This window comes from Petromyzon marinus, chromosome 80 (assembly GCF_048934315.1).
Source record: "Petromyzon marinus isolate PM22_M1 ecotype Great Lakes invasive population chromosome 80, UKy_Petmar_22M1.pri1.0, whole genome shotgun sequence".
NCBI lineage: Eukaryota > Metazoa > Chordata > Hyperoartia > Petromyzontiformes > Petromyzontidae > Petromyzon > Petromyzon marinus.
The window spans coordinates 6,437,987-6,573,055 of NC_133746.1; the positions used below are offsets into that span (position 1 = coordinate 6,437,987).

A 135,069-nucleotide genomic window follows, 5' to 3' on the forward strand; every position below is an offset into this window, starting at 1 on the left:
CCAAAGTGGTCTATATCTCTCAGTCTTGAGTTCTAACAATCCATTTACCACCTGCACATGAGCTCATTTAATCGCTCAGCCTCTAAGGCGGATGTCCTAATGGATGTCTTCTTTGCCGGCAACTCCATTGTTAGTCTGGAGAACTGGCCACGCTGCGTTATAACCATGAAGTACCCTGCCCATGTGAATGTTAAAACTTGCTCAATGCTATACAATTCAGTGTAAGTCTTAACCCCCCACCTCAAAACTTCAACAATGCCAGAGGTGCTTTGACAGCCGTCATAACTGACCGAATGCTGGCCTACCCCAGTTTAGTTTTTTTGTTGCATGAGGGCACTTTTCCGCATTCTTCTTTCCATAAAGAGGACAAAGCTATCTCGTGATCAACCTCAGACCCGCTTATAACCAAGTTCTCAATGTGGTGTCCAACACAAGTATTTAGGGCGGAGAGATGAGCATGCACTGGTGCAGTATTACAATTTCATGTTTAGTTCAAAATACAATGTGCTAACATATATATTTGTAGTTATGCAGTTTATGTACTGCCAGAGCAAGTACAGTTGTTCGTAGTTATCAATAGTGCTGCGTATATTTAACTAAACATTTTGTGCCGTGTCTACCACTTTTAACTCGTCTATAACAGCACCATCATGCAACTGTCCGAGAAACGCTTCCATATACAGCCAAGTGTAATTCTGTTTCGTAGAGTGTCAAGTATAATTTTATTTAGCTTGCTAAATATTACATATACTCCAAACAACTAACATTTACACCAACAAAATAAGCTAGAACTTGGCGAATTGTGCGAAACATCTTAACATTACATAAAGGTTTAAACACGCTTTGGTAAGTTGTACGTATTTATATATATAAAAAAATGAATATGTACAGCTTAAATATTGTAAATTAATTACTTTCATTAAAAAAAAAACAAATCAATCTTTTGATCTAAGTTCCAGAAATCAACCATACCAATCCACGATTATCACTGTTTTCCGAGGTTAATTGTCCCAACTTTAGATGGTTGCTGGTGACGACTTAAAATCAAGACCTATCTTCTTGAATTGTCGATTATATATTAAAAAAAACGATAAAGGCAATACAAAGTGTTTTCGTCCATTGTACAAAAAAATGTCTGGATCAAATAATTGCACTCGCACTTTATTTGAATTTTTTATATATTTTGTTTCACCTTATTGAAGTCTTGAATTGAACGGATTCACCTGGATCGTGCTATAAAGGACAGAGCACTCCACAGCCCATCGTCATTCTGTTCTCCAATTAGCAGGGTTGGTTACGCACGGTGCAAACGAAGTTCAACACATACAACATCTTCTTTGGTTCTTTCGGTTAAGTCACCACCTCAAAACTTCAACAATGCCAGAGGTGCTTTGACAGCCGTCATAACTGACCGAATGCTGGCCTACCCCAGTTGAGTTTGTTTTGTTGCATGAGGGCACTTTTCCGCATTCTTCTTTCCATAAAGAGGACAAAGCTATCTCGTGATCAACCTCAGACCCGCTTATAACCAAGTTCTCAATGTGGTGTCCAACACAAGTAATTAGGGCGGAGAGATGAGCATGCATTGGTGCAGTATAACAATTTCATGTTTAGTTCAAAATACAATGTGCTAACATATATATTTGTATTTATGCAGTTTATGTACTGCCAGAGCAAGTACAGTTGTATTTTCGTCCATTGTACAAAAAAATGTCTGGATCAAATAACTGCACTCGCACTTTATTTGAATTTTTATTTTATTTTGTTTCACCTTATTGAAGTCTTGAATTGAACGGATTCACCTGGATCGTGCTATAAAGGACAGAGCACTCCACAGCCCATCGTCATTCTGTTCTCCAATTAGCATGGTTGGTTACGCACGGTGCAAACGAAGTTCAACACATACAACATACACTACACACCACACTTATGCACAACACTATATTATACATTACACCACTACTACAATGAGAACCAATTTCTTTAGAACTGCTGGTTGCTGTGTTTAGTTTGTCCTTCCCCCGCACCTTTGACAAGTGTGGTTGGCTAGTGTACTGTCTGAAAGAAGTTCAACATACATACTTGTGTGTCCTTTCTCACTTCCAGAAAAAAGTTTTGTCCAAAACCGTTTGGACATGGGCCGCGTGGTGCCGACTTCCTGGCTTTTGTCCGGATCAACACAGCTGCTACGGACGGTACTGATGCTGTCCACGGTAAACTGAACAAGGGTCACAGCGTCCTAAGGCTGGAATAGTCTGAGTCTCATTTGCTTGGAGATTTGCTTGAGTGACTGATAGGGACGCTACCGCTATGTAAGGGATGTGTAGAATGGGCTTGCAATACACACCTCGAAGATTTGATCTCCAGGCGCTGGCAATTTTAACACTGACCGTTTCTTGCACGATGGTAGCCCATATGAGCGCTCATTCAGGCTCAATTCTGCTTAGCTACAGAGATGCACTACTCCGTCCCATCCGGTCATCTATGCTCCCTGTCTCTCCTGTCCCTCCCTGTACCACCCTCGTCACCCTGCATGCAGTCTCGCGCTCTCCTCCCTTCTCTCTCCCCTCCACTGAAACCAATTCCTACTGCAGTACGCAGAGCATCATCTTCACGAACCGGCTTCTGTTCCTCCCTTAAAACAACCCCCATCTCTTCACTGCTATTCTATCCTGCTACTGCTAATCCATGCCCCAGCTACAAACAGGCCTACTCCAATCCTTATCACTGCCCCTACCACTGCCACTACACCAACCCCTTATCCCAACTACTATAACTACTCCTAATACTACTGCTATTACTACCCTTACCTCTAGCACTACCAAATCCCTATCACTACCCCTACACTATCCCTTCTGTAGTATGTGGAGGGTCTCACAATATTTATAATTTATTTTAATAGATTATCGCAAGCTCGTGTCTCGGAGTTTTCTTACATAAATTATAAGACCTCCACTGGTTACCAGGTTCCTGCATCTGTAGTGTGCTAATTCACAGACACTAGTAGAAGGTACTCTCTCTTTTTTATTCCAGCCTTCACAGCCTTAGGAGATAACCACACTCCGGGTCGGGACAGCCAACATGCTGCCGGACCCACAGCTCGAAGAGGGTGAAGATCAGAATAACGACGGCACGACTAGTTCCACTCCAGATCACAGCAGCCCCGACTGTGAGTCGGAGCTCACCTTATATCCTGAACAGTGTCGCCAGGCTCCGCCCTCGGCCCTGCACCCCTCCGGATCCCCAGAGGGCTCAGTGCCTTGCCCGCAACTGGTAGAATGGGCTGTTACCCCTAATTCTATATCCACACAACATTCGAAATGTATAGCAACAATCCAGCCCTCAAAATAACAGCAACCCAACGACAAGTAGGGGCGGTCATCTGAACCGAACCGTCTTGGAATGGTTCCTTGTTGCCGGTCCCTCGTATGGGCCTGGCACGGGTCATCCAAATAGATAAAACATGACTCCCATTGGAGCCCCGACAGTACCAACTCCATAAGTCGCTGGAACGTGGCCAGAGCCGAGTGAAGCCGCATCGGAAGCACGTTAAATTGAAACAGCCCTTGTGGTGTCCGGAACGTGGTTTTGGGTATTGAACTTTCATCCGGGGGCAACTGCCAAAACCCTGACAATAGATCCAGGGTGGAGAAAAACTGTGCCCCTGACAGGGCATCAAACAAATCGTCCATCCGTGGGAGTGGATACGCACTCACCAGGGAGAACCTATTCAATTTCCGAAAGTCCACACTGAACCGCAAACTCCCGTCCTTATTTTTAACCAGGGCAATGGGAGCACCTACAGACTGGTTGACGTAGCGATTATATCGGCGGCCAACATCTCGTCGACCGCCTGATGAATGTAGGTCGGACTAAACTGAAATGAGTTCTGACAAATAGGAGCGGCGCCACCCGTATCAATATGGTGATGCATCAGGGATGTGCGGCCCACATCGAATTTACCCTTACTTAATATATCGGAAAATTCCCGAATCAATGCCTGCAACTCGCCCCTCTCCTCCCATGACAAATCCGGATTACCCATGCACAACGGATCCATCCACGAGTCATCCAACACCACTTCCCATTCAACTTCTGCCATGACCCGATTGGGCCAACACCATACCAGCCTGTATGACTGCAGTATCTAGCCCAGCATTTAATACTTGCAGGAAGGGCTCCTGATCCCCCCTCACTACCATCTGAGCCCCTATAAAAGTGAGCCCACGAACTGCTCTATTCGAAGGGGTTAAAAGAACCCCACCCCCAGTGATTTTCTGGTCGAGCCGCTTCCGCAGCCTCAAGGGTATGAGCATCTGTGCACCCGGTGAAACCCTAATAGTATCATGCAGCAGGGCCCGAACCACAGTGTTAGCCATACACCACCTAGTAGGGGACTCCAAAAACCTGATCCGATGTCCCGATGGTAACTCCATACATCCCTGGTCAATTAAAATCCAGAGTGGCATCCTCTTAAAAAAATCCGTCCCCCATAAACAAGGCACTGCCATTGAACTTGAAAGCAACACTGGGCCCGTCCTTTCAATATCACCATTCAGTATCCATGCCTTAATTTGGCCCACAATGCCTAAACTCCCGCCATTATAAGCAACACACAAATTATCTACGGGAAAAAGGTAACCCACCATCGACGGCAGAGTCCTAAAAACAAATTCGGAAACCATGGTGGCAGATGCCCCCGTATCTATGAGCATCCGCTCCTCAACACATTGCACAAATCCACAAACCGTGGATGATCCAGCTACCATGACACGGTGTGCCAGTGTGGTCCATTGCCCGGACCCCCGCGGCCAACCATCACGCACCGAAGCACCACCTTCATACCCCGTATCCCTATGAGAGGCGATTGTGTGTGCACTCAACACTGACTGCAATGGGGATGGCTGTGTCGGCCGGGTGTGTGAGGTATCGCGACCTGCCTTTGGACCCAGAGGAGCGGAAGCCGGCAGGGCGGAGGAAGGCGCAGCCGGGAAAACGGCCCCAAATCAGCACGGCAGCCCTTGGGAGATGTGGCTTGGCAGGCCACACCTGAAGCAGGTTATGGGGCCCCACCAAGGCGGAGGCAAGATCCCCCCCCCTGCTGGTCCCATTGTCATCCTGCTCCGACCCACCCCCGTGGGTTCCAACTACCCGACGCGCAGACCCAAGGAGACTCTTGGTGCTCCTGGTCGCCCTCTTCTCCCGGAAATCCAGCCCCGGCCGCCACCCCAGCACATCGTCGCAGGTTACAGTGAGCCTGGATGAATCTGGCTACCTGAATTGAGGACAGGTGGTCCTCCTCTGGGGCCGGCAAAAAAACGTTCCTTTCCTGAGCCAGCACCAACAGTTTCTCTAGCACCAGAGAATCCAGTCCTGCCCACTCCATCCTTGGGTACACATCCTGGGCCAGCGACAATAGTGTGCTGCGGATTGCGAGGGGCGTCTCAGTCTTTCCCCAAATCCACATCAAGAATTTCCGTAATGTGTTGGACGGCGGGTCAAATATTGCTACCAACTGGCCGTACGCCTGACGCCGCGTTGTTCTGTCCACCTCGGGAATGGAAAAAAATGCCGCCAAGGCTGTGTCTTCCTGCGCGGTGGGAAGAATACGTAGCGCCTCCGCATTGGACCACCCCGCAAGCTCGCAATTTGTGGTGAACTGCCGCCGGAAGGCTGCCCAATCACCCCCCGCAGCCGAAAATTGTTTGAGAAATGGCAGCTGCTGCAAGAGGGAAGGCACCCTCGGATGAGCCGTCCGTGGCAGGTTACTTTCTGCGGGACTTGATACCCGCCCTTGGTCGGCAGTGACGGTAGCTATCCGAACGGTTAAAATTATTTTTTCTATCAATTTCGATAGATTCTCTAATTAGTCTTGGCCAGTAGTAGCTGGTTTTGCACAATATTTCAACATTATCAATATCAATTCAGTTTCCTTGTTGGCATGCATGTTCTGCTACTGCTGACAGTTGCCTTTGGGATCATTTAATATTTCTATGCCCGTGCTGGCAGGGGTTGATGGGTCTGGCTCTGTCTGCGTTGGTGTGCGCGATGGTCACATCGCCTCATAGCACTCGCAGCAGAAGATATTAAGTTATTAATAAACTGAAGAAATATTGTTGGAGAAAGAGACTTCCACAACACCAAAGTTAATGGTGAATGTATCAGATTGCCGATTAACAATTGAACATTGACTTATACGGAATAACGTTAGAAATCCAAGCTTGGAAATTGCAGAGGATTCCAAATAATGGTTGCTTGCCAGACACGATCAAAACATTTATAAATGTCAAAGGCTATGATCTTCGACTCTTCAAAATATTAAATTGTAAGCCCCATGCATGAATTACATAAACTAACACCGGAAGATCATGCTTGATGGAACACATCCTAACAATCACCGAGAAAGGATAACGTATATTTTCTCAAGGCAATTGATTTAGATGCAGAGCAACCATTACAATTTAACATCAGGAGCAGTGGAGCGTATCGCTGTGATGTCTCCTTCGTATTTGTGGATTGGTCATTGCATCATTATACGTTGTGCGGTCTCTGTTCTGGATGACCACAGTCGCACACTACCACTGGAGAGTTTAAATTTTTACATTTGTTCATCGGGTATCCGCATCTGCCATGATTTGCGTAGTGGATGCGGTTGAGGCTGGACCATGAGCTTCGTGGAAGATCAAACCCAGGGATTTCCGCCGTTGGATCTTTAACAAGGTGTTTGTTTGCGAGTTATTTTGAATTCCATTCAGCTCTCCAGGCTTCGTTGGGGTTGAATTCGCATTGTTGAAGGTTCAGCACATGGGTCCAAAAGAGCTTGCGTGACTTCAAGGTATGCTATTGTAGTTCTGATGAATGGGGAGGTAACTGTTTTCCTCAATTCGCAGGACTTGACAGAGGGTTGCAGCATTGTGACAGATGGTTGGGGGAAAGATCTGTGACAACACGGGCAGCCAGGGTGTTGGGGTCCACTTGAGGTTTCCAGTGATGCACCGCATTGTAGTGTTCAGTTGGACATTAACAAGTCGAGTGTGACAACTTCTGATCCATACTGGTGCACAGTACACGGTTGCAGAGTAGACAAGAGTCATCATTCAGTTTAACACGTAGGCTTTCGCGACCAATATTATTCATAATAAAGGTTTTTAGGTTAGATCGCGTTATTTATAATGTGTCGTAACCCTCCACCACCCGACACGGCCAATCAGCAAAAAAGTGTCACGTTGACAAAAGACAATTATATTCTTGGTTCTTTCGGTAAAGTCATTATTTTATTGTTTCCCTTCAACGTGACTTTACCGAAAGAACCAAGAATATGAATCACTGCAGTCACGAAAGCTTTAAATCAAAAAGACAATTAGTTCACTACTTTAGCCCACCGGTGTGTTGAAGAGTGAATCCACAACATTTACAGTTTGATTACGACGTTTCGCTGGTAATTACATCCAGCATCATCGGGCAATTCGCCAGAATGGTAAAGCCCTCACTTGCTCCCGGTCTTAAATAGAGCAGCAGGGTGACGTCATCATTTAACTCATTTCAGGTGCAGTAATTATATAATCGATTGGTAATCAGCCAATGGTTATGATTAGTAATTAGTTGTAATGTGTGTTATTGTGATTAGTTATTCACGATCAGTTGATATTTAATGCACTGCCTTGGAATGGCAACCCTTCTTGAAACACAAAGATAACTTTTTGGAACAATCTTATTTGTCCCGATATGCGTGTTGTGTGTCTTCTTTGCCACTTATTCAATTATACTGGTAGGAACGAAGTTGTAAACTGAGTGTACCAGCCTGCAATAGACAATTATACTGGTAGGAACGAAGTTGTAAACTGAGTGTACCAGCCTGCAATAGATTAATGTGTCCGTCCGTCCGCCCGTCCGTCCGTCCCCTTTCAATACTTTAACGAAGTGAAATCTCGTGCTGTTGGGTGTAAAATCAGCAATAGACAGCGCAGAGACTTGTCCTACCAGCCCACCCTGCAGGGACCTGTTTTGCATAAAGCAGACGCCGGGTGATTCGTCGTGAGGGTGTGAGTGTGGGGGAGGCTCATACAAACGGCTTCGTTTTCTCTTTTGGTTGGGGCTGCCACATTTTCGGTCCGCAGCTGGGTGTAAGAGTCGGCACGACGCTCGCCGTCTGTGCGCGATGATCCGTCGTCAGATAGCGCCCGCAGCTCGTCCGCTGGCTGCAGTTCCTCACTCTTGTCTTGGTTCCCAGCTGGTGCCAGTCGGCGCGCGTGTGGGTCGAACCCACGGCGCGCTCACTGGCGCTGACACTCTTGTTCACGGGTGGCTGGTCAGGCTCTTTCCCCGGCTAAATGAGCCGAGTCGGCACAATGCTTGTCCGCTGGCAGCTGGCACCCTTGCTTGGTGGCGCTGGTGGCGCTGCTGTGCACGCTCTCTCTTGGTCGATGCTTGGCCCTCTCCGCCCTTTCTCGAGGTTGATTGCTTGACGCTGAGAATACTTTCAGCGATACTCTTGTCAGTCCATGCTGAACTCAGCAAAAAGCCTCACCTCGCCCCTCTTCTCTGCGATGCACCACACGTATTGTTGATCTCGAGGCCATGCCCCGAAGCTGGCTTGTTGTCCTCTTCCGAGCTGATGGTCGCCGTCTTCTGCCGCTGCGATTCAATCCTGGCTTGTGTCTCTCTTTTTATGCCAAAATTTATCTCTCTGCTCGCCTCCTCACAAAGGACCGGAACTTCCCTTGATCTTGCTCTGTGTTGTGGGGGGGTTGTACGTGTGTCGGTGTGTGTGTCATTTATTAAGTCATCTGTGTCTCTCCCCAAGCCATCTTTTCATCTATGGAACACAGATGCCCCCCTGCAATAAAAAGAGTAATTTCCCTCGCTCTGGGTGTTACATTCCTTGCTATCGCGTGCTGTGGGAAGACAAAGACGGTTGGGAGGCTCCTTCCCTATGGGATGCAGCCTATTTGGTTGTGTAAGTTTGACCTATTTCGCCTCTTCTCTTCTGGACAACCCTCGGTTTAACACTGCATAAATATAATTTGATTTATGTTTCCCAAGATTTGTGATTTTACATTGTCATCACCACGCGTTTCCGAGGGTTTATTAATTTCGTCCCCCCATCTGTATCCGGGGATCCGTGCTGTTATACTAGAGTCATTTTTTGGTGTCCTGAGTTCCAGAGGTATACCTAAGCTTCGGTTAAGCTTCTTGACTGCTGGAATTCATTTCTTTGGTTTTTGTAAAGTCACGTAAATGGCAAGATGTAGTGTAATTTAAGGTGAATAACATTGGTATCAATATGACATTTATGAGAAGTGATAACCCGCTATATAGATTGTAGTCTGTTTTTTTATCGTAGTGAATGTGTAGATTCCTATAATGTCAGCTTATTCTTGTTGCTGAGTTTTTTTGGACTTTCTGCTAATTAAAATAACCAAAACTTGTCTGTCCGGTTCTCGCCGCCCTGGACGCTGGCGAGGTTTTGAAGCCGTGTCGGGATTTTTTTTAATCTCCCCCCCCCCTTTCTATTTGTTTTGGGTTTATTACTTTTTATTGCTATCTCCAGCGGCCTGTTGTGTGTCAGGGGAGCGGTGGAATGTATCACCCCCCTTTGCCCCAAGTGACACCACGATTGATAAAAAAACATCGGCAAAATCATTATTAATATCAATTTTGGAAAAAGGCCTATATATACAACATTATATAGTAGATTCCAGAGAGGGGGCGTGGCCAGGGCGGTGCGAGGCCACGCTGAGAGTATAAGAGGGGCCCTTGTGAGGGACCTCGGGGCTGTCGTTGGAGTGGAATACCCGTCATGCTGTTCAAGATCATCGCCATCGTCGCTGTAGTTTCGTTGCCATCGTCGCTGTCATCTTCACTCGATATTGTGCTGCTAGATAGTTGTTGGCTGTCTCGGTTCAGCGCTGTCAGTGTAAGACGGTTAGTGTTTTGAATAGGCTAGCAACCCACGTAGAGTTGTGTATAGGCTAGCGACTGTAGAGTGTGAACCCATGTACAGTGAGGGAAAAAAGTAATTGATACATCATCACATAACCACATCATCCATCTCCCATAATCACATCATCACATCATACCAACATTACATCATCACATAATACATCTACCATCATCACATCATCCCATTATCCATCATCACATCATCCAATTATCCATTCATTATCCCATCATCACATCATGACATTATCCATGATCCCATCACATTATCACATCATCCACCATCGCATCATTGCATCATCATCACGTCTTCCCATCATCACATCATCCCATTATCCATCATTCCATTATCCATCATACATCATCATATCATCCATTACATCTACCATCATCACATCATCTATCATGCCATCATCACATCATCCCATTAAACATCCCATCATTACATGTTACATCTACTCTTATCACATCATCCCATCATCAGATCGTCACATCATCCATCATCACCACATTAATCATCCATCATCACATCATCACCACATCATCCATCTCCCATAATAACATCATCCCAACATTACATGATCACATAATACATTGTACCATCATCCCATTATCCATCACGTCATCCCATTATCCATTCATTATCCCATCATCACATCATCCATCATCACATCATCCATCTCATCGTTCACTATGCCATCATCACACCATCCATCATCACATTATCACATCATCCACCATCTCATCATCGCATAATCACATCATCCATCATCACGTAATCCTATCACATCATCATCAAATCATTACATCATTCATCATCAAATCATCCTATCATCCATCACATCATTCATCATCACATAATCCATCACATCATCACCACTTTATCATTCATCATCACCACCACATCATGCATCTCCCATAATCACATCATCCATCACATCATCCCAACATCAAATAATCCATGGATAACGTTGGGAAAGAAGTTCAACATAACTACAGTGAGGGAAAAAAAGTATTTGATCCCCTGTTGATTTTGTACGTTTGCCCACTGACAAAGAAATGATCAGTCTATAATTTTAATGGTAGGTTTATTTGAACAGTGAGAGACAGAATAACAACAAAAAAAATCCAGAAAAAACGCATGTCAAAAATGTTATAAATTGAAATGCATTTTAATGAGGGAAATAAGTATTTGACCCCTCTGCAAAACATGACTTAGTACTTGGTGGCAAAACCCTTGTTGGCAATCACAGAGGTCAGACGTTTCTTGTAGTTGGCCACCAGTTTGCACACATCTCAGGAGGGATTTTGTCCCACTCCTCTTTGCAAATCTTCTCCAAGTAATTAGGGTTTCGAGGCTGACGTTTGGCAACTCGAACCTTCAGCTCCCTCCACAGATTTTCTATGGGATTAAGGTCTGGAGACTGGCTAGGCTACTCCAGGACCTTAAAGTGCTTCTTCTTGAGCCACTCCTTTGTTGCCTTGGCCGTGTGTGTTGGGTCATTGTCATGCTGGAATACCCATCCACGACCCATTTTCAATGCCCTGGCTGAGGGAAGGAGGTTCTCACCCAAGATTTGACGGTACATGGCCCTGTCCATCGTCCCTTCGATGCGGTGAAGTTGTCCTGTCCCCTTAGCAGAAAAACATCCCCAAAGCATAATGTTTCCAACTCCATGTTTGACGGTGGGGATGGTGTTCTTGGGGTCATAGGCAGCATTCCTCCTCCTCCAAACACGGCGAGTTGAGTTGATGCCAAAGAGCTCCATTTTGGTCTCATCTGACCACAACACTTTCACCCAGTTGTCCTTTGAATCATTCAGATGTTCATTGGCAAACTTCAGACCGGCATGTAAATGTGCTTTCTTGAGCAGGGGGACCTTGTGGGCGCTGCAGAATTTCAGTCCTTCACGGCGTAGTGTGTTGCCAATTGTTTTCTTGGTGACTATGGTCTCAGCTGCCTTGAGATCATTGACAAGATCCTCCCGTGTAGTTCAGGGCTGATTCCTCACCGTTCGCATTATCATTGCAACTCCACGAGGTGAGATCTTGCATGGAGCCCCAGGCCGAGGGAGATTGACAGTTCTTTTGTGTTTCTTCCATTTGCGAATAATCGCACCAACTGTTGTCACCTTCTCACCAAGCTGCTTGGCAATGGGCTTGTAGCCCATTCCAGCCTTGTGTAGGTCTACAATTTTGTCCCTGACATCCTGGGAGAGCTCTTTGGTCTTTGCCATGGTGGAGAGTTTGGAATCTGATTGATTGATTGCTTCTGTGGACAGGTGCCATTTATACAGGTAACAAGCTGAGATTAGGAGCACTCCCTTTAAGAGTGTGCTCCTAATCTCAGCTCGTTACCTGTATAAAAGACACATGGGAGCCAGAAATCTTTCTGATTGAGAGGGGGTCAAATACTTATTTCCCTCATTAAAATGCAAATCAATTTATAACATTTTTGACATGCATTTTTCTGGATTTTTAGTTTTTATTCTGCCTCTCACTGTTCAAATAAACCTACCATTAAAATTATAGACTGATCATTTCTTTGTCAGTGGGCAAACGTATAAAATCAGCAGGGGATCAAATACTTTTTTCCCTCACTGTAAGATCGGTATTTCTAGTCTGATACGTAATGTTCGTCTTCGTCGCCCCATGGGGGTTATGCTGTGGGACGGAACATGAGTCGGCAGTTAATATTTTAGCTCCACTTTGTGGTTAATCGCCTGCTATGAAACGGAACTTTTTATTGTTACCAGGTCAGGCCCACTACTGAGGTAGAATACTTTGAAAATGTTTGGTTTTGATTCTACATATTGAGAGGGGGTGGGGGGGAACCGGAGGACCCGAAGATAAATACACTCAACCACCATGGGGATAGAGAGAGAGACGCAGACTCCAAATATAGAGCAGGAGGCATCGTCAGGGTCGGGATCGAACCCACGACCTCCTTCAAACCAGGCGAGGTAGTTAACATCTCCTAGCCACCGTGATGATAATGATAGAGAGAGAGAGACAGACTCCAAATATACAGCAGCAGCAGCAGGCATCGTCAGGATCGTGATCGAACCCACGACCTCCTTCATACCAGGCGAGGTAGTTAACATCTCCTAACCACCGTGATGATAATGATAGAGAGAGAGACGCAGACTCCAAATATACAACAGCAGGAGGCATCGTCAGGGTCGGGATCGAACCCACGAGCTCCTGCATACCAGGCGAGGTAGTTAACATCTCCTAGCCACCGTGATGATGATGAGAGAGAGAGACACGCAAACTCCAATTTTCCAACAGGCGTTAGGGTCACCTACTGTATATTTGTTATTTTAAATGGAGCGACACACGGGTATACTGCAGGTATGGCATTGTATGCCTTACTTCCTTATATGAGCGCCACGGTGACAAGTAGATGTTATCTCCCTCGCATGGTATGCAGGAAGTCGTGGGTTTAATTCCGACCCTGACGCCTGCTGTCTATTTCGAGTTTGCGTATCTCTTTCTTTCTCCCCGTGGTGGTCGCGTGGATTTGTCTCCGCGTCCTTCGTTTTTTCCCTCCCCATTTGGAGTATTTGGCTGCAAAGAATTTCAGTTTATTTCAGTTTTTTTATTTATTTTGATATAGCCCTGTGAGCCATTCGGCTCTCGAATCGGGTGCAACCACAACAAACAAAAACACGAACAAGAAAAACATCTTAAAGTGACTATGTGACTGTGCAAACAGAAAATCCATGAAAAAAAACAGCTAAATATTCCTGAAAAAAGCACCGTACACCAACGCTGTGTGCAAAAAATCCCAGTGGGATGCAAGTTAAACAACAACAACAACCACAAGAAAACTTAGATTAAGGTCATCAGTCTAACTCCGTACTACAACAAAACAAACATGTCCAAACCAAAAAACTTTTCGAAATCACCAAAAAATAAAGTCATAATTGCAAAGTAACAGTGATCACAGGGGCTGTGACCGAATTTTTACAATAAACTACATAAATAACATGTAACACCAAATCCTAGAGCCATAGCTGGCTGCATGAGTTACTCCACAACAACAGAAGCATCAGTCGGAGTATGAAATTTTTCAATGCACCTTTAAAATCAGCACGCTAAATCAAAATATAGATAATACTTTGCAGCGTCATCCGGAGAGAAATATTTTATTTTATTTTACGCCAATGAATAACAGTGGCAGCTAGGGGTGTACAACTCCTTTAGAGCATCTTCTTTGGTGCTTTCGGTAAAGTCACGTAGAATGAGAATAAAATAAAAAAGACAATAAAATTCTCACGACGTTTCGGCCACAACACAAGCGGCCTTCTTCAGGTGAAAGAACAGCACTTTCGGGACGACAGAGCTTCAATGAGTACTGCTGAGATTCGTGGCGTCTTTTAAGCTTGGTGATAGGTGTGAATGACCTAGAAAGCAGGAGAATTTCGCATTGAAATAGCTAGGGATTAGCTTGTGACAAAAAATAGCTGTGTTAAAGTCAAAGTTTACATATCAACATAGGCATTTAGTATATGGACGCTAAAGGGCCTCCAACTACCCAACTATCATACAGTAAACAATTGTGAGAAAAAACTAAGTCTATATTACATCACTATAATAATTGTACTTGATATATTCTTCAATAAGCTGAGCTATTAATCACAAAGCTACTGGGTATACACTACACTATGTAATGAATACCATATAGTAAAACCAATGAAAACCAAAATATAAACTACCTCAATGTTATCAATAAACTCTATAGACTCTCCAATCAGCTGAGTCACCAACAATAAGTCGTTATATATCACAATCCATATTGCGAAAAATGGCGGTTTTTCTTCCCATCAACGACCAGCACCACGGACAACGAATGAGCTTCGTTCAGACGGACGAGTCAATCCATACTCGGGAACGGAAGAGGGAGAGAGACAGCCATAATACGTTGTTATACTCCATGTTATAAACCATACCATTAACCGTGGTGTGAGAGGTATTAAGAGGCAATATCAGCGAGAGAGCTGCGGTCTGACGGTAACCGTAAAATACAATTAATTAAGAACAGAAATGGTTTAAAACATCTTTCCAATGGTTACTAAGCCAGAATCCATCTTCTCGGTTGAAATTGTCTCTGTGCTGTATATATGTGTAGTGCCTTGGATTCACTCGGACGACAATCGCCTTTCTTCCACCGTCACTTTTATTTCCATCGTTCCGCACACACACACACAATATAATTTCACACACACACACACGATAATTTCTCCTCTCCACGCTCCGCCAACTCGAACACTCGAATTCCCCTCAGCACCGTCCGCTCATCCTCCTTGTCTCCCCACACAGTCTCTTCTTCACTCCCCGCACACACAGTGGTTCTCTCTCTATCTCATCACACACAGTGACTCGCCTATCTCTTCACAAGCAGTGACTTATTTATCTCCGCACACACAGTGACTTGTCTATCTCTTCACACACAGTGACTTATCTATCTCTTCACACACAGTAACTTATCTATCTCTTACTCTCCCTGTACCTACCTATACCGTAACTACCACTCTGCTCACGCTAACTCTCCCTATCGCTATTTATGTCCTCTGGGTTCGGCTCTCAATCTATACTTCACTAACACTTGCCGGCTCCCCTCTTCGCATCTCTTGCTGCTCTCTCCACTTCTCGCCAACAACTCCCCAACAACAACTCAACTCCCCGTCCAAATCACCTAGCGTTTTATCCCCTTTCCAATCAGCCTTAATTAATTGCCACGTGCCTCGCTGGCATTTTCCCTCCAGCTCGCACCTGTCCAACGGCCCAGACTTCGTGACGCCGCCACTTAACACTAATAGCCTCTAGGACCAATCACAGCCCTCGTGCCTTGACTCCCTTAATTACTTTGGTTTGCTTACACCACCCGTGATTTCACCACCTGCTCGACCTTATGTGACCCACACTGTTTGTATGTACTGTATATGGCCAATTTACCCATGCGTGTCTTCTACTCCACTACATCACCCCCCCCCCCACCCCCCCACCCCCGTGATGAAAGAACCTAGCCGTCCCCGGCTACGCTATACTCGAATTGGAGTAGTGGAGTGAAGCGGACGGAACGATGATAACATATATACAGAACGCACTCGCAACACATAACCATTTTGTACAACCACCCGACACACACCACACAACGGCAGCCGTCCCCGGCTACGATATACTCGAATTGGAGTAGTGGAGTGAAGCGGACGGAACAATGATAACATATATACAGAACGCACTCGCAACACATAACCATTTTGTACAACCACCCGACACACACCACACAACGACACTCACACAACACCTTTATACAGAATCCCCAAACCCCCCAAAGTCAACGTAGTGTATTTCTCCTGGAACGGGTTCCCGCTGCCGGCCCATCTCCCCTGCATGGGACACCCTGCGGTAAGGGAGGGCCTCGCTCGTCTCGCCAACGAGGGGCGCTCCTGGGCTCCACCCTGCATCCATCCCTGTCCCAGCGACACTCTGCTGGCGGGGCTGTCCGTTGTTCCCGGTCGGGACGGACATTGGTCCGGATCTGTGGCCATTCAATCGGCGTCCGGTCAGCAACCCTGCCCAAAAGGGGTGGTCCTGCAGGCACACGGGGGGCAGATCTCTGGGACACGCGCACTTGTGACCTCCCCACAGGTTCGTCGGACACATCCAATACAGGCCGCTCTCGAATGGGGGATGACACGTCTTATAGTAACACAAATTTCTTCAGGAGCAACGGGTGAACAAACCATGTCCGACGACCGAATTTTATTCGCACACTCTAATCCCGTAAAACCTCCACAATATCAACGGGCCCCTGCCGGGGGCGGTGAAACTTCAGGGATGTTCCAACTGGCACCATGGGGCAGTGCAACCAGGCTTTATCTCCAACACTCCACGGCTCTCGTGGCTGCTGCCTGCCGTACAATCTTTCGTTAGCGGCTTGTCGTCGTGCCGTATTTTTTAATCCAGCCTCCCGGGATTCCCTCAGACGGTCTAAAGCCACCTGCATTGGAGCAGGCATCGTCGTAGATTTCTCTCGTTTCCGAATTCCCAATTTAAAATAGCCGGCGCTTCTGGTTCCCGTCAATACATTAGAAAAAATGGCGAGTACCCCATTGAGGCATGCGGGGCCAATCTATATGCGGCCAGCGTCGCTGCAACATGCAGGTCCCAATCATCTTAAGCGGTGTTTACTTGGTGACAAAACATGGACGTCAGCGTCCTATGCAGCCACTCGTCCATCCCGTCAGTCTGCGGGTGGTACGGGGACGTCCGGATCTTTTTGGTCCCCAGCGAGTCACACACGTCTTTAATCAATTTCGATGAAAAATTTCTGCCTTGGTCAGTAAGCAATTGTTCCGGGGCCCCCTTATCTAAGACGCACCCTTTCAAGAAAGCCTCAGCGATCGACGTCGCTGACTGATCTACTAGCGGCCATGCCATCGGCCAATGAGTTAAGTATTCCACCCCGACGAGCAAATATTTGTGCCCTCGGGGGGTGACGGGGAACGGACCCAAAATATCTAGTGCCACAATTTCGTTCACTCTCGAAACTTTAATCGATTGCAATGGGACACAATATGGCCATGCCGGCACTTTCCTCCGTGCACATTCCTGGCACGCTTTTACATGCTGCTTCACATCATTAAACATTCCCGGCCAGTAAAATGCATTCCCCACTGTCAACGCGGTCTTCTTCTCCCCCAAATGCATCAATTTCTCATGTATCTCGTTAATTAGTTTCCCCCGCAACACCCTCGGGACAACAATACAAAATTTTGTGCTTCCACATCCCAGCGAACAAGCAACCCCTTCGTCAACATCAAAAATGGGCAATCCTCCGATCCCCTCGAACGAGAGGCACGCAGCCTCATCCTGGTCAGCGAGGAATCTTCTACCTGCAGTTGCTTCCACTGTTTCAATGACAACCCAAACAATCAAATTTCTGCTCCAGGGATTATCCCTGGCACTCCTGAACCCGCTGCAGCGACCGTTTGCGGAACCTCCTGCAGCGGCGGGCCGCAACGCAGCGAGCCCTCTGCGCACCGACACGTCTCAGCCGGTCGCGGAAACCTCGACAAAGCATCCGCGTTTACATGGAGCGTTCCTTTCCTATGTTGGATCGTGAAAGAGTACTCCTAGAGGGTCTCAAGCCAGCGAGCCATCTGCCCCAACGGCTGATCCACGCTCAACGAGTACTGTAGTGCCGCGTGATCAGTGTGGATCAAAAATTCCCTGCCGTACAGATACGGTCGGTACTGCCGAACAAAATGGACAATCGCCAACAATTCTCTACGTGTCACACAGAATTTTTGCTCCGCTGGCGATAACACCCGGCTGCCATATGCCACCACTCTCTCGACGCCATCGACCATTTGTGACAAAACCGCGCCTATGCCCGTATCACTGGCATCCGTGTCAAGTATGAATCGCTTCGTAAAATCCGGGTATCCCAACGGCAGTGCGTCCGCCAGTGCGGCCCACAACGCTTTGAACGATTTTTGTTCTGCAATCCCCCATTGAAACTTCACACCTTTCCCGGTCAGCGTATGCCAAGGTCGAGCAATCGTGCAAAATCCTAAACGAACCGCCGATCATACGACGCAAAGCCCACAAAGCTACGCACTTCCCCTGCTGTTCTCGGCACTGGCCATGTTCGCACACAACTCGTCTTTTCCGGATCAGTGGCCACTCCTGACGTGCTAACAATATGCCCCAAATACTTCACCGATGTTCTTAACAATTGGCACTTCTGTGGCTTAAATTTCAATCCAGCGCGCCGCACTCTGCCAAAAACGGCGCGCAGTCGTTGCAAATGTTCATCGAAATTCCTACTGAAAACAATCACATCATCTAGATATATCAAGCATGACTCCCACTGCAGGCCCGACAACACGAGTTCCATTAATCGCTGGAAGGTCGCTGGCGCGGAGTGGAGTCCCATCGGGAGCACGTTAAATTGATACAATCCTTGTGGTGTCCGAAATGCCGTTTTAGGTCTTGATTCCTCATCCAGGGGCAATTGCCAAAAGCCCGACAACAGATCGAGGGTCGAAAAGATTCTGGCGCCGGAAAGGGCGTCCAGTGAATCATCAATTCGTGGAAGCGGGTACGCTTCCGCCACCGAAACTTTATTCAATTTCTGATAGTCAACACAAAATCGCATGGTTCCATCACGTTTTTTAACGAGGACAATAGGGGCTCCCCACGGGCTGGACGATGGGGCAATAATATCTTGCTCTAGCATTTCATCAACAGATCACCGAATACATTCTTTCTCAAGAGGACCTACACGATGCGAATTTAACCTGATCGGGGTGCGTTTCCTGTGTCATTACGATGCCGCAACAACGTCGTTCGACCCACGTCGTATTTCCCTGAACTGAACACATATTTAAATTCCACTAGCAACGCATGCAAACTCGACCGTTGGACAGGCGATAACTCTGGGTTTTGTTTGTATAGATCCCTTAACCATTCCGGATCGTCTTCCTCCTTTGACAACATTTCATCCTGTCCCGTAGCAAAACATGTTTTCATTTCTGGACCCGGCGCACCCATCACGTGCGCCAACGTAGTGCTCTCTTGAATAACAACCTCCTCGTGCCCCGCGTTTACAATTTGAATGAAAGGATCGCAATATGTTGGTATTATGGTAAAAGCCCCTACCACGGTGGGCATTCTCGATACAGCATTTGAGGGTGTTAACAGCACTCCCTCCTGCAGCTCATCCCAAGGCAATTCCTTCTTTAACCGTAGCGGCACCAATATTTGCGATGCAGGTGGGACGTGCACGGTGCGGCTCACCACGGCCTGCACCACAGCGTTCCCCACCGCAAATTTCGAAGGCGTCCCCAAAAATTTCATACATCTCCCTGACGGCAATTCCAAACATCCTTTTTCCACTGAAATCTTAATCGGCATCTTTCGCAAAAAATCCGTGCCGTTGAAACCAAAACACTTCCCGTCACAATCACCTCCCCAATTTGAATTGTCGCAACCACGCAGCCCATAATGCCCAAACTACCCCCGCTTGCTGCTACGCATGGCCCTTCCACCGGCTCCAACGATCCAGGCGACGTCGGTAGCGACCGAAAAGTTTGCAACGAAATGAGAGTCGCTGACACCCCGGTATCTACAATAACCCATACCATAACACCTTGAATGCATGCCATCACATCCGACGATCCCGGCGCGGCCCCCAACACACGATGTACCAACGCGCCCCACGTATCCCGGCCATGCGTACTATCCGAACCCGATGAATACGGGTGAGATGACGCGGATGAGTGATGTGGATAGGGCGGCCTTGTATTGAATGCATCTCGACTCACCCGGGATCCTTGGTCTTGGGGGAACCGCCCGCTCTAGTTGTTCGGCGCCCTTGGAGGACCACCTCTCCTTCTCAAGCAGTCGCGGGCGAGATGATCCCTCCGCCCGCACTCGTAGCATGTCCGATGCACGCCATCTCCATATACCCCAGGACGACGCCGTCGTTCTCCGGTCGCCACCCCGGCCGCCGTTGCCATCGGCGGCGTCTCATCCACCACCACCGCCACCGTGCTCCCGGCCCCGGCAGGGGTCGTCAGCGACGGCTGTGCCACCGCCACCGCTGGTTCGTCTCGTATGTCAAGGTTGACTTGTATGTTCCTGACGATCAGCAACGACGACACGTCGTCGTCATCATCCTTGTCCGGGAGCGACAAGATGACTTTCAGCTCCTTCGCCAGCTGTAGCATCTTCTCTTGCAGCAGGGAAGCCCAGCCCTCCTCGTCCATTGCCGGGTACACAACCTGGGCGAGGGCCAGCAAGGCACTGCGGAATGCCAGGGGGGACTCCGTGGCCTCCCGTTTCCTCTGTTGAAATCGACGTTTGGCGACCAATCGCGGCTCGTAGACTTTCCTCATTGCCGCAATAGCACCATCCAATGTTTTTCTGACAGCGGCAGGGAGTCCGTTAAAAGTCGCCAAGGAGTCATCATCCAATGCCGTCGGCAGTGCTCGTAAAGCGGCACTCTCCGTCCAATTCAGGGACTCGTAAGCCGCACGGAATCTTCGTATGAACACCGTCCAATCTCCCACTTTGGCCTCAAATCGTTGTACGTGTAGCCGTCGTGGCGGTCCCGCCGACTGGTCGTCTTCATCATCAGAGTCCTTAACCCGCTCCGGCTGAGCGGCAACCTCCGGCGGTAGACCCGGTATGGGTTGTTGAATGCGGTTCTCCGTTAAGAAGTTCCGGAACTCCTCCGACAACTTCTCCATCCTAGCCTCCCACTGGGTCATGAGGACTCGCCAATCCTCTGGGGATCCCGGGCCTTCAGCACCACCCGAACCGCTGTCCCGGTCAGGAGTACTGCCGGCCATCTGGCCGGGCTGTACATCGTCGTTGTCGCTGTTGCCGCCCGAGTCCACTGGCACATTTGTTTTCTTTGCCGCTTTTTTTGACATCGTGGCGTGTTCCGTACGTTTTCTGACACCAAATGTAGTGCCTTGGATTCACTCGGACGACAATCGCCTTTCTTCCACCGTCACTTTTATTTCCATCGTTCCGCACACACTATAATTTCTCCTCTCCGCGCTCCGCCAACTCGAACACTTGAATTCCCCTCAGCATCGTCCTTGTCTCCCCACGCAGTCTCTTCTTCACTCCCCGCACACACAGTGGTTCTCTCTCTATCTTCTCACACACAGTGACTCGTCTATCTCTTCACACACAGTGACTTATCTATCTCCGTACACACAGTGACTTGTCTATCTCTTCACACAGTGACTATTCTATCTCTTCACACACAGTGACTTATCTATCTTTCACTCTCCCTGTACCTACCTATACCGTAACTACCACTCTGCTCACGCTAACTCTCCCTATCGCTATTTATGTCCTCTGGGTTCGGCTCTCAATCTATTCTTCACTAACACTTGCCGGCTCCCCTCTTCGCATCTCTTGCTGCTCTCTCCACTTCTCGCCAACAACTCCCCAACAACAACTCAACTCCCCGTCCAAATCACCTAGCGTTTTATCCCCTTTCCAATCAGCCTTAATTAATTGCCACTTGCCACGCTGGCATTTTCCCGCCAGCTCGCACCTGTCCAACGGCCCAGACTTCGTGACGCCGCCACTTAACGCTAACAGCCTCTCGACCAATCACAGCCCTCGTGCCTTGACTCGCTTAATTACTTTGGTTTGCTTACGTCACCCATGACTTCACCACCTGCTCGACCTTATGTGACCCACACTGTTTGTATGTACTGTATATGGCCAATTTACCCATGTGTATCTTCTACTCCACTACATATGCATGGCCTCATGAACGAATCTCTCATGGTAGCCGGTTGGCTTGCAAAGAACCTCCGTCTTGGAGAAGTCAATGTCATGTGAGCCCACTGAAATATAACAGTGATCTGCCACGGCAGAAGAGTTCGTCCTATCGTGTTTCAAGTCTGCTTTATGTTCGCGGATGCGGTCCGAGATATGTCGTTTGGTTTCTCCAATGTAGTTGCTACCACAGAGGCACTTTAGTTTGTAAACGCCCGGGTACTGTATGTCTGGAACAGCATCCTTTACAGATGGGACCAGGTCACGGATTTTATGTACTGTGTTGAATCGGACCTGGATCTTGTGTTTATTCAGGATTTTGGAGATCTTTTTAGTGACCCCTGCAATGTAGGGTAAAGTGATGGTTTTGAGTGGCTCCTCAAGAGGGTCCTTCTTCATGACTGGAGTGATGGCTTTGCGGATTGTGTAGTCTGAGTAACCATTAGCCCTGAGAGCCTGGTGTACGTGCTTGAGCTCACTGGCAATGTGTTCCTGGTCGGAAATGCATTGGGCTCTATGGTATAGAGTCTTGATCAGGGAATTCTTCTGGGATGGATGGTGGTGGGAATCTGATTTCAAGTAAGCATCTGTATGGGTAGCTTTTCTGTAGACAGAGTAGCTCATTGAACCATCAGGTCTCCTTTTAATTAAGACATCCAAAAAGGGTAGCTTGCCATCTTTTTCGACCTCCATGGTAAATCTGATGGCTGGGTGTATGGAATTGATGTGGTTGAGAAATTGGTCTTGAGCAGGCTGGCCATGTGGCCAGATGACAAGCGTGTCATCCACGTACCTCTTCCATAAGGTCGGGCGTAGAGTGGCAGTATGGATGGCGTCAGTTTCAAATTTTCCCATGAATACGTTGGCTACAACTGGGGACAGAGGGGAGCCCATTGGGGTGCCCTCAGTCTGTTTGTAGAAAGTTCCATTCCAGATGAAGTATGTGTTGGTTAAGCAATGTCTCACCAGGGGGGTACATCAGTATGCAGTCCTTGATGAACCAAGTCTTCAATGATTGCGATGGTGTCAGGTACCGGAACTTTGGTGAATAAAGACACCACATCAAAACTGACAAGCAGGTCATCTGGGGACAGGGAAATGTCTTTGATTGTCGATACCAGGTGAGTGGAATTTAGTACCGCAGAGGTGTTTTTTTCCAGTGAAAGGTCGCAGTATATCAGCCAGAAAACGTGCCAGTTTATAGGTGGGGGAGTTGATAGTAGAGACGGTGTGACGACGGGGTGTATCTTCTTTGTGTATCTTTGGAAGGCCATATAATCTTGGTGGTCTGGCAGCAGAGGGTTTCAACGAGAACTGCTTGGTCTGGTCAATTAATGCTGTTGAATCAGATATGATTTTGTTCGTTTTGGTAACCAGGCTGTTGGTGGGATCTCTTTATATTTTTGTATAGCTGCCATCGTTGAGTAGTTCTTGAATTTTGTTGTTATATTCTGTTTTGCCCATGATGACAGTGGCATTGCCCTTGTCGGCTGAGAGGACGACAATATCATCTCTCTTTTTAATTGAGATAATTCTAAGCGTTCATCTTTGCTGATGTTGCTAGATGGCACCTTAGCGTTTTTGAGGGTTTCAGCGATTTCAGATCTTTTTACGTCTGCAGAGATGTGACTCAAGCCCTTGAGTGCCACGTCGACATGGACAATGATATCATTAACTGGTACGTGTCTCGGTGTGACAGCAAAGTTTAGCCCTTTAGCTAAAACGGATTTCAGGCCAATTGAAATGGAACTGTTACTGCGATTAATTACGACTTTGTTAACGTCTATCTTTTCGGTGTGTGGATCCAATTTTTTTGTTGGAGAGGCGATTAAATTTGGAAATCAAATTGTCCCTACATTTGGTCGACATAGTGGCAGCCGAAGATGTAGTTATATTGTCTACATGTTCCCAATCCGATGTAGACATTGTTGCTGTCAATGGTAAGTGTAATTTGTAGAGTGTCTTGTCTAACTGGTCTAGTTCGGTGCGTGTAAGTCTGATTTTTTCCGAGATAAGAGCTAAGCTAGATCTAGCTAGAATTCGTTTGGCATTAAAATAGGTTGCAGCAGCAGAGGTTAGTGTAAATGCGGTTGGTATTACCTTAGAGTCTCGGCATCTCTTCAGAAAAGTGAGAGACTCGATTAGTTGAGCTTTCTTGTCCCGGAGTCTGTTGAATGATCTTAAGGTTGTGTGGAATCCCTCCCCGTAGAGGCGGTTAAATTTCGATTTAAAGCTTTCGTGACTGCAGGGAATCATCTTCTTTGGTTCTTTCGGTAAAGTCAAGTAGAATGAGAATAAAATAAAATAAAAATAAGACAATTAAATTATCACGACGTTTCGGCCACAACACAAGCGGCCTTCTTCAGGTGAAAGAACAGAACTGTCGGGAAGACAGTGCTTCAATGAGTGCTGCTGAGATTCGTGGCGTCTTTTAAGCTCGGTGAGAGGTGTGAATGACCAAAAAGCAGAAGAATTTAGCATTGAAATAGCTAGGGATTAGCTTGTGACAAAAAATAGCTGTGTTAACGTCAAAGTTTACATATCAACAGAGGCATTTAGTATATGGACGCTAAAGGGCCTCCAACTACCCAACTATCATACAGTAAACAATTGTGAGAAAAAACTAAGTCTATATTACATCAGTATAACAATTGTACTTGATATATTCTTCAATAAGCTGAGCTATTAATCACAAAGCAACTGGGTATACACTACACTATGTAATGAATACCATGTAGTAAAACCAACGAAAACCAAAATATAAACTACCTCAATGTTATCAATAAACTCTATAGACTCTCCAATCAGCTGAGCCACCAACAATAAGTCGTTATATATCACAATGCCATATTGCGAAAAATGGCGGTTTTTCTTCCCATCAACGACCAGCACCACGGACAATGAACGAGCTTCGTTCAGACGGACGAGTCAATCCATGCTCGGGAACGGAAGAGGGAGAGAGACAGCCATAATGCGTTGTTATACTCCATGATATAAACCATACCATTAACCGTGGTGTGAGAGGTATTAAGAGGCAATATCAGCGAAAGAGCTGCAGTCTGATGGTAACCGTAAAATACAATTAATTAAGAATCAAAATGGTTTAAAACATCTTTCCAATGGTTACTAAGCCAGAATCCATCTTCTAGGTTGAAATTGTCTCTGTGCTTGTATATATGGATGGCCTCATGAACGAATCTCTCATGGTAGCCGGTTGGTTTGCAAAGAACCTCCGTCTTGGAGAAGTCAATGTCATGTGAGCCCACTGATTTATAACAGTGATCTGCCATGGCAGAAGAGTTCGTCCTACCGTGTTTAAAGTCTGCTTTATGTTCGCGGATGCGGTCCGAGATATGTCGTTTGGTTTCTCCAATGTAGTTGCTACCACAGAGGCACTTTAGTTTGTAAACGCCCGGGTACTGTATGTCTGGAACAGCATCCTTTACAGATGGGACCAGGTCACGGATTTTATGTACTGTGTTGAATCGGATATGGATCTTGTGTTTTTTCAGGATTTTGGAGATCTTTTTAGTGACCCCTTCAATGTAGGGTAAGGTGATGGTTTTGAGTGGCTCCTCAAGAGGATCCTTCTTCGTGACTGGAGTGATGGCTTTGCGGATTGTGTAGTTGGAGTAACCATTAGCCCTGATAGCGTGGTGTACGTGCTTGAGTTCACTGGTAATGTGTTCCTGGTCGGAAATGCATTGGGCTCTATGGTATAAAGTCTTGATGAGGGAGTTCTTCTGGGATGAATGGTGGTGGAAATCCGGTTTCAAGTAAGCATCTGTATGGGTAGCTTTCCTGTAGACAGAGTGGCTCATTGAACCATCATGTCTCCTTTTAATTAAGACATCCAAAAAGGGTAGTTTGCCATCTTTTTCGACCTCCATAGTAAATCTGATGGCTGGGTGAATGGAATTGATGTGGTCGCAGAATTTGTCTAGAGCAGGCTGGCCATGTGGCCAGATGACAAAGGTGTCATCCACGTACCTCTTCTATAAGGTCGGGCGTAGAGTGGCAGTCTGGATGGTGTCAGTTTCAAATTTTTCCATGAATACGTTGGCTACAACCGGAGAGAGGGGGGAGCCCATTGGGGTGCCCTCAGTTTGTTTGTAGAAAGTTCCATTCCAGGTGAAGTATGTGTTGGTTAAGCAATGTCTCACCAAGGGGGGTACATCAGTGTGCAGTCCTTGAAGAACCAGGTGTTCAATGATAGCGATGGTGTCAGGTACCGGGACTTTGGTGAACAAGGACACCAGATCAAAACTGACAAGCAGGTCGTCTGGAGACAGGGAAATGCCTTTGATTGTCGATTCCAGGTGAGTGGAGTTTAGTACCGCAGAGGTGTTTTTTCCAGTGAAAGGTCGCAGCATATCAGCCAGAAAACGTGCCAGTTTATAGGTGGGGGAGTTGATAGTAGAGACGATGGGACGAAGGTGTGTATCTTCTTTGTGTATCTTTGCAAGGCCATATAATCTTGGTGGTCTGGCAGCAGAGGGTTTCAACGAGAACTGTTTGGTCCCATCAATTAATGCTGTTGAATCAGAGATGATTTTGTTCGTTTTGGTAACCAGGCTGTTGGTGGGATCTCTTTTTATTTTTGCATAGCTGCCATCGTTCAGTAGTTCTTGAATTTTGTTGTTATATTCTGTTTTGTACATGATGACAGTGGCATCGCCCTTGTCGGCTGAGAGGACGACAATATCATCTCTCTTTTTTAATTGAGATAATTCAATACGTTCGTCTTTGCTGATGTTGCTGGGTGGCTGGGTTGCTGGGTGGCAACTTACGCTAAGTTGCCACCCAGCAACATCAGCATAGACGAACGTTTTGAATTATCTCAATTAAAAAAGAGAGATGATATTGTTGTCCTCTCAGCCGACAAGGGCAATGCCACTGTCATCATGGACAAAACAGAATATAACAACAAAATTCAAGAACTACTCAACGATGGCAGCTATACAAAAATAAAAAGAGATCCCACCAACAGCCTGGTTACCAAAACGAACAAAATCATCTCTGATTCAACAGCATTAATTGATGAGACCAAACAGTTCTCGTTGAAACCCTCTACTGCCAGACCACCAAGATTATATGGCCTTCCAAAGATACACAAAGAAAATACACCCCTTCGTCCCATCGTCTCTACTATCAACTCCCCCACCTATAAACTGGCACGTCTTATTGCTGATATTCTGCGACCTTTCACTGGAAAAATCACCTCTGCGGTACTAAATTCTACTCACCTGTTATCGACAATCAAAGGCATTTCCCTGTCAACAGACGACCTGCTTGTCAGTTTTGATGTGGTGTCCTTGTTCACCAAAGTCCCGGTACCTGACACCATCGCTATCATTGAACACCTGGTTCATCAAGGACTGCACACTGATGTACCCCCCTGGTGAGACATTGCTTAACCAACACATACTTCACCTGGAATGGAACTTTCTACAAACAAACTGATGGCACCCCAATGGGCTCCCCCCTATCTCCGGTTGTAGCCAACGTATTCATGGAAAAATTTGAAACTGACGCCATCCAGACTGCCACTCTACGCCCGACCTTATGGAAGAGGTACGTGGATGACACCTTTGTCATCTGGCCACATGGCCAGCCTGCTCTAGACCAATTCCGCGGCCAAATTAATTCCATACACCCAGCCATCAGATTTACCATGGAGGTCGAAAAAGATGGCAAACTACCCTTTTTGGATGTCTTAATTAAAAGGAGACATGATGGTTCAATGAGCAACTCTGTCTACAGAAAGCTACCCATACAGATGCTTACTTGAAACCGGATTCCCACCACCATCCATCCCAGAAGAACTCCCTCATCAAGACTCTATACCATAGAGCCCAATGCATTTCCGACCAGGAACACATTACCAGTGAACTCAAGCACGTACACCAGGCTCTCCGGGCTAATGTTTACTCTGACTACACAATCCGCAAAGCCATCACTCCAGTCATGAAGAAGGATCCTCTTGTGGAGCCACTCAAAACAATAACCTTACCCTACATTGCAGGGGTCACTAAAAAGATCTACAAAATCCTGAATAAACACAAGATCGATGTCCAATTCAACACAGTACATAAAGTCCGTGATCTAGTTCCATCTCTAAAAGATGCTGTTCCAGACCTAGAGTACCTGGGCGTTTGCAAACTAAAGTGCCTCTGTGGTAGTAGCTACATTGGAGAAACCAAACGACATATCTCGGACCGCATCCGCGAACATAAAGCGGACTTGAAACACGGTAGAACGAACTCCCCTGCCGTGGCAGATCACTCTTATAATTCAGTGGGCTCACATGACATTGACTTCTCTAAGACGGAGGTTCTTTGCACACCAACCGGCTACCATGAGAGATTCGTTCATGAGGCCATTCACATATACAAGCACAGAGACAATTTCAATCGAGAAGATGGATTCTGGCTTAGTAACCATTGGAAAGATGTTTTAAACCATTTCCGTTCTTACTTAATTGTATTTTACCATGACCTTCAGACTGCAGCTCTTTCGCTGGCATTGACTCTTAATACCTCTCACACCACGGTTAATGGTATGGTTTACAACATGGAGTATAACAGCGCCTCGCAGCTGTCTCTCTTCCCCTCCTCTGTTCCGACCATGGATGAACTCGTCCGTCTGAATGGGACCCGTAGCTATCCGTGTTGCTAAAGTTGAGGGTAAGAATCCACCCATTTTTCGCCATATAGCATTGCGATATATAACGACTTATTGTTGGTAGCTTAGCTGATTGGAGAATATAGAGTTTATTGATAACATTGAGGTAATTTATATTTTAGTATTTTTTTATTGCTTCACTATGTAGTATTCATTATATATTGTATTGTATACCCAGTTACTGTGAATAGCTCAGATGTGTAGGCCTTAACTTCAACGTAGCCATTTCTGTGACCAGTCACAAGCTAATCACTCAGTTATTTCAATGCTAAATTCGTCTAGTTATTTCAATGCTAAATTCTCCTGTTTGATTTGTACTAGTTGCCTCGGTGAATGTATATGCTCTGACTTTAACATAGCTATTTCTGTGACCAGTTACAAGCTAATCACTCAGCTATTTCAATGCCAAATTCTATGCTAATTTCTTTGTCAAGGAGTGCCTCTGCAGATGTGTATACTTTAACTTAGCTATTTCAATGCTAAATTATATGCTAATTCCTTTGTCAAGGCGCTTTGTTTCTTCTCACACAGCTTAAAGGTCGTGATCTCAGCGTGGCTTTCTCACTCCAGCGCTGTCCTCCAGACAGTCTCGTCCCCTTCACCTGATGAAGGCCGCTTGTGTTGTGGCCGAAACGTCGTGAGAATATTATTGTGTTATTTTATTTTATCAATTTATTATTTTATTCTCATTCTACGTGACTTTACCGAAAGAACCAAAGAAGATGAATCCTTGCAGTCACGAAAGCTTTAAATCGAAAAATAATAATGCCTACAACTTACGTAACATTCTCCAATTCCGGTCCTTCGTTTTGCTGTTGTCTGTCGGTGATATCTTGGAGAAAACAGCAAGATCATTATCACGTGCTATGCAAGTACACAATAAGGAAATCTGATGCCCGTGTTGGCTCGCTTGGATGCTTGAGGCTCTTTGATGTTTGACGGTGCATTCCTAACTTACGTGTTGTGTCCGGAACAATCTCAGCATTACTCGCTGCAAAGTACTCCTCCACTTTGTCCACGTAACCCCTCGTCTGGCCAACGACACGCACCTTTGAGCGAAATCACTGTCTCACGACATACGTGGTGACATCGGGCTGGCGAGCAAACGGCAACAGGCAATTCGGTACGTGTAGTATATAATTTAAAACAATATATTACTTTTTACTCCATGCATTGGCTCCACATAAAATACCTGACGTTTGACAGAGGCAAAATTAGGTGTCTGGAGTGAGCCGAACGTTTTTTTAGTTTAAACAAATATGAGGAAAGAGTAGAAGGTAAAAAAAGAAGGCTGAGTTGTATAAAAGTCCTAGACCGAGGAGAAACGATCCACAGCCAATTACAAACTGGTGCTTTTTCTCTTCCAGCACCAGAAAAGCATGGACATGGGCCGCTTGGCCCTGCCGTCCCGGCTTCTGTCCGGATCATTGCAGCTGCTGCTGCTGATGCTGATGCTCGGCACGGTAAGTTGGACACCACTGCTTGTGGGGCATCGGGGCGAAGGGGCTGGAATAATATTAATTTCATGAGTTTGACGACGAGTTGGGGTGCGGGGGGGGGGCTGAAACGGGATTTGATTTGAGGACAATAAGGGTCAGCCTCGGATGCCAAAGTTTTGCGTCACAGTTTGAGGGTTTGTGGGCTCTCGTCATTTCGACGAACAAATGGGCATCCCTTTGAATCGTTTGTTGGACGTTGAACTTCTGTCGCATCCGTGGGAGTCAACGAGGTGCTTATTCCCTGGCTCTGTCGGGAGAAGGCAGAACAGCAGCAAAGTGTGTGGACTAATCTCCATCTGTCCCACACTCCATAACCTTGTACCTGTGAGTGGGCGTCGACGAGGTGATTATACTCCTGGCTGTCCCAGCAGAAGGCAGCGCAGCAAGTGGAGTACTCCTAATCTCGATCCATATGTACAGTGGGGGGGGGGGGGGGGGGTGGTGGGGGGGATAGAGCATTGCCCCCTCGCGCAAGGCATGGTGTTTTTTTCCCGGGTGCTCCGGTTTCCTCTTACCCCACGTGGATAACGACTCATTATTGTTCATTAGCATCATACTTCTTCCTTCAAAATAATATTCTGAAGCAGAAGATTAGTGCCCTGGACACAGCAGTCACGTTTGCAAATGTGATTCTTAAAAATGTATCGATCATTTAATTTTAGCGTACAATTTAATTGAGCGACTGTGTGTTGTCTTGGTGTGGTCTGGGACTGTCTTTGCTGTTGTTTTACTGCCTTACCAAGCTAGGGAATGGATGCACTAAAGCAATTTGAACTTAAATATATTGTATTTTATTTAAGGGGCGCTGTGGTACAATAAAAGCAGACTGCGACGGAATCACTGATCTTTCTGAAATTAGCCAATCAAATGAAGGGGGAGTGTGTCACATAATCACTAGATCCATAGATCGATTGGCAATGCATCGACAATAGTGATTAACTCGCAAAATACTATAAATCAGTTATTGTTGATGCTTGTTTATTACATTCTTACTAGTTCATAAAGCCCGTCTTTACAAGGCAAACGTTTTCAATAAATATAATAATTAACCTAATGTGATTTTTTTAAAATCTACGATCAGACACTAACTACTCCAAAAAAGGGTATTTTCCACTAAAAAAATTGTTGACAGGTTTATTCAACTTATATTCAAAGACGTACACATCAGAAACCGCTCAATATAAATATTCCATTATTTTTTTATTAGAAGGATTTTTTTTGTTTAATCTTAATTCTCTGAGGGGAATCTCTCATATCTTCTACCGTTTTCAAATTATTCAGATGTTAACATCATAAAATGCGGAATTTTCCATTCAAACCGCTTGAATCCTAAAAATCTCAAAAACAATAAAATACAGAACTCCCATGATTAGTAGATACTACGACAGTCAGTATTTGCAACTACAGAGTTAGTAGCTACTGCTATAGAGTCAGCAGATACTGCAGCAGAATCAGCAGATACTACTATAGAGTCAGTAGATACTACTGTAGAGTCGGTATATACTACTTCAGTAAATAGAGGCTACTGTAGACTCAGTAGATACAACTGTATAGTCAGTAGATACTACGACAGTCAGTATATTCAACTATAGAGTCAATAGCTACTGCTATAGAGTCAGCAGATACCGCTGTAAAGTCAGCAGATACTAATATAGAGTTAGTAGTTACTGCTACAGTCAGTGGATACTACTATAGATTCAGAAGATACTACTATAGTCATTAGACACTACTATAGAGTCAGTTACTACTATAGAGTCAGTAGATATTACTACAGTCAGTAGATACCACGACAGTTAGTATTTACTGCTGCAGAGTCAGTAGATACGACTATAGCATCATTAGATACTACTACATAGTCAGCAGATACTACTATATAATTAGCAGTTACTACTATAATCAGCAGATACTACTATAGAGTACTAATATAGTCATTAGATACTACTGTAGAGTCAGTAGGTACTACTATAGAGTCGGTAGATGCTACTAGACAGTCGGTGAATACTAGTGACTGTCTTGTATATACAGGGGGGTAACATATTTTTTTAGTGGGGGGGGGGGTGTCTACAATTTTTTGAAACCTTTTAGATCAACTATTTACCCCCCACTTCATATTACTTTTTGATTCAGCACTTCTGCATGCCTCTAATAATTTTGCTGACGAGCAAATGGACAGACTAGCGGAATGCCAGTTTTTCACAATAGCTTAGTGTTTGTGTAAGTATGCATTATGTTTTTAATAAAAGGCAAGTTTTTTATTTATTTTTCCCCCGCACAAGGCCGGGTACTTCCTGCTAGTTTAAGATAAAACGTGCAATTTCAGGATTGCTGCCCAAGCAACTTTGAGCTGGGTGCTAGATCGACTCAGCAGAATTGATTACAATTAGCCTCGATTCACGAGCCCCAACGACAATATTTAGCCATTGACACGCCCCCTCGGCTAACATCACGCCCACTTTATTCCATCTATGGGCAAATCTCGGATTGGTAATTTCGTCGGGTGTTCGACTTTATCGCTCTATTACAGCGCCACGGTAATTTGGGTGGTGTGACATTATCTTCCTCACCTGTTGGTTCAATTCCCACCCTGATGCCTGCATATTTGGAGTTTGAATTTTCTCCCCATGGTCATGTGGATTTTTTTCTCTGGGTCCTACGGTTTTTGTCTCCACTTTTATAAACATGCGTTTAGATTATTTAGATTATTGTGCTAGTATAAATGTCCATATGATGAGCCACTTCGTTGAGCTGCCATTTCTGGACAGGTCGCTTTTGAAAAATAAGCTTATAGCCCAGTGGTCTTTACCTGGTAAAATAAGAAAAAGTTCATTTTTATTTGTATATATTTTTCAAAATGATTTGATTACCTCTCCGATGCTTTACACTCCTATCATGGGTTTGAATTTTGTTTGGTGTTGTAACATTCTGACTCACTCCTACTGGACATCTGTGAAAAAGATATGTAAAGTTTATTGGATTCATCCAGTATAAATTAATATTCTGATCTGATTCTGATATATGTAATCCTTCCATGACGAAATTTTGAGTCATTATTAGTTTATTTTGGGTTTTAGATTGGTTGCTATGTACATATAACGGCAGTTTTTTTTACTTTAACCCTTCACCACCCGACAACTGTGAAAAAGAGCTTTAGATTTCATCGGATTCGTCCAGTACACATAAATATTCTTATTCTGATTTGCAACACAGATTCATATTGCTCTCAGCACCATTTATTTCACTTTTAACGCCTCATTAAATTCTCTGTTAGGTATACATGTTGAACTTATTTTGCTCCATATGTAGCCATTGCGCTAATATCCAAAGGAATTCACCTCTTTCAATGCCCTGTGCCCACATTCTATCACTCGATCTTGCTTCGTATGTGTATGTATGGTAAACTTATTTCACACCATACATAGCCAACCGTGCTAACCGAGAGGTGCTTCATAGACTGCGCTACAATACCACCACACTGTTCATGGTAATAATCTTACCACTAAACTCTCACCACTTTCACAACCCCATTAGCCCTCCGAGTACAAAAGCACACTCCTTGAGAAACAAAAATGTATTGTAGAATTGGAAAAAAGAATCTGACCTCAAAGTCCGCAGCCAGATCTGGAAGGATCACATTAAACCAAATTATTCAGCCTCAGACAGATCCATACCTTGACTGAAAGCTTTCGTGACTGCAGGAATTCAAATTCTTTGGTTCTTTGAGAAAGTCACGTAGATAGGTTCAAAGAAAAGAAAACTAAAAATAACAAAAAACTACGACGTTTCGATTGCAACACAAGTGTTCGTCATCAGGAAGAAACCTATCTACGTGACTTTTCCGAAAGACCCAAAGAATAGGTCCATACCTGACTTATTCTACTGTGCTCCCATCACAAATAGTGCTCTGTGGCAGGGCGGGTGTGAAAGTGCTGCCCCCTGCTGTGTAAAAGAGAAATCGCTTGAAGGGATATCAAAAGTAGCTCGGTGGTATCGTTGCCGTTGAGCGCTCTTTGACACGAAGAGTTGCACTGGTCTGCGAAGTTCTAATTAGATGCTTAATTGTTGTGACATGGTGCCGATGATAAACAATGGCAATACATCTGATGGAAATTACAGTATTGTTAATCAATGTTTTTTGGGTGAGATCCCATATGTATAAATGCGTCGTTAACCTCTCACCGCCCGACATAGCCAGTTAGTAAAGTTTGACACTTAAACAAAACGTGCCAATTAGTTACTACTTAAGCACACCGGTGTATTGGAAGCTAAATCCATAACATTTGCAATTAGAGTACTGTGAAATTTCGCTGATGATTACAGCATCATTGGGAATTTTTGCCAAACTTGTTGTGGCAAGCCTTACTAATTGGCTGTGTTGGGTGGTGGCGGGTTAACGACACATTTATACTTACGTGATCTAACCCAAAAAACCCGTTATTATGAATAAGACAAAGTCACGTAGAAGGGAAACAATAAAATAATAAAAATATAAAGCAATAAAATTATCACGACGTTTCGACTGCAACACAAGCAATCATCATCACACCTCATCACACCTGATGATGATTGCTTGTGTTGCAGTCGAAACGTCGTGATTATTTTATTGTTTTATATTTGTATTATTTTATTGTTTCCCTTCTACGTGACTTTACCGAAATAACCAAGAATATGAATCCCTGCAGTCACGAAAGTTTTAGATCAAAAAATTTATAAGACAGTATCGGTGAGTAAATCCGTGATTAACAAGCTGACGTTACAATGGTGCATGCTAAATTTTAATGGTGCGGTTGTTGCTGTTGCCCTAGGTTGCAAGAGTGGCAAATGGTTGTCAGATATCAGGTAAGCCCTGCAACCATTCATTGCCCTGTAAAACATAGCCTCGCCATTTCCTGTGCTCACGGTCAGCGAAACAAAATATATTTTGGGGCAAACGCGGAGGAGGAGCCTAGAAATGGAGATATAGAAAGACACGCTCAGACAGGATGCTATCTAAACAGATAAGATACACACACAGAGACAAGATGCGAGCCAAACAGATAACTTACACAGATGAGCCAAAGAGATAGAACACACACAGAGACAAGATTCATAATAAAGGTTTTTGGGTTAGATCGCGTTATTTATAAATGTGTCGTAACCCTCCACCACCCGACACGGCCAATCAGAAAAAAAAGTGTCACGTTGACAAAAGACAAATAATTTACTACTTTAGCACACCGGTGTGTTGAAGAGTGAATCCACACCATTTACAGTTTGAGTACGACGTTTCGCTGGTAAATACATCCGGTATCATCAAGCAATTCGCCAGAATGGTAAAGCCCTCGCTTGTTCCCAGTTTTATATAGAGCAGCAGGGTGACGTCATCATTTAACTCATATCAGGTGCAGTGATTAGAGGCGGAGGGGGGGGTATTGTAATTATATCATCGATTAGTAATCAGTCAATGGTTATGATTAGTAATGAGTTGTAGATTAGTAATTAGTTGTAATGTGTGTTAGTGATTATATGCTATGTTAGTAATACGTTAATTAGTATGTGTTTCCCCTATAAGGAATTGTAATGTGCATTCATATTCTTAGCTCCCTCGGCAAAGCCACGCTGAAGGGAAACAACGAAACAACAAACATATATATTCTATTATTCTATTGCTTCCCTCCAACGCGACTTCACCGAAAGAGCCAAGAACATGAATTACTGCAGTCACGAAAGCTTTAAATAAAAATGTAATGTGTATTATATAATAATACGCTTCCAGGCCGCACTAAGCCTGTAGCTGTCAAAGCGATTAAAGTTATTCTTATTCCTCTCAATTTCAATGGATTCTTTAATTAGTCTTTGCCAGTAATAATTAGTTTTACACAACACTGCAACATTGTCAAAATCAATTGAGTGTCCTTGTTGACGAGCATGTTCTGCCACTGCTGACAGCTGTGTTTGAGATAATTTAATATTTCTCTGATGTTCTTTTAGTCTCACGCTGATGTTACGCATTACATTTTGATTTAAAGCTTTCGTGACTGCAGTAATTCATGTTCTTGGCTCTTTCGGTGGAGTCGCGTTGGGGGGAAGCAATAGAATAATATAATATTTATGTTTGTTGTTTTGTTGTTTCCCTTCGGCGTGGCTTTGCCGAGGGAGCTAAGAATATGAATGCACATTACAATTCCTTATAGGGGAAACACATACTAATTAACGGATTACTAACATAGCATATAATCACTAACACACATTACAACTAAGTACTAATCTACAAATCATTACTAATCATAACCATTGACTGATTACTAATCGATTATATAATTACATTAACCCCCCCTCCGCCTCTAATCACTGCACCTGATATGAGTTAAATGATGACGTCATCCTGCTGCTCTATATAAAACCGGGAACAAGCGAGGGCTTTACCATTCTGGCGAATTGCCCAATGATGCTGGATATATTTACTAGCGAAACGTCGTACTCAAACTGTAAATGTTGTGGATTCACTCTTCAACACACCGGTGGGCTAAAGTAGTAAATTATTTGTCTTTTGTCAACGTGACACTTTTTTTGCTGATTGGCCGTGTCGGGTGGTGGAGGGTTACGACACATTTATAAATAACGCGATCTAACCCAAACCCCTTTATTATGAATAATATTGGTCGCGAAAGCCTACGTGTTAAAGAGACAAGATGCTAGCCAAACAGATAGGACACACACAGAGCAGTAGCGTAACTATAAGCGAAAAACTTTTTTTTATTTACCAGGTAAGGCCCATTGAACTATATCGCTCTTTTTCAGAAGCGACCTGGCTTTCACAAATTATAGCTCAACGTATACATTTAAAGCAGCAGCAAAATACCCTAAATGCATGAATGTTGATTCTAAATTTGGATGGAAAAACCGGAGGACCCAGTTGAAAAAAATCACACGCCCACGGGAAGAGCGAATACAAACTCCAAATATACAAGCGTCAGGGTCGGGATGAAACCCACAACCTCATAAATAGCAGGTGAGGTAGTTAACATATCCTAGCCACCATGGCGCCGAGCGTGGGGGCAGGGGTCGCCTTGGCCCCCTCATAGCCAAAGCTATGAGTTGGGGCCCTCTTGTCAACCACAATGAGATTTGTTTTCGATAACAGTGTGAATTGCGGTTTCAATTTATTTTCATGAAAATGCTTTCACATTAGAACTGCGCTTCTGGGAAATTTATTTCATTAGATACGCGACAATTATATTGCAAAGAGGCACTACTCAGCTGTTGTGGCTGCATTTTGCAAAGACGGAGCGCACCTATGGTGTCAAATATTTGAGACAACGCGAGTGTAATTACGATGTGGTTAGGACAAAAGGAGCTACGATATCGAATAGCCTCTATGTGCCACCGTGCGAAGAGATAAATCACGATATTTGGGACCCCACCTGATCGATTTCCGCACCCCCTGAGCTGATGATGTTGCTAATATGCCACTGACATAGAGACAATGAGAGAGGCAAGGAGATGGGCACACATAGACGCAGAGACAAAGATTCCTCGTATTAGCTTAACAAACTGTTGGGGAAAGTGCTTTTAGCGAGTAGCAGCGCCTATGAAGGCCGGAATGGCACATGATGGGTGAGGCTATCACCGTACCCAGCCACCTTTGCGACAGGCCTAGAGAGATAGGCATAGGGAAAATGAGACAGACATACGCAGAGGGCCAACGAGAGAATGGGTGAGAGATTAACACAGTTAGGGCAGGCAAATGATGAAAACAGCAGACATGGGAATAATCGGAGGCAAAAAAGGGAGACTGAGGCACGCGGAGATAAACACAGAGATAAAAATACACTGAGACCCTGAGAGATCCAGACGCAGCTAGACGAGAACATGAGCACAGTGCGAGCGATTCATTAATGGTGTGAGATGCAGTTTAACATTTTCAATGAACTCCTTGTATTTATGATGGAGGAAGCATTGCCTTCGTGAAAAAATGGAATTGTCCTAAGGTTGTCGTGGTGTGGAAAACCATGAGATATCGTTTAAGGTAAGGTCCAAGATAAGTGTTTAATCTGTTTTGTTAAATTGTTTTATCGCGATTGGTATGCAAAGCATTTTTTAAATATAAAATGACAAACCCAATAAAGTTAAGGTAAAACCGAATAAGTATTATATGCTTTGCAAAATGTTCGCGGTTTTATGTGATAATTGATTAACTTGATTATTTGTGTAACTGACACTGACAACATCTGCGTCATCGATTGTAAAGATCAATGGTTAGTCTCCTCATGGCTGACGTCGAACTGAAGTTGAACTTTAAATGGCAACAATTTAGACTTTAAACTTTCGTGACTGCAGGAATTCATATTTTTGGTTATTTTCTTAAAGTCCAATAGATAGAAAATAAAAAAAATAATAATATAAAATTAAAAATAAATTTAAAATAATAAAAGCAAAAAAACCATGACGTTTCGATCGCAACACGAGCGTTTTTTTTCCTCTACGCCTGATGAAGGCCGTTTGTTTTGCGATCGAAACGTCGTGTTTTTTTTGCTTTTATTTTAATATTTATTAATTTTATTTGCTATCTTCGTGACTTTTCCGAAAGAACCAAGAAAATGTAAGTGGCAGCACAAAAACTATGCACATTTAATTCAATATTTGTGAACAACTTATGCAATGGTGATCGTCGTATTGTTGAAATGTATTAACCTAACACGTTAGTTTCCGCAGTCAATACGATTCATAATATATTTTTGGAGTGGGCCATGCAATTATCTGACCAAACTTCTGTCGTAAAAGCCGTCCACCACCCAACGCGGCCCCTTAAGAAAAGGTTTTGTCGCATGTTTTACAAGCATATAAACGAATGGGTACTTTGCCGGTTCGCTGATGTAACCAGCAAAATCAGACAGTTTCAGGAATTGTAGAAACGGCCTAATGATGGTGGCTCTAACTCTCAGCGAATCAGCGAACAATATCCAATAGTGAAATTTTGCGTCATTGGCTCTCCAACGCACCGGTCATCACGGGGCAACTTCATTAAATTGGCCGTGTCGGTTGGAGGACGGTTCACAGACGCAACATTTTACTCACGCGACGATAAATCAATCACGATCCCTGACGTCCACTGCTGGCTGAGGACACAGCGGTGGAGACGACAGCTGGCCAGAACTTGTTAAAAATGTGTTACAGTGCGTGGGTTCGTTCGTTTCTCAGTCCGCTTGTCGTGGTGAGGGTCGTGGCGGTAGCGTCTTGAGTAGTAGCGGCCCAGATCCTTTCCCTGGCGACGTACTTCAGCACTACTATACACTGCATTAATATACACTACTATACACTGCACTACGATTCACTACTATACGATACACTACTATACACTACTATACACATACTTTAGCTCTTCCTTGAGAATTCCCAGGCGTTCCCAGGCCAGCCGATCGACGTAGTCCCACCAGCGTGTCTTGGGCCGGCCCCGGGGTTACAGTGCATTTTTTTTCATATTACAACGATTAGACACGGAGGTGGGGAGTGGTGGCACAGTGGTTAGTGCACTCGCTATGAACCCTGTGATCCGAATTATATATCCGGCCATGAATAGCATCCGTTTGACAGTAATATCTGAACTGTTTCTGCCAAATCTTGGCAGAAGCTCTATCTCCTACCCTTTCACCAATCCAGAATTATCAGCATATTTATTTATACTGGAGGAATCCATTGAGATATGAATTTATTTTTCACATGCCTATGACACAGGGGAGGTGGCCTTTAAGGAGCAGAGGACTTACAAAAGATTGTTATTTGTCATTGTTATTACTTTGTTTACTAAGATACTTGTGCATTCATTATAACTGAAGGAGTGCAGGTGAGTGCCAGAAGTGAAACAACGATCACAGTCACGTGGACGGAGGTCGGCGTGGACGCCACCAGCTACGTCTTACAATTGTATGATCGGTCGACATTCACAAACTCCCCCTTCACCATCTATGGGAGTGCCTCCAACTTCACATTCACGGGGCTGGTGCCTAACAGATACTACAGCATTGCCATAACTGTCAACTGCACTGGCACAAGATACGTCTCTTCCACCGTGTACGACAGCACATGTGAGTGACCTGCTGCGAGATGGCACCGCAATAGAGAGTTTCAATTTCCTTATCACAATTTGTAAAAAAAAAGTTTTTTTCTGGCTGGATGGCTGGCTTCCTTCCTGGTTGGCTAGCTGCCAGGGTTGGGGTGAGGGGGACATACAGATGGTTATGTACAAAGGATGTGCCGGTTGCTATTTATAAAGAAAATAAAACATTTTCCCGTCAATTGCATTTAGTAATCGAGTGGCCCTTTGAAGTCCTCCCATCGTCATCGAGTAACACCACCAGTCAGATGAAAGAGGGTAGAAGCCGCCTTGAGGGATGTGGGTTCCATGCAGTGGGGAATGGAGGTCGAGACTGGGATGCCGCTAATTCCTCACCAAAGACAAAAAGCCTGGACAGACTGTTGGGACAAGTACTGTTGGCAAGTAGTGGCACCTATGAAGATCGGCAAGGAAACACGAGGCGATGGATGACCAACACCATGCCCGACCGCCTTTGTCTCTGCAATGGTGATATTAACACACCGCAACAGGTACTCATTTGAGGCTGAACGACCTAGGGGAGGCCCATGACGGGTTCAGATAATCGTCACTGATGTTGGCCCTGAGTGGGAACCGAACTCGGGTCGCCGGGTTCATAGCTCAGTGCGCAAACCGCTACACCAGCGGTCCCCAACCTTTTTGGCACTAGGGACCGGTTTCGTGGAAGACAATTTTTTTACGGACTGGTGGAGGGGGCGCGGTTCATCATTAGGTCTTTCACCCTTATCAAATAAGCTCTCCAGCTACGTTTGTTTTTTTACTCATTTTGGCTCGAGTTAGCTTGTGGGATTACCAAAACTGTGACCGATACAAGTGCACGGTGCGGAAAAGAGGCGCAGATGGAAGTGGTAAATAAAATAATGGGCGGGCCATGCGTGGACTAAAATAAGTGTCGGATTCCGACTTCTCATAAGGAGTGCGCAACCTAGATCCCTCGCAGTTCACAGTAGGATTCGCGCTCCTATGAGAATCTAATGCCGCCGCTGATCTGACAGGAGGTGGAGCTCAGACGGTAATGCGAGTGATGGGGAGTGGCTGTCAATACAGATGACGAACCTTCGCTCGCTCGCCCACTGTTCACCTCCTGCTGTGCGGCCCGGTTCCTAACAGGCCGCGGACTGCTATCGGTCCGCGGCCCGGGGGTTGGGGACCCCTGCGCTACACTACCGCCACACATGCATACACAGCTGTCTGAACATCATACGGCCGGGGCCCTGCTGTTAGAAGTGTCTGTGCAAGTGTGTATTCAAATTTGCATCACTCCCATATCATTTGTACCATCATATAATACTATGCTATATTATTAAAGGTTTGTTGGCTAGCTGCCTGGCTGGCTGGAGGAAAGGGAGGTGTCATGTCCAATAGGGGCACGTGGGGTGCTAGTACAGCTCAAATACAATGCACTATCAAAGTAATGAGGACTCGGGGTAAGCATCTACATCATTAGACCTCCTTTGCCAGTACCAAAATATAATAGGGTTTTTCCTCTTTTTTTCTGGCAACAAAACTCAAACCTTTTTTTAAAGTAATCATGTGTGCATTAACCACAATACTTGTGGTCAAAATGCAAACAAAATATACACTTTGATAATATATCCATTGTCCTTGTAACTGATTGGTCCACACCAGAGACAGCTTTCTTTTGAGCCTCGTCTCAATTGGTTCTAGACCAGAGGACGCCAAAATGCGTACAGCTCAAAGACAATGCACTATCAAAGTAATGAGGGCTCGGGGTAAGCATCTACATCATTAATGTGTATTTTGTTTGCATTTTGACCACAAGTGTTGTGGTTAATGCACACATGATTCCTTGTAAAAAGGTTTCAGTTTTGTTGCCAGAAAAAAGGGGAAAAACCCTATTATATTTTGTACTGGCAAAGGAGGTCTAATGATGTAAAAACGTGTTGACGAAAACAAAAAAGAGATGAATGCACTTCAAAGCGAAAAGAAACGTAAACTGGGAAATCGAAATGTACTGAATAATGCTATATGTTGAAAAACAGTGAACATGTTGCTGATATTACTAATCAACTTTCTAATGCTGTTTCTCAGTGCCACCCAAAGTCAATGTGACAATTACTAGCAAGACAATGACAAGCATGAGCTTCTCGTGGGAGGTTTCTTCCTCCAATTTGTACTACAATGCTCGCTTGAAAGACAATAACAACATAAACCAGTCCTCGTATGTGCTGTCCACGGGTAGCGTCACATACACCAATCTGATTCCTGACACAAACTACTACGCATATGTGGAGACGAGAAATTTGTATTGCTCCCAAGGATCTGATGTGGTCATGGATAGAACTTGTAAGTATTTTCAAATCTGCAATTCAATGTCATTCCAATGTCATGAGCAAGGGCTTGAGGACGTGTAACAATAATTTCTGTTTACATGAACGTATTGGCTGTACACTGGCGGTGCACGGTATATAAAAACACGTTTTTGCGCAATCATTATTTATTTTCTCGCGATTTGCAAACCGCCAGTCGTGGTGGTGTGTCAAAATCAGTTCTCGCGATGCCAAAGCGGTGGGAAGACGGAACGTTAAGTGAGCAGGGCTGAACACGAAGCTTTGCAGTCTGTTGCCATATAGCAGCGCCCAGCCTGATGACAGTCGACTGCTCCGTGCTCCAAAAAGGCAAGACTGGACTCCTTGTGTCCTTAGAGACTTGGTCGGCCGGTTTCTCGATTAATTTTCGGAATAATTTATTTGGCGGACGGTGGCATCAAAAGATTACGACTCGTGGTGTCACCACCGAACGTTTGAATGGGGGACGCGGCTGCTGAATCTGCGTGCAACTTCTGATGGAGAGTCCTGCAGCTCACTCAAGGGGCAACAGCGGTATCGTCAGGACATTGACGAATCAGAATAGGTTTTATCCTTTATGGCAATAAGACAGGAGATGTTAAGCTGTTCAAATACCATATTGATTATACCTTTTGCAAGGAATCAAGTCTGCATTACGAACACGTACTTGTGGCGAACATGCAAACAGACAAGCCCTGACAATAATGACATTGTCAGGACTGTTGCATGAGGACCGGTGCATTATGCTGCAACTGGTGTACCGCCAATACGTCCAAATGTATATAAACATAAATGTTTACTTATATATTAACACGACGTGGTACAGGACGTGCTTCCTCTTCCTCCTCAGTCTTTGTATTGGCATATTTTGCGTGCAAAGCATCATTTCACTCCATTCTCTTTTTCACTCGCCATCTCTTTCTCCATATTAGTTGGGTCTTTCGGTAAAGTCACGTCGATAAGTTCAATAAAAATAGCAAAAAAATTGCGAAAAACTCCGACGTTTCGATCGCAACACAACCGGTCGTCATCAGATGACATCAGGTGACGACCGCTTGTGTAGCGATTGAAACGTCGTAGTTTTTTTCGTTGCTTTTTGTTATCTTCTTTGAACCTATCTACGTGACTTTACCAAAAGACCAAAACAATATTAATGCCTGCAGTCACGAAAGCTTTAAGGCAAGATCTCTCTCTCTCTCACACACTCAATATTGAAATAAATAACTGTCACACATAGCGTATTCATATAGACACAACACATTTAAAATGAAACATGTAAAAATCGCGTACTGTCAAATTAAAACAAGCATAATTTACGGGGCTGGAATGGCACCCCCCCCCTCGCCTCCCGCCTACCTTCACCACCGTTTTTCCTTGTGGGAAAATTACTCCCAGCTCAAAGAAAATGTCTGGAACGCAACCCCCCCTCGTGAAGCGGTGGACTTGCTGTATGTTGGGAAAAACAAGTGTGCAACAACGTTGGAAGTTCTTAAACATCCCGAACATTCATTCATGCACCGCATTTCCCAGGTCTGTAAGACCTGAAAGACCCGAGGACCCTCGCTGTAGTATTGACAGACTGTTGGAGCAAGTGCTGGCAAGAGAGGCCGGCACTGTGGCACATGAAGCAGGCGGGTGGCCAGCACCACACCTCCTTTTACCTCCCTCGTGGCGATGTTTTTACACCCATTTGAGTCGATCTACGGGGGACCGGCTCAGATATTCGTCACTGGTGTTGGTGGCCGTAAGCGGTAAATCGAACTCGAGTCTCCGGATTCTAAGCGCAGCATAGCGTTCACCATTACAACTTCTACCGCTGCTCTGTAGGACCGCTTCTACCTCTGCACCTGCACAACATCGCCGGCATAACGGCATCGTCTTACTGCACCAGTTTCTGAGACCTTGATCCATGCACACACTTATTATTAATGCTCTCTAGGACTACTGCAATTCACTCGATTGCGGTCTCCACATTTGACCTCATTTGACGATTACTGATGGATTTAGAATGCCCCTGCAAAGCCTCCTCGCCCGTACATTAAACAATAAGTCATATCACACCAGCACTCCGACTCTCACTCCACTGGCTTCCTGTCAGATCTCAGATCCACTTTTAAGATTGCAATGATTGCTTTTTTTTTTTAAGACGGTTTCATGCACTTGTCCTCTATACCTCTCTTCTCTCATCTCACTTTAACCTTTTGGGACGTTGTCACCACCCCAGCAATGAAGGCCTTCATCTTACAAAGCCCACAGTCGTCAACCTTAATTTCCACGGTGGAGGTCTGGAATTGTCTCTCCCCCTTGAAACTTCGAACGCGCTGAGAGCTGCTTTCCTTGTTCAAGTCAAGACTTAAAGCTCCATTTGTTTTCACAAGCACGGAGCTAAAACAATGTTTTTCCATGTGAAGCATTGCCAGATGCGTTTGCATCTAGATGCTATACAAATGTAAATTGTATCGTAGTGTACAAAAGCATAACTAAAAACAGAAAGAGCAGTCTCAAGCTCCGAGTGTTGTTTTTACACATCGTATTTGTTCTGCAATCACTTGCTCACCGAGTTTTTACCTCAAATGTCCTTCGTTATGCTACCTCAACACATACTGTATGCGAGGTCCGACACATTTCGTTATTATGATGACGATCATTGTTTAATGGATATTGTATGGGTTGATTATTTTTATTTACTTTGCAACGGGTTTGCATAATGCAGCAGCAGGCAGTGCATCAAACGATTGTTGTACTGTATAGTAAGTTCTTGCTTAACATGTGTTGTCACACAACGCAGATGTGCGCCGTTATTATAACCCGGAATATGCGTCGTTATTAGAACATGGAATGTATGCCGTTATTATAATGTGGAATGTGCGTCGTTATTATAACCCGGAATATGCGTCGTTATTAGAACATGGAATGTATGCCGTTATTCTGACATGGATCTTGCGCCATTATAATGCGGAATGTGAACCATTATAATGTGGAATGTGCACAGTTATAAAGCAAAATGCACACGCCGTTATAAAGCGGAATGTTCATTATCATAACGCGGAACCTGCGCCATTACTATGACGCAGAACGTGCGTAATTATAAAGCGGAACGCACGCCATTGTTATAACGCAAAATGCACACCATTTTTATAACATGGAATGCGCACCATTGTTATAACGTGGAACGTGCGCCATTATAATGTGGAACGTGCGCCGCTATAATGCGGAACACATACCGCTGTAAAGTGGAACGTGCACCGTTATAACGCAGAACGTGCGCCATTGTAACGTGGATCGCGCACCATTGTAAAGCAGAACACACGCTGTTATAACGTGCAACGTGCGCTGTTATAACACGGAATGCGCGTCGTTGTAAACTAGTTCCCGAGCGGTCGACGACGAACTACTTTCTGAGCTGCGCCAGAAGTCATACAGTGCAGTGATACAGTACCTAGAATGATATGGTTACGCAGCGGCATGCCCTCACTTGTCCCCCCATGGGATGGCCTGCAAGCTGATTATATTACAGTGGAAATGTGATTCAGAGAACGGTAATTCTTTCTCTTGACGCGGCTTTAGTTCAACGCGGCACTTTTCAGGGATGCATCCAGTGCATTACGCAAGGGATCACTGTACTTCTATACACCCCCAACCTCCAGTATTCACCGACTCGCACTGACCAGCGTTGTGAGGTATGGTCAAAGGGAAAATGTTGGTGTAACAATTTTTCATCAAAACCTGCAATTGTTTTTCACAGTGCCAGCCAAAGTCAATGTCAGCACCATTGCCAAGAATGCGACCACCATAACGGTGTCATGGAACATGTCCTCTGTTGACCTGTACTACTATATCGCCTCCTTAAAAGAGCGTCAAGACGGACCAAATATCCAATCTCAGATGAGGACAACCTTACCAGGGAACGTTACATTTACTGGTCTGGTGCCTGGAAGAAATTATTTTGTTTTCGTGACAATCTACATCCGGGGAACAAATACTATATCAGTAAATTTCACAGAGAGAACATGTAAGTATGTCTCAAGTCATCGCCATCATGGTGCCTGCCCCGTAATAATCCATAAATAGATATACACGGGATTATAGAGACTGGGAGGGTAGGTGCTGCAGAGGGAATAGTCTGTTCCATAATGACACGTGTTGTTTTCATAACGCGAATTGGGTATAACGGGATGAATGTATTAGGAAACACTTTTTTTTTAAATAACGTGGATGCGAATTGAATACAACGCGATAGAGTGAACAGAAATACATCACATGTGAGTAGGAATAAGTGGTCGTACGGCCGCCTCGACGTAGCATTTCACAAGGCATTGGGATGCTGCTGGATGCTTATAGATGCTACCCATGCAACAAAGTTCATTGTTTGGCCTGTGCATGCATCTCACCTGTTATAGGGGACTGTGTTTTAACCCCCATATTTTTATTTATATAATTAACGTGATTTTTTCTTAACGCGATATTCTTCAGGAGCACAACTGCCACCGCGTTTGAGAACAGGCTGTACTATTATTAAGATGGGTGTAGCAGTGGCTAACAGGAGTTTTCTTTTCATGGACAATAATATACAAACAGTGACAGGGGCTACATTTTGACATGAGTGCTGCCATGGTGTAATACTTTAGTCCACGAGACTTAACAATCCAGAGGTCACCAGTTCAATTCCATCTTAAATGGCGGCAGTTAAACAATGGACAGGGTACTTTAACGCCCCCCCCCTCTCCCACCACCCCTGTCCTTAGTCCACCCAGTGGTGTGAGAAAAAAATGTAGGATGAATACTTCACATCTTCCTTTGCTGCTGAAGTTATTAATGTAAACCACGCCTGTCACTGTTTCACAGTGCCGCCCAAACCTACTTTATCCATCACTGCCAATACCATGACGACTATGACAGTGTCGTGGGCAACCCCTGCCTCTGACGTGGACTACTACCTGGTCTACTTGAGAGAGACGGCAAACGGAACCTTAGTCAAAACCAATAATGTAACTTCCAGACCAACAACGTTCAATGAACTGGTTCCTGGGAGGAATTACTCTTTCTCCATAGAGGCTCACAGCGCGGATCTGTCCCAGCTATCAGATGCAGTCATGAGTAGAACCCGTAAGTACCTAAAAATAAACCATCACACAAACTCTATTCGTCACAGCGGAGGCTTTTGGCTGACTGTCGAACGAGGTTCACCACATTGCACGACGCTTTGTGATGCGCTTCTGCGGCCGTATGGAATGCTCGTCCTTCTGATATTAGGAAGCCACTGGAGCTATGCACTTTTAAATCATCCAGATTGACAAACTCATTTCTTTAGAGTGTTGTTTGTGTGTTTAGATTGTTTGTCCTTCCTCCACACCTCTGATTAGCCCGGTTGGCTACGTACGATGAGAAAGAAGTTCAACATACATACGTGCATGGTGTGGGTTATTCATTACGAGGAAAGAAAGACGTTACTTGAGTCCAGTGCAAATGTTTTTCATTAAATGTAATTCTCTGTAACCCCAAGAAGCATCAGTTCCCCTCCCCTGGTGCAGCAATATCATCTCCATTTCTATGGCCTCTCAGTTCTTGAACTTATCTAAAGTCCATATCACAGAAATTGTAACTGCGATATTCTATCTGACGTACTCTTTGGTTCTTTTGGTAAAGTCACGTAGGTGAAAAACAAACAAATTAAAATCACAACGTTTCGATTGCAACACAAGCAATCATTATCAGGTGTGACAACCACAGCAATATATTTTTTACTGAAGTGGGAGAGATTCCGGAGTTAAGGGGTTTATATAATATTCTTAGTTTTTTCGGTAAAGTCACGTTGAAGAGAAACAACAAAATAACAAAATATATATAAAACAATAAAAATTCTCACGACGTTTCGACCATAACTCAAACGGTCATCATCAGGTGTGTCGGTTTGCATAAATTTATTTTTAAAACGGCACATTTATTTATTTATAAAAAACGTTGGCGTCACGCGCAGCGATTGGCAGTTTGCCCAGGACTAGTCCATCTATTTTTTTTGAAAAGAGGAGGGGGGAGACGAATTTTTTTTATAATGTATGCTGTCTGAAAGCCACTGTAAGCGTGAACAATCAATCAAGAACTGAAATGATTTATCAAATCTTTCCAATGATTGCTAAGATAGAATCCATCTTCTCGGTTGAAATTGTCTCTGTGCTTGTATATGTGGATAGCCTCATGAACGAATCTCTCATGGAAGCCAGATGGCTTACAAAGAACCTCCGTCTTGGAAAAGTCAATGGCATGTGAGCCTACTGAATTAGAACAATGATCTGCTACGGCCGAGGTGTTGGTCCTACCGTGTTTAAGGTCTGCTTTATGTTCACGAATGCGGTCCGAGACATGGCGTTTGGTTTCTCCAATGTAACTACTACCACAGAGGCAACTTAGTTTGTAGACACCAGGGTATTGTATGTCCGGAATCACATCTTTTACAGACGGAACCAGATCACGGATTTTATGTAATGTGTTGAAACGGACCTGGATCTTGTGTTTATTCAAGATTTTGGAGATCTTTTTTGTGATCCCAGCAATGTAGGGTAAAGTGATGGTTTTGAAAGGCTCCTCAAGAGGGTTCTTCTTCATGGTTTGAGTGATAGCTTTGCGGATTGTATAGTCGGAGTAACCATTAGCCCTAAGAGCTTGGTGTACGTGCTTGAGTTCACTGCTTATGTGTTCCTGGTCGGATATGCATTGGGCTCTATGATACAGAGTCTTGATGAGAGAATTCTTCTGTGATGGATGGTGGTGGGAATCCGGTTTCAGATAAGCATCCGTATGGGTAGCTTTCCTGTAGACAGAGTGGCTCATTGAACCATCAGGTCTCTTTTTAATTAGGACATCCAAAAAAGGTATCTTGCCATCTATTTCGACTTCCATGGTAAATCTGATGGCTGGGTGTATGGAATTGATGTGGTCGAAGAATTGGTTTAGAGCAGGCCGGCCATGTGGCCAGATGACAAATGTGTCATCCACGTACCTCTTCCATAAGGTTGGGCGCAGAGTGGCAGTCTGGATGGCGTCAGTCTCAAATTTCTCCATGAAAATGTTAGCTATAACTGGAGAAAGGGGGGAGCCCATTGGGGTGCCATCAGTTTGTTTGTAGAAAGTTCCATTCCAAGTGAAGTATGTATTGGTTAAACAGTGTCTCACCAGGGGGGGTACCTCAGTGTTTAGTCCTTGATGAACCAAGTCTTCAATGATTGCAATGGTGTCAGGTACAGGAACCTTGGTGAATAAGGAAACTACATCAAAACTGACAAGCAGGTCGTCTGGGGACAGGGAAATACCCTTGATTGTTGATACCAGGTGAGTAGAATTTTGTACCGCAGAGGTGGTCTTTCCAGTGAAAGGACGCAGGATTTCAGACAAAAAACGAGCTAGTTTGTAGGTGGGGGAGCTGATAGTAGAGACTATGGGACGAAGAGGTGTATCAACTTTATGTATTTTTGGTAAGCCGTATAATCTTGGTGGCCTGGCAGCAGAAGGTTTCAACGAAAACTGTTTAGATTGATCAATTAATGCGGTTGAATCAGAAATTATTTTGTTGGTTTGTGTGACGAGGCTGTTGGTGGGATCTCTTTTTATTTTTGTATAACTACCATCGTCGAGTAATTCTTTAATTTTGTTGTTGTATTCTATTTTATCCATGATGACAGTAGCATTGCCTTTGTCAGCTGAGAGAATTACAATATCATTCCTCTTTTTTAATTTATATAATTCAAAACGCTCATCTTTGCTGAGGTTGCTAGCTGGCATCTTAGCGTTTTTGAGGGTTGCAGCGATTTCAGATCTTGCTACGTCTGCAGCGATGTGACCCAGGCCCCTGAGAGCAACGTCTACTTGGGCAATTATATCATTAACTGGTATGTGTTTAGGTGTGACTGCAAAGTTTAGACCTTTAGCTAAAACGGATTTCAGACCATCAGAAATAGAACTGTTACTGCGATTAATTACGACTTTATTAACGTCTAACTTTTTGGTGTGTGGGTCCGGTCTTTTGTTGAAGAGGAGGTTAAATTTGGAAATCAGGTTTTCCTTACATTTGGTCGACATAGTAGCAGCTGAAGAGGCAGTCATATTGTCTACATGTTCCCAATCCGATGTGGACATTATTGCCGTCAATGATAAGTGTGATTTGTAGAGTGTCTTGTCTAACTGATCTAGTTCTGTGCGTATAAGTCTGATTTTTTCTGAGATAAGAGCTAAGCTAGTTTTGAAAAGAATTCGTTTCGCATTAGAAGAAGTTACAGCAGCAGAGGTAAGTGTAAATGCGATTGGTATTACCCCAGAGTCAGAGAGGGCGATGGGGGTGGGAATAAGGTGAGGGGGAGCATTGCGTGTGCGCTAGGGACTGGGACGTGAGACTGGGCAGGGGGGGGGGGGGTTGGGCTAGAAGTAAGTGGATACGGAGCCTGGAGGTGCGCGGGGGAGAGGGAGAGCAAAGCACCAACACGGTTGCGGCCTAAAGAGATTATGGCTCTCAAAACAAACCAAACCAAATAGCCGCACTGTTAAACGCTGAGGATGGAATTAACTCGGTAAAATAGACTAGTATCCGGTAAATAAGATGGAACAATTATGAACAGTTACATTTTACTTGGTTAATAACATCTTTCCAATGATTGCTCAATTTGTATCCATCCTCTCGGTTGAAGTTATGTCTATGTTTATATATATGTATGGCTTCATGAACAAATCTTTGATGGTAACCAGACGGCTTGCAGAGTACATTGGTCTCGGAGAAAACAAAATCATGAGAGCCCACAGCGTTAAAGCAATGATCAGCAACGGCGAAGGAATTAGTTCTGCCGTGTTTCAGATCTGACTTATGCTCGCGGATACGATCAGAGACATGACGTTTCGTTTTTTTATTTTTTTATTTTATTTTCAACTACGTGACTTTACCGAAAGAACCAAAGAATATGAATCCTTGCAGTCACGAAAACTTCAAATCTAGAATGTATCTGACGTGTTGCAAGTTACTTTAGAAACTTTAGTTAACGATATACACGCAGCCCTTTAACCGAGTCTGTGTGAAACGTTGTTATTTGCTGTTGCAGTGCCTCCAAAAGTCAATGTCACCATCAGTGTCAGCAGCCCTACAGCTCTGACGGTCTCATGGGTGGCTCCTATTTCAGACGTTGACTACTACGTTGTCTACTTAAGTGAAACGTACAACGCAACAGCAGTGAAGAGCGTCATTTTGTCCTCCACCATTACAACACAAGCATTTACTGATCTGGTCCCTGGAAGACGTTATAACGCTTCTGTAACAGTATACAGTGGCATCAACTCCCAATCGTCATACATTGTCATGAATATCACCTGTAAGTATATGCATTGTTTATATTCAGAAAATCATTTGGGTGAGCACCACAGACGAAACGCATTTTCACAAGCGAAAGCATTCTCGATAAATATAATCTAGGTATTTTATTAGGAGACATTTGTAAGCAGTCACTGTCGTTTTAAAAAAAAAATATTTGTTTTGAGCCAGGTTAAAATAATTGAATTCTAAATTCGAAGATAAATGGTCATTATATTATAATGCATTGCATTGATCTACAAAGTTTCGTATACTTCATTGAAAAATGTAATATACATGTCGACTTCTTCTTGGTTAACACAACTTTATTTACCAATGCCAACTATATCTATGTCCCTAAACCTCCAAAATATAACTAAGAATGACAGTTAAAAAAACCATCATGACAACATTTACTGGACTGGTTCCTGGAAGGTACTACTCCGTGTCTGTGGAGGCTTACAATGGGTCTGTCTCATATTGGTCAGATGTGGTCATGGACAGAACTCGTAAGTACCAATGTGGACAACTGTTCAGACTATTAATATCGATATTAATCTGTGTTACTATATTACTATATGTAGGTGCATTGTGTATCTTACACATTGTATTACTTAAATTGGTATTTAAAGCGTTACACCATGCGATGCTGCTGTTGTTTCTGCATTTCAAATAGACACATGCACGATTCACAGGTTGGTCACATTCACGTGACCAACGTCGCCAACCGATTTAGCATCATTGGCTACATATGGTGCGAAACATTTTCAACACACATGCTACAGTGATGAGCTCGAGTCTCCTCACCCAACATCTGTTATTAGCGACAAAAGTCCCGAGTCTTTTCACGGATAAAACGGACCTCCTTAACAATGTCTGCAGTATAAAGCCCAGAACCTCGTTTGAAACAGCCCTGCGGGGCCTGAAACTTAACGGTGTTTCAAAGTGTTAGTACGTATTACTGTAAACCCTTGACATTATGGCTGGTTAGGCCACGAGCAAACTGCAGGGATCATGGGCCTTCTTCATGGAAACTCAATCACGGTAATCTTTTAGCCCTCGCGTGATCAGAACATTTAGCCACAAACATGGGTAAAGAGTGAGAGTTTGGAGTCAGACGAAGCCACACCCGTGGAGCTTGTTGAGGGGTTTGAATGCACTGAGGTCGGGGGGAGGAGGCGGGCCCTTGGGGTATGGCCCTCCTTCCCCCATCCAGGACAGCTGAAGAGGACAAGTCCACTTGTCATGTGGAGGCTTCCCATACTTTCGTCACGGACCCGTTATTCTCCCCTCACTATCTAATAATATATCATGCTCCCTCCCGTAGTCCGTACGTACGTTGGTCAAATAGCCCAATCTCCTCCTCATCTATGGACCCAGCAGTATTGAGGGCCTAAGCCCACATATTTTTTGGAACCCCCCCTCCCCTTGTTGGGGTTTATGCTAAATAATGGGTTCTTATTTTGTTGCAACAAAAACACGTACCTTTCTCATCAATACATAGTTGGACCAACAAAAAGAGGACATATACAAAATATATAGTGATCGTTGTATCTAATGTGTTACATGCCACTTTAGTGGTTTAAGTTAATGACGTACGTAGTCTTTGCAGTTCGTCTGTCCTAACCATGTTTAATTGACATTGCAGTTCCTCCACAAGTCAATGTCACCGTCATCGTCAACAGTCCTACAGCCATGACAGTCTCATGGGTGGCTCCGACTTCAGACATTGACTATTACATGGTCTACTTAAATGAAACCTACAATGCAACGGCAGTGAAGAGCTTCATTTTGCCTTCCACCGTTACATCACAAACATTTACTAATCTGGTCCCTGGTAGAAATTATAACGCTTCTGTAACAGTATATAATGGCATCAACTCCCAACCATCAGTCATTGTCACGAAGACAACCTGTAAGTATATGCATTGTTTATATTCAGATAATCACTTGGGTGAGCATCACAGAAGAAACGCATTTTTACAAGCAAAAGCAATCACCACAAATAGAATCTAGGTATTTTATTAGAAGACATTTGTAAACAATCACCCTCGCCCCACCACCTTATACTTCCCTGGCGTGGCCTCGCTCCGCCCCCGGCCATGCCCCACCTTTCTCGAATTGTCTCGGCCAATCCCGATCTTCCCCGATGGTTCCCTCCTGTAATTATCGCTCGTGACCACTTGGCCACGCACTGTCCCTGCAGCCACACTGTTTCCCCACACGCACTGTCTCCACACATGCACTGTCTCTACACATGTAATGTGAGGAGAATCAACAGGAAACGTTAATTTAGTAATAATGTAGTGAGTCCAACTCAGTTGCAGACATTGTCTTAAGAGAAACCCTATTTATTACATCAACTCAACACAAGATGACGTAACCTACATTCAGGTGTTGAATGCCCATCTAACCACGCTATGGCAGAACTAGACACGGTCCCGCTATCCCGGTCCGGATGACGAGCTGGGTCCTGGACCGCGTGGCTAGAGGCTTCTTCAACCCGACTTGGATCTTCACTCACCAACAGTCAAGAACCCCATGCCCCACACGAGGCCCCCGTTATATCGGCTCGGGCTGGGAATGGCTCCGCCTCTCGCCCCGTCCACCTTCTCGATCTCTCTGGCCCTTTCCCGAAGGCTCCCAAGAGCTCTTCTATACCACGTGACCACCCAGCGGCCCCTGTCCACTGGTGGCCACCTCCAATATCATCCGGTCATGTGTCTGCAGGTCAACCAGCGTATCATGCCCCAACGTAACCCTGGTTGGCTGACACTTTCTCTCACTCCCTCACTGGGAGCCTGCAACGCACACTGTACATGGTGCCTCTGCGCTAACCAGCGCTCACCCAAGCCCCGCTAGGGCTAGTACTACGCCCAGTAACCGGGCTGCACATAATGACAACATATTATCCTCCATGGCATCGCAGGCCCGACACCACACAGTGACATTCACAGTCACTACAATACCATTCATTTTAAAATCAATAGATCATGAAAGTATGGTCACCACATACGTAATATTTAGTAATATTTTCAATTGGTATTTTTTTATCAATCATTTGAATTGTTTGTTCGTGAATTAAGTGAAATACTTTATTGACAAAGTGTCTCCCATGCTTTTTGCAGTTCCAGTGTCAAGTTACATAATTTTAAATATCACTAGCAAGACTACCACGACCATGACAGTCTCAAGAACGACTTATCTCCCAGACTTCTTCTACTGGGCCTACTTGAGAGAGACTGCGAGTGGAAACTTGGTTACAACATTCCAGATTTACTCAAACGATACAACATTTACTGGACTGGTTCCTGGAAGGTACTACTCCGTGTCTGTGGAGGCTTACAATGGGTCCATCTCATATTGGTCAGATGTCATGGACAGAACTCGTAAGTACCAATGTGGACAACTGTTCAGACAATATTAATATTGATATTAATCTGTGTGTTACTAAATTACTATCTGTAGGTGCATTGTGTATCTTACACATTATATTACTTAAATTGGTATTTAAAGCATTACACCATGCGATGCTGCTGTTGTTTCTGCATTTAAAATAGACACATGCACGATTCACAGGTTGGTCACATTCACGTGACCAACGTCGCCAACCGATTTAGCATCATTGGCTACATATGGTGAGAAACATTTTCAACACACATGCTGCAGTGATGAGCTCGAGTCTCCTCACCCGACATCCGTGTCTGCAGTATAAAGCGCAGCACCTCGTTGGAAACAGCCCTGTGGGGCCTGAAACTTAACGGTGTTTCCAAATGTTAGTACGTATTACTGTAAACCCTTGACATTATGGCTGGTTAGGCCACGAGCAAACTGCAGGGATCATGGGCCTTCTTCATGGAAACTCAGTCACGGTAATCTTTTAGCCCTCGCGTGATCAGAACATTTAGCCACAAACATGGGTAAAGAGTGAGAGTTTGGAGTCAGACGATGCCACACCCGTGGAGCTTGTTGTGGGGTTTTCATGCACTGAGGTCGGGGGGAGGAGGCGGGCCCTTGGGGTATGGCCCTCCTTCCCCCATCCAGGACAGCTGAGGAGGACAAGTCCACTTGTCATGTGGAGGCTTCCCCTACTTTCGTCACGGACCCGTTATTCTCCCCTCACTATCTAATAATAACTGATGCTCCCTCCCGTAGTCCGTACGTACGTTGGTCAAATAGCCCAATCTCCTCCCCATCTATCTATCCAGCAGTATTGAGGGCCTCAGTCCACATAATTTTTGGAACCCCCCCTCCCCTTATTGGGGTGTATGCTAAATACTGGGTTCTTATTTTGTTGCAACAAAAAACACGTACCTTTCTCATCAATACATGGTTGGACCAAAAAAAAGGAGGACATATACAAAATATATGGTGATCGTTGTATCTAATGTGTTACATGCCACTTTAGTGGCTTAAGATAATGACGTACGTAGTCTTTGCAGTTCGTCTGTCCTAACCATGTTTATTTGACATTGCAGTTCCTCCACAAGTCAATGTTACCGTCATCGTCAACAGTCCTACAGCCATGACAGTCTCATGGGTGGCTCCGACTTCAGACGTTGACTATTACGTTGTCTACTTAAATGAAACCTACAATGCAACAGCAGTGAAGAGCTTCATTTTGCCTTCCTACGTTACAACACAAGCATTTACTGATCTGGTCCCTGGTAGAAGTTATAACGCTTCTGTAACAGTATATAGTGGCATTAACTCCCAACCGTCAGTCATTGTCACGAAGATAACCTGTAAGTATATGCATTGTTTATATTCAGATAATCATTTGGGTTAGCACCACAAAAGAAACGCATTTTCATAAGCAAAAGCAATCACCACAAATATAATCTAGGTATTTTATTAGAAGACATTTGTAAACAATCACAAAATATTTATTTGTTTTAAGCCATGTTAAGGATAATTTAATCTAAATTCGAAGACAAATATACATTAAATAATAATACATAGCATTGCTCTACAAAATATTGCATACTTTATTGAAAAATATAAAATACATTTCGACTTCTTCTTGGTTAACACAACTTTATTTATCAATGCCAACTGTGTCTGTCCCTAAACTTCCAATATATAACTTAAACAATTTGAAATACAACCGGAACACGTTAGAGCATTATATAAGGCAGCTTTTGAATGTAGACCTAGATGATCATTAAGTAATGAAAACAACATTCCAATATGTCAAAACAGGATACGAAATTTTCATTGCGTACCAAATGCTATGATCTACGGTCTAAGTGCAGGCTGGGAGACAAGACGTTATTAGAATCGATTATGGCTAGTTGTTGAGTGTCATCAATAGGAGGGAGCGTGCATGGGAGTGTATGCACCTGGGAGATGGAGCTATGAAATCAGTCAATCTGCAGGAACTCGATGGACTGTTACATTACAGAATTATGAGGGATTCTGATGTCTTGCGGATGACTTCATCCAGAATTATACTGACCATGGCTGATGTTGATGACAAAGCGTTACATTATTTAGTATTACATTGCATAGCAACATCGTTTCCAAAGATCAACGTGGGAGCACACTTCACACATCCCACAAGATATTTCCACGCTTCCCCAAAAGTCATCATAGGGCCATCATCACCCACACTGGCATCAACATTCCTGTGATTGTGTCGAAACGATTATCAAGGTGGAACTTGGTCAAAGCTGACTGGGACCAATATAAGGAGGCTGTAGAGAGAGTTGTGAGTGATTCCCGTGACACCGGGACGCTATTACCCTTTTATTGGCCTCCTTACCGCAGCCACAAAGAAGAGCATCCCCCAAGGCTTCCAGAAAGACTACCCCTGCTGGATAAAAGAGACCCAGGACCTGTTCCGACAGTACAGCCAGTTGGACAGCCCGCAGTTTGGAAAGGCCCTGCTAGGCTGCTAGGCTAGATGGTATCTCCCCAAAATTCCTCCATCACTTAGGCCCTAGGGGACTCCAATGGCTGGCAAAACTGTACAGCAAAACCATGAAAACGGGATGGATCCCAAAAGCATGGTGGAAGGCAATGGTCGACCTGGGAAGCTATAGGTCAATATCACTCCTGTGCATGACCTATAAACTCCTGGAACACATCATCCTCCTGAGAATCACCTCCCTTGTCGAGTCTAATCTATGCAGAACAAGCGGGATTCCGTCCTGGATGCAGCTACTATGACTACATTTTGGCCCTTGCAACAAACATTGTGGCTAGATTCCAGAAATCCAAGACCAGTGAACACTCTGAAAGTGACATTCTGCGGCAACACTGCGACACGACCCCACTCCGATCTATCCGAATGAAGCTGGATCCTACGCTAACATTCTACGACCTCCTGAAAAAGGTAGCCACTAAGACCAAAACAAGGGTCAATCTGGTCCAGAAACTGGCAAGCACAAGCTGGGGAGTATCAGCACCAGTGCTACGGACATCATTGATGGTCCTTGTGTACTCTGTAGCCGAGTACTATGCACCAATGGACCAGAAGTTGCCACACTCGACTTGTTGATGTCCAACTCAACACTACAATGTGGTGTATCATTGGAACCCTCAAGTGGACCCCAACACCCTGGCTGCCCATGCTGATAAATATGCCTTCCCCACCCTACCGCCGCAACGCTGCAAACATGCGGAAAGTACTGTAGATCGAGGAAAGTCGCCTTGCCATTCATCAGTACTTTACTAACGTCCCTCGTCATTACTTGAAGTCACACAAGCCCTTTTGAACCATTGTGTTTCCCCTTATTAAATGCAGGTTCAACCCCGATGAATCCTGGAGACCTGAATGGAGTTCAAAATAACTCACAATTTCCCTGTGAAAGACCCAATGCAGAATATCCATGAGTTTGACGTTCCACAAAGCTCATGGTCCACTCTAAGCCGTATCTGCACAAATCATGGGAGTAAATGCGGATACCTGATCCACAAATGGAAAATTAAAAACTGTCCAGTGTGCCACTGTGGTCATTCAGAACAGAGACTGTTCAACATATGACGACCCAATGCCCGATCCACAAATATAAAGGAGACATCACAGCGATACATTCCGCTGCTCCTGACGCGGTTATCTGGCTTGACAACTTGAATGTGAAATTTTAGTTGTTGCTCTGCATCTACATTAGCCATACGGAAGAATTTCACACCTTCCCTTGCATGTATGTTGAACTTCGTTTGCACCATATATAGCCAACAGTGCTAATCAGAGTTGTGAGGGAAGGACAACGAACTAACATACAAAAAGCAGTTCTAAAGAAATAGGACTTCAACCTTCATGTAAAAGTGCATAGGTCCAGTGGCTTCCTAATATTGGAAGATCGTTTCAGGAGGCTGCAGACGCGCATCTAAAAGCCCACAATCTTGATCATCAAATAATGAAGCAACTCCTCTCAGTCATATGGGCACATATATATCAATGCATACCTCATCATGATGGCCAATAGACACTCGTTTAAACATGTTGCCTAGCGATCAAAATGCAGTGCCTTTAACTCGAATATTCAGCCACACGTATTCTGACATAATAGGCACATGATGATGCAACGATTCATCACGCTGCATGCATTACATAGTGAGTTTGAGAAAGGCTTATTTGATATTCGTATACATTGTGTGTAATCATTCCATGTGACCTCTGCAGCCAATAAGAGTTTACTCAGTACATTCACGATGAATATTGAAAGAAAAAAATCCATGAATTATTAAACGGAATCATTACCCCGAATTGTGACAATTTATCACACCGCATGGTAGGCGAATCGTTAAATGACTGTACTAATTTGTGTGTTTGTGTGTGTTTAAATTAGACATGTCAATTCGGCTGGCTGGGAGTAACACCGCATGTCAGGGCCGGGTGGAGGTGTTCCACAATGGCGGGTGGGGCACGGTTTGTGACGACTTTTGGAGTTCGCAGGATGCCCAGGTCGTGTGTCATCAACTGGGTTGTGGCCTCAATGGCGTTGCCATATCAAATGCTTACTTTGGAGAGGGCAGTGTCCCTATCTTTCTCGACGATGTTCAGTGCTCTGGTTATGAGACTCAGCTCTCCGACTGTAGTCATCGTCCCTGGGGGATTCACAACTGCTTCCACTCTGAAGATGCCTCAGTCATCTGCTTGCAAGGTTACTTAAGCAAGAGTGTGTGTTGCTCAATATGTCTGTGTGCCCTGTTGTCTTGCTGTTGCATGCTCAAGCTATTTATGTTCTTTGCAGGCAAGAAATGTATTAATTCATTTATTTTTCATTATTCCCTTTAATCATTGTAAAATAACTAAAACATGTGTTGCACACTCGAAATTAAGGACGTGGTCAAGTTCTCTAAATCGAGGGCAAACATTTATTGTGATAATCTGTAAAATGCAACAGCACGTGTTACAGAAATTCTCAACCGAGTCGCCATTAACCACGTGACTGGTGTACAGGTCAGGTTACTCAATAACAGTTTCCCTTAAACCCATTCCATTACTGATAAACCATCTTTGTCTTTAATCAAAACCTTTACACTTCACTATTCGAATATTATTTTAATCCTAAGCTGTATGTCTATCTATACTATCTACTTATAAAGATATCTTACACCCATTATCTGTACTGCATATGCACTGTATACGTACTGTACTTGTCATCATTGTACAACTTACTATTTTACACGTGTTCTATTCTTAATAGCATTGCAAGTAGTCATACTCTAGGTGCATGACGACCGTTTGTGTTATGGTCGAAACGTCGTGAAAATGTTTATTGTTTTATATATATTTTATTGTTTCCCTTCAACGTGACTTTACCGAAAGAACTAAGACTATAACCATATGATCACTGCTTATATTTTGTCTTAATCACCCATGTTGTAGTTAAAAGTCCCTTGTTTCGCTATGGTCTCGTGTAGAAACCAACAGTTATCTCTTGTGCTACTGGTCTCCTTCTCACGATGGTAGGTTAGCCCAACTTTTAATAGGTGAGTGTCTTTGGCTTTCTTCTCTCTCTTTGACGGTGGAGTCTCCTGTTGTGATGACTACTCTCATCTTCTTCATCGTTATTTTCCAAGTCCCTTGCAGATTCACTTGCTGGACTCAACTGCTCTTCTTCATTATTTACATCTAAATCGATCTCACTGTATCCTGATTCCTTCGGCAAGATCTGTCCCTCAGTTGTTTCAGTTAACTGATATTCACTCTCTGAATCTGTCTCACTGCTCTCTGTACCAGCTGGTGACACATGTTCCTCGGCTGCTGCCGATAACTGTTGTTCACCCTCTGTCTTGTGTGGGTGGAATTCTTCAGCTTCTGGGTTCAATGGTGACTTCGTGTCCTGTATTACTGTAGCTTGCTGATCAGTTTTTGGTTAACTCTAGAAAGCTCACATTCTTTATCCGTTTCCAACTCACTGTCTGTTGGTTCCTGCATGTGTTTACATAGGCCTCTTGTCCTTGTTTGGTGAGTTTCTTTCTTGCCTTCTTTCTCCATTGCTTTTGTGATGGCTGCTTAATTGGGAGGAAGTCACAAGGTAGCAGCAAATTCCAATGAATCACCTTGGTTCTCCCTTCACCACTCGAAGGTTTGACCTCATATACTGGGCTGTCATTACTTTTTCTCCCAATGACAATAAACACATTGTCCTCCCAGTAGGATCGAATTTTGCCCGGTCCCGCTTTCTCACTCATATTTCGCTCCAGGACACGATTGCCTTGTTGTAGCTCTGCCCCATGGATTTTCTCGTCATACTGGCCCTTCCGTTATTTTGTTGCAAAGTTGGAGCTATTCTGTAGGCTTCCACCATCCGCTGTCTCCACTTTTCCACTTAATGCTTATACGATCCTCCCTGGTGTTCGAAACCAAAAATAAGATTCACTAATAGATTTGGAGACCTCCCAAACAGGAGATAAAAAGTTTAGAATCCTGTTGCTTCACTACGAGTACAGTTATAAGCATGCACTACCTTAACAAGGTAGTTCTTCCAATCTGTCTTCTGCTCGTCAGAGCCCTTTAATTCGATAGCTCTGAACAAAAAGTTTCGTGCAGATTCTCTTGTCTCCTGAGAGATGTTCATCAACTAATGCTTTGTTCTCTATATTGTACCTTCAAATTTGTTTTTAACTTGTAAATAGTCAAATCAGTTTCCATTTCTAGCATGTCCCTCAAATTCAGACCAGGACTGATTGCTTTGATAACTACCTCAATGATGTCAGACTCCTTCACCAATCTGCCTATAGGTCCTGAATTATCTCCGTATTGTGGCTTCTGGTCTGGCCAATTGTACGAGATCCAATGCTGCTCTGGTTTTTGTTCCACCTTCACTTGAGGTTTTATTTTCCTCAAGGGTTTTTCTGGAATCTTCTTGTGACTCCTGTATTTCATCATCCACATCTTCAGATAGTTTTGATGGTGGCAATGTTTGACCTGTTCCCTTGCTGTCTTTGTATTTCTGTTGTATTGTCTCAATGAAAGACAGCAGGTTTTGAACACAGGTTTCAAAATATTCTTCTTGGTCTTCAATTTCATCGAGTACTATTTCTGCCATACGAATTATAGCCTATTCTCGGTTCTTTCTACTTGACTTTACCGAAAGAACCAAGAATATGAATCCCTGCAGTCACGAAAGCTTTAAATCGAGAATTAAAGCCTGTCTGCTATTATCTTCACCAGTCTCATAATCATGGAAACACTTCAAACATCTACATGTTTCCTTGAGCTGGGCTCTCTGCAGCTGATTCAAGGCAGCATTGACCTTATCCTGCAGCTGTTCCAGTGCCATGAAGTGACGACCGTTCAGATCCTTGCACGACTGTCTTTACATATGGTGCCCATACAATTGCTTGGTCCATCTCGTTGGAAGAGTTGATCCCTGTCAGTGACCTCTGGGAAACTATCCTGCCAGGCTCGGCAAAATATGTTGTACACTCGAAATGAAGGACGTGGGCAGGTGTTCCAAATCGAGGGCAATCGCATTCATTGTGATAATCTGTAAAATGCAACAGCACGTGTGTTACACAGAAGTTTCCAACCTAGTCGCTATGAACCATGTGACCGGTGTACAGTGTCAGGTTACTCAACATTTTCCCTTAAATCCATTTCACTGGTGATAAATTATATTTTTATTTAATAATAACCTTTAAACTTCACTATTCTTCGAATATTACTTTAATTCGAATATTACTTTAATGTCTATATTTACCATCCACTTAAACTGATATCTTACACTCATTATCTTCACTGTATATGTACTGTATACGTACTGTACTTGTCACCATTGTACAACTTACTATTGTAAATGTGGTATATTCTTAATAGCATTGCAATTAGTCATACTATGGGTAAATGGGCATGGTTATAGAATAAACAGTATTAGGGTTAAAGAATCACCAGTGTTAACTACAGTACATCATCCTTTACAGTGTACAGTCCTAAACCCCCTCCTTTTGAATATATCACAATCTACCAATTCAAAGCCAAGCTTAAAGACTTGAACATTTCTATAACCATCAAAACAAACATTTGGGTTCTTTACCTGTAAAATGCAACAGCACTTGATGTTACACACAGAAATTCTCAACCATGTCACCATTAAGCATGCGACTGGTGTCCAGGTCAGGTTACTCAATAACCCTGCCAGCCACCTATAGGCCCGACTCAATTTCACATGCTGATGTACACTGGATTTATGTACTGCACAGCACATCAGGACCTTCACAAAACCACACTTTACTCCATTGCTGCACGAGGAAATAATTAAAGTGTTCCATTCCTATTGTCCCACATATGCCATTCAAATGTATTGCTTGCATGTGGCCATTTCAGTGTCAAGTTACATCGTTTTAACCATCATGAGGAAGACTACCACGACCATGACAGTCTCAGGAACGACGTATCTCCCAGACTCGTTCTCCTACTGGGCCTACTTGAGAGAGACTGCGAGTGGAAACTTGGTTACAACATTCCAGATTTACTCAAACGTGACAACATTTACTGGCTTGGCTCCTGGAAGGAACTACTCTGTGTCTGTGCGGGCTTTCGATGGGTCTGTCTCATATTGGTCAGATGTGGTAATGGACAGAACTTGTAAGTTCCGTTGTGGTCAACTGTTCAGACTATATTAATATTGACAGTAATCTCTGTATGCTACTATATATCACAAGTACATTGCATATAATTCACGTTGTATTACTTTAGTATTGAAAAGTTCCACCACCACATGATGCTGCCATTGTTTGCTTTTGTTCTTTCACATTATTCGCTTTAATAATTGTTAAATAACTAAAACATGTCATTAAAATGTCTTGCTTGCATGTGGCCATTTCAGTGTCAAGTTACATCGTTTTAACCATCATGAGGAAGACTACCACGACCATGACAGTCTCAGGAACGACGTATCTCCCAGACTCGTTCTCCTACTGGGCCTACTTGAGAGAGACTGCGAGTGGAAACTTGGTTACAACATTCCAGATTTACTCAAACGTGACAACATTTACTGGCTTGGTTCCAGGAAGGAACTACTCTGTGTCTGTGTGGGCTTCCGATGGGTCTGTCTCATATTGGTCAGATGTGGTAATGGACAGAACTTGTAAGTTCCGTTGTGGTCAACTGTTCAGACTATATTAATATTGACAGTAATCTCTGTATGCTACTATATATCACAAGTGCATCGCATATATTACACGTTGTATTACTTTAGTATTCAAAGCGTTTCACCACCACATGATGCTGCCATTGTTTCTAATTGGTATTTCTCATCATTTGCTTCAACCATTGTAAAATAACTAAAACATGCCATTAAATGTCTTGCTTGCATGTGGCCATTTCAGTGTCAAGTGACATCGTTTTAACCATCACTAGCAAGACTACCACGACCATTACAGTATCAGGAACAACTTATCTCCCAGACTCGTTCTCCTACTGGGCCTACTTGAGAGAGACTGTGAGTGGAAGCTTGGTTACAAGATTCTCGATTTACACAACCACGGCAACATTTACTGGCCTGGTTCCTGGAATGAACTACTCCATGTCTGTGGAGGCTACCAATGGGTCCTTCTCAATTTGGTCAGATGTGGTCATGAGCAGAACTTGTAAGTACCTATACATCTGTTGATCAGACTATATTAATTTATACAGTAATGTGTGTATGTTACTATATATCATAAGTGCATTGCGTATAATACACATTGCATTACTTAATTTGGTATTGAAAACGTTTCACCACCATGTATTGCTCCCATTGTCCCTGCATTTAAAATAGACATACACTATTCACATTGGTCACGTTGACAGGCCAGCATTCTCTTTTGCTATAAGTAGGCCAAAAAAACGTGGAAGGATGTGATTTGGGCTGATTTATAGTAGGCAGACGTAATCCTTTAACCTTATAATAATTTGATATGTATTTACACTGCTAAAGCGCCTTGCACCTGGAGGTCAGAAGGCGTTGTACAAAACACACACACGTGCAGGCCCAACCCAATACAATCCAACCTCAAACTAAAAAGATTCAAGAAATAGAACATTTCCTTTAAAAATAAGTGCCTCTTAAGGCACGAATTGAATAAAGCTATGGAGTCAGCATAGTGAACATCCATGGGATGTGAACTCCACGGACCTGGGGGCCACGTGAGATTAGGCCCAGTTATCCATCATCATAGAGAAGTGACCTCGGTAGACAACGAACACTATTTTTATTGTACCAGGTAAGGCCCACTGAGCTATGTAGCTCTTTTCAGAAGCGGCCTGGCGATCATAAATGATAGCAAAAACGAAGTGGCGGCTTATCATCATCTGAAACTTTAGCAGCCAAATACTCTAAACGCATTACTTTTAAATCTGGAGAGAAAAACCAGAAGACCCGGAAACGAGGAGAAGAGGTGGTCTGGTAAGCACGCACACCGAGGGTAATCGGGCTCAATGTTGGCACGCCTGTATTGCCAATAGAGTCGACAATTTTAGGCGCCAACCGTGTCTCACATGCACGCACATGCTCAAAACCGAGCCCCTGCAATGTCAGTTTTTTGTGCCACTGTTTTGAATTAAATGGGTTTGATTAATGGTCATTGGTAATATCAGCAGTGAGTTACATCTTCACCAATCCTGCATCCCCTCCCCCCCAACTACCCCATTCACCAACTTTTTTCCCCCAGATCCAGCATCTGTCAAATACTTTTCTTGCTTCCCGTATTCCACGGAGAATATTTCCTGCAGTTGGTCTCTCCCCGACGGTGTATGGAGCATGCTGCTTCTGCAAGTGATCAAAGGCAGTGATTGTTTGCAGGTCGTAGGCATCTTCAATGACGGTTTACCAGTCATAACCATATATCCTTCAAATGAAAAAATTATGGAGCCTCCGGGAAATGGAAGAACAAATGTAACATTTGCTATGCTTGGACGTCTGAAGCCGAACACTGAATACTTAGTCAATATCACCACCTTCTCAGGAGATCTGCCCAGTCAAACTCTACAAGGAAAAGCACAGACCGACATAAGCGGTGAGTTCATCCATTTCTATTGGCACATGAGTGGTTGTGATTGTTGAGTTTTTAACCAAATGTGTGAGCAAATCAATCTGTCTCCCCTTCATAAATGTGTGCAATGCCTTTTGGAGACAATCGGGTGGTCTGGTCTGGTAGCAGGGGGTCCATGTCCAGGAACCCATCCACCAACAGCAACATGTATCAGTAATTTTAATTTCTTAACCGTTTCCTAACTTTATGACATTCCAGTAACAATCTTTTTGTGCGAGGTATTTTTATAAAGAGTTCAAAGTTGTCATCGTACACACCCAACAACTTAAGTTTAGTACTGGGCATCACCTTACTCAACTGTACCTCAAATGGCCACCTGGTTAAGTGTTTAAACATCAGAATTTGTATTTTTCCTGCACCTCCGATTTAGCATGATTGGCTAAGTGCGGTGCACAAAAAGTTCACCTTACGTAGAGCACTGGAGAGGGAAAAAAGTGGCTGGTTCTGGGAGTAGCCTTATCAACTACCTTGTGAGCGGTGCCATCCTTTAAATGGCTGCTCATTAAGAGCACTTGCCCTGACGTCTGGCTGTTCAATAACGGCTACGATGGATTTTTGTTTAAGCCTCACTTGTTAGGTTGGAGCAGTGGACACCGTATTGAGGGTGCTGCGCTATGAATAGAGCGACTCCCCCCATGCATTTTCTGGATATGGTAAATATCAGTATCTGAACTGTTGCTAGTTCCTCCAGCCCCTGCTTCGCTATCCCACACTGACCAGCATGGAAAAGTATGGTCAAGTAATGTCCATGCCTTCATCCAGTAGTGGATTAACAAATGGCTCTAAATTACAAGAGTCTGTGCCTTGTGCTTATTTCCAAAACTGCCATGTTCATGTGGGTAGCTCCTCCACCCGTTCTGGAGACGGTGAACATCACGATGGTGCAGAACCAGGTGACACCGAGCAGCCTAACCATCTCCTTCAACTGCAGCTGGTTCCAGAACACAAACGGCGACCTCAAGTACTACACGGTCATCGTCAAGCAGTCCGAGGGTAACGCAATGGACGTGCCATGAATACTGTTCGATCAATTAATTCATGCACAACTAAAATGATAGTTAACTTTCTTAGGGAATGAAATGCGACATTAGAGTGCTTGCTAAGTATGCGAGAAATAAGTGGCATCAATAACTGCATCTTCCACAAATACCATTTTTTTTTTATTCAGGCCTTGGTAGCTATGCATGTCTGTAATCCCCAACAGTGGAGGCGAGGGTTGCTGAATCACTCTATGTAGTGAAACGCCCTACCCATTAACTTCGTTATCCCATACCCTCGCTGGCCAGGAGAAGGCATCTGTATGGAACGATCTTGCCCTACGTGCGTTTTCTCTGGGAACTCTGGTTTCCTCCTGGATGTAAACACTCATTAATTGACCGATGACACCTTTATATACAGAGGACTGTAGAGCTAAACTTCAGTGGTAGAAGGGGGGAGTCTGGGTCTGAATTTAAAGCCAGCTCACTTACTGGCTGCTGCTTTTCCATCTTGCACCTCTATGAGTCATTCTCCATCTTCGAGTTGAAATTGTTACAGTTATCGAAACTGAAGTATATACACATTTTTTATATGAAGTGCAAATATTCACGTGCAATTTAGTTCCGCGTTTGCCGAGTGTACCATTGAGGATTCATTTTGGAAACTTTACGTGCAACTTTTAATGAATGAATGTAAAAAAGGAATCCACCAATGAATGGATTCACACAGGAACCAGCAGCGAGAGTCCAGAGAAGAGGTGGCCTCTGAGCACGTACTCGGAATATGCGAGCGGCATCACGAACGTGTACCAGGTGGACGATCGTGTCTACCCCTCCGAGTGCTCCAACCCCAAATCCGTCGTCAGTGTCCAAATTGGTACCGGCAGAACGAGTGGCAGCTTCTCCGATGGCCCCTTGAAGCAAAACACTGCCTACAGGTACGGTCCCCCGTCTGCGTGAGTTTTTTGTGAGCTTATTTCAACGAATTAAAACCCTGCTGAAATGTCTTCTTTGGTTCTTTCGGTAAAGTCACGTAGAATGAGAATAAAATAATAAAATAACACGATGAAATTCTCACGACGTTTCGGCCACAACGCAAGCGGCCGTCTTCAGGTGAAAGGTACAGAACTGTCGGGACGACAGAGCTTCAATGAACGAAGTTAAGATTCGTAGCGACTTTTAAAGTGAGTCACCTTGACAAAGGGGTTTACATATCAAATAGCAGAGGAATTAGCTCGTGACTGGTCACAGGAATGGCTATGTTAAAGTCAAAACCTACACATCCACAGAGGCAACTTTTAATTTAGCATTGAAATAGCTAAGGGATTAGCTTGTGCAAATAGCTGAGGGATTAGCTTGTGACTGGTCACATAAATGGCGATGTTAAAGTCAAAACCTACACATCCACAGAGGCAACTAGTAATTTAGCATTGAAATAGCTAAGGGATTAGCTTGTGACTGGTCACAGAAATAGATGTTAAAGTAAAGGCCTACACATCCACAAGTGAGGCACCTTGACAAAGGGGGTTTACATATCAAATAGCTGAGGGATTAGCTTGTGACTGGTCACGGAAATGGCTATGTTAAAGTCAAAACCTACACATCCACAGAGGCAACTAGTAATTTAGCATTGAAATAGCTAAGGGATTAGCTTGTGACTGGTCACAGAAATAGATGTTAAAGTAAAGGCCTACACATCCACAGAGCTTCAATGAACGCTGTTAAGATTCGTAGCGACTTTAAGCTGGCTGGGAGAAGTGAGGCCCTTGACAAAAGGGGGTTTGCATATCAAATAGCTGAGGGGTTAGCTTGTGACTTGGTCACGGAAATGGCTATGTTTAAGTCAAAACCTACACATCCACAGAGGCAACTAGTAATTAGCATTGAAATAGCTAAGGGATTAGCTTGTGACTGGTCACAGAAATAGATGTTAAAGTCAAAGCCTACACATCCACAGAGGCACCTCGTACATGGACGCCAAAGGGGGCTGCAACAACTCAACTGTCATACAGTAAACCGATGTGAAAAACCTAATTCTAAATTACATCAATATAATAAATGTACTCTATATATTCTTCAATAAGCTGAGCTATTAACATTAACTGGGTATACACTACACTATATAATGAATACCATATAGTAAACCAATAAAACTAAAATATAAACTACCTCAATGTTAAATTTTGATTTAAAGCTTTCGTGACTGCAGTAATTCATATTCTTAGTTTTTTCGGTAAAGTCACGTTGAAGAGAAACAACAAAATAACAAAATATGTATAAAACAATAAAAAATTCTCACGACGTTTCAACCATAACTCAAACGGTCATCATCAGGTGTGTAGGTTTGCATAAATTTATTTTTAAAACGGCACATTTATTTATATAAAAAAGAATACCTCAATGTTATATCACAATGCTATATGGTGAAAAAACGGGTGGATTCTTACCTTCCACTTCAGCAACCACGGACAGGTACGAGCCCCGTTCAGACGGACGAGTCCATCCATGGTTGGAGCGGAGGAGGAAGGAGGGGAGAAACAGCTGCGAGGCGCTGTTATACTCCATGTTATAAACCATACCATTAACCGTGGTGTGAGAGGTATTAAGAGTCAGTGCCAGCGAAAGAGCTGCGGTCTGAAGGTCCTCGTAAAATACAATTAATTAAGAACCGAAATGGTTTAAAACATCTTTCCAATGGTTACTAAGCCAGAATCCATCTTCTCGGTTGAAATTGTCTCTGTGTTTGTATATGTGGATGGCCTCATGAACGAATCTCTCATGTTAGCCGGTTGGTTTGCAAAGAACCTCTGTCTTGGAGAAGTCAATGTCATGACATTGACTGCAGCTCTTTCGCTGGCACTGACTCTTAATACCTCTCACACCACGGTTAATGGTATGGTTTATAACATGGAGTATAACAGCGCCTCGCAGCTGTTTCTCCCCTCCTTCCTCCTCCGCTCCAACCATGGATGGACTCGTCCGTCTGAACGGGGCTCGTAGCTGTCCATATAACATTGTGATATAACGTTGAGGTAGTTTATATTTTAGTTTTTATTGGTTTACTATATGGTATTCATATAGTGCAGTGTATACCCAGTTAGTGTTAATAGCTCAGCTTATTGAAGACTATATTGAGTACATTTATTATATTGATGTAATTTAGAATTAGGTTTTTCACATCGGTTTACTGTATGACAGTTGAGTTGTTGCAGCCCCCTTTGGCGTCCATGTACGAGGTGCCTCTGTGGATGTGTAGGCTTTGACTTTAACATCTATTTCTGTAACCAGTCACAAGCTAATCCCTTAGTTATTTCAATGCTAAATTACTAGTTGCCTCTGTGGATGTGTAGGTTTTGACTTTAACATAGCCATTTCCATGACCAGTCACAAGCTAATCCCTCAGCTATTTGATATGCAAACCCCCTTTTGTCAAGGGCCTCACTTCTCCCAACCAGCTTAAAGCCGCTACGAATCTTAACAGCGTTCATTGAAGCTCTGTGGATGTGTAGGCCTTTACTTTAACATCTATTTCTGTGACCAGTCACAAGCTAATCCCTTAGCTATTTCAATGCTAAATTACTAGTTGCCTCTGTGGATGTGTAGGTTTTGACTTTAACATAGCCATTCCTGTGACCAGTCACAAGCTAATCCCTCAGCTATTTGATATGTAAACCCCTTTGTCAAGGTGCCTCACTTTAAAAGTCGCTACGAATCTTAACATCGTTCATTGAAGCTCTGTCGTCCCGACAGGTCTGTAGCTTTCACCTGAAGATGGCCGCTTGCGTTGTGGCCGAAACGTCATGAGAATTGTATTGTGTTTTTTTATTATTTTATTCTCATTCTACGTGCCTTTACCGAAAGAACCAAAGAAGATGAATCCTTGCAGTCACCTGCTGAAATGTTTACACGGTGTCCCCGTAAGGAGGGTAACATTACGTGGTTGCAAGAGGAGAGGCCTTCATAGGCCTATGTAGAACACGTTGGTAAACTGGAGGTGAAACCCGTGCAGTTTTCCTCTGTCTGCCACGCTGCTCTAATGCTAAAAAATGCACCTAGCGTGGCACAAGTGCCATGTTGTAAAGTTGCAATGAAAAGAGATATAACAGGAATATTCGGGAGGTATGAACCCTTATATCACCTCTCGCATACAAAGCCGATGGATGCATATTTCCACACTCATCAGTTGCCTAAACTCCTGCCCCCATTCTCTTGTTGTTCTTCCACCTTGCCTATTGTCACCATTCAGGATCAGTTTCCGCGTCTACACGTACCTCCCAAACGCACGCTCTGTCCGCGCCATCTACACGGACACACGCTTCTCTCTACCACTCATGACAGTGGGTGGCATCGGGAGTAAGTATTCCCAATTACTTCCATTTAGCATAAGAGCATATCCAATCATCTCGTCACATGTGTATGTATGTTGAACTTATTTTCCACCCTACATAGCCAATTGTGCTAATTGGAGGTGCGGGGAAAGGACAACAAACTAAACAGAAACATTTGTTCCAAAGAAATTAGTTTTGAATATTGATGATTTTAAAGTGCATAGGTTCAGTGACTTTCTAATATCAGAAGAAAAATCGTTACAGACGGCCATACAAGCGCATCTGAAAGTGCCGCATGATGCGCTGGTCATCATTGTTCGATGGCTAGCCAAAGGCCGCTGCTACAGTGAGAATGACCGGAGTTTGCGTGATGGTTTATGCTTCATGATGAGATCAGTAAGATATCACTGTTAATTTGTGGTAAGTGCTTTGTATGAAATCTAGACGTGAAGTCAATGGTGCTAGGAAAACTCAGTTTAGACCATCTTACATCTTCACTACAAACCAGTCACAATTGTACAGTCTCCAGCAAATAAAATGCCATTGGATTAAATTTAATATGCTCGTGGCTAAAGGCTTGCCAACGCTGTCTTGACCACATTTCACCACACGTGGGAGATGCGTGGCCACGTTTCACCACACTGGTTAATGCACGTTGGTGAACGGGGGTAGAGGACAGGACCGGTTCAGACATCAGTCACCCCTGACATGAACTGTAATCGGGAATTCAACTCTGATAATCAGGTTCATTGAGCACTGCACTCATCAGTACGCACAACAAAAAGTGCGTGTAAAATATTGACCATTTACAATGTGCATTGTTATATGAAAATATTTCATCGAAACTCTGTTATTTATTGCTTGGGCCAACACGGTCCCAGTTCCAGAAAGGCTGTTGCCAGTGTTCCGAAGCATAAAAAAACTGAGACAATTGAGGAGTGGGCATGGATGCCAGACAATGAGGGGTAAGCAGCAGGGTCAGTGTCTGAGAGAGCAGAGCGCCACTTACTGTGTGGGCCACGAAAATGGTTATGTGAGGCCATATACAAGTGGGTGCTGACAGAGGTAGAGGATGAAGCAGAAATTAATTAGAAAGGATGACTGCTTAATGAGCAGGGGTAAATTTGTTCAAGTGAAGGGGCTGGGGCGAGAGAAGAGAGTAGGTGGGTGAGTCAGGACCAGGTAGAGTAGGTCGGTGAGTCCGGACCAGGTAGAGTAGGTGGGTGAGTCCGGACCAGGTAGAGTAGGTGGGTGAGTCAGGACCAGGTAGAGTAAGTGGGTGAGTCAGGGCCAGGTAAAGTAGGTGGGTTAGTCAGGGGCAGGTAGAGTAAGTGGGTGAGTCAGGACCAGGTAGAGTAGGTGGGTGAATCAGGACCAGGTTGAGTAGGTGGTTGAGTCAGGAGCAGGGTTCGGGTTTATGCCGACGACTGGGTTACCCGAGGTGGTGGCACCGCACGCTGGAGGATCAGGAATAATAATAGTACTTTCGCGACCAATAGTGTTCATAAAGGGATTTTTTTCCTAGTTAGATCGCGTAAATATGAATGTCGTTAAATCCGCCACCACCCGACACAGCCAATTAGTAAGGTTCGACGAATCTGGCCATCGCAAAACGTTGTACTCGAATTGTAAATGTTGTGGATTTTTTCTTCAACACACAACTGCTTACTGCTGAACTAGTAACTGATTGGCACGTTTTGTTGACGTGACAAAGCTTACTAATTGGCTGTGTCGGGTTAAACGACATTAATATTTACGCAATCTAACCCACATTTTTTTTTCAATATCTCGAGTCTATTCGGTATCGACACAGCCCGCTGATGCCGCCCGTCTCCCCTTTCCATTCCCTATCAGGCTCGGGAAGCATCATTGGCCCTGTGGTGGGAGGTGTGCTGGGAGCGTTGGTGATCATTGCTGGAGGGGTCTTACTCTACGTACGCCGGGAGCGACTGTACGTTCTGAGCGCACACACACAGCACAGCACAGCTGCCAACTTCACATTCACTGCGATGTCAACTTTGGTCACAGGTGTATATGAACAACCCGTCGTGAATTGACTTATGGATGAAGATCTATCCACAACGCACGGGTTGTGGGGTTATTTGCCAATCCTTCAAGACCCTGATCAGTGTATCTTAACTCACGCAGCCTCATTGTAAAACGCCAACTCTGCTTTCCTAAATGAAGTGATTCATTAAGTTTTGGTTTTGATGTGTCTTTCCCCACAGTGCTATTTTGATAGTGCTATCGTTTTCTTTGGTTCTTTCGGTAAAGTCACGTAGAATGAGAATAAAATAATAAATTGATAAAATAAAATAACACAATAATATTCTCACGACGTTTCGGCCACAACACAAGCGGCCTTCATCAGGTGAAGGGACGAGACTGTCTGGTAGGACAGCGCTGGAGTGAAAGAGCCACGTTCAGATCACGACCTTTAAGCTGTGTGAGAAGAAACAAAGCGCCTTGACAAAGCAATTAGCATAGAATTTAGCATTGAAATGGCTGAGTGATTAGCTTGTGACTGGTCACAGAAATAGCTATGTTAAAAGTTAAAGCATACACATCCGCAGAGGCACCCCTTGATAAAGGAATTAGCATAGAATTTAGCATTGAAATAGCTAAGTTAAAGTATACACATCCGCAGAGCACCCCTTGACAAAGGAATTAGCATAGAATTTAGCATTGAAATAGCTGAGTCATTAGCTTGTAACTGGTCACAGAAATAGCTACGTTAAAGTCAGAGCATACACATTCACCGAGGCACTTAGTACAAATCAAACAGGAGAATTTAGCATTGAAATAACTAGGCGAATTTAGCATTGAAATAACTGAGTGATTAGCTAGTGACTGGTCACAGAAATGACTATGTTAAAGTCAAGGCCTACACATCTGAGCTATTCACAGTACTATATAGTGAACCAATAAAAAACTAAAATATAAATTACCTTAATGTTATCAATAAACTATATTCTCCAATCAGCTAAGCTACGAACAATAAGTCGTTATATATCACAATGCTATATGGCGAAAAAATGGGTGGATTCTTACCCTCAACTTTAGCACCACGGATAGCTACGGGCCCGTTCAGACGGACGAGTTCATCCATGGTCGGAACAGAGGAGGGGGAGAGAGACAGCTGCGAGGCGCTATTATACTCCATGTTGTAAACCATACCATTAACCGTGGTGTGAGAGGTATTAAGAGTCAATGCTGGCGAAAGAGCTGCGGTCTGAAGGTCATCGTAAAATACAATTAATTAAGAACAGAAATGGTTTAAAACATCTTTCCAATGGTTACTAAGCCAGAATCCATCTTCTCGGTTGAAATTATCTCTGTGCTTGTATATGTGAATGGCCTCATGAACGAATCTCTCATGGTAGCCGGTTGGTTTGCAAAGAACCTCCGTCTTGGAGAGGTCAATGTCATGTGAGCCCACTGAATTATAACAGTGATCTGCCACGGCAGAGGAGTTCGTCCTACCGTGTTTCAAGTCTGCTTTATGTTCGCGGATGCGGTCCGAGATATGTCGTTTGGTTTCTCCAATGTAGCTACTACCACAGAGGCACTTTAGTTTGTAAACGCCCGGGTACTGTATGTCTGGAACAGCATCTTTTACAGATGGAACTAAATCACGGATTTTATGTACTGTGTTGAATCGGACCTGGATCTTGTGTTTATTCAGGATTTTGGAGATCTTTTAGTGACCCCTGCAATGTAGGGTAAGGTGATGGTTTTGAGTGGCTCCACAAAGGATCCTTCTTCATGACTGGAGTGATGGCTTTGCGGATTGTGTAGTCTTAGTAACCATTAGCCCTGAGAGCCTGGTGTACGTGCTTGAGTTCACTGGTAATGTGTTCCTGGTCGGAAATGCATTGGGCTCTATGGTATAGAGTCTTGATGAGGGAGTTCTTCTGGGATGGATGGTGGTGGGAATCCGGTTTCAAGTAAGCATCTGTATGGGTAGCTTTCCTGTAGACAGAGTGGCTCATTGAACCATCATGTCTCCTTTTAATTCACGTTTCCTTTACCGAAAAAACCAAAGAAGATGAATCCTTGCAGTCACGAAAGCTTTAAATCGAAATGTAGTGCTATCGTTGTTTCGTCATGAGGCGAAACAACGATGGCAGAGTAGTGCATCACCCCGTGTTAGACAACGGTCTGCGAGAAACAGATATCACACAACTACGTCAAATATTCCTTAAAGTTATGTCTGAGTCAGTCAGTCTGCGGGAAACAGATATCACACAACTACGTCCAATATTCCTTAAAGTTATGTCTGAGTCAGTCACACTCCGGTCATCCTTGCAGCAGCAGCGGCTTTTGGCTGCTCATTGAACAAATACGGTCACTGCATCGCGTGCTTTCGTATGCACTTCTGCGCCCGTCTCGAACGCTCTTCCATCCGGTATTAGGAATCCACTGGAGCTTGGGACTTTTAAATGATCTCGATTAACAAACTAATTTCTTAAAATTATTTTTGTGTTTAGTTTCGTGTCCTTCCCCTGCACCTCTGATTAGCGTGGCTGCCCCCTACTGTATACAGTCATACAGTAGGGGGCTGCAGATTCCTACTCACCCAGCTACGGAATAGGCAATATTCACCACATGGCATTCAAACCTATTGTTTTAATACTTTTTGTGATACTGCATTGGCAGTAATTCATAAGCATAGATAACAAAAACTAAACGCATTTGTTAATACCACTGCTTTAACAGGAAATACACTAGATGACGTTTTGGATAATGGTCCTTCTTTATCTATGTGTTTTAAATAAACTCCATTGCCAGAAATATAATCTAGTATATATTCACTTTCAGGAAAGTTTATGACTGAGTTTGTAATTGTCAGAGCTGGAATTTCTAAAAAGTGCAGAAGCAAATTCATGTTGTCCGGTTTTTGTGCAGTCATTGGTAACTGGGTTGAGCCCAGTTTTAAATACAGGCATCTGCCCAGATTAAACGCCAGGAACTCAGTTGGTTCGTATACCTATCACTGCTTCTGTCTGTCCATTCATCTGTGTGTCTGTCCACCTAGTAGTCTCCCTATTGGTTAAATGTTCCCAACATCTCCCTCTTTCTACAGGAACTGTTTCAAGAGACCCGATTCCATACAGAAAACTAGGTAAGTATTAATTATTCATATCTGTTTGTCTCATCGACTCATCTAGCTCCTCTTCACCAGTCCCCCTCAGGTCTCAGATCTGGAGATGCAAATATTCTCTGCATTCCAAGGACGAGGCTTTGGTTGACTTGTGACCACGCGTTTTCCCCTGTAGCCCTCAGACTATGGAACTCTCTTCCACAAGATATCAGGACCTGTGGACATTTTTAAAGCATATATTAAAACATTCATATTTATTTACGTAAATATGATAATAAAACATATTCATGTTTTTATAGCACCATGGCGGCGAGATGTTAACTACCTTGCCTGGTATGCAGTAGGTCGTGGTTTCGATCCAGGCCCTGACGCCAGTATATTTGGAGTTGACATGCTCTGCCCATGGTGGCATGGATTTTTCTCCAGGCCCTCTGGTTTTTCCCCGCCAATTTGGAAACATGCGTTTACACTTGAATATTTGGCTGCTATACATCCCCCCCTGATACGTTACTTTGTTGAGTTATCATTCGTGGCCAGGTCACTTCTGAAAAATAGCTACATTGCTCAGTGGGCCTTACCTTGTAAAATAAAAAGCATATACGCTTCCATTTATTCAATTATATTGTACACATTAATTTATAAAAGGGATTGAAGCATTTTTTTCAAGCGTTAATGAGAGTTTGCTTCTGTGTCTTGTATAGCATTTGAGATTATCGACATATATTATAATAACCAGTGTCTTACAGTACAAAACTAATTCTGTTTGATTCGTGCGCATATACAGTACACTGAATATATCAATAATGCTCAGCATGGTTTGATGTCACTTAGGCAGCTCGCAGTGACCTGCAGTAATCAAATAGTGGTGGTGAAGTTATATTTTGTTTGCTTTTATAACTATTTCTAGCATTAGCAGTGGCATTATTCACGTGTTGGTGTCTTAGTATCTGCATGCACTGGTTGTCTCTTCGACGAATCGTATGTGCTCACCACTGAGAATCTCCCGCTTTTGTATGTATGTACACATATTTAACCTGTTTCATACCGTACGTATTCAACGGTGCTCATCGGAGGTGCTGGGGGAGCAGAAACTAAACACAAAACGCAGTTATAAGGAAATTAGTTTACAATCTAGTTTTTAAAAAGTGCATGGCTCCAGTGGTATCCTCATGAAATGGCAATTTTTAAACATCAATTTTGGAAACACTACAATGGGCTAAAACAAGTAAATTATGTAAATCACAGTTGGAGGCCAGGAGCTTCCATTGATGCGAACTGTCTATTTGTAGACACGTCTCGACAGAGAAGAACACGATTCAAGTATTTATTTCTGAAGTTAATAATTAAGTAATTATATTGCTAATCGGAAAAGTACAAACATTAAAACTCAACGGGCATGGAGTGATAAGCGAAGTGGTTCGTGCGGTTGCGTTTTGAGGCGGGCAACATCAGTTGTAGCTACATTTCCTATAAAAGTACTTTTTGCACATTGCCTGCATGTTGGAATTAAAAAAAATTGCTCAGCAATATATTGTAATGTCATTTCATTTTTATAGCACAAGAAAATGGGATGATCTCCCGGCTATACCAAGTGGCATGAAAAATGATGTTTGTGATGCAAGTCATAAGGCCTACAATGAATACGTGAATTGTGACGACTGCATTTATGAAGATCTGGATAATGGGTACGTGGAAAAGTCACAATTACATACAATTGACACATAATTTGCTCTTACTGTAGGTAATACAATTTTACACGAGTGAAAATCATGCTTACCATGGGTGTAAGTGAAGTGTCTAGTTCATGCAATGAACAATTATATGGGTAACACTTTATTTTTGTTAGAAACATTTGCACTGTACAATTAAAATTTTAAACAAAAATTACTTTAAGATCCAATCAAAATGTGACTTGATGTTACTCGTATCACATTCTCATCCAGGCTTAGTCGATTGAAAAATAAAAATCGAATTCAACTTAATATATTAGCAGGACTTTTATATTTGACTCTTCCAGAATGCAAAAAAAAACCACAAATGAAAAACATGACGTTACTTTTTAAGTTAACAGACCTTCAAAACGTCCATACATTGTAGAACTATTTTATAAGTTGAGCTTTTTATATGTCCTGATATAAGAGCCCAAAAGAGCATGAGTTTGAGGACCATTTATGAGATTTTAAGTTTTAAAAAGTTATTGTAATATTTTTAGTAGTATATATGGCGTTGGTTCGACTATATTTGTATCGGAATTCGATCGCAACCCAAGCGGTCTTGATCAGGCGGAGAGAAAAGAGGGGGCAAGCCTCCAAATGCAACTGCTTATCAGGGCTTTCAAAGTGAGCAAAGCTGTGCGGCCTAAACAGCATGGGTGGGGCAGCCAGCGCCAATGTAGGAGCAAAGCACCACAAGTACAAGTACAGCGAGTGCGTTAGACAATGGGGGGAGGGAGGGGGCAGAGACGGGGGGAGAGAGAGGGAGGAGAGAGAGGGGGTAGAGATATAGGTGGAGTTGAGGGCGAGGGCCCAGTCCAACTGTGTTAGACAATGGGGGGAGGGAGGGGGTAGAGACAGGGGTGGAGCTGAAGCCGAGGGCGCAGTCCAAGTGTGTTAGACAGGTGACTGCCTTGATAAAAATCACGGGCGCTTGTTAAAATAATTCGCATAAAAATAAAATGTCCCGATTGTTTAGATTTTGTATGCATGTTATTATTAATATATTGTTATTTTCAGCTTGCTATTTCGCTTAGATTGAGTGTATCTATACTTGTGAGTGGCGCTTTATAAAAATAGAGATACATAGTTATTGTTACATGTGTGTTGGATCATCGTGCTTAAACTTTTTCTTTTCATCTTATTCAAGTAAACCCCAAGAGGAGCACCACTCAGGTACACCGTCGAAGACAGAAGATGATGCCAAGACCATGGCCAGTTCCGATCCCACCTACCTCGCCCCCGACAATACATACGTCAATGTGAAATAGCCAATAAAGTCACTCTCCACCTCCTGTTCGATATAAAAAAACGGCTCCTCTACTGAGTTTCAAAACATGAACCACACCTTTCCTGTGCTGGGTTCACATCAAAGTAAATTTTACCTCGTACTGAAGGTTCATTCATTCGTACCAGGTACAAATTTATCAGGTGTGATATTGTTATAATGCCACCAGCGGGCAGACATTGCACTTTTTCGAGAACAAATATTTCTCTTGCAAAAACTGCTCTGCCTTTTTGCAGCTGAGCTTATAGATCTGTGATTGTATAGGGTATCTGTACTTGTCTAAGGTACCGATGTTAAGTGTAATGGTCTCAGTGGAAATCTATAGATGTCCTCTTCGAATGGTTGAAGTAGTTTAGCCAGATTGTGTCAGATGTAGTGGGTTGTACTGCTCTGATGATGCCTCCCTCCTTCGTATTCGTGAATTGGGCATTGAGATGTCATACCTTCTGTGGTCTACTCTGGGTAACCACATGGCACACTACCGGAGAGTTTTTATTTTCAAATGTGCTTTAAGTAACCGCATTTGCCATGGTTTGTGTGGATTCGATTTGGGGTTGTGCCCATAATTTTCGTGGACGATTAAAACCATGGATCGTCTGCATCGGGTCTTGATTCTAACACATTGGGCGATATAAATATATATGTATTACTTACCTACATAGTCTATACGGGGGTGAATATATAGAGCGTGTTAATCTGTTGCTATTCTTTGTTAAGATTATCGGTTTCATGTCAGACTTATTTGTGGCTACGTGGTGACGCCTGACTCATGGACACAGGATGTGAGGATCAGTAATAATTATAAAACTTGCCAGTAATCGATCATTTTTCACAATCACGAGAAATTATGAACCCAAATCCTCTACAAATTTTGCGTTCAAGTTAATACATTTCACCCATTGGATGTGTAATGGTACTCTTTTAACATCAATGGTGTGCCAAGGTGGGAAGATGTTAACTACCTTGCCTGGTATACAGGAGGTCATGGGTTCGATCCCGACCCTGACGCCTGCTGTATATTTAGAGCTTGCGTGTTGTCTCCGAGGTCATGTAGATTTTTCTCCGAGTCCTCCGATTTTGCCTTCCACATTTAGAATCGACATCACACATTTAGAGTATTTGGCTGCTATAAATGTCCAAATGATAAGCCATTACGTTGAGCTATCAATTGTGATAACCAGATCGCTTCTAAAAAAATGTTATATAGCTCAGTGGGCCTTGTCTGGTAAAATAAAAAAATAAAATAGTTTAGTTTAAGGATCACCATGTACTTTATTTGTATTTACCATGTAATCAATATGTATCCACAATATAATACAGCTGGATTAAAGTTAAACTGTAGGTTTAGTTCTATAAAATGTTCAAGTAAAGGGAAGTAAATTAAACACCTTGATCTTATACACGTGAATTTTTACCATTAAAATTGTGACTTAATGTCTACATTTTATACTTCTTTATGACAGGTATTTGTCTATAATCAGGAGTATCTGCTTTCATGTCTTCATAAACTTTATTGACACCCGCATCAATTTCCTTTTTTTCACAAAAAAAACACTTCCTCATGAGACATGCAAGGACGAATTCTAGAGCTCATTTTCTGTGAGTTTTAGCTGGTATCAAATTGTTGTTAATCAGAAAATTCACTCTAGGAGGCCGCTATAAACAGTGCATGATACGCAGTTTGATACCATCTTAGAAATCCAGGAAACCCTTTCCTCTACACATTTTTTTAATTAAAAAAATCTATCGCGCAAAGTATATTTAAACACTCGACAATGTTAATCACATTTACATTCGCAATACTTCCTGTTTAATGATTGGGTTTATGTAGGGTGACATGAGATGAAAGGAGGGAGTGTCGTATTACATAATCGGAAAATCTATACTACAGGAGCAAACCGATAAGGTATAAGGCTCTTTTTCACAGACGTCCAATAGTGGGCGGGTAAGAATGTTAAAACAAGCAATACAAAACCACGATAAGAGTGCAAAGTATTAGGAAAAAAAAACTGTAAACCAAACTACAGTTTTCCCATGTGCCTTTGAGTTTGCAGATCGCAGAATTTTTTAAAGCAGTCATCTGTTATTATTTTACGATTACCTCCATGGAATAATCAGTGCTCGTTATCCTTGAACTAATTTCAAATAAAGTGTATCAGAATCAGAATCAGAAAGGGTTTTATTCGCCATGTAAGTATAACCTACCGCAAAACTATTGTAAGAAAATTGTGTTTTTTATATAGTCCATTTAGTGTAAAAAGCACTTGCTCATACAAAACACACCGATACATCAAACACGTGCACGTGTATACACGGTACAATATAAACGTGGTGAGTTGTGGACTATGATGAAGACTATAATTGGCTTTACAATTTCTGGCAGTAAGACGGGTGTCAAAATGTTCAAACACCAAATAGACACATGTTGCAAGGCATCAAGTCGTGCATTAACCACACATACTTGTGGCAAAACATACAAACATGCTCTAATAATAACATATGCTTTTTCTTTGAGACGGTGAGGGAAGCCAGGAGGGGGAGAGCAGTGACTGAGTCCCAGAGCGGCCAGGAGCACCTTGGAGACCTACCTGGAAAAAAAACTCTTGAACTTGGTAGAGCGCTACTGCTCACTTTTGACTGATAAAAAGACTATAAGGCTTTAGCTACACTCGATTGCTGCACTTCTTTTCAGCCACTTGAGCAGTGGCGGGCCGTGTATTTTACACCTTGGCCTTCAGTGCTATCCTCCTGCAGTTGCAGTGAGGGAAAAAAGTATTTGATCCCCTGCTGATTTTGTACGTTTGCCCACTGACGAAGAAATGATCAGTCTATAATTTTAATGGACGTTTATTTAAACAGTGAAAGACAGAATAACAACAGAAAATTTCAGAAAAACGCATGTCAAAAATGTTACAAATTTATTTGCATTTTAATGAGGGAAATAAGTATTTGACCCCTCTGCAAAGCATGACTTAGTACTTGGTGGCAAAACCCTTGTTGGCAATCACAGAGGTCAGACGTTTCCTGTAGTTGGCCACCAGGTTTGCACATATCTCAGGAGGGATTTTGTCCCACTCCTCTTTGCAGATCTTCTCCAAGTCATTAAGGTTTCGAGGCTGACGTTTGGCAACTCGAACCTTCAGCTCCCTAAACAGATGTTCTATGGGATTAAGGTCTGGAGACTGGCTAGGCCACTCCAGGGCCTTAATGTGCTTCTTCTTGAGCCACTCCTTTGTTGCCTTGGCCGTGTGTTTTGGGTCTTGTCATGCTGGAATACCCATCCACGACCAATTTTCAATGCCCTGGCTGAGGGAAGGAGGTCTCCACCACTCACCCATGTCGTGGTCTACCAGTGTCACTCCACCACTCACCCGTATCCTGGTCTACCAGTCTCACTCCACCACTCACCCGTGCCCTGGTCTACCAGCCTCACTCCACACTCACCCATGCCCTGGTCTACCAGTGTCACTCCACCACTCACTCGTGCCCTGGTCTACCAGTCTCACTCCACCACTCACCCATGCCCTGATCTACCAGTCTCACTCCACACTCACCTGTGCCCTGGTCTACCAGTGTCACTCCACCACTCACCCGTGCCCTGGTCTACCAGTCTCACTCCACCACTCACCCATGCCCTGATCTACCAGTCTCACTCCACACTCACCTGTGCCGTGATCTACCATTTTCACTCCACACTCACCTGTGTCGTGATCTACCAGTCTCACTCCACCACTCACCCGTGCCGTGGTCTACCAGGCTTACTCCACACTCAACCGTGCCGTGGTCGACCAGTCTCACTCCACACTCACCTGTGCCGTGATCTACCATTTTGACTCCACACTCACCTGTGCCGTGATCTACCAGTCTCACTCCACCACTCACCCATGCCGTGGTCTACCAGTCTCACTCCACACTCACCTGTGCCGTGGTCTACCAGTCTCACTCCACACTCAACCCTGCCGTGGTCTACCAGTCTCACTCCACACTCACCCGTGCCGTGATCTACCAGTCTCACTCCACACTCAACCCTGCCGTGGTCTACCAGTCTCACTCCACCACTCACCCATGCCGTGGTCTACCAGTCTCACTCCACACTCACCCGTGCCGTGGTCTACCAGGCTTACTCCACACTCACCCGTGCCGTAGTCAACCAGTCTCACTTCACCACTCACCCGTGCCGTGCTCTACCTGTGGCACATTAGGAATGGACCACTCTTTTAATTATTTTCTGGTGCAGCAAGCGAGTAAATGTGGTTTTATGAAAGTCCTTATGTGCTGTGCAGTATATCAATGCACGTGTGTACACCAGCATGCGATAACTCAATTGGGCCTGTGGGTGGCTGGCCGGGTTATTGATTAACCGGACTTGTACACCAGTCACGTGGTTAATGGCGACTCGGTTGAGGATTACTGTGTGACACACGTGCTGTTGCATTCTACAGGTAAAGGACCCAAAGGTTGTTTTTGATCGTTCTAGACTTGTTCTAGACTTCCAGCTTGACTTTTAATTGTTAGTTTGTGATATATTCAATAGGATGATGACGTACTGTAGTTAATACTTGAAATAATCTAACCCTAATACTGTTTATTCTATAACCATGCCCATGCACCGAGAGTATCACTACTTGCAATGCTATTGAGATTATAACACATGTACAGTAGTAAGTTGTATAATGGTAACAAGTATAGTACGTGTTCTGTACACATACAGTACCGATAATGCGTGTAAGATACCGATATAAGTGGATGTTATAGATAGACATACAGCTTAGGATTAAAGTAATATTCGAAAAGTGCAGTGCTAAGGTAATTGTCAAAGACAAATATGGTTTATCAGTAGTATAATTGGGTGTAAGATAATCTGTTATTGATTAACCGGACGTACACCAGTCACGTGGTTAATGGCGACTCGGTTGAGGATTACTGTGTGACACACGTGCTGTTGCATTCTACAGGTAAAGGACCCAAAGGTTGTTTTTGATCGTTCTAGACTTGTTCTAGACTTCCAGCTTGACTTTTAATTGTTAGTTTGTGATATATTCAATAGGATGATGACGTACTGTAGTTAATACTTGAAATAATCTAACCCTAATACTGTTTATTCTATAACCATGCCCATGCACCGAGAGTATCACTACTTGCAATGCTATTGAGATTATAACACATGTACAGTAGTAAGTTGTATAATGGTAACAAGTATAGTACGTGTTCTGTACACATACAGTACCGATAATGCGTGTAAGATACCGATATAAGTGGATGTTATAGATAGACATACAGCTTAGGATTAAAGTAATATTCGAAAAGTGCAGTGCTAAGGTAATTGTCAAAGACAAATATGGTTTATCAGTAGTATAATTGGGTGTAAGATAATCTGTTATTGATTAACCGGACGTACACCAGTCACGTGGTTAATGGCGACTCGGTTGAGGATTGCTTTGTGTGACACGTGCTGTTGCATTTTACAGATTGACAATAAATGTGTTTGCCCTCGATTTGGAGATCCTGCCCACGTCCTTCATTTCGAGTGTGCAGCATACCAGTCTCACTCCACCACTCACCCGTGCCATGGTCTACCAGCCTCACTCCACACTCACCCATGCCGTGGTCTACCAGTCTCACTCCACCACTCACCCGTGCCGTGGTCTACCACTCTCACTCCACCACTCACCCATGCCGTGGTCCTCCAGTCTCACTCCACTCACCCGCGCCCTGCGCAGAGGGACCACCGCCAAGTAATTTGTATTGTGCACACAGCGATTTCCCTTCTATCAGGCCAGACCAGACACAGCCCGATATAACTACACCCCGTGCTCCAGAGCTCATAAAAAGGTGGGAAAAGTGTAGATTCGTCGTGGGCGCGAAGGGCCAACCTAGGTTGTGTTCACAACACCCCTGTGGAGAGATACAAAATACCCGTCCGCACTCGTGGATAAGGGTACATATAGGTACAAACACACATAGAGACACCCACCTAAAGTTATGGTCACACGGGTGCTTTCTACTCAACGAATCGGGGTGAACTATTAACTCCAGTGTGAGTTAAGGCAGAGTAGTTTCCTAGCTGAGGTGTGGAATCATGAGTCTTTGGCATACACTAGTGAACTCGGAGTACCCCTCAGGGGGGCTATGTTCTTGGCGAGTGTGGCTCAGGGCTACTCCTCCACCCCCAGCCCCCTCCCCACAACAACGCTTAGCTCCAAGATTTGGACCTGAAGTCGGCCTAAAAATCTGGTACCGAGAGCCAGGTCGAGGAATGCCGGACGGGGTGGGGCTACACCCAGTGCATGGGGGCGAGCTACTGCCAGTCGACCTCTAGCCACTAAGCTAGCAGCCCCTCTCCTCTCGGGGGAAGGGCTTTCCTCCCAGGTTAGAGAGGACACCGAGGGAGAGAGCGAGACACTCACCAGGTGCGTTCGCGTTGGGCCCGCGGCCCGGCCAGGCGGCATGGCAGAAACTTTCGCGATGATGGCAGAATCTAGCGATGATCACGCACGAGGGACTGCCCAACGCAGAGGCTACTCCCGGCCAGCTCTCGCCATGCCAGCAAGGCGTCGGTTTAGCCGCCCCCCTAATTTGCCCACACTGCTCGTGTAGACCTCACGTCGAGTGACACTGTCATACCGCCACACTTGAGCAGTGAATCAGGCCCTCCCCGATGCACTCAGGCGTGGTTGCCTCATACTCCGACAGTGGATCAGGCCTTCCTGGTGTGCTCTGATGTGCTCGCTCTACACTCCAGCAGTGGATCAGGCCTTCCTGCTGGTGCCACCTGTTTTTTTTATTCTCCTTCTTAGTGCTCTTTACTTGCCTTTTATACCACCCTCATTGAATTAATATGAAGGGGATCTGACCTGGATGCTTGTTGAATGAACCATGCCCATGCTCAAATAACATTTCCTCACATGCAAAGGCACGCTCCAACTCCCACTCTCACAAACACGCAAAACCAGTCATACCCCCACCAGACACATAAAGAGTGCAAACAATTATGTCGGGGATTGGGATTCTCTTTCACCTCATCACGTTGTGGCTCCCTTCATAATAAGAGACAATGATTTGTTTGTCTCTTTAAACTGTGTTTTTCCCTACTTTATCCTACTCGCGTAGTCCACTCCAATCTTGTCACGTACTTGTAATAGCCCTATGGTATTTGAGGTCCAGAATATACGGCGTCTCGATATACATAACATTTCCCTGCATATACAGTAGAACATCAATTATCCGGCAACTTCAGGAGAAAGGGGGTGCCGGATAAAAAAAAAAAACTCCAGATAATCACTGATCATTATTTAAAAATATAATATTTGCATAATCTTGAATAACATGTATTTAGGTGTTATGTTTTTATTGTTTAAATGTTTGCTATATGACATTGGCATAAATAATCAAAGACAAACAATATCCAGTAAAAATTTACATTAATTACTGTACTTACCACTTCAATCTCTAAGACTATGTACTACTGTGCTCGTGTGTTTGACGATCGACGGTCTGACGCGAACGCCGAATTATGTGCACTTGTGGTACCACAGCAATGGAGCAACTCTGCCAGTGATGCTATCTCCTCGTACCCCCCCACACGAACTCATGCACACCTCCTCTAAACACACACATGCACTCATGTAGGGTCTCGTGGGGGGGTCACCTGGAACTCTGGGTTTTTACCCGAGGGGTCCCTCTTGGGGACGTCCCATGGTTTCCCAGTGCCAGGCTGAATTGCACTACGACCCCGTGAATTAGCTTAAAGTTGTATGGGCACGACGAGCTCACGGAGCAAACCGCAGTGAAAACACACCCAGCACAGGTTATAGGGCCTTGGGGGAGCAAAGCTCCCAGCGAGCAATGCGCGAGAGGAGGTGGGAGGGCAAGTTCCTGGGTTGACTAAAGAAAAACATGACCCGGAGTATGAGGAGGAGGACGAGCGCACAGACGACGGGTGAAGGCGCGCCGGTGGCGCCACGCCAGGTAGGGGGCAGGGCATCGGTTTAAAATCGAAAGGTAGGCGCCCGATTGGCCGTGCAGGGTGACACTACGTGACCCTGGATTTCTGGACAAAGGGAGGGGAGAGAGAAAGCGTTAGTCAGTTCTCCTGCAGCCGGCCAGCTACCCGGTCGGACTCCCAGCCACTCGCAGTGTCTGAGCGACGTGGGCGAGTGCTGCTATGACTTGACCCCAGGCAGAGACCTCTCGGACCCTCGTCCCTCCGACTCCCACCGCGTCCATGATACGTCTGCGGGGTGAGAAGTAGCGTAAGGGTCCACCTAGGGATTGAATAGGTGAACGGGTGATGTACACGGATTCTGCTGGACACGAGGGCGGTGGCCTAACTCGTGAGCGCCACACACTGCAGCGTGCTCGGGATCGCGCGCTGCACACTGCAAGTGGAGCTGGGATGGGACTGCTGGGGAGGGTCACCCTTGAGGTCGGTCTCGGACACCAGGTGTGTACCCAGGAGTTCTATGTCTCGAGCGTGTTGTGCCATGAATGTATTGCAGGTACCGACTTTCTGGAAAAGTTGGGGCTCAACGTGCAGCCCCACCAGCGATGCACCACCATGGGAGCGGATTCCGTTCCTGGGACAAGAGCCGGGTCGTCCCCCATTGAGCCCGTGGCCACCATCCTGGCGTCGGCCATCACCGTCGGCCCCCTTGCAGAGATGCTGGTGCTAGTGGCAACACCCTCCACCGACCCCGCACACCGACCATCAGGTGAAGTAATGCTGACTCCTCACCCGGAGTTGGCGGCACGGTATGGGGTTGTGGGGTCCGCCACGCTGGTAAATGCAGATGGGGGCCGACTGTTAATGCGGGTATTTAATCCCCACAGTACCCCAGCAGCGCTGCGACGGCGCACCACGGTAGCTACAATACACCTCCTGCACGCATGCCACTCTAACAGCTAGGTGTGTTTGCATCTCTAGACTGGAGACCCATGCCACCCCGAGGACAACCAGGACCTGGCCTGGCGAGTTGGCCCGACTCCCAGAGCCGAGGTCGTCCCCCTGCTTGATGCGCTATACAGTATGTACCCTGGGCGGATTTACCCAAGGGGGAGGCCGATCAGCAACTCTGACCCATCGGTCTTCTGTAGTGACCCTTCCGCGCGGCCAATAGCTGTACACTGCATTCACCATCTCCACTTCCTGGCATGTAGGCCCCTGAGCTTCAGCATCTCCTGTCCAAGCCACCACCTTAGGCCATTGCCGTATGTTCTCGTGCCTGGCCATGCCCTCCATGGTCGCCACCACGGGAATCGCCACTGCAGGTGGCAGCTCCGACGCCCCCCGCTGCCCACCCCAAATGGCACCTACCGGCCACGCCATGCCCTCCATAGGCGAAATGGCTGCCGGCAACCACGTCGTCTCCGCCGCAGAAATCGCCACTGCAGATGGCAACTCTGGCAAGACCCGTGGCCCATTCCTCGATCCCCTGGATGGCAGGCGCAGATGCAGAGTGCTGCGTGACCAGCTGGCCAACAGTCACGAGGAGCAGGTCGAGACAGCAAAGCACCTTGTGCCACCCATCCACAGCTCGTGACTCCGGAGGATCGGCACTCCTCTCCCGCTGATCCGCAGTCACTGCTCCATCACCAGAAATTCCAGTGCCGCCTCGTTCAGCCATGGGTACGCTACCTGGCCCAGCGCCATCAACGTGCTGTGATAAGCGATGGACGTCTCTGCCTTCCCCCACTTTCACTGCCGGAACTTCCTCTGCATATTCGATGGGGGATTGAAAACAGCTGCCATTTCACCATACGCCTCTTGTAGCGTAGCCCTTCACTTCTCCGGCACAGCTCGGAACTACGCTAGGGCGTCGTTGTCAAGGGCGGTAGGCAGGGCTCTCAGTGTTTCCTCTTCCAACCATCCGATGGCTTGATACGCTGCCTCGAATCTTCGGGTGAAGGCTCCCCAGTCGCCTCCTGCTGCTACAAATTATTTTACAGGCATCATCCACCGTGGGCGGTCAGTTACTCTTTCTCACGCCTCCGGAGCTGTATGTTCTTCAGCCGCCATTTGGTTACCTCGCGAAATGACGGCCATCAGTTGAACGGTTTCCATTGAGGGGACTACCACCGTGGTCTCCGCCATTCCTCCTCTCGCCGCAGCTGCGGCAAGCTACACTGTGAGCTAAGAGCCCTGCTAATAGCCGGTCCAGCCATCCTGTTACCTCGTCCTATTCCTCGATTATTTGTTTCTGTCGGCCGGCCCCCCCTCTCCTCGTTAGCACCGCTGCACCCTCTTCACCAGTGGGGTTATTCACTGGGTCCCCACCAACTGGGGCTTGCTGCAAGGGGGTCTCTTTCCTTTTCCACGTTGTTGTCGGTGAGTTCTCCTTGCAACAATGCCATGGCACTGGTTGTAATTACGACTTGACACACTTCTCTTGAGATGGCACTTTATTGAAGACGCGTTTCCTTGACATCAGGCAGCCCCGAGTCTCCCGCACATCTCCCATATATACCAACTGAGACCACGTCCCCCTTCTCAATCATTCTCGCCGACTCTGGACGCTCGCTCCACTGGCAGATTCCACTGTTCTCTTCCATTACCTGACCTTGCTCCCTTCTCAAACATTCCCGTAGCCAGCAGTCCTTTCGCACTCACAACTATTACCCCTGTCATTACCCCCCGTGGCCACTAGTCCCTTCACACCGCATGCAGGCTCTATTGCCATTCCACATACAACATAGAATGCTCATGATCTTGTCAGATCTCAAAAGCAAAATACAAAGGTTAAGCCATGCGCGTTGATGGCTGGGAGGGGAGGAAGTTTGACCATATTGCACCATTCTGGTCAATGTGGGTTGTTGAAGGCGAGACATATAAAAGTACAACACAACAATGGATGTTGTTGCACTGGACTGTAGTCGGCTGGTCATCGCATAGTCTCACAGTACATAACGTATTGTATGCCACCTATGGTCACCCAAGTACGAGCACCTAGCCTTGCTCAAACCTTAGCTTCCGCGATCTGACACATTTTAAATGCGATTTGTTCAGAGGATTCAATATTAATTCATGGTTAATGAATCCTTCAACCACCTCCGATTAGCACGGTTGGCTACTTACGGCGAGAAATAAGTTTAATATATGTACGTGTACACATTAAATCTGGAATAATGAGGCTCGCCAGCCCTACGGTATCTACACTATGGCTACTTCACCTTCCTCCAGTTCTTGGGATGTCCGTGGAATATTTTCGTGTTCACACCAAAAACGGCCGTTTACCACGACCGGGGTAACATCTGCAATGCGGCGCTCAAGTGTTCTAAGACGATTGCCAGGGGCCATGGCACAAGTATTTTAAAGGGACCTGCCCTCCCCCCCATCTTCCCCCGTGTTCGTCACCTGGTACCTCAGCCACTATGGCCCTTGGGCCTCAGTGCAGGTGCACTGCTGCTGGCTACATCACTCACTGTCAGGTTAAATGGAACGTCCGTCCCCTTCCCCCGTCCCCTCAGTAGGAGTGGGCGACCATTTAGCCTCGAACTCCCCGCTCCCTACCCTTGAGCTTGTGGCTTAAATGCTCACGGTTCCCTCGAGGGCTAGGGAGGGTTGTTATGCCACCGCTTCCAGCAAGGAAGTTCATTGATTTTTCGCCAGGATGGTCTTTCTACTCTCCCCCCTCCTCCTCGGCCTCTTCTCCCCGGGCCCCCGCCGATCAGGTGATCGGCCCCCTCCGCACCAGCGCCCTCTCTGAGGGACATGGCTAAGTGGCTGGCTCATCACCGCCCGGAGTTATGCCACGCACTCCCCACGCACACCACCACTAATGCGGAGGTGGCTGCGTGCACGCGCGTGCCGGCGTAGCGCACGTCACTCACCACGGCTCTCGCTAAATATAGCCGTATGAATATGCACGCGCCCCTCCCCCCTCCTGTGGGTCGGCCTTAATCCGCTGTGCAAACACGCACGTGCGCGCGACACGCGTATACAATGACGGCCGTATTGATGGTAATATACGTGCGCCTCCCACACCAACTCCGCGCTGAATGCCACTGCACTCGTGTGTAAAACACGTGGGGTAACGCCGGCGAACGGGTTTTAACTCACCCCTACCTCGCCCTATTAATCACGCGGCGTCGCTGCACGGACGCGGGAGCCGTTAATGAATTACTACCCGCGTGCCTCCCACACACACGCTCGAATTACGCACCATGCTGAAACTCTCCCCACACACACAGAAATCACGCTGCGCCTGTGCTCTGTGCAAAAGTTTATTAATGGCGCGCTTAAAGAAAAACCCTATTCGGTCCGGAGTAAATTTTCAGCGAGGTGCGCCTTGCCTATCCCTTTTCAATCCCTAGGTGCACCCTCACTCTACTTCTCACCTTGCAGACTTACTCACGGGGTCGTACAGACGCGGTGTGAGTAGGAGGGACGAGAGTACGAGAGGTCTCTGCCTATGGTCGAGTCGTAGCAGCCCTCCCCAGCGTCCCTCGGACGCTGCGAGTGCCTGGGAGTCGGACCAGGCAGCTAAACGGCTGGAGGAGAACTACCCAACGTTTCCCTCTCCCTCCTTTCATGCCCTCGGAATCCAAAGATGCAGGGTCACGTGGTGTTATCCTCCAAGGCCAATCGGGCGCCTACCTTGCGATTTTAAACCAATGCCTCAACCCTATCTGGAGCGTTGCTTTCCATTACACCTTGATCCATTGTCTGTGCACACGTCCTCTCCAGCCCGGACTCAACCGGTTTGATCGGGGTGGCCGTTCCGCGGAATTCGCAGCTGCAGTTAGTCCAGGAATTTCCCTCCCACCTCTTCTTATGTGCTCCTCGCTGAGTGTTTGCCCTCGAGGCCCTATCTCTCTGTGCTGTGAGTGTTTGATTACGGTTAGCCCGGTGAGCTTCGTCACGCCCATACAATTTTAAGCCAATTCATGGGGCCGCAATGCAATTTAGCCTGGGGGGGGGGGGTCGGCCAATCTCCTGGCACTGGGAAACCGTGGGACATCCCCACTAGGGGCCCCTTGGGTAAAGACCCATGGTACCAGGTGACCCCCCCCCCCACGAGACCCTACGTGGGTGTATGTGTATGTTTAGAGGGGGTGTGCGTGCGTTAGTGTGGAGGGGTGCGAGGGGATGGCAGTGCCGGCAGAGTTGCTCTGTTGCTGTGCCACCACACTTGGAGCGGTTCTACAACGTACAGTGTAATTTGTTTGTTTTGAATTTAAGCTCTATTTGATCGATAGCATCCTAACAGTTTTTATCAAGTAAAGTAGACCAGTTTCAAAATGACGTGATTCAGAATTTAAAGCAAGGACACCCCCCTCCCCCTCCCCAAAAGGTGTTTTGATGATTGGGAAAAAATGTCAGACGAGGCCATTTCTCTCCCCCAGCAAGTTGGCTGCCATTCTGCATTCACATTGTACGTTTCTTAACGACTGAAGAAGCATACAAAACAGATCTGGGACATGGGTCTCCTTTATTTGTCTGCAATTTCGAATGCCACCGATTGCCTGGTGTTTTAGAATTTATACTCTTTGGTTCTATTGGGTAAAGTCATGTAGGTAAAAAATAAAATAACAAAGATCACGACGTTTCGGCCACAACACAAGCGGCCTTCATCAGGTGAGGGGACGAGACTGTCTGGAGGACAGCGCTGGAGTGAAAAAAGCCACGCTCAGATCACGACCTTTAAGCTGTGTGAGAAGAAACAAGGCGCCTTGACAAAGGAATTAGCATATAATTTAGCATTAAAATGGCTGAGTGATTAGCTTGTGACTGGTCACAGAAATGGCTATGTTAAAGTTTAAGCAAACACATCTGCAAAGGCACCCCTTGACAAAGGAATTAGCATAGAATTTAGCATTGAAATAGCTGAGTGATTAGCTTGTAACTGGTCACAGAAATAGCTATGTTAGAGTCAGAGCATATACATTCACCGAGGCACCTAGTACAAATCAAACAGGAAAATTTAGCGAAACACAACCACGCTCAGACCGCGGACCTTTAAGCTGTCTGCGAGCAAACAAGGTGTCCTGACAAAAAAATTAGCATAAAAAATAGCATTTGATTGGCCGATTTTAGAAGAGGTGGTGTATGTGCCGGTGGACTTGCCGTTTGGCGCGGGGGGGGGGGAGGGGGAGTTTACCTATTGATGGTGTGAAAAGGGAATTTATAAGAGCTGCGAAAGTTTGGGGTACCACTACTTGAAAATATATTTTACCATTGAAATTAGTTTAATGTTTAGTTCGATTTAGAACATCTTTCAAATGGTTGCTTAATTTGAAACCATCTTCTCGGTTGAAATTGTGTCTGTGTTTGTAGATCTGAATTGCCTCGTGAACAAATCTCTGATAAAAACCCGTGGGTTTGCAAAGAACCTTGGTATCGGAGAAAATTATATCGTGATCACTCACAGCGTTGTAACAGTGATCAGCCACGGCAGAAGAATTCGTTTTTCCGTGTTTCAAATCTGATTTGTGCTCGCGAATTCGGTCAGAGACATGTCGCTTTGTCTCCCCGATATAGCAATCACTGCAGGTACAACTCAATTTGTAAACCCGGGGTACTGTAAGTCAGGAATTACATCCTTCACGGATGGGATCAGATCACGAATTTTGTGTACTGTATTGAACAGCACCTGAATCTTGTGTTTGTTTTGAATTTTGGAAATGTTTTTAGTAACGCCTGCTATATATGGTAGTGTGATTGTTTTGACCGGAGTATCAAGTGGTTGTTTCTGTATGGAGGGAGAAACAGCTTGGCGGATGGTACGGTCAGAGTAACCATTCCTTTTGAGGGCCAGTTGTACATGTTTTAATTCACTGGTCAGGTGGTGTTGGTCCGAAATTCAATGAGCCCTATGGTATAAAGTTTTGATGAGATAATTATTTTGGGCTGGGTGGTGGTGGGAATCAGGTTTCAAGTAGGAATCTGTGGGGGTGGGTTTCCTGTAGACAGAATGCCCCAATGAGCCATCACGTCTCCTCTCAAACAGAACATCTAAGAATGGTAGCTTGCCATCTTTCTCCACTTCCATGGTGAATTTGATGGCGGGATGTCTGGAATTGATATGGTGTAGGAAAAGGTTCAGAGCTCGGAGGCCATGTGGCCAAATGACGAAAGTGTCATCCACATATCTCTTCCACAGGGAAGGTCTGAGGGTGGAAGTCTGGATGGCGTCTGATTCACATTTCTCCATGAAAATATTGGCTATCACTGGTGACAGGGGGGATCCCATGGGGGTACCCTCATTTTGTTTGTAGAAGGAGTCATTCCAAGTAAAGTAGGTATTACATATTCTTAGTTTTTTCGGTAAAGTCACGTTGAAGAGAAACAACAAAATAACAAAATATATATAAAAAAAAAAAAAAAAAAAAAAAAACTAAGAATATGAATTACTGCAGTCACGAAAGCTTTAAATCAAAATTTAAAGTAGGTATTGTTGAGGCAGTGCCTAACCAGTGCAGGTGTGTCGGGGTCTAGTCCATGTTGCACCAAATTTTCAATTATTTCAATTGTATCAGGTACTGGGACCTTGGTGAACAAAGAGACCACATCGAAGCTGACAAGGGTATCGTCAGGGGACAGTACAACGTCTTTGACCATAGAGACCAATTGGGCTGAGTTAAGTACTGCTGATGCGGTCTTGCCAGTGAAAGGCAGCAAGGTATCTGACAGAAAACGGGCTAGTCTATAGGTAGGGGAGTTGATCGTGGATACGATGGGTCGTAGTGGGGTGCCTTCTTTATGAATCTTGGGAAGACCATAGAATCTAGGGGGTCTTGCAGCAGAAGGATTTAGGAAGGGACGTTTAGTTGGGTCGATTAGGGAGGTCGAACTTGTGATGATCTTGTTGGTTTTTATAGCTAGGCTATTGGTAGGGTCATTTTTTATTTTTGAGTAACTTCCATCGTTAAGCAGATTCTGGATTTTGTTGTTGTATGAATCTTTATCCATAATAACAGTAGCGTTGCCTTTATCGGCTGAGAGGATGACTATATCACTTCTGTTTTTAAAATTCGCGAGTTCAGAGCGTTCATTTTTGCTGATGTTACTAATTTTGTTTCTTAGCATTCTTAAGAATAGTGGCTATTTCAGCTCTCGCAACGTCTGTTTGGATGTGTCCTACGCCTTTGAAGGCTACATCGACCTGAGAGATGATATCATCTACTGGTATGTGTTTTGGGGTGACAGCAAAATTTAGTCCCCTAGCCAGTACTGTTTTCAGATTGTCCGAAATCGGGGTGCTACTCTGATTAATGACGATTTTGTTAACATCTAGTTTTGTTATATGTGGAACTGGGTTCTTCTTTGATAGGTGGTTGAATTTATAAATCTATGCAGCTCTTTTTCAAAAGCGACCTGGCTATCACAAATGATAGCTCAACGACGTGTCTTATCACGTGGAAAAGTATACCAGCCAATACACTAATCGCATGATTCTAAATGTTGAGAGAAAACCCAAATGAAAAAAAATCCATTCGACCACAGGGAGAGACATGCAAACTCCAAATAAACAGCAGGCGCCAGGATCGAACCCACGACCTCCTACATACCAGATGAGGGAGTTTAACACGTAGGCTTTCGCGACCAATATTATCCATGACAAAAGGTTTTTTTGGGGTTAAATCGCCTAAATATGAATGTGTCATGTACTCACCACTACCCGGCACAGCCAATTAGAAGGTGTGTCACTTAAACTAAATGTAGCAATTCGTTACTAGTTGAGTACACTGGTGTGTTAAAGAGTAAAACTACAACATTTATAATTTTGAGTACGACGTTTCGCTGGTGATCATCAGGCGATTTGTCATAATTGTGAAGAAGTCTTCCTGTTTTGGTCTTAAGAGGAAGACCAAAATATGAAGACACAATTCTGGCAAATCGCCAACTCAAATCGTAAATGTCGTGGATATACTCTACAACACACAACCAGTGTGTTGAAGTAGTAACTAATTGGCACATTTGTTGTTTATGTTACAAACCTGCCTAATTGGCTGTATCTGGTGGTAGTGGTGAGTTAATGACACATTTATATTTAAGCGAGGGAGTTAACATCTCGCTACTGTGGAGCCCTGTATGAACACGAAATTACTACTATACATTTGTTTGCGTTATTGAGAACATGCCCTCCCCCCCGGCCACTGTGGAAGATATCGTGCTCAGATTGGGCCAGAATTGGCAACTATAATGCTGTGTTTTTTCTTCTTTGGTTCTTTCGGTAAAGTCACGTAGAATGAATATTATTGTGTTATTTTATTTGATCAATTTATTATTTTATTCTCATTCTACGTGACTTTACCGAAAGAACCAAAGAAGATTAATCCTTGCAGTCACGAAAGCTTAAAATCGAAATATAATGCTGTGGTAAGCCAACATTGCCTCGATACATCTGTTCATGATGGTGGTGCTGGTTAAAGTCGGGCCTGGGACAGTTGAAGTCACCTTGTGTTGCCTCTGAAACGTCGTGATTTAATTTAGTTGTTTTCATTTATTTTATTTTACCTACGTGACTTTACCGAAAAAACCAAAGAGTATGAATCCTTGCAGTCACGAAAGCTTCAAATCTAGTGGTTTATGGTGTTTAGCCATGAGTGCTCTCTTACGCATCCTGTTCTGCTCTGTCCTTTGGAGGTGCTGATGTCACACCCCGTCCGTGAATTTCTCTCTCAGAAATTTCCCTGGGTCACTCCTTGCCCACGCGAGGGTTATTTCCTCTATGGTTTGTCATTAACTTGTTCCCCCTTCTGCTTCATAAGTGAGGTTAATTCCTGGGAAGCAAACTATACTGCAGCTTCACAAGACCATCCTCAGCTCTGGTGATTATCATCATGCCCATCTGATCAAAATCTCTTGTATTCTGTTTCCCTGATTCCCATTCTGCTGCTGTTTGGCTTTGTCATCGTGTTTTTTCAAACTTTTGGTATGCAGGGAACGCATATGTCTACTAGGAGTTGTGAAATGCAAAATGAAAAAGAAATACGAAATCTAAGTTTGAAACATTGCATAAGTACATACATTCCTGCCAATTGTTCAACAACCAAATGCAAGTTTTGGCAAGGTAGCAAAGGAACAACAACAAGAGTCCTAAACTACACGAAGACAATAACATACATCAGCAGTCCCTCAATAACACTGCACAATAACATTGACCAATCGATCGATACACGGGGTAAGGATAAAAGTTACAAACCACATTTTTAAATGTTGTATCTGGAGACAATCTTCTCTGGGTAGGAGAGCGCTCACTGAGGAACGTGATTATGCTGCCATAAAGAGGGAGCTCGATTGAAGGTGAGTGAAAGCAACTGGTGAGTTCTGGTTTTGACACCGTGAATGGGTCTCTTCGATGGCCGTTGGAAAAGTTATATTGGGAAGAGTGGCAATAAGGACATTGATTAACACGTATTCATAGGCTTTCGCCACTAATATTAACCATTAAGGTTTGTTTGGGGAGGAAGATGACGTGAATATAAATGTGTGATGGAGAGTAAACCCCCATGTAAATGGTGTTGTGGGTTTACCCTCCAACACACAACCGGTTAGTATTTAAACTAGCAGTGAAGTGACGATTATCTGAACCGGTCCTGGCCCTCACCTCAGTCAATTTAGCCTCACACGAATACCTGGTGTGGTGTGTAAACATCGTTATTGGGGAGACAAAGGCGGCCGGGCATCGTACTGGCCACCCATCCCCTCGTGTGCCCTGCCGACCTTCATAGGTGCTATTCGCTAACAGCACTTGCCCCCTATAGTATGTTTAAGGCTATACAGGGGATCTTTGTCTTGTGTATGGTGTGGGGAGAGGTAGTGTATTGGTTAGCGCGCTGACCTACGAACCCAGCGACCAGAGTTCGATACCCACTCACGGCCAACACTAGTGACGATTATATTAACCGGTCCTGAGCCTCCTCTAGGTCGACTCAGCCATAAATGAGTACCTGGTGTGATCAGTAAAATCATCGTCATTGGTGAGACAAAGGCGGTTGCGATCATCATAGGTGCTCGCTGACAGCACTTGCCCCAGCAAGTTGTTAAAGGCTATGCTGGGGATCTTTGTGTATGGAGGAGAGTGGTGTCGCAGCGTTTAGCGCTTTGCTCTTCGCATCGCACGTAGCCGACCATGCTAATCGGAGGTGCTTGGTTGGGAAGGACAACAAACCGAACGAACAAAAGCATTTCTAAAGACATTTTTTTTTATTGTTATAGCTCATGGCTCTCGCAAAGGCGTTACGTTTCACAGACGAGTGTAGTCTTCAGTTAGGGCGCCTTTGCTACAGCGAGTGGGGCTGTATTGTGCTAGTTTGTGTGTAGCAGAGCCTATTGTACTAACTATGGGTTTTAATAGCACATCAGGTTTGTGAATCTTTGGTAGTTTTGAGGCCCTTGGTTTGATCAGGTATTGCTTTTCCTTGGGAATTGATGACTTGGCAATGATTGTTTTACGTTTCAAGGTGTTGTTGGTTTGGTCTCGTTTAATTTTAAGGTAGGTACCTTAATGGAGTACATCTTTATATTTTATTATTATAATCCTCACGGAGCATCACAACAGTTGATCGGCCCTTATCAGGAGCAAGAATTTGGATATCTTTATTTGCTCTCAATTCTCTGTTTGTGGCAAGGGTTATAGTGGGGTCAATGGAGATGGGTGAAAACAGGTGCATCAGGGAAGGTTCGAGAAGGGAAGTAGAAGACAGTAGAGTCTGCTGGAAGAATATACTAGGGGGAAAGTGCTGGAAGTTACCAGGGTATGTCTGAACAGGAATATAAGTGGGAGTGAGGCCCCGGATCGGGTCGCTGCCTGAGAGACTGTTGGAGAGCGACATCGTGGCAACCATCGAGCCGACTGTTCGAGATCAATCTAATGGGAACCACCGGGGCTGCAGATAGCGATAGCCTTGTGAAAGGTGTTGTTTCATTTAAGTATGATCAGAAACTAGGGCATGTAGGAGGCATTACATATATTTTGGGCAGATGTTTGCATGTTAAATGTTCGTCGATACAAGCTGCTGTTAACCTAATTTAGATTTGAGCAGATTCCATGCTGAGGGACTGGGCTGTGGTGTTGTGGAGAGTGTATATGGTCATTATTGCAGCTACGCAAATGCCGTTTTAAGTGCACTTTGATATCAAATTTTGCCATTCCACAAACCTCTGGTGCTCAACTGTTGTGGAGTCGCCCACTTCTCCGGAGTACAACATGACACATAGTAAATACCTACTTAGCTTCTTTGGTTCTTTCGATAAAGTAATGTAGAATGAGAATAAAATAATACATTAATAAATTAAAATAACTCAATAAAATTCTCACGACTTTTCGGCCACAACACATGTGGCCTTCTTCAGGTGAAAGGAACAGACATGTCGGGACGACAGAGCTTCAGTGAACGTTGTTAAGATTTGTAGCATCTTTTTAAGCTGGTTTAGAGAAGTGAGGCACCTTGACAAAGGGGTTTACATATAAAACAGGATGATTTAGCATTGAAATAGCTGAGTGATTAGCTTGTGACTGGTAATAGAAATAGCTATGTTAAAGTCAAAGCTTACACATCCACAGAGGCACCTAGTACAAATCAAACAGGATAATTTAGCACTGAAATAGCTGATTGATTCGCTTGTGGCTGGTCACAGAAATGGCTATGTTAAAGTCAAAGCCTACACATCCACAGAGGCACCTAGTACAAATCAAACAGGAAAATTTAGCATTGAGATAACCGAGTGATTAGCTTGTGACTGGGCATAGAAATAGCTATGTTAAAGTCAAAGCCTACACATCCACAAAGGCACCTAGTACAAATCAAACAGGAGAATTTAGCATTGAAATAACTGAGGGATTAGCTTGTGACTGGTCATAGAAATAGCTATGTTAAAGTCAAAGCCTACACATCTACAGAGGCACCTAGTACATGGACACCAAAGGGGCTGCAACAACTCGACTATCATATAGTAAACCGATGTGAAAAAACCTAAGTCTAAATTACATCAATACAATAAATGTACTCAATATATTCCTCAATAAGCTGAGCTATTAACAGTAACTGGGTATACACTACACGATATAATGAATACCATATAGTAAACCAATTTAAACTAAAATATAAACTACCTCAATGTTATCAATAAACTCTATATATTCTCCAATCGGCTGTTCTGCTTCACGGCAAGTGTCTTGCCTCACGGCAGATGTGGGGCGTGTGTACACAGGAATTTCCTGTTTTTGAAATAGGGGGTGGTCACGTGACCAGGAAGTTGCGATTTTAGATTTCCGCTGAACCACGCGGACGTCGTCCATTAAAACATAATTCAAGATGGCGGCACACATCGCAGCTCCGTGAAGACAGCTGCAGCCACCGTTGTGGGACTTTGGGAAGCATTGTCTGTAAGTTCGTTTGTGTTCTTATGATACTGGCAATGTTGCTATAATACTAGAAGGACCTTTATAATGCTGTTATAACGCTAGAACCTTTATAATGCTGTTAAATTGTTACGATGTATGTGGGGCCTAGTGGACAATAAAGCCTGCAGCTTGCCTTGTTGTGATTTACCCATAATCGAGTAAGTAGATTCAAACTTGAAATAACAAAATGTCTCATTCATAAGACAACCTTATGATGCTGTGGTGTTTATTCTTTGTGTTGGTTTTTCTGGGTATTAACAGATGCTGTATCTGTGCTGTTTTCTTACCAGTTTTACCTCTCTCTACCGTTCAATTTCAATAAATGACGTTCAGAGTCAGATGTTCACCCTGACTCTGAGGGTTTATTGGAAACGCGAGGTTATCTACTCAGCTAGCTCTGCAACGCAACGCAGAGCGAGGCCGAGATAGTAAAAAGACAGTCTTCTTGGAGCTCTCAAACAATCAGCCTGCAGCAAGCAAGGAGCTAGTCAGCCTGCAGCAAGCAACGAGCTCTCAAGCAGTCAGCCTGCAGCAAGCAAAAGAGCTCTCAAGCAGTCAGCCTGCAGCAAGCAAAAGAGCTCTCAAGCAGTCAGCCTGCAGCAAGCAAAAGAGCTCTCAAGCAGTCATCCTGCAGTAAGCAAGGAGCTCTGCAACGAGTCTACATTAAAAATTGTGTTGCAAGCATCTCAGCATGGAAAGCCACAGTTCAACATGGAGAGATGCTGAAGAAGGTGATTTAGGCAATCCAGGACCTCCCGTCCAGCCACAATGAGGACCAAGGAAGTTCAAGGCCCCAAAGAGAGGTCAGGCTGACACAACGGGCCTTGGAAAGCTATTATTCTGAGAAGCAAGACCTTGATGCCAGGATACAAAGGGCATGGGACCGGGTAGAAGCTGATATATCTGAAGCTGCAAATGCCTCAGACACAGTGGCCTCAATTCAGCGGGCCATCCAGCGAGGGAAGGTGAGCAGCTCAAGCTACAAGCTCCTGGCAAATAAATACATCTCCCTCCTGATGAAGATGAAAACAGATGAGGGCCTTGAGGGAGTGCACACGCAAGAGAACTTCCTTGAACTGCTCGATGATAATGTACAGGCAGTGATACAAGATGCAATAGACCGTGTGGACGGCTTAAGAGAGACCCGATCTCAGCACTCTGTCTCATCCAGGTCCACCACAAGATCTAAAGGCTCAGCACACTCAAAGACATAATCTACTAGTATGGCAGCAGCTCAGGCACGCGCAGCAGCAGAAGCAGCAAATGCCCGTATTGCCTACATGGCTGAAGAGGAAGCCATGCTAATTGAAACGGCCCGCATACAAGAAGAAGCAAGCATAGCAACTGCTGCCGCACGAGAGCAAGAGAGTATATTAGTGGCTACTGCCACACGGAAGAAAATTGAGCTGGATGCTAAGTTAAGTACCCTACAGCTCAAAAAGAAGCAGCTGCTGCAAGGGCCCAAGCAGAGGTGCTCCAAGCAGCAGCCAATCTGGATAAGGAAGAGAATTGGAGTGAGTTTGGCACTCAGATACCTGTCAAGGACCGTGATAAACTCACCAGAAAAAATATTTTGGACTGGTCTGAACAATACATCAATGCTCCTCCACCAAACGATACTGAACAAATGGTGGACATTCAGGCATCGCTATCTCCACACCGAATGAACATGAATGCTGTCTACGGGAATGGTGGAAATGCATATCCTGCCCTGGCAGCTAGTCGTCGACTCAGCGTCGCACATGTGGGATCAGAAATGAATGCATCACGTCAGACCCACATTCCAGACAGTCACATAAGGGGATCAAACCAACGTGATCGAAACCTTTTGGGCCCACAATCCAACACCATCGCGAATGACGGCATGCAAGGCAATGCAGCCAATAATGGCACCTCACAAGCGCCAGTATGGACACACCCTGGATCAGCAGGATTAGGGGACTTTGCTAGGTACCTGGCTCACCGCGAACTAATCAACACAGGACTCGTTAAGTTTGATGACCACTCTGAGAACTATCGAGCCTGGAGATCTACCTTCAGGAATGCAATCCGAAATGCAGACATCTCTGCAAGTGAAGAACTCGACCTGTTGGTGAAATGGTTAGGAAACGAATCTACAGAGTACGCAAAGAGGATCCGGGCAGCAAACATTGACGACCTGCCTCAAGCCTGCATGCGGTGTGGGAGAGGCTCGAGGAGTGCTACGGTAGCCCAGAAACTATTGAGAAGGCTCTCTTCAAGAAGTTGCAGAACTTTTCAAAAATCTCTGGTAGGGACAATGAAATCTTACGAGAGCTTGGAGATCTTTTGATGGAGCTTGAATCAGCCCAGGCTGACCCCTATTTACCAGGTCTCATTTTCTTGAATACCTACCATGGCGTGAACCCCATAGTAGAGAAATTGCCATTCGACGTGCAGGAAAAATGGAGAACAGCAGGTTCAAGATACAAGTCAGAGCATCAGGTTGCATTCCCCCCATTCTCTTTTTTCTAAAAGTTTATCCGCAACCTGGCTAAGACCAGAAATGACCCGAGTTTCATGTTTGGCACCACGGGGATTTCCAGTCCAGATCTCCCAAAAATGGAAAGAGCAATGGCGAAACGAGGAACAGCGAGAGTGCCAATTTCTGTACACAAGACTGAGGTCTCTCCTACGACATTCGCAAACTCCGTCCAGACAACCACCACAAAGAAAAAGATAGAGGATCCAGAGAAGCAATGCCCATTGCATGATAAACCTCACTCCCTCCAGAAATGCCGTGAGTTCAGGAGGAAGCCATTGGAAGAGCGGAAGAACATTCTGAAAGAGTTTGGAGTGTGCTTCAAATGCTGTGCTTCTACAAACCACCTTGCAAGGAATTGCAAGGCAGATATCAAGTGCGAGGAATGTGGCAGTGACAAACACGCAACTGTTCTGCACACATTTTACTACAAACCCAGTGGCACTAAGGCTTCCGATCCCGAAGCAGAGCACGGCGGGGAGCAAGGCGAGACCGCCGCACTCACTTCGTCAATCACAACCAAATGCACAGAAGTCTGTTGAGAAGGCTTCAAAGGAAGATCTTGCTCAAAGATATGCCTCGTCCGAGTGTATCCTAAGGGACATCCTGAAAGGACAGTAAGGATGTACGCCATAATGGACGACCAGAGCAACAAGTCTTTGGCAAGGTCAGAGTTCTTTGATCAGCTAAGCGTAGGTGGGAATTCCTTTCCATACACGCTCAGAACATGCTCAGGACTGATGGAGACAGCGGGAAGAAGAGTGAGCAACCTCATGGTGGAAACCATGGATAGCACCATGAAGCTATCCCTTCCTACGGTGACAGAGTGCAATGAGATACCGGACGACAGGAGTGAGATTCCCACGCCCGAAGTCGCACGTCACCACCCACACCTGAAACCCATAGCAGAGTTCATCCCGCCATTGGATCACGCGGCACAGATTTTACTTCTGCTTGGCAGGGACATGCTAAGAGTCCACAAGGTTCGTGATCAACGCAACGGACCTCACGACGCTCCCTACGCCCAGAGACTCGACCTAGGATGGGTCATTGTAGGTGATGTCTGTCTCGATGGAACACACAAACCAGACCACATAAGCACATTCAGAACGAGTGTGCTCACGAATGGACGCACGTCGCTCTTCAAACCGTGCCCCAACCACTTCATGCTGAAAGAGAAATTCGACGATAGAAGTCAAGGGTGTACCATGCAGGCCGACGAAGAAACCTCTATGCTGAAAGATGATGTTGGACATACGGTGTTCGTGACAACGAAGGACGACGACAAACCTGCTCCATCGCTAGAAGATAAAGAATTCTTGAAAATAATGGACAGAGAGTTCTTCCAAGATGAGTCAAACAGTTGGGTTGCCCCTCTGCCATTTCGTAATCCCAGATGCCGGCTACCCAACAATGGAGAGCAAGCCCTCTCACGGCTCAACTCATTGCGCCGCACCTTGGACAAGAGACCAGAGATGAAGAATCATTTTGTGTCCTTCATGAAAAACGTATTTGACAGTGGTCACGCTGAAGCGGCCCCTCCTCTAGAAGAAGGACAGGAAGGCTGGTACTTACCAATCTTTGGCGTGTATCACCCAAAGAAGCTGGATCAGATCAGAGTGGTGTTCGATTCCAGTGCTCAATTTAAAGGCATTTCCTTGAACAACGTAATGCTCACCGGACCAGACTTGACCAACAGTCTCCTACGGTTACTCACCCGTTTCAGAAAGGAGTCAATCGCTGTAACAGCCGACATTCAACAAATGTTCCACTGCTTCATTGTCCGAGAAGATGACAGAAATTACCTCAGGTTTCTGTGGTACCGCAATAACAATGTCGATGATCGAATTGTTGAATACAGAATGAAGGTGCATGTCTTCGGCAACAGCCCATCCCCAGCGGTAGCCACCTATGGACTAAGGAGGACCACGCAGGCAGGAGAAGGGGAGTTTGGGGAAGACGCTATGTTGACGACGCACTTAAATCAATGCCCACGGCGTCAGAAGCCATCGATCTGCTCCAAAGGATTGTTAGCAACTGCTAACCTGAGACTTCACAAGATAGCATCCAGCAGCGCAGAAGTAATAAAAGCGTTCCCTTCAGACGATCGTTCAAAAGACTTGAAAGACTTGGACCTTAACGTTGACACACCACCAATCCAACGCAGCCTCGGACTGAGTTGGGACCTGAAAGTGGATACGTTCACATTCCGAGTATCAATTGGAGAGAAACCTTACACGCGACGTGGCATCTTGTCGATGGTAAACAGCCTGTACGATCCACTAGGATTTGTAGCGTCGGTCACCATTCAAGGCCGTTGGATACTCAGAGACCTTTGTGCTGATACACAAGGCTGGGATAGCTCGTTGCCGGAGGAACGGCGACAAGAATGGGAAACTTGGAGAAATTCCTTACAGGCACTTGAGCAGCTGCAGATTCCACGTTCCTACACGCCCACATCCCTTTCCGTAACCGAACGGAAGGAGTTACATGTGTTTGCAGATGCTTCTATGATGGCCGTAGCAGCCGTAGCTTACCTAAAGACCACAAGCGCAGAAGGGATCCAGCATGTTGGGTTCATATTGGGCAAAGCCAAATTGGCCCCACAACCGGAACATACCATCCCAAGGCTCGAGCTGTGTGGAGCCATTCTAGCTACGGAAGTGGCGGAACTGATCTTAGACGAATTGGACGTCAAACTGGACGCAGTCAATTTCCACACGGACAGTAAGGTCATACTAGGCTACATAAACAACCAAACCAGAAGGTTCTACACCTACATCAGCAATAGAGTGGAACGCATCAGGAGATCGACGCAGCCGGAGCAATGGAATTATGTTCCAACTGACCAGAATCCAGCAGATCTCGCAACTAGGTCCATCCCTGCATCTCTGCTGAAGCAAACCATCTGGCTGACGGGTCCAGCGTTCCTCTTACGACGTGACGGTGGCCCAGGTACTACGAAAGAGACCTTTGGACTCATAGAGCCCGAGTCCGACAAGGAGATTCGTCCTCAAGTGACAACTTTCGTAACAGATGTGCGACCGAGAAGTCCACTGAGTCCACACCATTTTGAACATTTCTCGAAATGGACGACGCTCGTGCGAGCGATAGCACGGCTAACGCATATCGCAGACTGCTTCCATCGCCCGATGAGAGGCACCACTGGTAGCTGCAATGGATGGCATCACTGCACAGTGCCACGCACTGAAGATGAGCTTTCCAGAGCAAGGAAATCAATCTTCCGCTGTATGCAACAGGCAGCTTATGCAAGTGGGATCAGATCCATCAACAAGGGAGAAGACCTTCCTAGGGTCAGCACCCTCAGGAAGCTAAACCCTAGGATGGATGAAGACGGCTTGCTCAGGATCGGTGGTCGGCTAGGGAATGCAAAATTAGATGAGAACGAACGGAACCCCCTCATAATCCCAAATCAGAGCCACATTGCAATTTTACTTGTGCGCCACTATCACGAGAAGGTCAAGCACCAAGGTCGGCACTTCACAGAAGGAGCAATCCGATCTGCAGGGCTGTGGATCGTTGGAGCAAAGAGCTGCGTCGCCAGCATAATCCACAAGTGTATCAGGTGTCGCAAGCTACGTGGAAAACAGGAAGAACAGAAAATGGCAGACCTCCCAGCCGATCGACTCAGTGTAGAATCTCTCTTCACCTCTGTAGGGATCGACGTGTTCGGACCATGGACAGTCATCTCCCACCGCACCAGAGGAGGGCTCGCGAACAGCAAACGTTGGGCAGTGCTGTTCACCTGCATGAGTACACGAGCAGTGCACATCGAAGTTATCGAGTCCATGGACTCTTCGAGCTTTATAAACGCACTCCGGAGATTCTTCGCCATCAGAGGGCCAGCCAAGCAACTCCGTTCTGATTGTGGAACCAATTTCACTGAAGCATGTAAAGAGCTTAAGATCAGTACAGAGAATGTCGAAGATGATTCTGTCAGGAAATACCTTAGTGACCAAGGCTGCATATGGATCTTCAATCCTCCTCACTCTTCGCATATGGGTGGAGCCTGGGAATGCATGATTGGGGTTGCTCGATGCATTCTCGACTCCATGCTGTGTGATGTCGGGTCCACACGGCTCTCTCACGAGGTCTTGACCGCTCTCATGGCCGAGGTCTCAGCCATAATTAATTCAAGACCCCTGATCCCCGTCTCAACTGACCCGGAGTCACCATTCATCTTGACTCCTGCTACACTTCTTACCCAGAAGACAGACGTGCTCACAGCACCTACCGAGAAGGCCAGCACTGCAGACCTCTACAGACGTCAATGGAGACAAGTGCAGAGCTTTGCGAACACGTTCTGGCGTCGTTGGAAAAACGAGTACCTTGCGACACTCCAAGTGCGCAACAAGTGGCAGTCTAACAGACCAGACATCCAAGAAGGCGACCTCGTCCTACTGAAGGACAACCAAGCCAAACGGAATGAGTGGCCAAGGGCCGCATCCTCAAGTCGATTCCAAGTGCCGATGGAAAAGTTCGAAAAGTCGAGGTTATGATTGCGAAGCAAGGTGTCGCAAGAACTTTCTTCAGGCCCATAGTCGAGACAGTACTACTTCTCTCTCGCAAAGATATGGGCAAATAAGTTGACCCGTTGAAGTTGTTATACACTTGTTTATGAGATAGGAAATAAATGGTGGTATCTCCTAGATACCAGACGGGGAGTGTTCTGCCTCACGGCAAGTGTCTTGCCTCACGGCAGATGTGGGGCGTGTGTACACAGGAATTTCCTGTTTTTGAAATAGGGGGTGGTCACGTGACCAGGAAGTTGCGATTTTAGATTTCCGCTGAACCACGCGGGCGTCGGCCATTACAAACATAATTCAAGATGGCGGCACACATCGCAGCTCCGTGAAGACAGCTGCAGCCACCGTTGTGGGACTTTGGGAAGCATTGTCTGTAAGTTCGTTTCTGTTCTTATGATACTGGCAATGTTGCTATAATATTAGAAGGACCTTTATAATGCTGTTATAACGCTAGAACCTTTATAATGCTGTTAAATTGTTACGATGTATGTGGGGCCTAGTGGACAATAAAGCCTGCAGCTTGCCTTGTTGTGATTTACCCGTAATCGAGTAAGTAGATTCAAACTTGAAATAACAAAATGTCTCATTCATAAGACAACGTTATGATGCTGTGGTGTTTATTAATTGTGTTGGTTTTTCTGGGTATTAACAGATGCTGTATCTGTGCTGTTTTCTTACCAGTTTTACCTCTCTCTACCGTTCAATTTCAATAAATGACGTTCGGAGTCAGATGTTCACCCTGGCTCTGAGGGTTTATTGGAAACGTGAGGTTATCTACTCAGCTAGCTCTGCAACTCAACGCAGAGCGAGGCCGAGATATCAGCTAAGCTACCAACAATAAGTCGTTATATATCACAATGGTTACTCCAACTACACAATCCGCAAAGCCTTCACTCCAGTCATGAAGAAGGATCCTCTTGTGGAGCCACTCAAAACCATTACCTTACCCTACATTGCAGGGTCACTAAAAAGATCTCCAAAATCCTGAATAAACACAAGATCCAGATCCGATTCAACACAGTACATAAAATCCGTGATCTGGTTCCATCTGTAAAAGATGCTGTTCCAGACATACAGTACCCGGGCGTTTACAAACTAAAGTGCCTCTGTGGTAGTAGCTACATTGGAGAAACCAAACGACATATCTCGGACCGCATCCGCGAACATAAAGCAGACTTGAAACACGGTAGAACGAACTCCTCTTCCGTGGCAGATCACTGTTATAATTCAGTGGGCTCACATGACATTGACTTCTCCAAGACTGAGGTTCTTTGCAAACCAACCGGCTACCATGAGAGATTCGTTCATGAGGCCATTCACATATACAAGCACGGAGACAATTTCAACCGAGAAAATGGATTCTGGCTTATTAACCATTGGTAATATGTTTTAAACCATTTCGGTTCTTAATTAATTGTATTTTACGATGACCTTCAGACCGCAGCTCTTTCGCTGGCATTGCCTCTTAATACCTCTCATACCACGGTTAATGCTATGGTTTACAACATGGAGTATAACAGCGCCTCGCAGCTGTCTCTCTCCCCCTCCTCCGTTCCGACCATGGATGAACTCGTCCATCTGAATGGGGCTCGTAGCTATCCGTGGTGCGGAAGTTGAGGGTAAGAATCCACCCATTTTTTCGGCATATAGCATTGTGATATATAACGACTTATTGTTGGTAGCTTAGCCGATTGGAGAATATATAAAGTTTATTGATAACATTGAGGTAGTTTATATTTTAGTTTTTATTGGTTTACTATATGGTATTCATTATATCGTGTAGTGTATACCCAGTTACTGTTACCAGCTCAGCTTATTGAGGAATATATTGAGTACATTTATTATATTGATGTAATTTAGACTTAGGTTTTTTCACATCGGTTTACTATATGATAGTCGAGTTTTTGCAGCCCCTTTGGCGTCCATGTACTAGGTGACTCTGTAGATGTGTAGGCTTTGACTTTAACATAGCCATTTCTTTGACCAGTCACAAGCTAATCACTTAGCTATTTCAATGCTAAATTCTCCTGTTTGATTTGTACTAGGTGCCTCTGTGGATGTGTAGGCTTTGACTTTAACATAGCTATTTCTATGACCAGTCAAAAGCTAATCCCTCAGTTATTTCAATGCTAAATTCTCCTGTTTGATTTGTACTAGGTGCCTCTGTGGATGTGTAGGCTTTGACTTTAACATAGCTATTTCTATGACCAGTCAAAAGCTAATCCCTCAGTTATTTCAATGCTAAATTCTCCTGTTTGATCTGTACTAGGTGCCTCTGTGGATGTGCAGGCTTTGACTTTAACATATCCATTTCTGTGACCAGCCACAAGCTAATCACTCAGTTATTTCAATGCTAAATTCTCCTGTTTGATTTGTAATAGGTGCCTCTGTGGATGTGTAGACTTTGACTTTAACATAGCTATTTCTATGACCAGTCACAAGCTAAACACTCAGTTATCTCAATGCTAAATTCTCCTGTTTGATTTGTACTAGGTGCGTCTGTGGATGTGTAGGCTTTGACTTTAACATAGCCATTTCTGTGACCAGTCACAAGCTAATCACTCAGCTATTTCAATGCTAAATTATCCTGTTTGATTTGTACTAGGTGCCTCTGTGGATGTGTAAGCTTTTACTTTAACATAGCTATTTCTACGACCAGTCACAAGCTAATCACTCAGCTATTTCAATGCTAAATTCTCCTGTTTTATATGTAAACCCCTTTGTCAAGGTGCCTCACTTCTATAAACCAGCTTAAAAAGACGCTACGAATCTTAACAACGTTCATTGAAGCTCTGTCGTCCCGACAGGTCTGTTCCTTTCACCTGAAGAAGGCCACTTGTGTTGTGGCCGAAACGTCGTGAGAATTTACTTGTGTTATTTTATTTTATTAATTTATTATTTTATTCTCATTCTACATGACTTTACCGAAAGAACCAAAGAAGATGAATCCTTGCATTCACGAAAGCTTTATATCGAAATTTTTACCTACTTATCTTCGAACTTTATTTTTTTTGGCTATGTAGTCGACCTATTTGCCTCGTTAAGGATTCACATTCACAGGTGGGGCAGCGACAAGGCTACCATCTCCAATAAACAAACATGCATCATGATTTTTTTTTATCAATGTGTAGTGGTTCAACACGCGCATATTCGGGAACGACTGCATGTCCGCGCTGGTTGGCCAGCAGAGGCGGTTGGGGAGCATCATTGGGGGGATGTAAGAGCAGCTAAGGTCAGGACGAACGTTGGGGTAAATTTTGTTGGGGTGAACAATGGGGGAGGTGGACCGGGATTTGATAAGACCAGTATCTACCAATCATAGAGGGTCCTCTAGAGAATATTCTGGAAGGGGTCGCGAGGGATATATAAGATGGGCAAAACGAGCCCGAGAGGGAAGTTGATGTAGACAGAAGACGAGAGAAGCTGAAGCCGGACCCGCCAAGCTAGTTAGGTTGAGAGTAGTCCTGTGTGGACCTGAGTAGGCTAGGATAGGGTCGCTAGGGGTAAGCGCAGTCCATACGTTGGCACGCTTGACTCCCGGGGCTACCGTGGCATAGACCTGCTGAGACAGCGAGACATGGGCCCCGTACAGACCAGGAGTAGGATGCTAAAGGCATGAGCGCAGTCCGTACGTCGGCACGGTTAACACCGCGGTTGCCTTGGTGTCAACCCGCTGAGACAGCGAGACACGGCAGCCGGGAGGGGTGAAATGGGAAGAATAGAGAATAAGATAGGGAAGGAGAGTAGGGAATAGGATAAGGACGCGGTGAGTGAGGGAGTGAACGAGCGACGGGCGGCAAATCCTCGGCTTAGAAACCAAGTATTATGTAACGAACTGTAATTAAGTGGCCCAGACGGAAGGCAAGAAATCGTCCACCTTCATTTACAACACTTAAAATGTTTGGGGGTAGGTGGGCTTGTCTCTAATTTACGTTTATTTTGTGTGTGCAGTCTATTATCCTGTAACACGTGTTTTCATAACGCGAACTAGAGATAACACTATGAATGTAATTGGGAAGACACATTTTTATTCCGTGGATGCATATTGGATATACAGGGACTCTTCTTATGAACAAGTTTGGTTCCAGAGGTCTGTTCTCCAGTCTATTTGTTCGTAAGCCCAACTTTACCCATGTCGATACCAAACATGTTGTAAGGCATGTGTACAAAAACACGGAATGGCTTAAAAAGTTGTATAATCGCCTGTAGATGGAGATGCCACTGATTGATTTGAAACGTTCGTGACTGCAGCAGTTCCACTGCTGGATTATGTTTTCTGCATGAGGACGACTGCTTGTGTTGCGATCGAAACGTGATAAATTATTTTTTGTTTTATTTAATTTTTCTACCTACGCGACTTTACCGAAAGAACCAAAGAGTATGCCACTGATTCTTCATGTTCTGCAGGTGTAGATGCTAATTCCCTTTGGTGCTCGTGTTTCCTCTCTACTCTCTTGAACAATTTACCAAGAGATATTTACACACAGTTACTCTCTTGTTCTCTTCATACATCAACTTGTAACAGGCAATAGTATCGTGAATAGCTGCCAACACCTTAGTAAACCTTTCAGTGTTTGGGTCCTGAGATTCAAAACTAACCAGCACTTGATATTGAACAACCACCGCCATTTATTGTGTGGTTGCTCAACTTACGACTCTCGGTCCAAACGGGCAACTGGACAGAAGAACAGGTTGGTTCGTATCTCTAAAAGTTCATGTCGAATATTCGTAACTAGAGGAGTCCCTTGAACGCGATTTGAGCGAATGGAATGATATCACGTGAGTAGGAACAAGCGGTCATAAAGCTGCCTCGGCTTAGCATCACAACAAGGTATTGGAATGCTCCTGGATGCTTCTCGATGCTACCCACATGCTGTAGTCTTTGTTAAGCCTGAGTACACATCTCACGCGTTATCGTGGACTGCTTTACCCTACATTATATATTTAAAATAACGCGATATTTCCATAAGGTGGTCTTCAGGAATGCAACTACTCCAGCGTTATAGGATAACAGAATGTATGTACGTTGAACTTTTTTTGGCACCGTACGTAGCCAACTGTGGTAACCGGATGTGCAGGGGAAGGACAACAAACTAAACGAACAGTTTTGTACAATGAACGCAATCTCAAGGTTGTCATTTCATTTAGAGGATCTATATCATGAATATTACCCAGTTGGAAATCAGCAGTGTTCCTTCTATGACGAAAAATCATCAACCCAGGATTTATCCACTGCTGGAAGAAGGCCTTCCAAAGTGGTCTATATCTCTCAGTCTTGAGTTCTAACAATCCATTTACCACCTGCACATGAGCTCATTTAATCGCTCAGCCTCTAAGGCGGATGTCCTAATGGATGTCTTCTTTGCCGGCAACTCCATTGTTAGTCTGGAGAACTGGCCACGCTGCGTTATAACCATGAAGTACCCTGCCCATGTGAATGTTAAAACTTGCTCAATGCTATACAATTCAGTGTAAGTCTTAACCCCCCACCTCAAAACTTCAACAATGCCAGAGGTGCTTTGACAGCCGTCATAACTGACCGAATGCTGGCCTACCCCAGTTTAGTTTTTTTGTTGCATGAGGGCACTTTTCCGCATTCTTCTTTCCATAAAGAGGACAAAGCTATCTCGTGATCAACCTCAGACCCGCTTATAACCAAGTTCTCAATGTGGTGTCCAACACAAGTATTTAGGGCGGAGAGATGAGCATGCACTGGTGCAGTATTACAATTTCATGTTTAGTTCAAAATACAATGTGCTAACATATATATTTGTAGTTATGCAGTTTATGTACTGCCAGAGCAAGTACAGTTGTTCGTAGTTATCAATAGTGCTGCGTATATTTAACTAAACATTTTGTGCCGTGTCTACCACTTTTAACTCGTCTATAACAGCACCATCATGCAACTGTCCGAGAAACGCTTCCATATACAGCCAAGTGTAATTCTGTTTCGTAGAGTGTCAAGTATAATTTTATTTAGCTTGCTAAATATTACATATACTCCAAACAACTAACATTTACACCAACAAAATAAGCTAGAACTTGGCGAATTGTGCGAAACATCTTAACATTACATAAAGGTTTAAACACGCTTTGGTAAGTTGTACGTATTTATATATATAAAAAAATGAATATGTACAGCTTAAATATTGTAAATTAATTACTTTCATTAAAAAAAAAACAAATCAATCTTTTGATCTAAGTTCCAGAAATCAACCATACCAATCCACGATTATCACTGTTTTCCGAGGTTAATTGTCCCAACTTTAGATGGTTGCTGGTGACGACTTAAAATCAAGACCTATCTTCTTGAATTGTCGATTATATATTAAAAAAAACGATAAAGGCAATACAAAGTGTTTTCGTCCATTGTACAAAAAAATGTCTGGATCAAATAATTGCACTCGCACTTTATTTGAATTTTTTATATATTTTGTTTCACCTTATTGAAGTCTTGAATTGAACGGATTCACCTGGATCGTGCTATAAAGGACAGAGCACTCCACAGCCCATCGTCATTCTGTTCTCCAATTAGCAGGGTTGGTTACGCACGGTGCAAACGAAGTTCAACACATACAACATCTTCTTTGGTTCTTTCGGTTAAGTCACCACCTCAAAACTTCAACAATGCCAGAGGTGCTTTGACAGCCGTCATAACTGACCGAATGCTGGCCTACCCCAGTTGAGTTTGTTTTGTTGCATGAGGGCACTTTTCCGCATTCTTCTTTCCATAAAGAGGACAAAGCTATCTCGTGATCAACCTCAGACCCGCTTATAACCAAGTTCTCAATGTGGTGTCCAACACAAGTAATTAGGGCGGAGAGATGAGCATGCATTGGTGCAGTATAACAATTTCATGTTTAGTTCAAAATACAATGTGCTAACATATATATTTGTATTTATGCAGTTTATGTACTGCCAGAGCAAGTACAGTTGTATTTTCGTCCATTGTACAAAAAAATGTCTGGATCAAATAACTGCACTCGCACTTTATTTGAATTTTTATTTTATTTTGTTTCACCTTATTGAAGTCTTGAATTGAACGGATTCACCTGGATCGTGCTATAAAGGACAGAGCACTCCACAGCCCATCGTCATTCTGTTCTCCAATTAGCATGGTTGGTTACGCACGGTGCAAACGAAGTTCAACACATACAACATACACTACACACCACACTTATGCACAACACTATATTATACATTACACCACTACTACAATGAGAACCAATTTCTTTAGAACTGCTGGTTGCTGTGTTTAGTTTGTCCTTCCCCCGCACCTTTGACAAGTGTGGTTGGCTAGTGTACTGTCTGAAAGAAGTTCAACATACATACTTGTGTGTCCTTTCTCACTTCCAGAAAAAAGTTTTGTCCAAAACCGTTTGGACATGGGCCGCGTGGTGCCGACTTCCTGGCTTTTGTCCGGATCAACACAGCTGCTACGGACGGTACTGATGCTGTCCACGGTAAACTGAACAAGGGTCACAGCGTCCTAAGGCTGGAATAGTCTGAGTCTCATTTGCTTGGAGATTTGCTTGAGTGACTGATAGGGACGCTACCGCTATGTAAGGGATGTGTAGAATGGGCTTGCAATACACACCTCGAAGATTTGATCTCCAGGCGCTGGCAATTTTAACACTGACCGTTTCTTGCACGATGGTAGCCCATATGAGCGCTCATTCAGGCTCAATTCTGCTTAGCTACAGAGATGCACTACTCCGTCCCATCCGGTCATCTATGCTCCCTGTCTCTCCTGTCCCTCCCTGTACCACCCTCGTCACCCTGCATGCAGTCTCGCGCTCTCCTCCCTTCTCTCTCCCCTCCACTGAAACCAATTCCTACTGCAGTACGCAGAGCATCATCTTCACGAACCGGCTTCTGTTCCTCCCTTAAAACAACCCCCATCTCTTCACTGCTATTCTATCCTGCTACTGCTAATCCATGCCCCAGCTACAAACAGGCCTACTCCAATCCTTATCACTGCCCCTACCACTGCCACTACACCAACCCCTTATCCCAACTACTATAACTACTCCTAATACTACTGCTATTACTACCCTTACCTCTAGCACTACCAAATCCCTATCACTACCCCTACACTATCCCTTCTGTAGTATGTGGAGGGTCTCACAATATTTATAATTTATTTTAATAGATTATCGCAAGCTCGTGTCTCGGAGTTTTCTTACATAAATTATAAGACCTCCACTGGTTACCAGGTTCCTGCATCTGTAGTGTGCTAATTCACAGACACTAGTAGAAGGTACTCTCTCTTTTTTATTCCAGCCTTCACAGCCTTAGGAGATAACCACACTCCGGGTCGGGACAGCCAACATGCTGCCGGACCCACAGCTCGAAGAGGGTGAAGATCAGAATAACGACGGCACGACTAGTTCCACTCCAGATCACAGCAGCCCCGACTGTGAGTCGGAGCTCACCTTATATCCTGAACAGTGTCGCCAGGCTCCGCCCTCGGCCCTGCACCCCTCCGGATCCCCAGAGGGCTCAGTGCCTTGCCCGCAACTGGTAGAATGGGCTGTTACCCCTAATTCTATATCCACACAACATTCGAAATGTATAGCAACAATCCAGCCCTCAAAATAACAGCAACCCAACGACAAGTAGGGGCGGTCATCTGAACCGAACCGTCTTGGAATGGTTCCTTGTTGCCGGTCCCTCGTATGGGCCTGGCACGGGTCATCCAAATAGATAAAACATGACTCCCATTGGAGCCCCGACAGTACCAACTCCATAAGTCGCTGGAACGTGGCCAGAGCCGAGTGAAGCCGCATCGGAAGCACGTTAAATTGAAACAGCCCTTGTGGTGTCCGGAACGTGGTTTTGGGTATTGAACTTTCATCCGGGGGCAACTGCCAAAACCCTGACAATAGATCCAGGGTGGAGAAAAACTGTGCCCCTGACAGGGCATCAAACAAATCGTCCATCCGTGGGAGTGGATACGCACTCACCAGGGAGAACCTATTCAATTTCCGAAAGTCCACACTGAACCGCAAACTCCCGTCCTTATTTTTAACCAGGGCAATGGGAGCACCTACAGACTGGTTGACGTAGCGATTATATCGGCGGCCAACATCTCGTCGACCGCCTGATGAATGTAGGTCGGACTAAACTGAAATGAGTTCTGACAAATAGGAGCGGCGCCACCCGTATCAATATGGTGATGCATCAGGGATGTGCGGCCCACATCGAATTTACCCTTACTTAATATATCGGAAAATTCCCGAATCAATGCCTGCAACTCGCCCCTCTCCTCCCATGACAAATCCGGATTACCCATGCACAACGGATCCATCCACGAGTCATCCAACACCACTTCCCATTCAACTTCTGCCATGACCCGATTGGGCCAACACCATACCAGCCTGTATGACTGCAGTATCTAGCCCAGCATTTAATACTTGCAGGAAGGGCTCCTGATCCCCCCTCACTACCATCTGAGCCCCTATAAAAGTGAGCCCACGAACTGCTCTATTCGAAGGGGTTAAAAGAACCCCACCCCCAGTGATTTTCTGGTCGAGCCGCTTCCGCAGCCTCAAGGGTATGAGCATCTGTGCACCCGGTGAAACCCTAATAGTATCATGCAGCAGGGCCCGAACCACAGTGTTAGCCATACACCACCTAGTAGGGGACTCCAAAAACCTGATCCGATGTCCCGATGGTAACTCCATACATCCCTGGTCAATTAAAATCCAGAGTGGCATCCTCTTAAAAAAATCCGTCCCCCATAAACAAGGCACTGCCATTGAACTTGAAAGCAACACTGGGCCCGTCCTTTCAATATCACCATTCAGTATCCATGCCTTAATTTGGCCCACAATGCCTAAACTCCCGCCATTATAAGCAACACACAAATTATCTACGGGAAAAAGGTAACCCACCATCGACGGCAGAGTCCTAAAAACAAATTCGGAAACCATGGTGGCAGATGCCCCCGTATCTATGAGCATCCGCTCCTCAACACATTGCACAAATCCACAAACCGTGGATGATCCAGCTACCATGACACGGTGTGCCAGTGTGGTCCATTGCCCGGACCCCCGCGGCCAACCATCACGCACCGAAGCACCACCTTCATACCCCGTATCCCTATGAGAGGCGATTGTGTGTGCACTCAACACTGACTGCAATGGGGATGGCTGTGTCGGCCGGGTGTGTGAGGTATCGCGACCTGCCTTTGGACCCAGAGGAGCGGAAGCCGGCAGGGCGGAGGAAGGCGCAGCCGGGAAAACGGCCCCAAATCAGCACGGCAGCCCTTGGGAGATGTGGCTTGGCAGGCCACACCTGAAGCAGGTTATGGGGCCCCACCAAGGCGGAGGCAAGATCCCCCCCCCTGCTGGTCCCATTGTCATCCTGCTCCGACCCACCCCCGTGGGTTCCAACTACCCGACGCGCAGACCCAAGGAGACTCTTGGTGCTCCTGGTCGCCCTCTTCTCCCGGAAATCCAGCCCCGGCCGCCACCCCAGCACATCGTCGCAGGTTACAGTGAGCCTGGATGAATCTGGCTACCTGAATTGAGGACAGGTGGTCCTCCTCTGGGGCCGGCAAAAAAACGTTCCTTTCCTGAGCCAGCACCAACAGTTTCTCTAGCACCAGAGAATCCAGTCCTGCCCACTCCATCCTTGGGTACACATCCTGGGCCAGCGACAATAGTGTGCTGCGGATTGCGAGGGGCGTCTCAGTCTTTCCCCAAATCCACATCAAGAATTTCCGTAATGTGTTGGACGGCGGGTCAAATATTGCTACCAACTGGCCGTACGCCTGACGCCGCGTTGTTCTGTCCACCTCGGGAATGGAAAAAAATGCCGCCAAGGCTGTGTCTTCCTGCGCGGTGGGAAGAATACGTAGCGCCTCCGCATTGGACCACCCCGCAAGCTCGCAATTTGTGGTGAACTGCCGCCGGAAGGCTGCCCAATCACCCCCCGCAGCCGAAAATTGTTTGAGAAATGGCAGCTGCTGCAAGAGGGAAGGCACCCTCGGATGAGCCGTCCGTGGCAGGTTACTTTCTGCGGGACTTGATACCCGCCCTTGGTCGGCAGTGACGGTAGCTATCCGAACGGTTAAAATTATTTTTTCTATCAATTTCGATAGATTCTCTAATTAGTCTTGGCCAGTAGTAGCTGGTTTTGCACAATATTTCAACATTATCAATATCAATTCAGTTTCCTTGTTGGCATGCATGTTCTGCTACTGCTGACAGTTGCCTTTGGGATCATTTAATATTTCTATGCCCGTGCTGGCAGGGGTTGATGGGTCTGGCTCTGTCTGCGTTGGTGTGCGCGATGGTCACATCGCCTCATAGCACTCGCAGCAGAAGATATTAAGTTATTAATAAACTGAAGAAATATTGTTGGAGAAAGAGACTTCCACAACACCAAAGTTAATGGTGAATGTATCAGATTGCCGATTAACAATTGAACATTGACTTATACGGAATAACGTTAGAAATCCAAGCTTGGAAATTGCAGAGGATTCCAAATAATGGTTGCTTGCCAGACACGATCAAAACATTTATAAATGTCAAAGGCTATGATCTTCGACTCTTCAAAATATTAAATTGTAAGCCCCATGCATGAATTACATAAACTAACACCGGAAGATCATGCTTGATGGAACACATCCTAACAATCACCGAGAAAGGATAACGTATATTTTCTCAAGGCAATTGATTTAGATGCAGAGCAACCATTACAATTTAACATCAGGAGCAGTGGAGCGTATCGCTGTGATGTCTCCTTCGTATTTGTGGATTGGTCATTGCATCATTATACGTTGTGCGGTCTCTGTTCTGGATGACCACAGTCGCACACTACCACTGGAGAGTTTAAATTTTTACATTTGTTCATCGGGTATCCGCATCTGCCATGATTTGCGTAGTGGATGCGGTTGAGGCTGGACCATGAGCTTCGTGGAAGATCAAACCCAGGGATTTCCGCCGTTGGATCTTTAACAAGGTGTTTGTTTGCGAGTTATTTTGAATTCCATTCAGCTCTCCAGGCTTCGTTGGGGTTGAATTCGCATTGTTGAAGGTTCAGCACATGGGTCCAAAAGAGCTTGCGTGACTTCAAGGTATGCTATTGTAGTTCTGATGAATGGGGAGGTAACTGTTTTCCTCAATTCGCAGGACTTGACAGAGGGTTGCAGCATTGTGACAGATGGTTGGGGGAAAGATCTGTGACAACACGGGCAGCCAGGGTGTTGGGGTCCACTTGAGGTTTCCAGTGATGCACCGCATTGTAGTGTTCAGTTGGACATTAACAAGTCGAGTGTGACAACTTCTGATCCATACTGGTGCACAGTACACGGTTGCAGAGTAGACAAGAGTCATCATTCAGTTTAACACGTAGGCTTTCGCGACCAATATTATTCATAATAAAGGTTTTTAGGTTAGATCGCGTTATTTATAATGTGTCGTAACCCTCCACCACCCGACACGGCCAATCAGCAAAAAAGTGTCACGTTGACAAAAGACAATTATATTCTTGGTTCTTTCGGTAAAGTCATTATTTTATTGTTTCCCTTCAACGTGACTTTACCGAAAGAACCAAGAATATGAATCACTGCAGTCACGAAAGCTTTAAATCAAAAAGACAATTAGTTCACTACTTTAGCCCACCGGTGTGTTGAAGAGTGAATCCACAACATTTACAGTTTGATTACGACGTTTCGCTGGTAATTACATCCAGCATCATCGGGCAATTCGCCAGAATGGTAAAGCCCTCACTTGCTCCCGGTCTTAAATAGAGCAGCAGGGTGACGTCATCATTTAACTCATTTCAGGTGCAGTAATTATATAATCGATTGGTAATCAGCCAATGGTTATGATTAGTAATTAGTTGTAATGTGTGTTATTGTGATTAGTTATTCACGATCAGTTGATATTTAATGCACTGCCTTGGAATGGCAACCCTTCTTGAAACACAAAGATAACTTTTTGGAACAATCTTATTTGTCCCGATATGCGTGTTGTGTGTCTTCTTTGCCACTTATTCAATTATACTGGTAGGAACGAAGTTGTAAACTGAGTGTACCAGCCTGCAATAGACAATTATACTGGTAGGAACGAAGTTGTAAACTGAGTGTACCAGCCTGCAATAGATTAATGTGTCCGTCCGTCCGCCCGTCCGTCCGTCCCCTTTCAATACTTTAACGAAGTGAAATCTCGTGCTGTTGGGTGTAAAATCAGCAATAGACAGCGCAGAGACTTGTCCTACCAGCCCACCCTGCAGGGACCTGTTTTGCATAAAGCAGACGCCGGGTGATTCGTCGTGAGGGTGTGAGTGTGGGGGAGGCTCATACAAACGGCTTCGTTTTCTCTTTTGGTTGGGGCTGCCACATTTTCGGTCCGCAGCTGGGTGTAAGAGTCGGCACGACGCTCGCCGTCTGTGCGCGATGATCCGTCGTCAGATAGCGCCCGCAGCTCGTCCGCTGGCTGCAGTTCCTCACTCTTGTCTTGGTTCCCAGCTGGTGCCAGTCGGCGCGCGTGTGGGTCGAACCCACGGCGCGCTCACTGGCGCTGACACTCTTGTTCACGGGTGGCTGGTCAGGCTCTTTCCCCGGCTAAATGAGCCGAGTCGGCACAATGCTTGTCCGCTGGCAGCTGGCACCCTTGCTTGGTGGCGCTGGTGGCGCTGCTGTGCACGCTCTCTCTTGGTCGATGCTTGGCCCTCTCCGCCCTTTCTCGAGGTTGATTGCTTGACGCTGAGAATACTTTCAGCGATACTCTTGTCAGTCCATGCTGAACTCAGCAAAAAGCCTCACCTCGCCCCTCTTCTCTGCGATGCACCACACGTATTGTTGATCTCGAGGCCATGCCCCGAAGCTGGCTTGTTGTCCTCTTCCGAGCTGATGGTCGCCGTCTTCTGCCGCTGCGATTCAATCCTGGCTTGTGTCTCTCTTTTTATGCCAAAATTTATCTCTCTGCTCGCCTCCTCACAAAGGACCGGAACTTCCCTTGATCTTGCTCTGTGTTGTGGGGGGGTTGTACGTGTGTCGGTGTGTGTGTCATTTATTAAGTCATCTGTGTCTCTCCCCAAGCCATCTTTTCATCTATGGAACACAGATGCCCCCCTGCAATAAAAAGAGTAATTTCCCTCGCTCTGGGTGTTACATTCCTTGCTATCGCGTGCTGTGGGAAGACAAAGACGGTTGGGAGGCTCCTTCCCTATGGGATGCAGCCTATTTGGTTGTGTAAGTTTGACCTATTTCGCCTCTTCTCTTCTGGACAACCCTCGGTTTAACACTGCATAAATATAATTTGATTTATGTTTCCCAAGATTTGTGATTTTACATTGTCATCACCACGCGTTTCCGAGGGTTTATTAATTTCGTCCCCCCATCTGTATCCGGGGATCCGTGCTGTTATACTAGAGTCATTTTTTGGTGTCCTGAGTTCCAGAGGTATACCTAAGCTTCGGTTAAGCTTCTTGACTGCTGGAATTCATTTCTTTGGTTTTTGTAAAGTCACGTAAATGGCAAGATGTAGTGTAATTTAAGGTGAATAACATTGGTATCAATATGACATTTATGAGAAGTGATAACCCGCTATATAGATTGTAGTCTGTTTTTTTATCGTAGTGAATGTGTAGATTCCTATAATGTCAGCTTATTCTTGTTGCTGAGTTTTTTTGGACTTTCTGCTAATTAAAATAACCAAAACTTGTCTGTCCGGTTCTCGCCGCCCTGGACGCTGGCGAGGTTTTGAAGCCGTGTCGGGATTTTTTTTAATCTCCCCCCCCCCTTTCTATTTGTTTTGGGTTTATTACTTTTTATTGCTATCTCCAGCGGCCTGTTGTGTGTCAGGGGAGCGGTGGAATGTATCACCCCCCTTTGCCCCAAGTGACACCACGATTGATAAAAAAACATCGGCAAAATCATTATTAATATCAATTTTGGAAAAAGGCCTATATATACAACATTATATAGTAGATTCCAGAGAGGGGGCGTGGCCAGGGCGGTGCGAGGCCACGCTGAGAGTATAAGAGGGGCCCTTGTGAGGGACCTCGGGGCTGTCGTTGGAGTGGAATACCCGTCATGCTGTTCAAGATCATCGCCATCGTCGCTGTAGTTTCGTTGCCATCGTCGCTGTCATCTTCACTCGATATTGTGCTGCTAGATAGTTGTTGGCTGTCTCGGTTCAGCGCTGTCAGTGTAAGACGGTTAGTGTTTTGAATAGGCTAGCAACCCACGTAGAGTTGTGTATAGGCTAGCGACTGTAGAGTGTGAACCCATGTACAGTGAGGGAAAAAAGTAATTGATACATCATCACATAACCACATCATCCATCTCCCATAATCACATCATCACATCATACCAACATTACATCATCACATAATACATCTACCATCATCACATCATCCCATTATCCATCATCACATCATCCAATTATCCATTCATTATCCCATCATCACATCATGACATTATCCATGATCCCATCACATTATCACATCATCCACCATCGCATCATTGCATCATCATCACGTCTTCCCATCATCACATCATCCCATTATCCATCATTCCATTATCCATCATACATCATCATATCATCCATTACATCTACCATCATCACATCATCTATCATGCCATCATCACATCATCCCATTAAACATCCCATCATTACATGTTACATCTACTCTTATCACATCATCCCATCATCAGATCGTCACATCATCCATCATCACCACATTAATCATCCATCATCACATCATCACCACATCATCCATCTCCCATAATAACATCATCCCAACATTACATGATCACATAATACATTGTACCATCATCCCATTATCCATCACGTCATCCCATTATCCATTCATTATCCCATCATCACATCATCCATCATCACATCATCCATCTCATCGTTCACTATGCCATCATCACACCATCCATCATCACATTATCACATCATCCACCATCTCATCATCGCATAATCACATCATCCATCATCACGTAATCCTATCACATCATCATCAAATCATTACATCATTCATCATCAAATCATCCTATCATCCATCACATCATTCATCATCACATAATCCATCACATCATCACCACTTTATCATTCATCATCACCACCACATCATGCATCTCCCATAATCACATCATCCATCACATCATCCCAACATCAAATAATCCATGGATAACGTTGGGAAAGAAGTTCAACATAACTACAGTGAGGGAAAAAAAGTATTTGATCCCCTGTTGATTTTGTACGTTTGCCCACTGACAAAGAAATGATCAGTCTATAATTTTAATGGTAGGTTTATTTGAACAGTGAGAGACAGAATAACAACAAAAAAAATCCAGAAAAAACGCATGTCAAAAATGTTATAAATTGAAATGCATTTTAATGAGGGAAATAAGTATTTGACCCCTCTGCAAAACATGACTTAGTACTTGGTGGCAAAACCCTTGTTGGCAATCACAGAGGTCAGACGTTTCTTGTAGTTGGCCACCAGTTTGCACACATCTCAGGAGGGATTTTGTCCCACTCCTCTTTGCAAATCTTCTCCAAGTAATTAGGGTTTCGAGGCTGACGTTTGGCAACTCGAACCTTCAGCTCCCTCCACAGATTTTCTATGGGATTAAGGTCTGGAGACTGGCTAGGCTACTCCAGGACCTTAAAGTGCTTCTTCTTGAGCCACTCCTTTGTTGCCTTGGCCGTGTGTGTTGGGTCATTGTCATGCTGGAATACCCATCCACGACCCATTTTCAATGCCCTGGCTGAGGGAAGGAGGTTCTCACCCAAGATTTGACGGTACATGGCCCTGTCCATCGTCCCTTCGATGCGGTGAAGTTGTCCTGTCCCCTTAGCAGAAAAACATCCCCAAAGCATAATGTTTCCAACTCCATGTTTGACGGTGGGGATGGTGTTCTTGGGGTCATAGGCAGCATTCCTCCTCCTCCAAACACGGCGAGTTGAGTTGATGCCAAAGAGCTCCATTTTGGTCTCATCTGACCACAACACTTTCACCCAGTTGTCCTTTGAATCATTCAGATGTTCATTGGCAAACTTCAGACCGGCATGTAAATGTGCTTTCTTGAGCAGGGGGACCTTGTGGGCGCTGCAGAATTTCAGTCCTTCACGGCGTAGTGTGTTGCCAATTGTTTTCTTGGTGACTATGGTCTCAGCTGCCTTGAGATCATTGACAAGATCCTCCCGTGTAGTTCAGGGCTGATTCCTCACCGTTCGCATTATCATTGCAACTCCACGAGGTGAGATCTTGCATGGAGCCCCAGGCCGAGGGAGATTGACAGTTCTTTTGTGTTTCTTCCATTTGCGAATAATCGCACCAACTGTTGTCACCTTCTCACCAAGCTGCTTGGCAATGGGCTTGTAGCCCATTCCAGCCTTGTGTAGGTCTACAATTTTGTCCCTGACATCCTGGGAGAGCTCTTTGGTCTTTGCCATGGTGGAGAGTTTGGAATCTGATTGATTGATTGCTTCTGTGGACAGGTGCCATTTATACAGGTAACAAGCTGAGATTAGGAGCACTCCCTTTAAGAGTGTGCTCCTAATCTCAGCTCGTTACCTGTATAAAAGACACATGGGAGCCAGAAATCTTTCTGATTGAGAGGGGGTCAAATACTTATTTCCCTCATTAAAATGCAAATCAATTTATAACATTTTTGACATGCATTTTTCTGGATTTTTAGTTTTTATTCTGCCTCTCACTGTTCAAATAAACCTACCATTAAAATTATAGACTGATCATTTCTTTGTCAGTGGGCAAACGTATAAAATCAGCAGGGGATCAAATACTTTTTTCCCTCACTGTAAGATCGGTATTTCTAGTCTGATACGTAATGTTCGTCTTCGTCGCCCCATGGGGGTTATGCTGTGGGACGGAACATGAGTCGGCAGTTAATATTTTAGCTCCACTTTGTGGTTAATCGCCTGCTATGAAACGGAACTTTTTATTGTTACCAGGTCAGGCCCACTACTGAGGTAGAATACTTTGAAAATGTTTGGTTTTGATTCTACATATTGAGAGGGGGTGGGGGGGAACCGGAGGACCCGAAGATAAATACACTCAACCACCATGGGGATAGAGAGAGAGACGCAGACTCCAAATATAGAGCAGGAGGCATCGTCAGGGTCGGGATCGAACCCACGACCTCCTTCAAACCAGGCGAGGTAGTTAACATCTCCTAGCCACCGTGATGATAATGATAGAGAGAGAGAGACAGACTCCAAATATACAGCAGCAGCAGCAGGCATCGTCAGGATCGTGATCGAACCCACGACCTCCTTCATACCAGGCGAGGTAGTTAACATCTCCTAACCACCGTGATGATAATGATAGAGAGAGAGACGCAGACTCCAAATATACAACAGCAGGAGGCATCGTCAGGGTCGGGATCGAACCCACGAGCTCCTGCATACCAGGCGAGGTAGTTAACATCTCCTAGCCACCGTGATGATGATGAGAGAGAGAGACACGCAAACTCCAATTTTCCAACAGGCGTTAGGGTCACCTACTGTATATTTGTTATTTTAAATGGAGCGACACACGGGTATACTGCAGGTATGGCATTGTATGCCTTACTTCCTTATATGAGCGCCACGGTGACAAGTAGATGTTATCTCCCTCGCATGGTATGCAGGAAGTCGTGGGTTTAATTCCGACCCTGACGCCTGCTGTCTATTTCGAGTTTGCGTATCTCTTTCTTTCTCCCCGTGGTGGTCGCGTGGATTTGTCTCCGCGTCCTTCGTTTTTTCCCTCCCCATTTGGAGTATTTGGCTGCAAAGAATTTCAGTTTATTTCAGTTTTTTTATTTATTTTGATATAGCCCTGTGAGCCATTCGGCTCTCGAATCGGGTGCAACCACAACAAACAAAAACACGAACAAGAAAAACATCTTAAAGTGACTATGTGACTGTGCAAACAGAAAATCCATGAAAAAAAACAGCTAAATATTCCTGAAAAAAGCACCGTACACCAACGCTGTGTGCAAAAAATCCCAGTGGGATGCAAGTTAAACAACAACAACAACCACAAGAAAACTTAGATTAAGGTCATCAGTCTAACTCCGTACTACAACAAAACAAACATGTCCAAACCAAAAAACTTTTCGAAATCACCAAAAAATAAAGTCATAATTGCAAAGTAACAGTGATCACAGGGGCTGTGACCGAATTTTTACAATAAACTACATAAATAACATGTAACACCAAATCCTAGAGCCATAGCTGGCTGCATGAGTTACTCCACAACAACAGAAGCATCAGTCGGAGTATGAAATTTTTCAATGCACCTTTAAAATCAGCACGCTAAATCAAAATATAGATAATACTTTGCAGCGTCATCCGGAGAGAAATATTTTATTTTATTTTACGCCAATGAATAACAGTGGCAGCTAGGGGTGTACAACTCCTTTAGAGCATCTTCTTTGGTGCTTTCGGTAAAGTCACGTAGAATGAGAATAAAATAAAAAAGACAATAAAATTCTCACGACGTTTCGGCCACAACACAAGCGGCCTTCTTCAGGTGAAAGAACAGCACTTTCGGGACGACAGAGCTTCAATGAGTACTGCTGAGATTCGTGGCGTCTTTTAAGCTTGGTGATAGGTGTGAATGACCTAGAAAGCAGGAGAATTTCGCATTGAAATAGCTAGGGATTAGCTTGTGACAAAAAATAGCTGTGTTAAAGTCAAAGTTTACATATCAACATAGGCATTTAGTATATGGACGCTAAAGGGCCTCCAACTACCCAACTATCATACAGTAAACAATTGTGAGAAAAAACTAAGTCTATATTACATCACTATAATAATTGTACTTGATATATTCTTCAATAAGCTGAGCTATTAATCACAAAGCTACTGGGTATACACTACACTATGTAATGAATACCATATAGTAAAACCAATGAAAACCAAAATATAAACTACCTCAATGTTATCAATAAACTCTATAGACTCTCCAATCAGCTGAGTCACCAACAATAAGTCGTTATATATCACAATCCATATTGCGAAAAATGGCGGTTTTTCTTCCCATCAACGACCAGCACCACGGACAACGAATGAGCTTCGTTCAGACGGACGAGTCAATCCATACTCGGGAACGGAAGAGGGAGAGAGACAGCCATAATACGTTGTTATACTCCATGTTATAAACCATACCATTAACCGTGGTGTGAGAGGTATTAAGAGGCAATATCAGCGAGAGAGCTGCGGTCTGACGGTAACCGTAAAATACAATTAATTAAGAACAGAAATGGTTTAAAACATCTTTCCAATGGTTACTAAGCCAGAATCCATCTTCTCGGTTGAAATTGTCTCTGTGCTGTATATATGTGTAGTGCCTTGGATTCACTCGGACGACAATCGCCTTTCTTCCACCGTCACTTTTATTTCCATCGTTCCGCACACACACACACAATATAATTTCACACACACACACACGATAATTTCTCCTCTCCACGCTCCGCCAACTCGAACACTCGAATTCCCCTCAGCACCGTCCGCTCATCCTCCTTGTCTCCCCACACAGTCTCTTCTTCACTCCCCGCACACACAGTGGTTCTCTCTCTATCTCATCACACACAGTGACTCGCCTATCTCTTCACAAGCAGTGACTTATTTATCTCCGCACACACAGTGACTTGTCTATCTCTTCACACACAGTGACTTATCTATCTCTTCACACACAGTAACTTATCTATCTCTTACTCTCCCTGTACCTACCTATACCGTAACTACCACTCTGCTCACGCTAACTCTCCCTATCGCTATTTATGTCCTCTGGGTTCGGCTCTCAATCTATACTTCACTAACACTTGCCGGCTCCCCTCTTCGCATCTCTTGCTGCTCTCTCCACTTCTCGCCAACAACTCCCCAACAACAACTCAACTCCCCGTCCAAATCACCTAGCGTTTTATCCCCTTTCCAATCAGCCTTAATTAATTGCCACGTGCCTCGCTGGCATTTTCCCTCCAGCTCGCACCTGTCCAACGGCCCAGACTTCGTGACGCCGCCACTTAACACTAATAGCCTCTAGGACCAATCACAGCCCTCGTGCCTTGACTCCCTTAATTACTTTGGTTTGCTTACACCACCCGTGATTTCACCACCTGCTCGACCTTATGTGACCCACACTGTTTGTATGTACTGTATATGGCCAATTTACCCATGCGTGTCTTCTACTCCACTACATCACCCCCCCCCCCACCCCCCCACCCCCGTGATGAAAGAACCTAGCCGTCCCCGGCTACGCTATACTCGAATTGGAGTAGTGGAGTGAAGCGGACGGAACGATGATAACATATATACAGAACGCACTCGCAACACATAACCATTTTGTACAACCACCCGACACACACCACACAACGGCAGCCGTCCCCGGCTACGATATACTCGAATTGGAGTAGTGGAGTGAAGCGGACGGAACAATGATAACATATATACAGAACGCACTCGCAACACATAACCATTTTGTACAACCACCCGACACACACCACACAACGACACTCACACAACACCTTTATACAGAATCCCCAAACCCCCCAAAGTCAACGTAGTGTATTTCTCCTGGAACGGGTTCCCGCTGCCGGCCCATCTCCCCTGCATGGGACACCCTGCGGTAAGGGAGGGCCTCGCTCGTCTCGCCAACGAGGGGCGCTCCTGGGCTCCACCCTGCATCCATCCCTGTCCCAGCGACACTCTGCTGGCGGGGCTGTCCGTTGTTCCCGGTCGGGACGGACATTGGTCCGGATCTGTGGCCATTCAATCGGCGTCCGGTCAGCAACCCTGCCCAAAAGGGGTGGTCCTGCAGGCACACGGGGGGCAGATCTCTGGGACACGCGCACTTGTGACCTCCCCACAGGTTCGTCGGACACATCCAATACAGGCCGCTCTCGAATGGGGGATGACACGTCTTATAGTAACACAAATTTCTTCAGGAGCAACGGGTGAACAAACCATGTCCGACGACCGAATTTTATTCGCACACTCTAATCCCGTAAAACCTCCACAATATCAACGGGCCCCTGCCGGGGGCGGTGAAACTTCAGGGATGTTCCAACTGGCACCATGGGGCAGTGCAACCAGGCTTTATCTCCAACACTCCACGGCTCTCGTGGCTGCTGCCTGCCGTACAATCTTTCGTTAGCGGCTTGTCGTCGTGCCGTATTTTTTAATCCAGCCTCCCGGGATTCCCTCAGACGGTCTAAAGCCACCTGCATTGGAGCAGGCATCGTCGTAGATTTCTCTCGTTTCCGAATTCCCAATTTAAAATAGCCGGCGCTTCTGGTTCCCGTCAATACATTAGAAAAAATGGCGAGTACCCCATTGAGGCATGCGGGGCCAATCTATATGCGGCCAGCGTCGCTGCAACATGCAGGTCCCAATCATCTTAAGCGGTGTTTACTTGGTGACAAAACATGGACGTCAGCGTCCTATGCAGCCACTCGTCCATCCCGTCAGTCTGCGGGTGGTACGGGGACGTCCGGATCTTTTTGGTCCCCAGCGAGTCACACACGTCTTTAATCAATTTCGATGAAAAATTTCTGCCTTGGTCAGTAAGCAATTGTTCCGGGGCCCCCTTATCTAAGACGCACCCTTTCAAGAAAGCCTCAGCGATCGACGTCGCTGACTGATCTACTAGCGGCCATGCCATCGGCCAATGAGTTAAGTATTCCACCCCGACGAGCAAATATTTGTGCCCTCGGGGGGTGACGGGGAACGGACCCAAAATATCTAGTGCCACAATTTCGTTCACTCTCGAAACTTTAATCGATTGCAATGGGACACAATATGGCCATGCCGGCACTTTCCTCCGTGCACATTCCTGGCACGCTTTTACATGCTGCTTCACATCATTAAACATTCCCGGCCAGTAAAATGCATTCCCCACTGTCAACGCGGTCTTCTTCTCCCCCAAATGCATCAATTTCTCATGTATCTCGTTAATTAGTTTCCCCCGCAACACCCTCGGGACAACAATACAAAATTTTGTGCTTCCACATCCCAGCGAACAAGCAACCCCTTCGTCAACATCAAAAATGGGCAATCCTCCGATCCCCTCGAACGAGAGGCACGCAGCCTCATCCTGGTCAGCGAGGAATCTTCTACCTGCAGTTGCTTCCACTGTTTCAATGACAACCCAAACAATCAAATTTCTGCTCCAGGGATTATCCCTGGCACTCCTGAACCCGCTGCAGCGACCGTTTGCGGAACCTCCTGCAGCGGCGGGCCGCAACGCAGCGAGCCCTCTGCGCACCGACACGTCTCAGCCGGTCGCGGAAACCTCGACAAAGCATCCGCGTTTACATGGAGCGTTCCTTTCCTATGTTGGATCGTGAAAGAGTACTCCTAGAGGGTCTCAAGCCAGCGAGCCATCTGCCCCAACGGCTGATCCACGCTCAACGAGTACTGTAGTGCCGCGTGATCAGTGTGGATCAAAAATTCCCTGCCGTACAGATACGGTCGGTACTGCCGAACAAAATGGACAATCGCCAACAATTCTCTACGTGTCACACAGAATTTTTGCTCCGCTGGCGATAACACCCGGCTGCCATATGCCACCACTCTCTCGACGCCATCGACCATTTGTGACAAAACCGCGCCTATGCCCGTATCACTGGCATCCGTGTCAAGTATGAATCGCTTCGTAAAATCCGGGTATCCCAACGGCAGTGCGTCCGCCAGTGCGGCCCACAACGCTTTGAACGATTTTTGTTCTGCAATCCCCCATTGAAACTTCACACCTTTCCCGGTCAGCGTATGCCAAGGTCGAGCAATCGTGCAAAATCCTAAACGAACCGCCGATCATACGACGCAAAGCCCACAAAGCTACGCACTTCCCCTGCTGTTCTCGGCACTGGCCATGTTCGCACACAACTCGTCTTTTCCGGATCAGTGGCCACTCCTGACGTGCTAACAATATGCCCCAAATACTTCACCGATGTTCTTAACAATTGGCACTTCTGTGGCTTAAATTTCAATCCAGCGCGCCGCACTCTGCCAAAAACGGCGCGCAGTCGTTGCAAATGTTCATCGAAATTCCTACTGAAAACAATCACATCATCTAGATATATCAAGCATGACTCCCACTGCAGGCCCGACAACACGAGTTCCATTAATCGCTGGAAGGTCGCTGGCGCGGAGTGGAGTCCCATCGGGAGCACGTTAAATTGATACAATCCTTGTGGTGTCCGAAATGCCGTTTTAGGTCTTGATTCCTCATCCAGGGGCAATTGCCAAAAGCCCGACAACAGATCGAGGGTCGAAAAGATTCTGGCGCCGGAAAGGGCGTCCAGTGAATCATCAATTCGTGGAAGCGGGTACGCTTCCGCCACCGAAACTTTATTCAATTTCTGATAGTCAACACAAAATCGCATGGTTCCATCACGTTTTTTAACGAGGACAATAGGGGCTCCCCACGGGCTGGACGATGGGGCAATAATATCTTGCTCTAGCATTTCATCAACAGATCACCGAATACATTCTTTCTCAAGAGGACCTACACGATGCGAATTTAACCTGATCGGGGTGCGTTTCCTGTGTCATTACGATGCCGCAACAACGTCGTTCGACCCACGTCGTATTTCCCTGAACTGAACACATATTTAAATTCCACTAGCAACGCATGCAAACTCGACCGTTGGACAGGCGATAACTCTGGGTTTTGTTTGTATAGATCCCTTAACCATTCCGGATCGTCTTCCTCCTTTGACAACATTTCATCCTGTCCCGTAGCAAAACATGTTTTCATTTCTGGACCCGGCGCACCCATCACGTGCGCCAACGTAGTGCTCTCTTGAATAACAACCTCCTCGTGCCCCGCGTTTACAATTTGAATGAAAGGATCGCAATATGTTGGTATTATGGTAAAAGCCCCTACCACGGTGGGCATTCTCGATACAGCATTTGAGGGTGTTAACAGCACTCCCTCCTGCAGCTCATCCCAAGGCAATTCCTTCTTTAACCGTAGCGGCACCAATATTTGCGATGCAGGTGGGACGTGCACGGTGCGGCTCACCACGGCCTGCACCACAGCGTTCCCCACCGCAAATTTCGAAGGCGTCCCCAAAAATTTCATACATCTCCCTGACGGCAATTCCAAACATCCTTTTTCCACTGAAATCTTAATCGGCATCTTTCGCAAAAAATCCGTGCCGTTGAAACCAAAACACTTCCCGTCACAATCACCTCCCCAATTTGAATTGTCGCAACCACGCAGCCCATAATGCCCAAACTACCCCCGCTTGCTGCTACGCATGGCCCTTCCACCGGCTCCAACGATCCAGGCGACGTCGGTAGCGACCGAAAAGTTTGCAACGAAATGAGAGTCGCTGACACCCCGGTATCTACAATAACCCATACCATAACACCTTGAATGCATGCCATCACATCCGACGATCCCGGCGCGGCCCCCAACACACGATGTACCAACGCGCCCCACGTATCCCGGCCATGCGTACTATCCGAACCCGATGAATACGGGTGAGATGACGCGGATGAGTGATGTGGATAGGGCGGCCTTGTATTGAATGCATCTCGACTCACCCGGGATCCTTGGTCTTGGGGGAACCGCCCGCTCTAGTTGTTCGGCGCCCTTGGAGGACCACCTCTCCTTCTCAAGCAGTCGCGGGCGAGATGATCCCTCCGCCCGCACTCGTAGCATGTCCGATGCACGCCATCTCCATATACCCCAGGACGACGCCGTCGTTCTCCGGTCGCCACCCCGGCCGCCGTTGCCATCGGCGGCGTCTCATCCACCACCACCGCCACCGTGCTCCCGGCCCCGGCAGGGGTCGTCAGCGACGGCTGTGCCACCGCCACCGCTGGTTCGTCTCGTATGTCAAGGTTGACTTGTATGTTCCTGACGATCAGCAACGACGACACGTCGTCGTCATCATCCTTGTCCGGGAGCGACAAGATGACTTTCAGCTCCTTCGCCAGCTGTAGCATCTTCTCTTGCAGCAGGGAAGCCCAGCCCTCCTCGTCCATTGCCGGGTACACAACCTGGGCGAGGGCCAGCAAGGCACTGCGGAATGCCAGGGGGGACTCCGTGGCCTCCCGTTTCCTCTGTTGAAATCGACGTTTGGCGACCAATCGCGGCTCGTAGACTTTCCTCATTGCCGCAATAGCACCATCCAATGTTTTTCTGACAGCGGCAGGGAGTCCGTTAAAAGTCGCCAAGGAGTCATCATCCAATGCCGTCGGCAGTGCTCGTAAAGCGGCACTCTCCGTCCAATTCAGGGACTCGTAAGCCGCACGGAATCTTCGTATGAACACCGTCCAATCTCCCACTTTGGCCTCAAATCGTTGTACGTGTAGCCGTCGTGGCGGTCCCGCCGACTGGTCGTCTTCATCATCAGAGTCCTTAACCCGCTCCGGCTGAGCGGCAACCTCCGGCGGTAGACCCGGTATGGGTTGTTGAATGCGGTTCTCCGTTAAGAAGTTCCGGAACTCCTCCGACAACTTCTCCATCCTAGCCTCCCACTGGGTCATGAGGACTCGCCAATCCTCTGGGGATCCCGGGCCTTCAGCACCACCCGAACCGCTGTCCCGGTCAGGAGTACTGCCGGCCATCTGGCCGGGCTGTACATCGTCGTTGTCGCTGTTGCCGCCCGAGTCCACTGG

The 135,069-nt window shown here is 45.1% G+C and overlaps 1 protein-coding gene across 2 annotated transcripts; it reads left to right on the forward strand.

The window, feature by feature from the left end:
* The first annotated feature begins 39,419 nt into the window (after positions 1 to 39,419).
* LOC116958628 (receptor-type tyrosine-protein phosphatase beta-like) lies at positions 39,420 to 82,237 on the forward strand. Of its 2 annotated transcripts, XM_076057207.1 has the most exons (20): positions 39,420 to 40,504; positions 42,586 to 42,840; positions 46,588 to 46,854; positions 47,688 to 47,948; positions 51,923 to 52,189; positions 53,816 to 54,082; positions 55,296 to 55,556; positions 56,646 to 56,912; positions 59,964 to 60,278; positions 63,950 to 64,210; positions 64,452 to 64,712; positions 64,954 to 65,214; positions 66,277 to 66,621; positions 67,501 to 67,650; positions 68,365 to 68,572; positions 71,881 to 71,987; positions 73,817 to 73,913; positions 77,049 to 77,087; positions 78,623 to 78,751; positions 79,929 to 82,237. In XM_076057207.1, exons 2-20 carry the CDS (start codon positions 42,624 to 42,626, stop codon positions 80,047 to 80,049), a joined length of 4,101 nt encoding a protein of 1,366 aa, XP_075913322.1. In that variant the 5' UTR covers positions 39,420 to 40,504; positions 42,586 to 42,623; the 3' UTR covers positions 80,050 to 82,237. The 2 variants fall into 2 exon arrangements, with proteins under 2 accessions (XP_075913322.1, XP_075913323.1); XM_076057208.1 differs by lacking the exon at positions 39,420 to 40,504 and having other exon boundaries at positions 42,145 to 42,840.
* The last annotated feature ends 52,832 nt before the right edge of the window (positions 82,238 to 135,069 follow it).

Excerpts from the sequence above, each read along its gene's own strand:
- LOC116958628 (XM_076057207.1), top strand. The coding sequence starts at position 42,624 with ATGACAAGCATGAGCTTCTCGTGGGAGGTTTCTTCCTCCAATTTGTAC. Across the intron at positions 46,855-47,687 it reads AAATTTCACAGAGAGAACAT|TGCCGCCCAAACCTACTTTA; the intron begins GTAAGTATGTCT and ends ACTGTTTCACAG. Across the intron at positions 60,279-63,949 it reads CTCAGTCATCTGCTTGCAAG|TGTCAAGTTACATCGTTTTA; the intron begins GTTACTTAAGCA and ends TGGCCATTTCAG.